General features: G+C 40.2%; 2 protein-coding genes and 1 long non-coding RNA gene across 5 annotated transcripts in view; 1 reads left to right on the forward strand and 2 right to left on the reverse strand.

Moving 5' to 3' along the window:
• Positions 1 to 4,508, reverse strand: part of LOC117500295 — a 9,218-nt gene extending 4,710 nt beyond the window's left edge. Inside the window, exon 1 of the long non-coding RNA XR_004557775.1 lies at positions 3,863 to 4,508. This is a non-coding gene — a long non-coding RNA (uncharacterized LOC117500295). The remainder of the gene's footprint in view (positions 1 to 3,862) is intronic.
• Positions 4,509 to 16,586: 12,078 nt separating this feature from the next.
• On the forward strand, positions 16,587 to 21,474 carry napgb (N-ethylmaleimide-sensitive factor attachment protein, gamma b). The gene is made up of 12 exons (XM_034153168.1): positions 16,587 to 16,741; positions 17,379 to 17,446; positions 17,537 to 17,621; positions 17,702 to 17,719; positions 17,813 to 17,843; positions 17,937 to 18,046; positions 18,231 to 18,297; positions 18,388 to 18,458; positions 18,749 to 18,827; positions 19,083 to 19,162; positions 19,329 to 19,458; positions 20,310 to 21,474. Exons 1-12 carry the CDS (start codon positions 16,686 to 16,688, stop codon positions 20,442 to 20,444), a joined length of 930 nt encoding a protein of 309 aa, XP_034009059.1. The 5' UTR covers positions 16,587 to 16,685; the 3' UTR covers positions 20,445 to 21,474.
• Positions 21,475 to 22,489: 1,015 nt separating this feature from the next.
• On the reverse strand, positions 22,490 to 103,062 carry LOC117500303 (piezo-type mechanosensitive ion channel component 2). Of its 3 annotated transcripts, XM_034153121.1 has the most exons (49): positions 102,924 to 103,062; positions 101,205 to 101,466; positions 99,600 to 99,810; positions 92,926 to 93,100; positions 86,536 to 86,658; positions 85,586 to 85,621; positions 84,038 to 84,155; positions 82,507 to 82,676; positions 80,722 to 80,958; positions 80,056 to 80,176; positions 78,930 to 79,123; positions 77,706 to 77,854; positions 76,570 to 76,743; positions 71,462 to 71,724; positions 67,912 to 68,072; positions 66,659 to 66,835; positions 65,944 to 66,066; positions 65,550 to 65,750; positions 64,914 to 65,118; positions 64,545 to 64,646; positions 63,606 to 63,771; positions 60,181 to 60,424; positions 59,485 to 59,599; positions 58,117 to 58,267; positions 56,021 to 56,110; positions 55,246 to 55,367; positions 53,733 to 53,801; positions 50,723 to 50,826; positions 48,750 to 48,870; positions 48,558 to 48,635; positions 48,206 to 48,372; positions 47,120 to 47,313; positions 46,080 to 46,253; positions 44,715 to 45,356; positions 43,750 to 44,008; positions 42,187 to 42,369; positions 41,190 to 41,496; positions 39,742 to 39,874; positions 38,530 to 38,677; positions 36,809 to 37,020; positions 35,786 to 35,944; positions 34,791 to 34,938; positions 26,892 to 27,080; positions 26,448 to 26,540; positions 26,034 to 26,203; positions 25,647 to 25,766; positions 25,424 to 25,503; positions 24,708 to 24,921; positions 22,490 to 24,111 (listed from the first exon to the last, which is right to left on the reverse strand). In XM_034153121.1, the coding sequence occupies exons 1-49, from the start codon at positions 103,029 to 103,031 to the stop codon at positions 23,859 to 23,861; spliced, it is 8,415 nt and encodes a 2,804-aa protein (XP_034009012.1). In that variant the 5' UTR covers positions 103,032 to 103,062; the 3' UTR covers positions 22,490 to 23,858. The 3 variants fall into 3 exon arrangements, with proteins under 3 accessions (XP_034009012.1, XP_034009013.1, XP_034009014.1); XM_034153122.1 differs by lacking the exon at positions 85,586 to 85,621; XM_034153123.1 differs by lacking the exon at positions 46,080 to 46,253.
• Between the last annotated feature and the right edge of the window lie 13,693 nt (positions 103,063 to 116,755).

Here is a 116,755-nt window from a genome sequence, read left to right on the forward strand (position 1 = left end):
CAACGCACCGACGGAGCGTTGGGTTTGTTTTTGAAAGCAGTTATGGCAAGCATCAAGAAATGATGAGGAGGTGTCGGCGCTTCTGGAGATCTACGCCGAGGACGCGACCCAGGGAATGCTACTGAAGCCAGTTCAGTAGCTTTCACTCGACCTGGGAATCGTGCACAGCGCCACGGCACACACCGGCTAAAAATAAAGAAACTCGGGCAGGACTACAAACGGCGGATTCAGTGGCCAACGATGACGACCACGACGAAGGTAAAATCAACTACATGTGTTGTGGCGATCCAAGTACTCAAACACAAAATGTCAGATATATAAAAAATAAACCTAAATACTCCTTTACTATCAAAGTCTAAAGCTAGACCTAAGGTGAACAGTTTTTTTTTTTGTAATAGACAATTTAATTCTAAAAAACAAAACTGGACTCGTGTTTTTTTTAATTTATTCTTCAAAATACATTAGTAAATACTTTGTGAAGTATTCACACTATAACTAACCCTTTCTAGGTTATCAAATCAGTTCATCTTTAACCAGACACTATTTCCCTATTTACTTTCAGTTCATTATAACAATGGTATAACAACCACACGTTTTACCCATAGCTAGTTTATATTTCAAGATTATTCTGTGTGATATAATAATCAGATTTCTTGTATGCAAAATAAAGGATATTAATAGTATTCATCTTTTCAGTATTCTAGACCATCGTTAAACAAGCAGCCTCTCTTCTTAAACACTAAACATAATGTCCTACACCACCCTCTGGAAAACTCTTGCACAGTTATGCTGTAAAATCATTGCATGATTTATTCAGAGTCTGAACAGTCTGAGACAAGCCTGTCTCAAGATCTTGTCATGATGAGAACAGTCAGTGATTCGTTGTCCTCTGCAGCTGTAGTCAGTGGCAGGGTCCCCAAAAAGCTAGAAACGGCCCTGGTCAGTGCTCAAGGAAACTCTCTCTGGCATCTGGAGGGAAGGAAACTCTTGGATCAATGTGGTACAATCAGCAGACACACGTTGTCCTCTGGACAGTAGAAATCCCCAAAAATTGCAGTTCCTCTTCACACCACTGTTGCCTTGACAACAAGGGTTCATGTCCATCACAAGCAAAATGTCAAAACCTCCTCAGAGATGCGTTCTTTGCACACTTCTTCTGTTTCTGTAGTGAGCAACATTTCACCAACACACTGATTCAGAGTACAACCCAAAGGTGGCGCACAACTATCCAGTGCTGCTGTAATCACAGCCAATCAGCTACTAGAGAAAAACTAAATTTAAATCTCTCCCCCAACGGGTTATAAAATGGCTGAGTGTCTATATGGTCAGGAATGCTGAAACATGTGAATGTTAAAACAAACTAATGGTGGTAGTTTACCCAGATTCTTTACTTCATCAAAAGTAGTACAACTACATTGTAAAATCTCTTTTGTCTAGTTGACGTCCTGCTTTTAAATTTCTAGTTAGGAAAAGAACATACACATAAGCTTTAAAATCTTCTTAAATTCGAAACCAAAAAGGTCTTCATTCTCCACCATGATCCATTTCAACATCAAAGTCCATAAAACTGATGATTTATCTTTAAAAACCATGAGGAATGACAGTTTTCATAAAACACCATTCTCCTTTACTTCTTTACTTTTACTTTACCTTCATTTAAACACTATAGATTCATCTTTTATCTACTTGCTTATTCTATTCATTTTCTAATTGTTTATCTAAGTTGTGTTACAAGCATGGTTAGGTTGTAATAATACAAAACATCAAGTAACTGTATTCAATCCGCGCTATATTTGAAAAACCCAAGTAATCTGATTACAGTTAATGAATATATTTTTGGAACACTTAACAGTAAAGGAATTATTGGTGGTTTCCTCACAAAATGCAATCTTCATTACTAAAGCTAAAGCCTAAAGAAATCATCACGGAACAGTTTTCTTTCCTTATCACTTAATTGTTTCAATAAAAACAAAAAAGCATCTCAACATCTCAACACTTTATTCCATCTAAGCATGAATGTTTATGACAGACACGCCATATATTCCAAGAATAAATATCTCTGGGCCCTAAAGAACAATCCATTAATCCAAAACGGTCTTTAGTGATATCAATTGTGAACTTTCTTAACATTAATTGTACATGCAACGTATGTTCTTTTTAGAACAAAGATAGGATAGTTGCAGCTGAAACTGGTTAATAGCAATTCTCTGTTAACCTAGATAAGCATGTTGTTCTTATGCTTATATCTAGTAATATATATATATTTATATTTTATTTTATGTTACTCATAAAACAGTAAACCATAGGAACATTTTCCAGAATAGTAGTTAACTTTATATAACATTTACTCTAGACTCTTCAAAACATCTTAATTCTCCTGTCTCTCTCTTTCCTCACTGCGCCCTGCAGCTGCTCCTGTCCACAAGCTTCTCTCATCAATCACACTTGACCTCTTGTGTTATCCAACATTGAGATGGCTTGAGCAAGCATCGTACAGAGCCTCTGTCATACTTAAACATTAACAGCTTCCTTCTGACTGACAAACTTATAAAAATCTCCTGTTTACTACTTACTACTCTTTCTTCATAAACTTAAAAATACAATTGTGGTGAATCGTTTGCGTTTTCAGTTTCCTATCTACTTTAAACAACCATCAAATGAGAGTCACTGTTGTATGATAAATACAACTTCTAAATAATATTACAATATATATTTCTTACAGTGAGTTTGTTATTTAATGTTTAACAAATTCTCCTCTTTCTATGTCTTGTACTAGGTGGACAAATCCACTCTTATATTTAATTTGAATAAAACCTTTACCTTAATGTACTTCATATACTCAGTAAACCTCTTCTTACTTTGCCTTAACGTTACTGTATGTAATTAAGTTCCTTTGAAATATAATTAAGTACAATTCTTAGTCAAATGACAAATACCATGAAATTCACAATGCAATGCAATGGTAACAATCAGTTCCCAAAGACTATGTTTAAATAGCAACAAATCATTGTTTCTTATTTATTTCAATATATCTACTACTTCAAATCACACATTGATCTATTAATTTTCAATGTATTCACTCCAACTTCAGATCACTCGTTGATCTTTCACTCCTTGTTTTAAACAGAGAAACACAATGCAGCCTTCTTTCAGGCATTAGAAAAAAAAAACAAGCAGACACACTCCGAGCTGCTGCTCGACAATTAGAGCAGAATCAGGAGAAGGGGGGACATATTTCAAACTGCAGCTTCTTTGACCAATAAGAAATTAAAACTATGGTATACCAAAACATTTAGCGCTTTATACTGAGTCTCTAACTCATTACGGCCTGACAAAACATGGTTTCCTCCACTTTTGTATTCAGTGAATTCACAGAGTCGCGAGCAGACCCCCTCGACTCAGATCGGGCTTATTAATCTCTTAATTACCGAACGGACCGGAACAGGCATGACCCTCCACCCTGTTTTTGTGCACTTGGCTCGCAAAGCAAATTTGTATTCCTCAGCCAATAAATCTCTGAACCTTAAGACAAATCATCAGGATCTTCTCAGGCAGAATTCAAGACTACGAGCAAATACAGTGATTCCTCCAGCATAACATGTCCTTACGGCTAGCAAAGATCATATCCCCTCAATCAAACCCTTAGCTTCTCAGGCAGATTACGAGCAGAATACAGTGATCTCTCCAGTATCAACATTTATCAACATAAAACAAGTCCAACAAACAAAACAAACAATCAACAAACAAACAATGAACAGATCTCAACCATAACTGTGCAAATATCTCAAATCCACTCCTCTGCATTTTCATTTTAACCAATACAACTTCAAAAGTCATTTAATTCCAAATACGTTTTGCTTACTGTGAGTTGGTATTTCTTCTGTGGAAGTCCCAAGTCTGGTTTCTCAATTCTTTGAGTTTACCACAGCCATCTCAGGGCTGCCTGGCTAAGGGGAGTTGAGACCCCCAGAGAAGGAACACAGCAACTTCCAGCATTGGCAATCTCGGTGGGACCTCCAAAATGTTGTGGCGATCCAAGTACTCACACAACATGAAAGAATGAAACAGAGAGGAATCAATGAAACACAAACACAGGAATAGTTGAGATTAATCATTATTATTTAGTTGCGCACCACCAAACAACAATGGGGAAACATTACCTTGCTTCAAGAGCAACCAATCGCAGAAATGGTCCCCCGAACACAAGAAAACACAGGGTTTATATAGGTTTTCTAAATGACACACGAACATGTTCCCTAATCATGTTTAACGCACACACATTGTCAGTTCTCCTAAACTTGAACGCACCAACATCAGAGCAACATGTAAGTTCCAGATGTCAAAAGGTCATTATCTCATGAAGTCTTTAGGAGCCTTGCAGGATATGAATTATCCAATTAACAAACTATATATATCGTCTGCACATGAGCACACATACATTTCTTTACATTAACTAACACACCAACATCCTTATCGTTTCTTAGCTAATGCATGCTGGATATGAACCACTAACTAACAAGACTTTAACTGTATTATATCTGAGGAAGACCTCTCTTGGAGTTCCTCTGACCTTTGCCAATTTACTTAACATAGGTACATCTGCTGTTAATTGCAAAGACCATTGATAATTAGCAAAGAGACTCATGGGCCTCTTCCAATATCTGGAAACTGTAATTAAATTATAGTTATATTGAGAAGGTCCAAGACTTGACATAACACATGCACTGGGGTTTTAATCTGCACAATAATGGTCTCAGATGTACTTTTATTTGCTCAGTAGATCAAGCTAGCCATGCTAGGCTAGATAGGCTAACACCGGCCCCGAGCTAGCTACATCTAGCTAGCTAGATATTCTCGGCCGTATGAAAACGTTTTGACTTGTGAATAACTGTGTAGTGTTTCTGTAATTTGCTTCACTAACTCATGGCACTAATCGTCTGTTTCACGCGAGGATGGACAACTCTCGGGATTGGAAACAAGCGAGCTTTGCATTCTAGATCACAGCGCCAGCTCGCCCCCCTTACCAGCAACCAAACGCAAAGGTACACACACTGTAACTTTGTCTTGAAAGAACGTTACGCATCGAACTGATGTTCACAATCATGTTTATTTCCTTCTTGGTACAATTATGAAACAGCGTGAAAACGTATTCGCCTAGACCGGCATTTACAAATGTCTCACACAAACATTGTAAACATCAGGGCTAGAGGTCACATGACTTCCGGTACGAAAACTTGCCTCAACAACATTAAACAAAATTCAAGCATACATGAAGCACAATCCTCCGTGTTTGAACCTCTTAAATCGCTGCATAGCCGATTTATTTGGACTGGATTATCCCAGAGAGGCTAAACATTCTTTATAACACACAGGGTTCTTACACTTTTTCCAAAGTCAAATTCAAGCACTTTTCAAGCATTTTCAAGGTGCATTTTCAAGCATCTTACAGCTGTTGTAAATTACATATTTATATACACATACTTATACTCAAATGATTATTTCCCTACCTCACATTAAATCAGATGTTCTTTATGCTATAAACAACCAAATGTGTGTTTCATAATAGCATTCTACATGAGGATGACAAATAAAAAATGTTAGAAAAGAAAACTAAGTTTAATATTTCAAAATGTGTGACCCATCTGTACGTAGACTGGGCATCCCATATAACCTGGCTGAGCCAATATAAAACAATCAGCCAAATAACTTTTCAATATATTATTGATTACTATTTTTGAGGTACTTTTAGGTTGGCAGTAAACACAAGTCAGAGGTAAATGGTGTACTTTGACTCCACTACATGTATTTAATACCTTTAGTTACTTCACAGATGTGGATGAATGATGTGAAATATAATCAAGTGTTAAATCAGACTTCCACCTGGAGTAAATTCACAAGCTACTCTGTAGTATACAAAGTCATTCAAACTAGCTGCACCTTTACCAGCTTTGATAACACTTTCATGATCAATCATTATAAAACATATCATATACAATTATTAGGGATGCTCCGATCGCCAATTTTGGAGCCGATCGCCGGAATCAGTATCGGCCGATACCGATATCGCTCTCTTTTCCTCTCTCCCCCTCTCTCTCTCTCTTGACAGCCCGTCAGTATCTCCTGCAGCTCACTGATCCAGTAATGAGCGACCCGACAGTGAAGAATAAATATATTTATAACTAGTTTAGCTTGTTCCAGAGGTAGATAAAATAGCTAAGTGTGTTAGGTCTAACTCTTAATGTGTGTTCTGCTCCGCTCACCGGTCCGTCACAGCGGGTGGAGCTGCAGGATTTCTGCTTCACACACACGTTGCATACCGCTATTTTATTGTCATTTTCGGACACTTAAAATACTGCCAGACTAGTGAAGCCATTTTGGCGAGCTTGTTTTGCCGCGCACAGAGAAAAGTGTCATGTATTTTACATGCAACGATAGCCTAATCTAAAATGCTCTACGATGGCGTACCTTTCGTGTGGTGTGTGGCTCGTCAGCGCAGACTCTCGCATCGTTATTGTTGCACACTTTGCAGGAGGCTACTCTTGGGCTTCGCTTGACCCTCGTTTTAGCCATGGCTTGTATTTGTCTTCTGCTAGCCAACGCTCGTTGAAACGGCAACCTCCTGACATACTGTCATCTATCACTCTCATCAGAATGCCCAGGTCACACACGTAACAAAAACACTTGCCGGTCACGCGCATTGCGCAGGAAGGCCAAAGCGGAGCTGTTTTATGTAAAAGCGAAGCAATTAAGCGTGCTCCGACTTCTTTATTTTCTTTTAATCTAAAAAGCGAAGTAAAGCATTTACAATTTCAAGCACTTTATCCCAAATTCAAGCACCATTCCCAAAATTCAAGCACTTTTCAAACCTTGAAAACACCTCGTACAATTTGAAGCATTTTCAAGGATTTCCAGCACCCGTACGCACCCTGAACACAGTTTGAGATTTGTGAAACCTTAATTCTATTTGTAAAAATACAAAAAAGGGAGATTTCAGTGCTTTTTTTTACATGTAGACCACATTAGACCAGGTCCTGATCTAAAACCACTATACCTAGACTCATCAAATCTGGACTGGATTATCCCAGAGTCAAAAGATTATTTATAACACAGTTTCAGATTTGTGAAACCTTAATTCTATTTGTGAAAATACAAAAAACACATTCCTAGTATGTTGTAAAACTACATGGCGACTAAACAGATCTTGTATCTTGCTTATTTTCCCCTCTTAGGAAAGCGGACACGGGATGCGAATTTCTTTGACACCGTCCAGGCGTTGAAGGACCGGCGTGCCGTGGTGAAAGAGTCGATGCACGGGGATCAGATGGTGCTGTTCACCAAGGCCCAGGAAACGGAGGACAAGATGCTCACCAGTTCATTTTATATTATTGTTATTACTGTTATTATATAGTCTTGATACAACAGACACTTTATTTTATATTGATAATGTTAATTTACATGTACAACTTCTATTTTATTTACATTAAAAATGTGAACTTCTATTTACTGTTAAACAGATCCTGTAGCTTGCTTATTTCTCCTGACACTTTATCTTTAGTGACCGTAGCATCCTATACATCACATGTAAGTGATTATTCTGATACCATCATGTTTCATCGGTTATAAACTGGCAAAGCTTTATTTGTCATTTATTTATCATCAATGTTGCAACCTTGTGGAGGAATGGCAGGGGCACATACAGAAATATGATCATTTATATAATTTTAAATATTATTTGACCTAAAACTAAATGTTTTTATGATTGTCCTCTGAGGAGGACATGGGGATTTGCAAACCTTTAATTCCCCCCCCCCCCATTTTACACAACACAAAATGGAGTCCACTATGGGCCGAAACTAACATTTATGTTTCCATAGTGTCTATGGCAGACGGATGCAGTGGGTCTCAGGAAGATATATATATATACTAATAACGGTGGGTTTGCTGCTGAGCCTATTTACTGTGCATACAACACACCTGGCACAGTTTATTGTTATTATATTGCCACACTGTACACTATTGTAATGTTGCCTGTCTTGACTGGAAAATAAAAGAGAAACATTGTCAAAATGTTTACAATTGACACGCTGTTCAGATGCCTCATAAAGCTGGGTCGCCGGTAAGGCAGTCCATTCGTCCCTGTACTCATTACTTTCACAAAGGTTATGTAATATGCAACATGCTGCCACCTGGATTGTGATCTTGTAGTCGTTTCTTTTCATCAAGCACCGCCACCTGCCCTTCAGTCTGCCAAAAGCGTTCTCCACCACCACTCGTGCTCGGCTTGTTTTGTTATTGTACACAAGTTGCTCAGGCTGCATTAACTCAGTTACAAAGCTGTATAACATGAGCACAAACAGCACAACTTCAGTCGACTCCATCTCCATCATGTCTGAGGTCGGAAGGTAAACAACAGACGCCTAATGTACAGCGAGTGGGTGGGCGTCGCAGTATACGCGGGAAGTTTTTCTTCTTCTTCTTCTCTTGTTTTGTAGCGGATTGCAAACAACTTTAAGGTGCATACCGCTACCTACTGTACTCGCCGTGAAGTGGTTTGTGGCCTGCCAGTAAAGCCAAAGCAGAAGAAGAAGAAGTGACGTCAGCGGCTCATTTGCGTAATCTTCCCTCAGGGAAAAGTACTCCGGTGTGAACGCGATCTGTACTAAGTGCCCTGGGGTTAAAAGCGCCGGGGCTCTTAGTGCCGGAACTAAGTACAGGAAAGTACTTGGTGTGAACGCGGCTAAGTACTGTACTTCAGTACTATTTAGAGGTACTTTTACTTTACTTGAGTATTTCCATGTAATGCTACTTTGTCTGCGACAATAGGAGACAGTAATAAAGCTGCTTCACTGAAGAGGAGAAACTCACAGTTACCTAACAGAAACCAATTATTATTAATATAATACAAATATTTAGATATAATTCATCATAATCTGTGTAGCAACTTACATTCTAACTTACAGCTCACAGTTTGTTCACTTTTATTTCATTAAAATGACTTTATTCACATAGAAAGTGACATTAATGATTGTTTGAACCACGGTTATAACGCTATCTGTGTCATTAACTATCACTAAGAAAGCAAACATTAGCTAGGGAGACTGTTTAATGTACTCCATGTATACAGTATTTTCTGTATATTGTGTATTATTTAGATACTCTAGTGATATGTGTCCTGTGTGTAAACTTGCTGCTAATGCTTCATTTTTATTATATCTTATTGCATCTTTTAAATATGTTTAACTCGTGTAATGCCTGAAAACACTTCTGCTGTGACACAATCATTTCCCAGTTTAAGATAAATAATGATTTAAATAAAGTATATCTATTTATCTAATGAGCTAAACCGTCGCTTAGCTTAGCGTTAGCTGCTAACTGAAGAACCCCATTAATTTCAATGGGAAAAATGCTACGTCACGGTGAATGGCGATGCTAATAAGCTAGTTAGCATATATTTAAAACCATATCTATGGTAAAGAGCACCAACACAACAACTCAAACTGTCTTAAAGACAACTGGTATAATAAATAACTAACATAAAGTCACCTGAGCATCAAATCAACTGTTACTCACCCAGAGCCGAATTGGAATAATAACTGTAGCTGTTAGCCGTTAGACTTTAGCTGTTAGCCGATAGCTTTTAGACTTTAGCTGTTAGCCATAGCTTTTAGACTTTAGCTGTTAGCCGATAGCTTTTAGACTTTAGCTGTTAGCCATAGCTTTTAGACTTTAGCTGTTAGCCGATAGCTTTTAGACTTTAGCTGTTAGCCGATAGCTTTTAGACTGTAGCTGTTAGCCGATAGCTTTTAGCCTTTATTTAAAGACAATGAGACTATTTTTGGCGCACATTTTAAAGTTTTTTTGTGAGTTTCTTTCTTCCAAGATTACAGCTGTTGTGTTAAATAAGATAACTTCTGATTCGTGATTAACTGTAAGCTAAGCTAACAGGTGTAAATACACTTAATGAAACCTCTGCAGGTGTTTAATCCACTCACCTCTTCTTCTTCTTCTTCTTCTTCTTCTCTCGGTTTTTGGCGGTGGGTCGCGGAGGTACTGCAGGGGGGCGCGGGAAGAAATTGTAAACAAACACTGCTTGGAAATACGCCGTGTCTCAATTCAGGGGTTTCATCCTTCGAAGGGTGCATTCGTAGACCGCATACGTCACTTCCGCCGAAAGAAGGCTGTCCCAATTAAAAAAAAAAGACGAGACTCCTCCGAATGCGGCCCACGAATGCAGCCTACTTTTCCCCAATTTGAAGGATACATCTGATGTACACTCCGCGGCCTACCATATCCCAGGGTGCAATACGCGCAGGGAAGAGTGAGGCCGTGTCTCAATTCAGGGGTTTCATCCTTCGAAGGGTGCATTCGTAGACCGCATACGTCACTTCCGCCGAAAGAAGGCTGTCCCAATTTAAAAAAAAGACGAGACTCCTTCGAATGCGGCCCACAAATGCAGCCTACTTTTCCCCAATTTGAAGGATACATCTGATGTACACTCCGCGGCCTACCATATCCCAGGGTGCAATGCACGCAGGGAAGAGTGAGTTTTTTTCAAATGAAATGGCTTCTGGTCTCCCCAGCAGAGTGGATTTAAAAGCAACAGCAAGCGGAGGAATCACTAATAAATGTGAGTAGTATTGGGTTTTAACTTACTTTAAATTAACTAACGTCACACACGTCAAACCCAAGGGGCATTAAAACGTACATTTTCGTTAAATAATACGGATAAATATGTGACGCTAACTATCTAGCTGGACGTACTGCACTGTTGTTTACACTTATTTTTAATTCAATTCAGAAGTTTACTAAAGTCATACAGAGATCTTGGCTCTGTTATAGATAAGTTATACTTTATATTACATAAATAGACCAAAGTGACATTTAGACCGGTATAGCCTACAGTACGGTGGGATTTATAAAAGGCTACCCTGACGTGTAGCTGCTGTTAGCTTTATTTATTTCTCTGACATGTAGCAATGTTTTACTGTTTATTAAACTTTGGGACAACATTACAACCTTTGTGTTCAGCTCATGCTGCTTTGAGGTAGGGCTAAAAGAAAAGCCTATTTTAAATATTTCCACCAGATTTGATCATCTTTTATAAGGTTAAAGTTTATTTAATTTATCCTAATCCCATAATAATAAGACAATCAAAAATAGACAGCAGCCTTTTGCTTGATGTTAGTTTGTGCCGTGCTGTCAAAGGGATGCACGTGTGACTGTCATTTCATCTCTTTAGTTTTTTAAAAACCAGAATAGTACATAATTTTAAATGATCCTTTAGGGATTGTTTGTCTGAAATGCTTAGAGTTACATTTTGCAATAATACTTCTACAACCCTGTGTTTAATATGATTAATTCACTTTTTTATTTTTCTCTTGTTTTTCTCTGTAATTAGTAAAATTCTGGAGAAATGGATCTGCTGGAGAAGGACCCCTGATCTGAAAAGTGCACAGCGGATCATCAGGACAGAGCTGCCATCCACCTGGACCCCGTGGTGCTGGAGAAGGACCCCTAACCCCAGCGGATCATCAGGACAGAGCTGCCATCCACCTGGACCCCCCGTGGTGCTGAAGAAAGCAAAACGGCGATCAGGAACATCCTCCACCCAGACCTCTGCTTACTGCCGTCCTACAGACTTGTGTCTTAGTTTCAGAATATGATTTTGCATGTGTCCTTTCTTTTAATAGATATGTAACGATTATAGCTTGAGTCTGTCTGATTCCCCAAACAACTGCTTCTATATACTTGCTGCACATATAATACAAATAAACAACTGCATAAACACACTTTTGCTGATATTTGTTTTACTGCTGGTGATGTTAAATAACATGATTGATTTCCTCTGTCTCAATGATGAAAGTTATAATAATAGAAGACATGAAGCTGCAGAGAGAGGATGGATATATTCTTACCTCTACTTTGTGATAAGATGAAAATACAATATTAAATTGTAATTGTTAAACACATTGTTTATTTCATTTACTGAGGTTTTAACCATTATTTCCAACATGTACACATAAGCAGTGGAATAATAGGATATCTCTAGGTCATTAAACTGTCTTCAGTTTAATTTTATTAATACAAAAAAAAGGTTATAGAAAATGTTTAATTGTGTATTTCAGCAGAGCGGGGGGGGTCACGGTGCTGCTGGACCTGGAGGTGCTGACCTGGGGTCAGTGGGACATCATCTGGGCAGGTTTAGGGGAAGAAGGAGAATATAAACTGTTATGATCACAGCTATTAAGATTAGAAGACTAATATTGTTAAGAATCAATCTATACAACATGCTTTTGTTCATTTAAAAAACATATTGTTTTATTAGTACAGAAAAATTAAGACTTATTTTAAATATGAAATAATATGATTAAATTACATCAGCTATATATAATTTACTTGTTAACTTACTAATGTAACATTACTGGGGGCTAAAGGAACAGCTTCATCTTATTTACCTGGCCATGGTCCTCTTTAATTCATCGCCGACGGTGATCTCCAAAAAATGTAAAAGTAGTAAAGTTTCTGGATCCTTTTCAGCTGAGTTAGCTTGTAAGCTAATTTGCTAGCAGGCTGCTGGAGCAACGCAACCGAACAGCGCGTATCACGTGACATAAATACGAAGCGCTCCGTAGGCTAGACCGTCTCATTTCGTAGGCCGCTCGGTCCAGCCTACCCGGTCTACGTGGGCTGGGTCCTCCGTGGACCGCGTAGGCTGCGTACTCCGAAGGGTGCAGCCCCTGAATTGAGACACGGCCTGAGTTTTTTTCAAATGAAATGGCTTCCGGTCTCCCCAGCAGAGTGGATTTAAAAGCAGCAGCAAGCGGAGGAATCACTAATAAATGTGAGTATTGGGTTTTAACTTACTTTAAATTAACTAACGTCACACACGTCAAACCCAAGGGGCATTAAAACGTACATTTTCGTTAAATAATACGGATAAATATGTGACGCTAACTAGCTAGCTGGACGTACTGCACTGTTGTTTACACTTATTTTTAATTCAATTCAGAAGTTTACTAAAGTCATACAGAGATCGTGGCTCTGTTATAGATAAGTTATACTTTATATTACATAAATAGACCAAAGTGAAAACATTTAGACCGGTATAGCCTACAATACGGTGGGATTTATAAAAGGCTACCCTGACGTGTAGCTGCTGTTAGCTTTATGTATTTCTCTGACATGTTGCAATGTTTTACTGTTTATTAAACTTTGGGACAACATTACAACCTTTGTGTTCAGCTCATGCTGCTTTGAGGTAGGGCTAAAAGAAAAGCCTATTTTAAATATTTCCACCAGATTTGATCATCTTTTATAAGGTTAAAGTTTATTTAATGTATCCTAATCCCATAATAATAAGACAATCAAAAATAGACAGCAGCCTTTTGCTTGATGTTAGTTTGTGCAGTGCTGTCAAAGGGATGCACGTGTGACTGTCATTTCATCTCTTTAGTTTTTTAAAAACCAGAACAGTACATCATTTTAAATGATCCTTTAGGGATTGTTTGTCTGACTCTGAAATGCTTAGTTACATTTTGCAATAATACTTCTGCAACCCTGTGTTTAATATGATTAATTCACTTTTTAATTTTTCTCTTGTTTTTCTCTGTAATTAGTAAAATTCTGGAGAAATGGATCTGCTGGAGAAGGACCCCTAATCTGAAAAGTGCCCAGCGGATCATCAGGACAGAGCTGCCATCCACCTGGACACCCCGTGGTGCTGAAGAAAGCAAAACGGCGATCAGGAACATCCTCCACCCAGACCTCTGCTTACTGCCGTCCTACATACTTGTGTGTCTTATAGTTTCAGAATATGATTTTGTATGTGTCCTTTCTTTGAATAGATATGTAACGATTATAGCTTGAGTCTGTCTGATTCCCCAAACAACTGCTTCTATATACTTGCTGCACATATAATACAAATAAACAACTGCATAAACACACTTTTGCTGATATTTGTTTTACTGCTGGTGATGTTAAATAACATGATTGATTTCCTCTGTCTCAATGATGAAAGTTATAATAATAGAAGACATGAAGCTGCAGAGAGAGGATGGATATATTCTTACCTCTACTTTGTGATAAGATGAAAATACAATATTAAATTGTAATTGTTAAACACATTGTTTATTTCATTTACTGAGGTTTTAACCATTATTTACAACATGTGTACATAAGCAGTGGAATAATAGGATATCTCTAGGTCATTAAACTGTCTTCAGTTTAATTTTATTAATACAAAAAATAGGTCATAGAAAATGTTTAATTGTGTATTTCAGCAGAGCGGGGGATCACGGTGCTGCTGGACCTGGAGGTGCTGACCTGGGGTCAGTGGGACATCATCTGGGCAGGTTTAGGGGAAGAAGGAGAATATAAACTGTTATGATCACAGCTATTAAGATTAGAACACTAATATTGTTAAGAATCAATCTATACAACATGCTTTGGTTCATTTAAAAAACATATTGTTTTATTAGTACAGAACAATTAAGACTTATTTTAAATAAATAATATGATTAAATTACATCAGCTATATATAATTTACTTGTTAACTTACTAATGTAACATTACTGGGGGCTAAAGGAACAGCTTCATCTTATTTACCTGGCCATAGTCCTCTTTAATTCATCGCCGACGGTGATCTCCAAAAAATGTAAAAGTAAAAGTAAAGTTTCTGGATCCTTTTCAGCTGAGTTAGCTTGTAAGCTAATTTGCTAGCAGGCTGCTGGAGCAGCGCAACCGAACAGCGCGTATCACGTGACATAAATACGAAGCGCTCCGTAGGCTAGACCGTCTCATTTCGTAGGCCGCTCGGTCCAGCCTACCCGGTCTACGTGGGCTGGGTCCTCCGTGGACCGCGTAGGCTGCGTACTCCGAAGGGTGCAGCCCCTGAATTGAGACACGGCTGGCTGGCTGTTTACAAGCGCCCACTCAATGAACCGGAAATGGAAATACGTCATCCCGTGCAACTAGCCTATTGGCCAGAGAGCTGTGGGCATACTGCTGCCTTTTGCAACCTCCTACTTGTGTGAGTGAGATAGGCTTTTCTGCTGTTGCTGCCACCAAAACGAAATACAGATCAAAGCTGAACATTGAGAATGAACTGAGAGTGGCAGTCTCAAAACAACAGCCCCGGTTTGAGAAGATCTGTAAGGGAAAGCAATTACACTCAAGTCATTGATAGGCTATGTGTGGAATAGGAATGGTATAGTGATGTGATCGTTTGCAACCTGCAGTAGAAATAGTAGTTAAGTGTTCATTAATATATTTTCCTTAAAGAAATTTGAATTTAAAAATCTACTACTCAGGGAAGAAGGCCTACTAGTTTTAATTAGGCCAAATTAATTCACTGTATCTATTACAAGCACTTTTGTTCATGTGTAATCCATAATAAAATATAAAATTATAGTTGGATCTTTGTATCTTCTTATTATTAGCAGAGAAAATGTAATGTTTTTACAACAATATACAATTAATCCTACCAATATAGATGGGAACCGGGTTGGGGGGGCCCAAAAATATTTCCAATTACCCAAGGGGGGCCCGACTGAAAAAGTTTTGGGAACCACTGCATTAAACTAAAGAAGACCTGAAACTATAAACAGTTGTGTGCCAAAAAATCTAAGGATTGTTGTGACCATTGCTTCTCAGGTGTTATGAACTTCTTTGATTCTGCTCTGACAATTGTATAGGTATGCCCATTGTTTCATCCAGTGTTTAAAACCTGTTTAACCTGTGTCTAAAATGATGCAAATTGTGGGCTGTTCAATCTTTATTCAGATGTTGCCATTAAGTCAGATTTTTAAAAGCTGTCAGACAGCAGGCCCATATTCTATAGAGCAGTGCTCAAGAGAGTGAATCGGTCAAAACAAAACAAGTGTTAGTAGATATGTATTTAAATAATTAAAATACATATAAATTAAGCTCCACTGGCAAAACAATGGAATACGAAATAATACAATAGTATTCAAGTGTTCTGTAAGATGTAAACTATAAAAATATTGCAAAAATAATAATAAAAATGAATGAATATAAAGTGCAGTATGTAAGTGTATGTCTCTGTGTGTACACTTTTAGGGGATTATATTGGCAGTGAGGACAGATCATATGTTGCCCATATAATAATAATACATATATATATAATATATATATACATTTTATTTTTAGGCGCCTTTCATGACACCCAAGGACACCGTACAATTTGTTAAAAAATAAAGGATCAATATATTTTAAATGGGGCATACAAATCTGTAGAAACATAATCTATAATGGAAGAAGCTGATGTTTTGGTGTCACAAGGCTATTTAAACAGTATGATTAATACAATGGCTGTGCATTTGGTTTCAATGTACCTATTGTTTTATGTTTTTTGTTTATTCTTCCACCTGCAGTTGTTCACCTAACATGTTTTAGCTGCCTGCTATGTCGTGCTTTATTCTGTCGCACAGCAAATACCTAAAGTGGGTGAAGTTACTGTATTTCTGTCTCGTAAAACACAAATCACAGTAGCCAGTGTGTTCGCTTTCCTGCTGCATCGTGTCCTCTGCGGCACCCGTAGTCTGCGACATCGGATGACGTTTGTGACGTTGCGGCCGAAGAGGAGTTCCTGTTAATCCAAACAGCGACGATACAACATCGCTCTTTATCCATAACAAATCGCTAAACCTCTTCGAGTTAACGACAGCATGGCTGCTCAGAAGATAAACGAAGCCCATGAGCATATAGCTAAAGCTGAAAAATGGTGAGTTACGATACATAATGTCGTTTATATCATTTACAGGAAACAGCCGTTTGTTTTTTACTATTGATGTTAGCTTTCAGTAAAGGCCACTGAGGCATTTTCACCGGGGGTTATGCGGCATAAATGACTAAATCTTGCATCGTCACGTCATTATAGGTCGATATAATATACAATAAATAAGCTGCAATTGTGTATTTTTCTGTTGAATGTCAATACAATGAAAATTGCTATGATTCAGGCGTTTGTATTTTGCTGGGGTCATCACTATGTTCCCATGGTCCATGTTATTAGTATACACATTGTAATACATGTGTAATAGCTATCTTCGCAGTTCAAATAGCTAAATAATGAATTGAGATATATGTTTTAAAATGCAGCTTAAATGGTGACAATCTGATAAGTCAGTTTATACATATAAAGGTAAAAAGACAAATATCTTGCATCGAATTTGTGTGCATAGGTTTCAAGCAGTATAATACCTTTAGGCTGTAAACTGGGGGTGGATGATTTCAACATGTTACACTTTACAACATTCAAATCTCTTATTAATATGTCATATTGAGAGGATATTCATCTGGGGAATAGTGGACCCTGTGATCCTTTAGTTCCTAATATTTCTTATCGTCATGTTTTTTAGCCTAAAGACAAGTCTGACTAAGTGGAAGCCTGATTTTGACAGTGCTGCGTCAGAATATGCCAAAGCAGGTAAAATCAATGTTATTTCTTTATTTATAGCTATCCTTTACCACATTTGTACTACTAACTGTGTAAACATGTCCCTCCTTTTGTGTGTAGCTGTGTGCTTCAAGAATGCAAAGCAGTATGAACAAGCAACGGATGCTTACTTGAAGGAAGCAGAATATCAAACAGAAAACAAGACGTATCCTCTCTGTACTCTGATCACAGTTTCATGACACTGCACTTTTGTCTGTATTGTTATTTCCTTAACTTTTCCTACAGTCTGTTTCATGCTGCAAAGTAAGTGTCAAGTTGTATGACCTAGTTATTACTCTAAGCCAGCAACTAACATTAGAACTCTTATTTAATACAAATTCTCCTTCTTTTCCTCAGGGCTATTGAACAGGCAGGAATGATGATGAAGGTATGTGCAGATTTAACATGAAACTCTAGCAGGTAGACGTAGGTAACGCGTCTGCAGCAGAATTGTAACTCTGCTGTGTCTGCATTGCATCAGGAGCAAAAGAAGATGCCGGAGGCCATCGACTTAATAGAGAAAGCCTGCATGATGTATATGGAGAACGGGACTCCTGACACCGCTGCCATGGCTCTGGACCGCGCTGGAAAGTAAAAAACATCCCTTTATTTTTGAATACACTTAAGAAAATTGATATTTAACATTAGATTGAACATCTTCTGTTGTATGCATTACATTAACACACATCTTTGGGACTATATCTCTGTCCATTGCATAATCTTTTTTAATACTTGCACATTTGCTTTCCTCTTAACCGTTTCCTTTATTCTTCAGACTGATAGAGCCCATCAATCTAGAGAAAGCTGTGGACCTGTATCAGAAGGCAGCTGGCGTGTTTGAGGTAACCTTCCAACAAAACCTGAATTAATAATTTAATTTGTTGTTTTTATTTTGTTCCGCTGATAAACATCCACGTTGCCTCTCTCTGTAGAATGAGGATCGCCTGCGCCAGGCAGTGGAAATGCTGGGGAAAGCCTCCAGACTCCTGGTCAGGTTAAGAAGGTAAAGAGATACAGATATATATGGAAGGACGGTGATGATAATGCTGCCACATGCTAGGTGGTGTAATGCAACACAGGATTATAGCTGTCCTGTTTTAGCAAATGCTTATGTACGGAACAAGGTGATGGACTTATCCACAAACCTTTATTCCAATAACTCACTGAGATCTATCTCATAAATAAAGGCTTACAAGCTGATGGCTCAAATGTTTTTAAATATTCACTTGCAACTATGAAAAATCTTAAACAGTATCTGTTCATCATTCCTCACTTTCTCGTTTTACCCACCAGGTTGGATGAGGCGTCCGTCGCTGTGCTGAAAGAGAAGAACATGTACAAAGATATTGAGAACTTCCCCATGTGCTTCAAGGTGGGTTACAATGCTAATGTTATCTAGATCTCTCATTAGCAACTTAATTAAGCTTTATATACTACCTCTAGAATACATTTGCCAGATAGGCAACTCAGTTCTTATTCTATTCCTCTCAGCTGATCAATATATAACAGCAGTCTAAACACAGCACTGTGTATTATTGAATATATGTCACATGGTAACAAAAAGATCAGGTGCTCCTAAAAGAAATAGAGTAAACATATGTGTTGGTCTGTGTTTTTCACTCTTCAGAAAACAACTGTTCAAGTGCTGATTCATCTCCATAGAGCGGACTACGTAGCAGCTGATAAATGTGTCAGAGAAAGTTACAGGTACGTTTTATTTTACCATATTCTTTCGTTTCTGTAATCTGTGGCCTGAGTCGATGGTCGATCAGATGCAGAGGCTCTCTTTGGAGATCGTTTACCCTCCACATGACATCGTGAAAACACTTAAAAACGAGGGTCTTTACATGATGTGTTTCTTGGTCTCGTCCAGTCTGCCCGGGTACAGTGGGAGTGAGGACTCCGTCGCCATGGAGACGCTACTGCAGGGCTACGACGAGCAGGACGAGGATCAGGTCTACCGCGTGTGCAACTCGCCTCTACTGAAGTACATGGACAATGACGTGAGTACTAGTGATCCATAAGTACTTCTGAATATGTTTTTTTAATACGGGGGGGAGAACCAGAGAGGAGTATGGGACAATTCTGGTAAAAATTACTTTATATTAAATGACAGCTTTATTTCTATGGATTTTCTCTTTGTATACCGTCAAAAATGGACAAACCGATCAACAGTTATTATGTCATTATGATTTTCATTTGTCCTTGTCTTGCTTTGTTCATTGTCTTCTGGATGGTTAAATGTTTAATGCCACTTACTCCCCTGTGGTCTCACCCTCGCCGCTAAAACACTTTCTTCATTTTCACACAAAAGTCAGATTTCACAATGAAGCTATAAATAAAAATGGTATAATGAAGCACTGTTCTTCCTGTGGAAAGATCCACTTAAAGACACAAAGTCATCTCTCTTGGGAGGACCAGCAACTTTAACTTAAAAAAGACAGTAACTGCGGCTAACAATGTTTGTCCAATTGTATGTAAGAAGTCCATATGAGATATATAGTCACACATTTTAGTTTTTCGATTAAATAAAAGCATGTCAATAAACTAAACATGTCTGGCCATTGACGGGATTCTCATTTCCTTGTGTGAAATTGAGTTTGATAAACCTAGAGAAATAGATCCAAGGCTTTACATATGATTTATTATGGTTAAACACTCAAAAACGTATCCAATCTGCTTCATCAGGACTAATGACTGTCCAAGGAACAGAAATGAACAGAAATCTCATGTGAAATAATTCAGTAAAACTTCTGCAGAAAAAGCGTCATGTGCTTCAATCACTGCAAGAAGCTTATGGAGAAAATACATCTTGAGGATCTGATATCTGACGACTCTTTTTATCCCCTCACAGTACGCCAAGCTGGCCATCTCCCTGAGGGTCCCCGGGGGCGGAGCAAAGAAGAAGAAGGCTGCCGCCGCACCACAAGGGGGCGCTGGTGGAGCGCCAGCAGAGGATGAGGATGATTATGAGGGAGGGCTGTGTTAACCTCCAGAGAGCCAAGTCTACCGTGTTCCCTCTACAAGTTAAAAACCTTGACAAATTCTCCAGCTCTAAGGCCAAGTATGCGGCTGTTAAATCTTTATTGTGCAAAAATTAAGAAATAAATTATTTAAAAACATCAGTAACAGTCGGTGTTGCAAAGAGTCCACCCGAGTTTAAGCAGCCTTTTTAATTTCCTTTGAGGTGGATCCTCTGTGTAATGAAAACTCTTCAATGTTCAATAATGCCTGTCGTATGTAAATGTTATTATTTCTGGTCTCTGTGACGCTGTACATTTTGCGCTATTGTTTGTGAATAGTCTTAAGATTGATATAGGTATATTCAAATCAGAAATACTCTAAATATGTCTAATGAGTTGATCAGTGTATAGGTGTTTATTTGTACAGAGTTAAATTATTCAGTATTCATGGCTGCAGCCTGTTGAATATGTAACTGGAACAATATGCAATCAGTTTGTTAATGCATGTTTGGAATAATGCAATAGTTAATAATCAAAATCAAAAGGTATTCATTTGCAGATAAACTCAGATTTAAACTATAATCTTCAGCGATACAGTTTATTCAAGAAAAGTAAAGGAACAGTACAGTTCCTGACGGCGCAGCTCGTAGCCAATTGTTGACTGTTTTAAAGGTGTGTGTGTTTTTGTCCACCTTAATCCTAAAATAGTCTTGGCTCCGTCTTTATTTCCAATTTTTCACAGTACATGTAAGCACTTAAACATGTAAAAGGACCCTGCAGTGATGTTTTCAATGCATTTCCCCCCACATATGTCCCCGTTAAGGCTGCTTTTGTGTTTCTGTGAGTTATCTTATTGCTAATTCCTTAAATGTGAGAAGCCTTTAATTAGGGAGGATATAAATCACATGCCAGCCAAACTTATTCTGATACCAAAAGGTGATAAAGGGACTGTTTACATTTTTTATTTATGCTGTGGCCCACTTCTTGTATATTCCTCAAAAGCATATCTCCAAACTTCACACATGCATCAATAAACATTTCCATTGTGTGGTATTTCATGGTCTCTGTGCATTTTCTTAAACGAGTTAGCAGAAAGATTTTCCACATCAGTGAGACTCGCAGCGGCTGCAGTCTGCTCCAAAATGGCCTCCGACAGACATGCAATGACGGAGTAGCTTCCTAAAACCTATTTATCTTGAATGAGGCTAATGCTCTCCAAATATTTAATGCATATTTACACGGTTATTCTGATGTCCTGTGATTATCTGAGATGCATCTGTGCATTAGAAACAATCTCCACTGGACTTTGGTGAACATTAACGTTACAATCTGTGAAAATAAAATGAAACTACTCCTTGATTTTGTTTTTTACCCAAAGTGTAGCTTAAAAGTCAGTAAGTATACCACTGGTTTATACAGATAAAATAGAGCTGATGCTTCTTTTATAGAAATGGAACAATGTGCGGGGCTAGTAGCATCTCGCAGCGGCGAAACTGACGTGTGGCGGGGGGTTGTGCTAGTGGAGCTTCGCAGATGGGGGTGCTGCAGCCCCCTCAGCACCCCCCCCTTCCCGCGTCCATGAGCAAGAGTACAAAGCTTCACACACAAGTGAGATGAAGAGTGAGTCTTTAGCTTAGGCTCCGGTAAACCAACCTTTGATAGTTGATTAAAAATGTACTCACCATTATTTGTGATTTTTCCTGGGAATGTCGCCACAGACATTCAGGTCACAGCTCTCAGTCACCATAGTGCTATGTCATAGATTTACACCGATATGTAATGAGTGAACATTTATTCATGTAAATTGAAAAGCTTTGAGATAATAACATTAGAGGTCATGCCGGTGTTCTGAGAAGAAATGTGGCTTTAAACCTAATAAAACGTACTTTGATAACCACAGCTCAAAGTGGATTTAACGTCATTACAGGCTACCAAACGCAACGTTACCTAGTGTTAATATCATGGATTTTTCTCGGTTTTAAAATGAAAGAAACTCATTGTGTTGATAGGTTGATACACATACTCATAGTCCTTTCCCACAAGCAAACAGCATCTGAATTCAAAACTCGACACCTTTCCACATGATTTATTCGCAGATCTTTGGACCTCTATCATACCATAACATCGCCTTAAACACACAGGTACATTTTCACATTTCATTCCACCGTGACCTGTCCCCCTGTAACTTGTATGTACATGTAATGAAAATTAGTCATGGCAATAATGAAGTTTTTCTATCATGCTACAATGTCCTCTAATGCATAGTTTGGACCAAAGGGCTTCGTGTCTCAGCCCTTCTTGTGAGAAGTCTTTTTTTCTGTTCGTGTTTTTCCTTGATGACTGAACGCGCCAGTGTTCGTGAGTATGAATGTTTAAAAATAGCGAGAGGTTCACAAGTGTTGTGCAGGAGTCTTCCACCTAGTGCACGTTACCCTGATTCAGAAACAGCCCTCCGCTCGTCTCTTATTTCGCCAACCTGTAGATTCAGAATATGGATGATTGGCAATAAATCTCTGTGAGGAAAACAGTCCACAATTTACTTTCTAAATACAGCCTTTAAAATGTTTCCCTGTGCAGTAACTATACTCAGTCCATCTCAACAATATCCACATTACATGTCATGCCATTTAAATACTTTCTCTACAATCTTTAAGATCCATCAAAGCCTACATATTGTAACATATAACTCATACGATGAATATCTGTGAAAACAGCTCTTCCTGAGAAAGATACGTTGATAACAGTTCTTATCACACAAACAAAATAAGGCAATTAAAGATTGTCTGATAATGTTTTGTAATGCTTTGTGTCTTTCAGGAGGCTCCCTTGTGGCCTCTGACCTTTAATAATAAAAAAAAGGTTGTTTCTTGGTCAGACCCGGCCCTTTTTCTCTTGGTCCACATCCCTCAAAATCTTGGAGGAACTCAATATTGCACATTCCCACAGTCCAAGCGTTTCAGTTGGGAGAAAATATGAGATTGTGCTCATGTGGTCATTATTGTGACATTATTGTGCACTTGTTTGTAAATGGGAAGCCCTTAAAGATGAATGCAGCCAGTTTCTCTCCGCCGACCGTGCAACTGTGAAAGTCATGAGGCAGGCATGAGGAGCGATGAGGGTAATTTGTGTGTAAAAACTTTTATATTAGCATTAAGATTTTTTATAACTTAGTAAAATTGTCTTAAAAGAGTTCTCCTTCTCCAACCGGCTGCCGTTTTATCCTCTGGATGCCAAACAGAGCCAGGTTTAGCGACATAAATACAGCACCGGCAAATCTGTCCTCAATAGTTGCTGCAATTGTTTTAGTGTGGAGCCAACACTGTATTTCTGCCGTCAGAGCTCAGTGGAAGAGGACAGAGCTGGTCCTCGGCTGACTTTGTGCTCCCTCAGCAGGTGAAAATCGCTGCTCAATTCATCCGTTAGCGTCCCCTCGCTGAGATTCACTCCGTTTTCTCTCTGGTCCACTTGATCATAGTCTCTGGAGAGCGGTAGAGGAAGATGAGTTTGGCGTACATGTCCTCCTCCAGGTCCAGCTCCCCCGTCTCTCGCACCAGGAAGATGTCCGTGCACAGCTTGTGGATGCGGTCCACGTTGGGCAGCTCCTCGAACATGATGGTGTGGGAGATGCCGCTGAAGAACTCGCGTACGAACTTGCCGATGACCAGAACCACAGAGGCGTACAGGCCCAGGATCCTGGACAGGAAAGACAGAAAGAACATTGGATCATTTGTAGAATTTGGTTTTACCGGGAGCCAAATTATCCAGAGAGGTTTCCTCCTCACCACAACTAACGGAATCGGTTATGAAAACCAATAAAAACACAAAAAAATGCAAAAAATCAGTTTTTCTCCAAGATAGTTTTGTCATAATGTATGAACAGAAATCATCCCTGACCAAAGAAAACACACCTTTGATAAAAATCTGAGATTTCTCTGGGTTTGGAAATTATGGAAAATGTGGAATAGATTAAGTGCACAGCTCAACAAAATATATACCATTGGTCGAGTTGTTTTTAGACATTATAATGTGACATATTTTTCCTTTACATTTTGATGAAATCTTGCAGTATTTAAATCTAATGATGTTTCGCTGCTTTCCCATCTTGTGAATCATCTTGGATACAAATCACTTTTTTATTACACTTGAAGTAAAAACCAACAGAACTTGATATTCTCACTACTTGCACAGCTTTAGATAATGACCTATTTTTTCTCATAATAAACACAGATATTTCACTTTAACACCGAAGCACCACAAATCTTTTTTTTCTTTTTTAAATCCCCACGTACCCGTATCCAGCCAGGAAGCCCAGGCTGGGGGGGCTGACTTGGTCGCTGAACACGTAGAGATCCAGGCTGGGTTCATCCTTGGGGGGGACTTTGGGGGTTTCTCTCTTGGTGATGGGGCCGAGCTCCGTCTGGTTGACGATCCACCACTCCTGGATCTGCTTCGAGTCGTTCTGCGCTCGGACCAACTCCAGGCTTATGTTCAACATCTTTTTATCTGCATGGAGGAATAGATATTGTAACGTAACACTTTACCTCAGCCACATCATAGACTATGCATTACATTAATGCACACAATTTACAACAATATCTGTTTTCTTTTTTATTACTGCCGATTTCTATTCCATATTTTATTCCATTCCATTTCTATGTAAATACTGTTATATTTTTTTATATTTTTTATATTTTTCTAGTTCTCTATCTGTGTTTTTAATGTTTGTTTTACTTTTATGTATGCACCACGAAATCAAGTCAAATTCCTCGTACGTGTCAACCTACCTGGTAATAAACCTGTTTCTGATTCTGGTAATAAGAATAAAACTGATTATTCCCATTATTCTGACGGCAAAGGCTTTACCTTCTGGAAACATTACTCCCTTTCTAGTACTTCTATCCCTACAAGACCTAGAGGCTCTTACTGTAAGTGTCTTTTTGCTGTCACCAAATCAAGTACAAACTATGCAAAATGTCCAGTGCCATCTCCTTGCCATCATGTTCACCTTCATACAGATGATCCACAGACTTGGCCTCAGAGTCCGAGGGGGCTCGAATGAAACGAGGGAAGATCTCTTTTATGATCCTGCAGAGGAAGAGAGGCCGTTAACTGCAAACTGTTTATGCTCCTCAGTTTTTCAATATGTTCGAGTAACCTGAGCTGTCAATTTGAATGACGACCAACAGAGGCAGTGAGTAGCTCATCTGTTGAGGAGTTGATAAACGTACACACGTGGGTTGGTTTTGTTTCCGTGCAGCAGCTCGATGAGCTCCTTCTTTGTCTCCTTGTCGAGATCGGTCACTCGCTTTCCTGACGCTATTTCAGCCTTGGCACCAAAACTGAGGTTTCTAAGGTCACGAAAGGAAAACATGATTTAACATCTTATTAACCTCTACACCGGGTGTGCAAGCAGCCTCTTTATAAAAACAACACAAGTTCACTAGAAAAGTATGCTTAGGGATTTTTCATATTCCTGCAGGACCTTTTTTCTTAGTGCTTGTATGTGTTACTGTATATTTAAAATGTCTTGTAATTAAATTGCAGCCCCCTAGTGTAATATAATTCTACGAGCATGGGTAGATACAAGCATACATTCACGGACAACATGTGCTTACCTTTGCACGGACCAGGCCACGGTGATGGGGAACTCCTCTTCGCTGCTCAGCATGGCGATCAGGTTTTTCCTGCTGGGCGGGCTGATGGTCCACAGACTGTTGGAGCTGCCTTTCAGCTCTGCGATGATCAGGTCCTCCTTGAAGTAGCTCTCGAGCCACTGCATGGCGTCCTGATAACCACAGCATAAACAATATTAAAACATTTGAGCCACTTAGTGTAGAACTATCAGCCAAACACACAGAGGTGGGACTCAGAGCAGGAACCTCTCAATGAAGGAGAATTTCACCAGCTTTTAGGTTGATTGTTAATAATAATAAATTAATCATTTCAGTTATTTAAGCATAAATGCTGTCAACATTACAAACACAACACAACTGACATCTTTGTTTTTGAATTATATTTCTCATACTCACAGCGTTACCCTTGTATTTGTCATGAAACTTGGTAAACTCGCTTGTGCTCACATGCTGCAGTTGTTTTTGCTGAGCGCTCATGGTGAAGATGGGCTGTGAGAAAAGGAAATGTTTGTTTATTTAAGTAATTACACTCTAAGTCTTCCAAAAATTATACATTGAACGCTGCAGCTAGATTATTCTCACTGCTTAGAAAATATCATCTTAATCCTCTGGATTCTCTCTCCCAGAAATCAAGCAAACTGATCAAAAAGTGACGAGCCATTAAAATAAGGACTTCAATGAATCACAGATGTATTTACTCCCTGTACATCTACTTGAACTCTTTTCAAATGACGCAGGATTAATTACAAAGGATTTTGCTTTGGTGGGAGATGTATCAGTAAAGCACTTTGCAAGAATGTTTAAGCTTGATTTACTTGATGAAAGAAACTCTGTGCTCACCGTAAAGCCAGCCAGCGTGATTGTAAAGGACACGTCCAGCGGCGTGTTGACGACTCCAGCCACGGACTTAACGAGGGACATGAAGAGCAGCGGGAACCACACGATGCAGATCAGCAGCGCCACGATCATCCCCCCCATCCCGTACTTCACCACCGCCTTCTTCTTCTGGCCTCGCGGCTGGGGGTATTTCTGCAGACGGACGCAGAAACAGGACATTAAGATGTGTTATTCGGCCAAACAGAGGGTTTTCCTGTAGTATTTCAAAAAATCTCAATCATTTTTTTTCCGGAATGGAAACATGTTTTCTATCCCTGGACCTATTTGTTGATTTGAATCACGCAATTAAGTCCTAGTTCGCAGAAGCATTTTTCAAACTTTGTATTTAAGGTATTGAATACGAACTTTTGTTTAGCTGTAGACCCTCTAACAGCTGTTTCTCGTCTTATAGATCATATTGAGGGGGAAACTAGTTCAGATTGAATTGTTAGAATATTTTTCAGTCTGCTGGCTTTTAGATTTAGAGAAAAATAAGATTCTCATTAAAAAGACAGAAGGTTAAAGGGCCTGTTATATCTCTCACAGGCTCCGCCCTCTACTGGACTCTATGGGTACTACCTTATCATGCAAGCATTCACCTACTGAGATTTCTATAGACGTAGCCGGCCCCGGGGCGGGCCTACCTGAATGCGTGCGCATCTCACTTCCGTATAAAAGGAGGCCTCGCCTCCTGACCACCATCCTTTACTCTTCAGCGAGCGGAGGTGGTAACCTAGCACTGAGTCCGAGACGTACAAGTGGGAGAAAGGAAGTAGAGAAAGAGAGAGATATTGTGAAAATGGAGCCACTCCTGGAGCATCGACCCGCATCGTCAGTGTTTCCAGTGCCTGGGACAGGATCATGCTGAGCAGGGAGCGGGCCAGACACCGGCCTGTGTTTCCTGCTGTTCGATCCCGATGCTAAACCGCCGGCATCGTGCGGAGCACTTCTCGAGGAAGTTCGGCCCGCAGGTGCGCGGAGAGGAAGAGGATGTGGACCTCGAGGTGGTGGACATGGACGACCTGGAGGACGTGCCGTTTGAATTCGTCCTTCCGAGGGACCGAGTGGTCGACTTCGCGGAGGAGGATGACGACATCTCCTTGTCCGACACCCCCGGGTCCGACAGCCAGGAGGGCCCAGCACTCAGGTCTGCGCGACTGGACTTCCCAGCGGTGATGACCCAGGCAGCGGAGCGTGTAGGCTTACCGCTCCCCCCACCGCTGCCACCGAGGCCTGTAAACCGCCTTAGGCAGGGGTTTTACGGCCCGGTGCTTCCGGCGCAGCCGGCTTTCGTCTCGCTCCCGTTGCCAGACATCTGGCAGTGTGTGGAGGCGACATGGCGGCGTCCATTGAGGACGAAGGCCGCCATAGCATCCATGTCGGGCATTATCAGGGTGCAGGGCCGATCAGACACGGTGTGTTCTGGCGTGCCCCCCCTCGACGAGAGCCTGGCGGCCCATCTGTTGCCACGATCAGCTGGTTGGGCGGAGGGGAAGAAACCGCTGCCGCGGGACCGGGAAGCCTTGGAATATTTGGATAAAATGTTCAGGCTCTGTTCACAGATGGCGGCTGCGGCTAATAATCTGGGTGTGTTGGGCGTCTCCTTGATTACTCCTCGAGCAGACGCCCCCGCTCTCCCGTCTCAGGACGGGGATGATTATCCAGACCGCTGCATAGGTCAGATGAATAATCTGATCCATGGAGTGGCCACCGCAGCCGGGCGGGTGATGTCCTTAGCCACAGTGACGTCTCGTCATGTGTGGCTGGGACTCACCGCGCTGCCCAAAAAGGACCGAGCAGATCTCCTTGGAGCCCCCGTTTCCACGGAAGGGCTCTTTGGGTCTATAGCCTCGGTCACCCAGCGTTTCAGCCGTCTGGAGGAAGAGAGGCTGCAGCTAAGCCGCATGTTGCCGCTAGCTTCTCCCCAGGCACAGCGTCCTCCGCGGGCGGCGGAGCGCAGTGCAACGGTGAGACGGAGGGAGAGACGCCGGTACGAAGGTCCCGTGCCGGTAGCACCCTCCACTTCTTCAACCGACCCCGTGGGGCCAGCGTACCGGCACTCACGGGGGCGGGCTGCCCGGCCACGGCAGTCTCAGCAGCAGCAGAGAACTGCCGGGTGGGGAGCTCCGCCAAAACGCAGCTGACTGGCGGAGGGAGGAAGCGTCTCAACGGGTCTCTCCACCCAGGACGCTAGGGTGAATCCCACCTCCTCCCTGTTCAATGCCCAGGTCCCTTTTATTAGGAAAACTAATAAAGAAAAAGGTGATCTGTATCCAAGTCTGAGTGTCATTTGTTTTCACAATCCTGCACTCACACACATTGTTGACTGTACATATTCCCCACTCGCTACCCCGGTTATTTCTCCTGTAAAGGAGACAGCTAGTGGGCATGCGCAGATGAGAGAGATAAACCGCAGGAAGTGCTATAGTAGCGCTATGCGGGTACAGGGGCTTGCTAGTCGGCGCATTATGGTTAGGGAACACACTACGCCTAGAATAAAGGCTCCAATTAATACAGTTTACCGTAGTGGTAAGAGCTGCATTATGGCGGAGCTCGCGCTCTCTCAGGAGCCCATGGTGTGTTCAGGGACCTCAGGTGAACACATTACGTCAACAAAAACTCCGGTTAATGCTGGTTACCATGGTAATGAGAACAGCGTTAGAGTGGAGCGCGCGATGGTGTGTTCAGGGACCTCAATAAAAAATCGGCCCTTTCTGTGTCGACCCTCCATGGGCAAATCTTCCTTTCACGGGGGATTTTGCGGCGGAACGGGTCACCAGAGAGTATCACAGCTTTATAGCTGCGGCCCCACAGCTAAGGGCTTGTCCATTAACTCAATATTATGGGGAATGGAAACTCAGCTGTGTACTGTCAGAGTGGATGGACAGGACGCTGAAACGGGGTTATTCACTCCAGTTTTGCAGCGTCCCACCTCCATTCAGAGGCATGCGAGAGGTAATTCTGTCATCCCAGGAGGAGATGGGTTTCCTCTCAACAGAGATTCAGGCTTTGGTGCAGAAACAGGCAGTGTCTGTGGTGCATCCTCAGCAAAAGGAAAAGGGTTTTTATTCCATGTACTTCCTGGTTTTCAAGAAGACAGGGGAATTCAGACCTATTCTAGATTTGCGCAGCCTGAATCTTCACATTTGCCGCAGGAAATTTCGCATGTTAACTATCAAACAGTTAATGGGGCTAGTGCAGCCGGGCGATTGGTTCACCACCATCGACCTGAAAGACGCATACTTTCATACCTAGGATCTATTCTTGAGGCAAACCTCTCCTGTGACAAAATGGCATCCAATGTAATAAAAAAAGTCAATCAAAGAACTAGATTCCTATACCGGATCTCCTCTCTGGTAAACAAAAACACCCTGAAAACTCTGGCAGGAGCACTCATTCAAGGGTACTATGACTATGCTTGCACGTCATGGTACCATAGCACCTCCAAGGCGCTAAAAATAAAACTTCAAACATCGCAAAATAAACTGGTCAGACTACTGCTTGACCTTTCATCTAGAACCCACCTCACCTCTGCCCACTTTGACAACCTAGGATGGCTTAGAGTAGACGACAGAGTACAGCTACTTGCAATGGGCCTGGTCTACAAGATCCACTACACCTCTATGGTACCCATGTACATGTCAAAATTCTTCCCAAAGGTCAAGGAATACCATGATCATAACACCAGAGGGAGCTCCACAAATCATGTAAAACCCAGATTTGGCACAAAAAAAGGGGAATACACGTTTCGCAATTATGCCACATCAAGGTGGAACGCTCTTCCCACAACTGTAAAGGAAAGTAAAACTATACTTACCTTCAAAACCTCTCTTAAAGAGCACCTTCGGGGGAAAGCATTGCAAAACTGGCCCCGGTAATGGTACAAATCTCAACCTGTCGTACAATGGACAGCTTCCCCCCCCCATCTATGTATATACTCGCATTTTAGACTCTGTTACTAACTGTATATCTGTAGACTTGGTATGTCTTAAATGTCCGGTTAGGATGTATTAGAACGAAATCTAAAATGAAAATTGTAAATAAGCCATCTGTATGTAAAAAACCACCTGTATGTAAATTGTAAATAAGCCATCTGTATGTCAAATATGTCTTATATGTCTTAAATGATATGATGAATTGGAAATGGGGGACCCTGATGTAAACAAGACGAAAGTCTTTCTCTGGTCTGCATCCCCTTAACAATTGTATGTTTTGAGCTGTACTGTACTGTACCCAATATACAAGCTGTTAATAAACTTTTCAATCAATCAATCAATTCATGTGGAGATTGTGCCAGAGCACAGGAAGTATCTGCGTTTTGCCTTTCAAGGGATAGCCTACGAGTACAACAGACTCCCGTTCGGCTATTCCCTATCCCCACGCACATTCAGCAAATGTGTGGCCACAGCGCTTCAACCGCTGCGCGCCCAGGGCATGAGAGTTTTCTTTTACATAGACGACCTCATAGTCATGGCTGGGTCCCGGGAACAGGCAATGTTTTGCACAGCACAATTGATCACACACTTAACCAAATTAGGCTTTGCGATCAATTGGGGAAAGAGCACCCCCATACCTCACCAACAGGCGTTGTATTTGGGAGTGGTGCTCGATGCAGACGCGCTACGTGCCACCCTGTCAGAAAGCAGGCGTACGTCCCTTCTCAGGGCGGTGTACAGGCTGCGACAGGGGGCAACAGTGACAGCTTTAACTGTCATGCAGACTCTGGGTCTCATGGCGGCTGCTCACGTTGTGGTCCCATTGGGGTTACTGCATATGCGCCGCCTGCAGAGGTGGTTTTCCAGTCTGCGTTTGGATCCCAAGAGGCACAAACGGCGGCTGGTGACCATCCCCCCCTCAGTGGAGGGCAACCTCCGGTTCTGGGGGTCTCCCGGGCACCTCCGGAGGGGGTCTCCACTGGGGCGGGTAACCTCCTACATCACAGTTTTCACGGACGCATCCAGAACAGGATGGGGAGGGACCTGCCTGAAGAGGGCTATAGGTGGGCGCTGGTCTCTAACAGAAACACGACACAGCAACCTCCTAGAGCTACGGGCGGTAGTGTTAGTCCTCCAGCATTTCATGCCCCTAATTCAAGGGAGACATGTATTGGTCAGGAGCGACAACAGCACCACAGTGGCTTATATCAACAGGCAGGGCGGAGTCCGCTCCGCCGCCTTGTTGGCCACAGCGGAGAGGCTGTGGTTATGGGCATCAGAGGTGGCATTATCTCTGAGAGCCCTCCATATCCCGGGACTGGAGAACAGGGGGGCCGACCTCATGTCGAGGGGCGGCCCCCTGCCAGGCGAATGGACGCTTCACCCGGAGGTGGTGAAGCAGATCTGGGCCCAGTTCGGGAGAGCGGAAGTGGACCTGTTCGCCAGCCGGCGCAACAGCCACTGTGCCCTGTGGTTTTCCATGGCCCTGAGCGACGACCCGCCTTTGGGGGTGGACGCGTTTGCACACGAGCCATGGCCAAAAAAGCTGCTATACGCCTTTCCATTGCTGCGTCTCATTCTCCCTCTCCTGGGGAGAGTGAGGCGAGAACGTCTGGTAGTCATTCTGTTGGCACCGGATCGCGTCGGGGCTCCGTGGTACTCAGAAATGACACAGATGAAGGTGGGCCAGCCCTGGGCGATCCCCCAGTTCTGGGGGGCGATGTCTCAAGAGGCAGGTGCAATCGGGGCGTTACCCACTCTGGGCCGTCCTCTTCAGGCTTGGCTCCTGAGAGGGACAGGCTGAGACAGGGTGGATTGTCTGACAGCGTTATTCAGTCTATCCAGGCAGCTAGAGCAGAATCCACCACAGCCTGTTACAGGCCGAAGTGGTTGAGATTCCAGCATTGGTGTGAGGAGCGGGGAATAGAGCCCGTATCTTGTGAGTTGGGCTCTATTTTATCCTTCTTACAGTTACTGGTGGACAGAGGGCTTGCTCATTCCACAGTGAAGGTGTATGCAGCAGCCATCTCGTCCTGTCATGAGGGATTCAACGGCAGGTCAGCCTTCTCTCATCCACTGATGTTGCGGTTTTTACAGGGGGTCAGGAGGCTGCGCCCGGTGGTGCACGCCTCCGCCCCACAGTGGGACCTGCCGTTGGTGCTCGAGGCCTTGGTCACGGGGCCATTTGAGCCTCTTGAGCTCTCCTCCCTGAAAGCACTGTCGTGGAAGACAGCATTGCTACTTGCCTTAACGTCAGCCAAAAGAGTGTCTGAGTTAACCGCTCTGTCGGTGCACCCGAGCTGTTTATTGATTCGGGGTGACCAGAGTGGGGCGACACTCAGACCGAACCCCTCCTTTGTGCCCAAGAGCCTAAGGAGTGAGTTCAGGTCGAGGGCTATTCAATTGGGGGGTTTTAGTCTTCCACCCCATGGGGGGGCTAGAGAAGCTAAATTACACCTCCTCTGCCTGGTGCGTGCATTAGCATATTATGTAGAGCGCACAGCTACCCTGAGACGCACTGAACAGCTGTTTGTGTGCTTCGGGGGCGGGGTGACTGGAAAAGCTCTGTCCAAGAAACGCCTGGCAGGCTGGCTTTGTGAAACCATTGCACACGCCTACAAGCAGGCAGGGAGAGCCTGTCCCATGGGGGTCCGTGCGCACTCCACACGAGCTGTGGCTGCATCAACAGCCTTATTCAGCGGTGTGAGTGTGGAGGATATATGCACGGCGGCGTCTTGGTCAACGCCAGGCCCCTTCATAAAGTTTTATCTCTTGGATATGTCTGGCTCTTTCTCATCGTCTGTACTTGCTGTGGCAACACAGGACTGGTGAGGAGGGGGGGGGCTGTGGGTCAGTGGGCATCTGACCCCCTCCCCGGGCGTAAATGCGCTTACATTTCTCCGGACCCCTGGAGGGTCGCGGGGTGATGTAATGCGCTCTGGGCCCTTACAGGGCTGAAGGGCTCCCCTCGCCTGCCTGGGGGCAGGAGGGGGAGAGCCCTCCATATTGTTGTCCCTACACACTCTGCACAGGGTCAGTGGCTGAGTGGGGGGACGTAGGGGGCACTTGCGTTCTCCCCGTGCTCTTTAGGGACTCAGGAGGGAGAGTGCATAGTGAACCCATACAGGGCTGCGGACTTTCCCTGTCTGCCTAGGGGCAGACGCACGGGAGTCCTCAGCACTATTTTTGAGCACACTTTTTTGCGAGGCAAGCGCGTCAGGGTGTGCTCTATCGGCCGCAGCCCGGACTTCTCCACGGTTACAACCGAGGGAGAGGTGAGTGAGGCGCAGTGGCTGCTAAAGCCGGTCAGGGACAGTGAGGTGGATCGGTGTGCTGGACGACAGTGCGTGCATACATCGGGGCTCCGCCCACTGTACCCATAGAGTCCAGTAGAGGGCGGAGCCTGTGAGAGATATAACATCGGGTTACGTATTGTAACCCTTGTTATATAAACACAGGCGGAGCCCTCTACCTTGGGGGCACTGTCTGTCCTATACCGCTCGCTGAAGAGTGGTGTAGGATGGTGGTCAGGAGGCGAGGCCTCCTTTTATACGGAAGTGAGATGCGCACGCATTCAGGTAGGCCCGCCCCGGGGCCGGCTACGTCTATAGAAATCTCAGTAGGTGAATGCTTGCATGATAAGGTAGTACCCATAGAGTCCAGTAGAGGGCTCCGCCTGTGTTTATATAACAAGGGTTACAATACGTAACCCGACGTTATGCTTTTTGTGGTTTCCCCTCTCCCATAGGTTGTTGTGCATGTAAATGCTCTGCAAAGGCTACAATCCCTGTGTTCCCTCCAGAGGGAGTTTTTCTCTCAAAAAAACAATAGATCCGGCTCAACAAAAGCACATTTCAGCATGAATTCCACCATGACAGACTCTGGCTCTGAAAGTGGTTCTCCACACTGACGGCACAATGATAAACACCTTCTCAGACTCTCTCCAGCACTTCAGGATGAAGATGTGAGCGTAGATGTCCTCCACACAGATCCAGCTGGACAGAGACAGCGAGGTGTCCGTCCAGACCCAGTCCATCACGGCCCGCAGCTCCGTCAGGAACGGCACCATACGGAAACTACACACAACACACAACTGTCAGTTGATCTGCTAACAAATAAACGAGGTGATCAAAAGTATGATTGAATTTCTTAATACAGTAAATCACTCTAATTTGTTAATTGTGTACAAGAGAAGAACAGGCCTAATAATATAAGCTAGGGTGTTTGATGTACATGTTAATATATTATAAAAATAAAATACTTTTGTTGGTTTATGAACACCTATATTCTATTAAAAACAGTAAAAAAAAGAAAAAAGAGCAAGTTATTTGACTTAACAACACTGGCAGCCATGTGGCGACGACTTCCTTTTTTATACTTAATTACTTACAGCCCTTTCAGAAAAATAAATTAAATTAAATAAATTAAATTGCATACCCAGACGTTTGTATTATTCATTAAAGCCCAAAAACGATATAATATATAAGACACCTAATTTTAACCTACACAGATAGATAATAATCTAGTTATTTAAAGTGTAGTTTCTAAATGTGAAATGTATTTAATCAATAATAAGCTTTATATTAAATAATAATGGCAGGACAAGGGTTGAAGCTAATGACTACTTTCATAATTATTTAAAGATTTAGTCAATAAACGTTAACTTGACTTATCATTTCAGCACTAAATATAATATTAAAAACCTGAACACTAACACGTAAAAAATGGGGTGCACAATAGGCTTAAGTTAACAATAACAAATGTGCATTTCCCCTTTAAGTAAATGGTTTCCACATTTCTGAAACAGAAAGCCTCAGGTGTAATCTTGTGTGTCTCTTTGTATTCCTGCAGCAGCAGCTAGACGACCGGAGCCGTGGCCCTGTTTGCCCAGCTGGAAGAAATGAGACTCCCAGATGAACTCACCCTTGAAACAGGAAGAGGTTGGCATAATTGTGGCCCTTGGTGAGGAAGTTTCCCAAAATGCGGGTGGGATAACCACAGCGGATCTGATAGGCTGACAGCCCGAAGTAGATGCACTTGACAAAATACCACATCTGAGCGACCTTGTTCTCGCTGAAACGCCTACGAGGGGAAGACAAGAGAGACAGCTAGTGAAATAGAAGGATGTAGTAGTTTGGTCATTTTATTTTATTTTTAGGCAGCCCGAATAATCTCAAATATGTTGTTTGTTAAATCTTTGCAACAAAATAACATGAGTGCAAAAAGTAAAAGTCATTTCAGATTAGGGTTGCAAAAATCCGGGAATTTTCAAAGATGGAAACTTTCGATGGGAATTAACGGGAATAAACGGGAATTTATGGGAATAAACTGGGAATTTTCAAAATTGAAGGTTGGCTCTTCATAGGGAACTTAAATATAGTTGGGGAAAATATATTTTAGCATAATCTTGACTAAAACAAACAGATGCCATTCAAGTACACTTGAATATCCATGCCATAGCACACTGCTTACTGCATGGCTATTGAGACCACACCCCCTACAGGCACTGTGCATTCCTCCATCACAAGCACAGATGAGTAATATTTAACTCAACATTCCTGTTTTCGTTCTTCAATGAAACAAATAATTGTTCAATAAAATAATTAAAACTTGTTCTGTTCTACTAAAAAATAAAAAATCTGTTGAAATGTCATGTTTTTTGTTTAATTTTGCATCGAATATTTCCAAAATTCTCCAGCTTAACTTCCCATGGAAACTTTCCGGAAATTTACCGGAAATGTTCCGCCCCTTTGCAACCCTATTTCAGATATAAACAAGCATGTACCAAAGACACTCAGCCTATTTTAAAGAGATAGTTTACTAGCAAATAAAAAAGTGGTTATAGTCGTTCCTACACCAAACTGCTCACAACAAGGTCCAAAGCTATGGAGCAGAGAGTTCTCTTCCAGCCAGAGGTGATTTGTTGTACAGTGACTGAGTCCTTACTTTTCTGTGACTCCTGGCAGGATGAAGAACATCCAGAAGTGGATCCCAAACACCAGGATGACCTGGAAGATGACTTTCCCCAGGACAGACTTCCTGAGGTAGAGGGCCCGGTCCACCACCATGGTGCCAAACTGGATCAGCACCATGACCAGGAAGGGCCCCGGCACCTGATCCTCCGACAGCGACGACGTGATGTCTGCAGCCGAGTGTTTCTACAAGGGAAGAAAATAAATGTTAGCTTTGTCAGAAGTGATTTGGTTTCTGGGTCTAAATGTTGTTCTAAAACAAACTATGGAACTCTCTCCCCCTTCACATCCAACAATCTGACACGATCACCACATTCAAGTCCATCCTAAAGAACAGTTTTTTCCACCAGGCTGAACTCTCTCCCCCCTCTCCCCCCACTGGACTATAACTCCCCCACACACTCGGACACTCAAATCCAGCACCAGACACTTTTTACACTGCTATGGACAATCTGGCACTAATATTTTGCACATTCTATGTACAATTTTGCACTAATGTACATTCTCAAATATTGAAGTGACTGTTATTTTGTATATATTGATTGTTGTGTTTTTATGTAGGTCTTAATCAGGGTTTCCGCTAGTATTTTTTCTCGCCGGTCAAATGTCCGGACAGATTTTATTTTACCGGACAAATTTGAAACTTACCGGTTATGTTTCAACAATAATAATAAGAATTGTGTAGCAGAGTTTCCGTTAGCAGGTAATTACCGGACTATGACCGGATATGCTGATGTTTAAAACTCAGTTAATGGGGCTCATTTTTATATTGCTTCAGTTTATAATCGTAACAGATCGAAAAATTCAGATTCCTTTTTCAATAAATGATGCGCTTCCACAAACAACATTATTACATTCAAACAAACTACTTGTAGTAGATAAAGTACATTATTCAAAAGTTTACATTAACATTGAATAATAACACGGGAGAAACGGATCCTCTCTTTTCCTCTCTCCCTCTCTCCTGTCAGTTTCTCATGCAGCTCGCTAAACAGTGGGCGGGGCTTCAGGTGATTATGCAGCAGCTGATCTGATCTCTCTCTCGCGTCCGGTTATACTTCACTCAAAATGATGACGAATTATGTCCATATCGATCAGATCCAGCTCTCCTGATCGGCCTTTATAGAGAGCACCGATCAAACTATTAAGAGTGAATATCGGCCGATAATGACCGGCGGCCGATCGATCGGAGCATCCCTAATTATTACCGGACATTTTGACCCGCAGGTTTTGAATTTACCGGTTTTTAATAAATTTTACCAGCTAAAAACTGGTAATTACCGGCTAACGGAAACCCTGGTCTTAATGTGTGCACATGTAAAAATGTGTCTTTGATTTTGTGTATATTTATACATATTTGCACACATATTTTTATATACATTTGTTTTTTATATTCGGGATTGTGAGAAGCGGTATTTCGATCTCTCCGTCTGTACACACAACCTGGAAGATTGACAATAAAGTTGACTTTTGACTTTGTCTCCTCAAAGCCCACCTGTTAAGTTCAGCCTACTCACTGTAGTGCTCCCTATCATCTGTGTCCACTTTAATCGTCTTCTCCATGATGGTATGTTTGTGTTTTTATCATGTTCTGTTGCTTTTACCTCTTAGAATATTTAACTAATTGTAGGGTGTCCTTGGGTGTCATGAAAGGCGCCTTAAATAAAATGTATTATTATTATTATTAAAACTTACACCAAACGCCCAGAAGCCGAACACGATGATGATGAAGTCAACGGTATCAGAGAGGAACATCAGCACGTAGACGTCTGTGACCGCGCTGTACTCCGGGTGGATCAGGTTGAAGAAGAACTGCCTCATGGGAAGGTAGATCTCCAGGAACCTGAGAAGAAAAACAAACAACAAGCTTCATTCATCACCTGTTCTTGAGAAATGTCTCTTTAAAAAGCCATTACACAAAGATTCTGACCTTCATCAATGTTTTGGGATTTGTTCAATTTTAAGGAACAGAATCTGGTCTTTTAAAAATAATTAAACACTACGCTAGCTTTGAATAATTTACCATGCATCTTTTTTGTGTTGTTATTACTAATGACACTAATTAATATGATGGCTAACGTTGTTTACTTCCTCCACTTTAGGAGGTTTTGATTACATATGCAAACCAAAGTCTCTTGAATTTCAGTCTGGGAATTACTTCTCTGAATTTTATATATTTGATTTATATACCACACAGTTCTGCAGTCTAATGTTCTTTAAGTGGTCTGGTGTTAACCTGCCTATTAGGATTACCTCACACACACTTATTATATAAGGTGAATGAGGCGATATTCTGAGCAAAAGGTTCAGGAGGGTCTTTCATCCCTTTCTTAAACAATAAAACAATGTATCTGTCAGTCTGTCAGCATGGGATTGTATTGTAGGAATGTATTTTGTCAAATGCACGGTTGTTTTACAATGGAATCTTTGAATTAGAAAGGCTATTTAATTGCATTTGTTTGGATTTTATGACCAATACTGTCTGACGTTGTTTGTCTGTAACACATTGTTTGAGAAAATGTTAACGATTTACTAAATGACAATTTTTTTTGTGTTTCAATTACAGCTGCAGACGTAATATCTCAGAAACCACTTGTTCCTCTGTGATTAAATCAAAACAGTAACATGTTTTGACTGTCTGTTGCAGCACTTACACAAATTACACTGCTGGCCAAACGGGAAAGCGTAATTAAAGGTCTAAATGTAGACCTTTGAAAGGTTTTTAGCTGCTATACATCACTGATATCATTTTCCATTATTTGTTGGGCGTACTTGCTGAGCACAGTTCTCATCAAAGCCCTCATAAAGTTACACACTTTCTGCTAAAATCACGTGTGTTGGCCAGTAAGCAGCTGTGGATTCAGACAAAAAACCCAACTCCTGTGAGCCAGCTGTGCGTCATCGTACCGCTTAATGATGAAGGCTTTCCCCTTGAGGAGCTGCTCCCTCAGCTTCTCCGTGATCATCTGTTTTCGGGTCTTCTGATGGACGCTGGCCTCGCTGCCGTCCTTGTGGCTGCTGTGGTGGGAGGCGGTACTTCCTGTGGAAACAATTTACATTTCCAGCTGTAAATGAAGCGTGACGAGTCGCTGATAAAGAGAGGAGATTCACAAACACAAAGACTTAATTCAGGGGTGAAGGCTAAACAACACAAGACATGTTTTTGTAGTAAGAGCTCAAAGGATTCCTTCTCTATATTATTGATGTTATGGATATTATTGTAAGAAGAGGAAAGGCTATGCGTGCTACAAAATAACACAATTCTCTCAGGGCTTTTTAAGGGGAAGAGTGTTACATTTTCTAATATTCAGCCTCATGTTTTAAACCACTTGTCTCGTTCAATGCTTCTCAACCTTTTGGAGTCGCATTGATTGCTCCTAAACTGTCTTAAGATGCATCTTTAAATGGTAAATTGAATGTATTTTGTTAACATATACAAGTCATTATTCATTCAGTGCCAGAGGCTGCCATAGAAGATGCCACCAGCTCACACTCACAGCCACCGTTGTTCATCCGGGGCAATTTAGGGTTCAGTATCTTGCCTAATCACACTTTAACTTTAGGGATTGAACCATAACCATGTGGAGGCGTGTGGCGCAGTGGATAGAGCGTTGGTGTTCGGATCAAGCGAGCACAGGTTCAAACCCCACTGCAGTCAGCATGTCGTTGTGTACCTGGGCAAGACACTTCACCCCAAATTGCTCCTGTGGGGATTGCCCACATTATTGAGTATGTAAGTCGCTTTGGATAAAAGCGTCTAACAAGTAACATGTCATGTAATGTAATAACCCTCTAATTGATAGGCGACCATCTGTTAAGTAATTTTGAGCTATTGTCTATCTTTTAGTACATACATATATAGGCTAATCTATATTAAAAGCTAAAACGTTAAACATATCTCTCCAAAATACAGTCAAATAACTGACCCAGGGTCCTCTGCCATGCAAGGCCACAGAGTGATGATACAATGGCTTGCTAAGATTGTTTTGACTGAGTTATCATGAAAATGACTCATCATTAGTCCATCCTCCTTAATCACTCTTCAAATAAACCTTTAGATTGTACTGGAGAACACCGAAGCTGGAATTAATATTCCATCACACCATCTTCTTCCTGAGCCACAACATTGGCACTACACGCTGAGAAGTGGTTTATTGCTCTTTGGTTTCTAAACATTTTGGCATATGATTACTATAGCCTAACAGCTAAGCATACATTACATTGATACTATGGCCGATGTAATCTAAAACCCATTTACCATTTCCTTTTTTCTCCAAAACCCCCAGAAACAACCCAGCTCAAGCACCACTAGTGTATCCAGTAGTAGAAACCAGAGACCAGAAAAGGATCCTCACCTCTCTTGGACCTCACAGTGGAGTGGAGAGATCGGTGAGAAATGTGCGAGCCTCCGCTGGAGCTCTTCCGCCGCTGGAAGGTCTGCTGCTGCGGGTACTGAACCTGGACGTGATCTGAATCGATGGAGGTGCCAAAGTTTAAGGACCTCAAGGTGTGAGTGGAGCCTCTCTCACTCATCATGGAGGAGGCGCGTTCAGACCCCTTCTCACTCTCCTCTGATTTGCTCTTTCCCTCGTCCTCTGACTCGCTCTGACGCGACGGCGCTCGCCTTTCTTTGGAGTCGTCCTCGTCCCACAGACCGTGACACTGCAAAGAAGACGAAGAATTCAGGGATTAATAAAAGCTGTATCATATTTGCACACAGAATACTTGAGTCTGATAAAGGGAGTATAGTTGCATCATTTTCATTTAAAGGTCCCCTATTATACTGTTTTTCATTAATATATTATAGGTCTCAGATATATATACAAAACATGTCTCTGAAGTGTTTGGCTCCAAACACCAAACAGATCATTGCAGCATCCCATAATCCACTCTGTTTCAGCCCTGTTTAAAAAGTGCTGATTCTCTGTCTGAGACTTTAGATGAAAATAAGGAGCCCCTCCCCACGCCCCTCTGAGAGATATTTGGTTAAAAAGAACACAATGGTGCTCTAGGAGGAGATTCAGGTGATAAGGTGGGGGGGGGGGGGGGGGGGGGGGGGGGGGGGGGTACCTTGGTTGTTGATTGGCTAATGGTTACACAAGCCAAACAATCGTTATGACATCATAAAGTGGCCAAAATCTGATCAGCTCGTTTTCAGACAGGTTTTTATATAAATGGATCAGGACAAAAAGTGAGAGAATCTTTGTTCCTGAAACTTTCAGAATCTCTTTACACAGAGGGGACACATGTTGATGTAGAAAAGACATGAAAATGTGGATGGATTTTGCACAATAGGTGACTTTTAATATGATTCACATATTAGTATTGTCCAAATATTCATTTTGCAGGAACCTTCAGGATGGATCTGTGGAAGAAGAGAGCCAGTAACTGGACCAGGTCGTAGTGGACGTAGCCGTCCTTCTTCTCCACTCCGATGATGTTGGGAGGGTGAAAAGGTTTGCCCTTATCACCCAAAGGGTTCTGGTTGAAGGGGAAGAAGCCAAACTGGAAGAAGTACTTGATGAAGATGGTGACCTGGTGGGAAAAAAACAATATGTTACAGTGAAGCTACAGTCAGGATAATGGCACAGTTTCATTAATCATTGACATGTTAATGATTACTCTTAGACTAGAATGCAATTGTAATAATAATTAAAACAAATATATATTATTTCTTTAAGAATTTTTATTTGTAACCATCCACTCCATTGGGTGCATTTTACTCAAGGATGGCATATTTTTTCCTTTTAATCAATACATAGCACATATACATTTTTACATTATCTTGTCTGTGCATAAATGTCCAATCTTTTAACTACTTCCTGTTTGGAGTAATTGTCATGCTCGTTTGAACTTTTTTAAATTAATTGTGGAGAGCAGATACGATTATTTTTATTCTATATTGGAGCTTTATTTCAAAAATAAAATGCCCGATACATGAGAAATATTGTCACCAACACTAAGAAAAGAACTGCAGATTTGACTTGGTATTTGATATATTAAAATGTCCACAAATATTAAAACAAGATACTTGTTTGGGATGTTGAGTGTAGCTGCGAGGAAAGCAATCCCAAAGAAATGGCTCAAACCAAACAGCCCATCTATATATCATTGGTACGATATCATTTATGAAATCTTTGTAATGGAAAGAATAACCTTCTCTATGAGGCTCCAGGAACTTACATTTGAGGACATTTGGGAGAAATGGAAAGCGTATATTACCCCGATACGCCCTTCTTTTGTTTAACTGTTTGAATATTTTATTTAATGATCTATCCCAGGGGTGTCAAACTCAATTTAATCGCGGGCCACATTAGAATTGTGGTTGCACTCAAAGGGCCGGTGGTAACTTTAAGACTATATAAATATACATAGATAAATATATGTAATATATATATAATATTGTATTATTTAACAATATTTCCTCTGCATTGGATTATTATCGGATAGGGTAATAACTTCATAATTAACTACGTCTGAAAGCAGAAGTCTAGGGCAAATAATTGCAATTAATGGCAAGTCTCTTCAGTGCCATCTCACAAAATGAGATGCATTGTGTAGTTTATGGGCAACGTGCTCCTGTAAAGCGGCACGTAACCTTATAATAAACATATTATATTCTTTGCAAGCTCTTGTGGGCCACATACAATGATGTGGCGGGCCGGATTTGGCCCCCGGGCCTTGAGTTTGACACCCCTGATCTATACTGTCAATGTTTTATATTGAAAAGAAAACACCCCATGTTTGTGTTCTTATTGTTGTTGTTTTGTCAAGAAAAATAAAAAAGACGGACCACTCTGTAAAACTATTTAACTACATATGTATATGTACACTGAAGTTGAAATGTGATCCAAAACTGAAATGTAAAAAAAATAAAAAAGTTGATTTATTGGACGTGTTTCTCTCCGTTTGTACCTCAGTATAGACGATGGCCGTCATCCAGTAGCGCTTGCTGGGCCGCGGCACGGACAGCATGGCCCAGAGGAAGATGGTGGTGGGGAGGACCAGGGTGGCGCAGTTGGCCGACACCATGTGGTTGATGACCATGACGAGGTAGCAAACCATCTCTGAGTGCGCCACCAGCATGTTGTAGAGGGCGTAGCACAGCTGCAGGATCAGAGGCTGCTTCACGTAGAACCGGTCCGACTGCTCCAGCTCCTCGTCATAAAACATCCTGGACAAAAGGAGACATTTTTGGGATTCCTATACATTACAGAAACCTAAATGATTTTTAACATTGTGATTTGTTCAGTTACTTTAAACTTGCAGATATTTCTAGACTCCCAAAAATAACTCCAAGTATGAATGGATTACTGAACAGGGCTGACTGGCACAGGCCAAGGGGTTTATGGGATTATGGATAGGGTTTATGGGATTGTGGCACAAAACCTGACACAAAACACTACAAATGGACCACAAAGTAAAGCAAACTACAATATGTGTTCAAAAAGATGCACAAAAAGTCTGCAAAGAAGTGCGTAATGACCAAAAAGAGGTACAAAATAACCTCAGAGAGAGTCAAAATGGCTAAAGAAACAAAAAATGAACCCAAAAAGACCAGAAAGGGATGCAAAATTACTGAAGAACCAAGAAGAAACACAAAACAACTACAAAGAAATGTAGAAAAGTTGACACGAAGCACCCATCCAGATGCACAAGATGACCACAAAACCCCACAAAGTTCTACTAAGAGATGGAAAATCCTCACAAAGACATCAAAAACAACAACCTGACACAAGACAACTACAAGAAGATGAACAATTACTAGGTGCAATTTATTTAAAATGATTAAGAAACCAATATAAATCTGCATCAAAGCATCGTAAGACAACTGCTTCGTGTGACTCTACATGCTAAAAGGCTTCAGTTTGTCGACTCACTTGTTGAGCAGCAGTTCGCTGGCGGTCAGCTCGGTGGTCATGGAGGGCAGCATGAGGTCGGACCTGCTGTCGGAGCGGCTGTCGGAGGTCATCAACATCCGCCCCCCCCTCTTCCTGTCCATGTCGCTTTCGTCGTCGCTCAGCTCCAGGCGGTCGAAGCTGACGGCCTTGCTGTAGCTCGGAGGAACGTCAGCGTCGGAGGTTTTGGAAGCGTCTGTGTCAGGAGTGTAAATCAGCCCGACTCTCCCCTCTGTGGGGGTGAAGCCCGGCTGTCCTGCCCCCTCCTCACTGTCAGTGGTGAAGTCCTTCTCCTGAGCGGACTCTGTCTCCTCCACCCTGAGCGAGGGGCCCTCATCTGGGTCGAAGGAGTCCCAGGGAGCCCTCTTTTCTCTCTCCTGCTCCTTTGGTACCTCCATCCCTTCCTCACCCTCCTCCTTCTCCTCCTCCTCCTTCTCTTCTTGGTCCCTGGGGTCTGCATCACTCCAGCCGCCCCCCTCGGCCCCCTCACTCTCGTCCAGCTGTTGGGACTCCCAGGGAGCCGCCTGCTGTTTGTCTTCCCCTTGATCGTGCTCATCCTCCACTTCTTCTATGGTGTCTGTGGTGCCCTGCCTCGAGTACAGCGTCACAACCTGGGTCGCTTCACTGCAGGCGGGAAACAGAGCGGAGTTATACAGAATATTCAAATATCTGCTTGCTTGCACTTTTCTCAGCAGTAGCCAGGTGTGCCCACCACGTGCGATAATATAATCTATTACCGCATATATCTTTTGATGCCATTTTATCTCTAACCATCCGTGAGTTTTGCTGTAACTGAATTATTTGTAACGCTACACCCTACCCATGGATAAGGCATAGGTTTTTCATTTAAATAATAATTAGTACAGATAATAATTTATATTTAATAAATGGCTTATGAGACACTTGTATGTGATTAAAAGCTGATATCATAAATTAGTGTACAGTATTTGTCAACACGTAAAACATCAGTTAAATGGGTTAAACTACATTTGGATTAATTTAACTGAAAAAAAGAAGATGTATTGTATGTTTATATGAACACTAAAACAAGAAAAGTTATATGTATTACAACCCTGAATTACTGAAAGGCAATTGCTGAGGAGGAACAGACCATTATGTTGTCAAACAGCTTTTCATATCACTGTTTTTAGGTGAAAACCTTGTATCTCAAAATAATACAAAAAACCATTTTGTTGTTATCTTTGAGTTTTTGACCGGATGCAATAAACAAAATGGAGATGCAATGATACAGCTGAAGTGAGAAATCAACAGGAAATGGATCATGATTGATGTGGGTGAAGATGAGAACACAGGTGTGTGTGTGGGGGGGATGCAGAGGCCAGGCACCTGGACATGAAGCTGCTGCAGCTGTCCACGGAGGAGGTGGAGGCGTCGAGGCCGTACATCTTGCGCAGTTTGGGCCGGGCGCGCTCGCTGGTTTTGGGAATGCACTCCGGCATCCCATCCAGGTCTTCCAGGGTGGATTGGCGAGAAAACAGATTGGTGGCCTCGGTGTACCCACTGAGAGGTGGTGAGAGTGACAGGTGATGATTAGTGATGAGGGGAATGAGATGGGGATGTGAGGTCACACTGACAGGGGATACAAAAACGTTGAATCCAACCTTACCATAAAATGAAAAGGAATTCAAACCTCATCATGACAAGACAAAAACATGAGATGCAACAGAGAGTGAGGATGAAATGGTTCAACTTGATGTTATAGAACTTACTTATGCTAGTAATGGCTGCTTTAAAGGGTTGTTTTTACTTTTTCTCATTAACCCCAGGGCTATCTAGCAATGCAAAGAGTTTAAGTTTTATTGGCCTAAGGTTTGAAATCTGTCTTATACATTTGAGGGAGTGACGCAAATGGAATATTGTTTGATAATGAAATTTTTTTAAATCTAATATTTTTCTCTCTTCTTAAAACCTGGTCAACCAGAAGCAAAACAATTTGCATGTGTTCATAAAATAAGAGGATAGTAAGAAAACAATTATTGGAGGTACCCAAACCAAAAATAAATCCACATCTGGAGCTACAAGTGATCATAAAAAAGCATGTTTTAGTATTTAGACAATGTTATGTTTCATTACTTCCTCCTTGACGATGAACAATTTCTTAGCGACAAATCATGTCGAAAAAACTGTGACAAATCTTTACCAATGTGTGACTTGACAGGGTAAGAGCATGGTACATATTACATTAATGTCCAGTCATGCTTTGGTCAATAATTATTAACATATTTGTGCAATAGTGTTTGTGTATAATGTCTCTTTCTCCTGTGCAGAGAAAAGTTATAATTCTTTACTACCTGAAAAGGAAGCAGAAAGTCCCTGAAACATTGACTCTTTTGGTCTCCCATGTTGCATCGCTTTGCTCAGTGTACCTGGAGATGCTGTCTCTGGAGGCCGTGGAGTCCTGGCTCTCCATGGGGTAAGGTCTCCTCCGTCTGCGCAGCCTGGTGGAGCCCGAGGCCGAGTCGTCCTCACTCAGCAGATCCAGGCTGGCCTGGCGGGACATGTTGAGCTTCATGGCCTTCTGGTACAGGACGTGGATGCTGTCTTTGGATGGCACGTTACCCTGGGGGAAGATAATCATTCAGTGGTCCTCTTAAAAAAGGTACAATATGTAATCGTCAGCAACTAGGGCTCTCTTAAACAAACAATCAACAAATTAAGTTTGGTGGAAAGTTGGTTGTTTTCACCACAATTGCAATAATTTCATTTAGCGTCTCTGGTCATGATTTCTTTATTGTTCATTATTTAGCAGGTTTTTACCGGGAGCACAATTATCTGCAGAGATGTCCTTCTCTCCAAAAACAACAACATGGTGTGTAAACAGTTAAAAGCATAGATTATGTCATTTCAAATGAATGTTTCTTTGACAAAACATAGGATCCAAAGGCTGCAAGCTTTCCGCCAACATTTCCTAATCTTGGCTGCTACTAACTAAAAGATCTAGATGTCTGATGACTACAATTCTTTATGTGCTTATGGTATATATTTTAAAAGTGTTTATTATACTTTTATTTTGTTGATTTAAACATTTTCGGGCAAACTTGGGGATAAGACCGATCATAGGTCTCGTATTTAAACATTTTGAAAGTTGAAATGTTATATATTTGACCTTTTATCACATTAAAAGCCTTAAAATAGCTAATAACCGAGTCACCGAGGTTTCTCCCATTTTTTCCCTTTAAACTGTGGGTTTTTCTCCGGAAGTTTTTCCTTATACGATGTAAGGGTCTAAGGACAGAGGGTGTCGTTTTTTCTCATACTGATATTCTGAACAAACTGTGCTGTTGTATTAGCTGTAAAATGTCTTTACTGTAGGGTATTTTTATTATTTGTACAGCACTTTGGCTCGACCAAAAATCGTTTATAAATGTGCTATATAAATAAAACTTGATTTGATTTGATTTGATTTGAATAAACTGTTACATAAAACAAGAATATATTGCATTAAAACATACCTTTTTGACCTCTCTGGACAGCATGCAGCGCTCTATTCGCAGCACCGTGGAGATGTCGATGTACTCTCGGCACATGTCGTTCATCCACTGCGTGAAGCTGTCCACCGTCGTCTGGAAGAGCACGAAGGTGAACTTCAGGATGTTGAACACTCGCTTGATGATGTTATCTGAGGGAGGGAATGAGACACAAGACACTCGCATTGATAAAACTTCAATAAAGAACTTGCTATATTGTGGCTGTTAGTGGCAATGAGAAAATCACAAGGGTTATTCATGATTTCAATTCAAGATTTAGTATTTTGACGATGGAATTTAATACCACAAATCAAGTTAATTTTGAACAGAAACCAACCTGGACCACTTGACTTTTCCTCCTCTCGTTTGTCTTGCCCATCTGAGAGCTCACCAAGATCTATGGTCACATGACCTGCTGAAGGAAAGTAAAGACACACAGTTCCGGTTAAAAGACATGAATTTCCTTCACACTCAAAAATGACTTGGAAGTCTGTTTAATGTGAGGTTTTGTTCTCCATAACTTGCTTACCATCTTTCTTGCTTTTTTTACGTCTGACTACTTTTGTGTATTTTTTCCAAAATTTACGTTTCTCTTTGGCTCGTGCTTTTAGAGCAGCTTTGGGGTCAGTGATCCAGGCGTGATAAAGAAACTGGAGAGCAGAGAGGATCAATGAGAGGAGGTGAAGAAGAGGAGATCACTGAGATCAATGATGTCAAAGCAACAACACATTTAAGGAAGACTTAACACAGACCAAAACTTCACTTTTTTAAGTCACTTTATATAACTTTTTTGTAATATATTACTAATGAATGCGATGCTTCTCAGCAGCAGAGACTTGCATTGCTTACTTAAACAAAAACCTTTTTCAAAAACAGTCTACTCAAAAGTGCAGTACAAACTTAATACATCAACAAAGGCCTAATATTGGTTGTGGTCTACTGCATTTATCAAGCAGGTTTTCTATATTCGCCAGTCTTCAAATGTTTAATTAATACACTGAATCCTGCACAAACAGTAGCAAAACACAACAATTGTCTTTCATTAGGGATCAGGCCCAAATACTATCACTAATATTGTCTTGTTAACATACAAATGGTTTGTTTTTAAAGCAGAAGACAACACGAAAAAGCCAAAAATAGACAGGCGACATTTAACACAACCAATACCAGGTCAGAATAAAACTCCAGTTCATGCTACACACTTCAATCACAACCGCATGCAGAAGAGCTCAAAGCATTCCTGTTCCGGCTTGTGTTTGATGATTTACGCCAAATGAGTGCTTGCTTGTGAAAATCATTGTTCACTGAATCTGTTTAGGTTATTTCTGTTCAAAAAGATCACCAAACATGAGCTGGAAAGGCAGTTTTGTGGCGTTCATACAGAGAGCAAGTGTTGTTACTTAGTTGTGGTGTTAGTACCTTTCCTGCCTTCACTACACACTGCAGGATAGTTTTAGGCAGCTTAAAAATAGACTTGGGCAAAGCTATAAGAGCAGAGACAAACTTCCCAATAGCTCGCTGCAGAGAGAAAACAGAGTGGGAGGGGGTTAGTAGAAACATGACTTCATAATATTAGAAACATCAGAGGTGACATGTGTTAGGAGACACATCACGTTGTAGTCCAGGATGCTGTGCAGATGGAGATGAAGGGATTTGTTATCACATTCTCCTGAGAGTTAGTATTCGAAACCTTCAATCATTTGTGTAAAAGTATTATTAAACTGTGCAAGCAATGCATGCTATTCTAGAAATGTATGAATTGTCTAGCATATCAATCTAGTAAAATCAGGGGTGGAAAGTAATGTACTTTATTCTTTTACACTACATTTCAGAGGGAAATATTGTACAAGATACTTTTCAGATTGAAGAACTATATTAAAAAAAGTACCTCCACTTGCAACAGCGAGAGTAGTTGGTAATGTTGGTCACACTTTAACATGTCAATATAACAATAACTGCAAGTAACTCAAATGATGATATTTGTATGTTATACTTACTGTTACTTAAGTAAAGGTTCTGATTACTTTTGTTATATTCTAAAGTGAATGTAATAAAGGACATTTATTTATTAAAATGCAACAGTACTTGACTTTGTTAAGCTTTACCTCATAGCATCTTCATCAATATTAAAAACATGTAATCAATCGATGAATTAACAGAAACAGAATTCAAATCTTGTTTCACACCAGTGACGTGAGGTAAGGGGAGGACTTTCATACTATGCTATAATAAAAAAGAAAGAAAATACAATGAAATAAATATTTGATGTAAGATCTTTCCACCAATCTGTGCTACACAAGCCATCTTTGTAAGATTATAATCATTTTTTATATTAAAAATAGCCACATTTTGAGGCAGCGACCAGCTCAGCTTCCCTTCAGATTGAAACTGTATTTAAGCTATCGCTCTTTGGGCTTCATATGTAAATCTGGCTCTGATGCTAGCCAGTTCCTCCCCATCAACTGACACTAACGTAAGAAATGAACCACTTCTAGAAGTCACCTGAAACGCAGACTTCTTTGGCTCATCGTCCTCCGTTTTGTCCTCCTCCTCCTCTTCCTCTTCACTGTCAGTTTCAAACAAGTAATAGTCTCCACTTCTAACCACTGAAGAGGCAGAGTGCAAATGCAGTTACACACAATCATTCATCGCTTTTTCACAACAAAAAGTTCCCTTACTGAAAGGAAGAACTTAAACCACTTACCGTTAATTCAATGTCATTTACTACATATTAAACATTAAAGGGGACCTATCATGCAAAATGCACTTTTGTACGTCTTGTATACATGAATATGTGTCCCCGGTGTTCCAGGGAACTCACCAAGTGTCAGAAAACACAACCCTCTCTATTTTCCTCCATACCCAAATCTCTAAAAAAGGGGCTGCAACGGATCTGATAAAAACTGATCCAGATTTGAACACTGTCCTGACGTCAGGAAAGTGGCGCTACGGCTATTGGGCCAACTCCACCAATCAGGAGGAGACAGCCACGGCCATTGCCGTTCGAAAGCGCTGGAGACGCTGTAGTACATATGCCAGGCCTGTAGGTGGTGCTGTTCTCACAGAATCAGCCCTTGCAAAAACAGAGCTAAAAAATGTCAAATTGAGCAAAATGAGGCATGGCTAAAATGCATGATCTGTTTGGTATTTTGAAAAAAAAAAAGTATAAATATGCCTTATATAGGTATGGTCCTACACTATTATTCAAATATAGCATGATAGGTCCACTTTAACTACAGTAAGCACTGATATAGACACACATTTAAAAACATCAAAGACATGACAGGATGAAACAGAAAATGCAGACAATGTTAATATGACTGATATAACTATGAGCAGAAAGCACAATGAAGGGTGTCTGTTCGAGACTCTTTTATTCCACATGTAAGCCTTTAAGCTACTCGACAGAGCAAGTGACTCCGGTCAGTGTTAGAAGCAATAGGATAGACAAGGCTGACTTGTGTCCTTGAGCAGAACCGCGTTGGTGCGGGAGGTAAAAGGAGGATGCTGGGATATGAAACATCAAATGACAAAGAGATAAAAATAGAGAAATAATTGAAAATGTCTTGTGGGGGTGGAGCACAAACTGAGACATGAGTTCAAACCAAACAGGCGACCTCTGTTCTGATTCAGGAACATTTTTGATTGACCACAAAAAGATTTAATTTAATATTCAATCACTAGTTTTGCTGTTTAATTTCCGCCTGTTTGGTGATCATGTCTACAGGCAAAGAATGAACAAACCCTTCATTCTTTATTCCAGTACTGACGAATAAAGGCGAGTCGACTTCATATCTTTGCGTGAAAATGTTTTACAACAGAGAGATTCCCTACTGTGGGCTTTGTAGGTGAGAGCGATGATGATGTTTCAAACAATCTCAAGCACAGACCTCCAGACATTAGTCTTTTTCTCTTTCTTCATCGTGTCTATTTAAGGCAACCCTGCTACTGACACTCGGTTTTATATATGGTCTCAAATCCAAAGTGCCTCTTCACATGTAGTGTACAGGAAGTAACCGGTAGTAATTCAATTTCCCTCCCAAAATAAAACAACGTGAGGAAAGGGTTCCTACAGTATAGCTACGGGATGAAATCTAAGACCAAAACATTTTATGTTATGGTTTCATGTTTAACAATGCAACCTTTGATTTTTAAGACTTTCAAAAAGTGGATTCAGGACATTTTAATAACAAAAAGCCTTATTTTAATCAAATTAATTCAATTATTTAAAGACTTTTTTAAGGATCTGAGTTAATCAGTCTCACTAACATTAGACCTATAGCCCTGACGTTTTGTAAGCCCTTTTATATAATGCATTATAATTATAATTTCCCTCCCAAAATAAAACAACGTGAGGAAAGGGTTCCTATAGCTTAAGGCTAGTTAGATTTAAGACTTAATGCTACGGGATGAAATCTAAGACCAAAAATGTTATGTTATGGTTTCATGTTTAACGATGCAACCTTTGATTTTTTTTAAAGACTTTCAAAAAGTGGATTCAGGACATTTTAATAACCAATAAAGCCTTATTTTAATCAAATTAATTCAATTATTTTTTTAAGGATCTGAGTTAATCAGTCTTACTAACATTATAGCCCTGACGTTTTGTAAGCCCTTTTATATAATGCATTGTAAACATACTTATAATGAGTTATATGATTTAACTGCATGCTAAAGATTCAAATGTATTACAACTATTGGAATTATAATACACTATGAGCCTTGCCAAATAAAAAAAAAAGAAATTATAAACAAGTATGGTACCCTTATAAGTAATTAAAAAAGCTTTACAACGTGGTATGATTATTGTTGCATAAAGCATAGTAAAGATTTACGAGTGCTTATACAATGCTATTAGCAGATTATAAGGTTTTATAAGTAGGTAAATAATGCATTATAGGAAGCGCTAAGACAACTTAAACCGGAGTCCCACAGGGCACAGTTTAATACCCCTTTTCTTTAAGATGTTTTAATATAAGCTTTTAAGTTCATCTTTAAATGTAGCATCAGCTGTTAATTATGTCTATTTTTAATAGTTTTTTTATTTTAAATATTTGTTTTGTACAGTAAAAATAATGTCTATGAGCTATTGTGTGTTGAAGTTGCACTATCCTCCTTTTAATGCACGTTGTACCTTTAATCTAAATGTATTTTTGATGTGTCTACTCTATGCATTAGTTTGTTTTGATGTCTTTTACTGGTAACTTTATTCTGTGAAATGTCTATGTGAAGCGCTTTGGACTGCACTTGTTGTATGAAAGGTGCTATACAAATAAAGATTATTATTATTATTATTGGATGTATGCGTATCCCCAGTGATGCTCTCTATTCAAATATAATATGATCTAGTTGAAAAAGGGCCCTTAAATAGAGACAGAAAAGGACTAAATTCTGCGTCTGATGGTGCCTTCAGGGCCCCGGGGCAGTATGGGAATCCTCAGCGTTCTGGTCAAGGACACAAGGGCCAATCAGAGTGGAGGAAGAGAAAAAAGAGGGTTGGGGGTCAACCTACTGGAAGCATGGTCAACCCACGGCCTCCACCACTGCTTTTTTTTGGTCTTGGCTTTCGCTCGCTGTGCTCCTAAAATTTCACAAATACATCAATACAACATTTTATAAGAAAATTCATTCTTGTGCAAACTTCAAGGCATTTCTTTGTTCTGCATTAAGCTGCTCTGTTCTTTTTTAATATCAAATACTAATGCAAACACAACATATATGAATGAATTCAGGCATTAATGAGATCTGTCTTGATGACTTGTAAAAAAAGAAATAACACAGTGGTGGAATATAATTAAGTATGTACTTAAATTATGTACATAGGGACAATCTTTGACATACTTGTACTTGAGTATTTCAATTTTGTTTATACTTCTATTTCACTACATTTCAGAAATAATATTGTACTCTTTACTTCACAAAATGTATTTAACACATATAATTACTATTAAAGGTAGGGTAGGTAAGAATGGAGAAACCAGCTCGAGTGCGCTAGAATTTGAAAGTACACAGCCGAAAAAAATCTGCCACTTCCTTCAGACTTCCTTACAGAGCCCCTCCTCCAACACACACGAACGCGCACATGACCAATCAGGGCACGAGAAAAGTTTGTGCACGAGATGGAAGGCTGACAGGCAGGTAGGCCATCCAGTTATTTTAGCCGGGCCGGCTAAAATGATTGGTCGTGCTTTTTACAGTACTACGGCTTCCACAGATGATATATTTGTATGGATTTTTTGTCAAAGCACTTAAGATATTCATTGCTATCGGGATGTTAAGAGCATTCCATGGAATATAACAAAAAGTGTTTCTGAAGTGAATTACCTACCCCACCTTTAACTGTAATTGAGTGTAAAAATCTTATGAGTCTTTACTCTTCTATTTAACTATAGTTTTAATGAACATTCGCATGCTTTTAATTTCACTACATTCATTTGACACTGAATATTTATTATAAAAGCACGTTAATTGGATGTATATATTTGACATATTCTTGATAACGTTTTTTGCTACTTATACTGAAGTATCTAAAATTGGCTTTTAACATTTAATTTATACTTATATTGCACTTAATGTAATTAAAAAATAATCATGCTTTGTATTCCACTTAATTGACTTGACTTATAGTTACTAGTTGTTGTTTACACTCAAATCAAATGATAAAATTGTCTATAAACTGTATACAATATATATTATGATGTTGTTTTGAATGACTAAACTACCCAGTAGTAGTAAGTATCTAAAGGTATCCAAACAAAGTATATGATTACAATGTATGTGATAAAAACACAATAATATAGTATTATTATTATATTAAATACAAACCAGTGAAAGAAGCCACTTTGTATGATGTCCAATTTTACTTTTGATATTATATCATTTCATTCATGAATTAAAAAATGTACTTCTAGACCATGGTATTTCTACTTTTCCTGTAGTAAAGTATCTGGAACTTCTTCCACCACTGCCTCAACACATTCTGCTAACACTGCCTGCACAGAGACGCTCGGCAACCTTCGTCATACCGTCATCTTCCTCCTCCTCGGGCTGGAAGAGGGTCTGTCCTTCTCCGGACTCCTGCGCCATGCTCAGCATCCTCTCCTTGCCCCTCTTAAACTTTTGCTGCCTCACCTTAATGCGCTCCATCCTGATTAGATCAGAGAGGCAGTGAAGAGACACGAAGTATCGACACAGAGGAACATCACCCACAGCTAACAGACTGACCGTAAACATCTCTGGGCTTCGTGTATGGAAATGAGTGTACGTTATGAAACAGTGGAGTGCTCATTAGAGCGGGTGAGTGGATGTTATCAGGGCTTATGAGTAAATCCTGAGGTAAGTGTAAGTGGTGGAAATACATTGACTTTAAGTTGTATGATATACTGAGCGATGGCTTCCTGGAAACAGTAATGAGCGAGCCAGGAGTTGCTTTTAATACAGAGCCGATTTTAAATGGCTTTCTGAATCATGTCTACTTACTTATGGGATAAATTGAGACTCATCAAAGATATTCAAAGTCGGGAACTAGATGTTACCGTGCCTAAGAAGCGCCTGTGCACCAAAGCTTGATTTTTGTTAAAACTGCTAAAAGTAGTTCCTTACAAATACGCTATAAGCAACACTTTTGTTAAAAAAGTTTAAAAGCACCAAAAGAGAGAGGCTAACACAATGTGGATTTTGGTATTCAAGAAGTTATGTAAATGTAAATGTGTAAAGGTGAATCAATGTCTTATCAAGTGAAAGATACAAACATATTACAATAAGTGAAATTGTGAATAAGTGAATTATTTGGAGTCTCACTGTCTCTTCAACTGCTCCACAGATTTGCGCTCCTCCTCCAGTCGGGCTCTCACCGCCTTCACGATCGTAGCTTGGAAGAGCTCCGCCCCTCTGAAACACAATCGAACGTTCAAAACATCCGCTGTCACAGAGAGTCTCCGTTTGATCCTTCTTTACTATTTACTAACCAATAAAAAGAAGAAGAAGAAGAAGCTGTACTGTGGAAGACAGTCATACAAGGAGCCAAGTTACATTTTAATACAAGAACGGCACCTTTCTTTCTCCTGCATGTCCCTCATTAGTTTCTATTGTGCAAATAAGAAAAGGCTAGTATATCTTCTGACTATACTGACATTAAACTGAATTTGTCCTATTTCTTGATACAACCACACACACTCTTTTCTTCTCAGTCAAAACTCTGTCCATCTTTACTTGTTGTCTGGATAAACATGTCAAGCCCTAAGCCTTAAAGGTCCCCTATTATACTGTTTTTTATCAATATATTATAGGTCTCAGATATATACAAGCATGTCTCTGAAGTGTTTGGCTCGAAAAACCAAACAGATCATGCATTGCAGCATCCCATAATCCCCTCTGTTTCAGCCCTGTTTCAAAAGTGCTGATTCTCTGTCTGTTACTTTAGATGAAAATAAGGAGCCACTCCCCACGCCCCTCTGAGAGATATTTGGTTAAAAAGAACACAATGGTGCTCTAGGACAGGGTTCCTGCAGGTTTCACCAACTCAAATTTAAGACTTTTTAAGACCTTTTTAAGACCACTTTGAATAGAATTTAAGACCTATTTCACGGCAAGAAAGTATGAAGGAAAATTGCTAGGAAAGAAGAAATTCGTCCCATAATTACTTACAAAGTAAATGTATTCATGTTCAACATAAGAACGAAGACTGAACATAACAGCACACTGAACTGTGTTAGTGTGTTAGACAAAAAGTGTGTGTGTGTGTGTGTGTGTGTGTGTGTTGACGTATACTCAAACGTCACCCAGAGGTCCCCCGGTGTTGTTGCGGGAGTAGCTGCACTAGCTAACGCTACACTAGCTAACGCTACATTAGCAAAACAAACGCTAATTTTGTTTGCAAAAGGTGCAGCGGGCTTCAAACACATTCCCCTCCACTGGTTTCAACCAAGCACTACATTCGATGTTTTCCAACCAAATACAGTTGAACTTACACTTCACCATATTTAATTGTAAGTAGATTCGAAGATACCTAATTTCTGACTGCCGCTAGCTGAAGCTTGGTTGCTAGGTTACTAGCTGGGTGTTCTCCGATAAGGGGCCGGGGGAAACAAAGTTAGTGATTACTGGTTCCATGTTGATTTATTTCAATACAAATTGTTGGGGGGAACTGAAAGGCTCTTACCGTACTGGTTACTTTGCAGCCCGGACATTTCCCCCAAAACACATTTAGACGCGATCGCAACACAGAAGTACCTTTCAAATCCGATCATTTTTAAGACCTTCTAAATCATATTTAAGACCTTTCTTATTTTTTTTTATCATATTTAAGACCTTTTTAAGGCCTTAAATTCAGATTATCAAATGTAAGACTTTTTAAGACCCCGCGGGAATCCTGTAGGAGGAGCACTTGGTTGGTGATTGGCTAATAGTTACACAAGCCAAACAATCGTTATGACATCATAAAGTGGCCAAAATCTGTTCAGCTCATTTTCAGACAGGTTTTTATATTACATTACATGACATTACATTACATGTTACTTGTTAGACGCTTTTATCCAAAGCGACTTACATACTCAATACTGGACATATAAATGGATCAGGACAAAAAGAGAGAGAATCTTTTTTCCTGAAACGTTCAGAATCACTTTACACAGAGGGGACTCATGTTGATGTAGAAGAGACATGAAAAAGTGGATTTTGCATAATAGGTGACCTTTAAACATGCGTGTCTTTTCCCATGCATTATTTAAAGTCAGACATTCACTAGAAGGAAATCAAATAAGGATGCAGATTGAGTTTGTTTTTAGGACTGCCTTTCACAAAACCTTTCAGGCGCTTGTGTCTTCATGATTTCAAAACAATGCCTTTGCAGTCAGAGTGTCTTTTTGCATGGGGATGGTTCAGCCTGATCTCTGTACCTGCACGCGAGGATCTGCGACGCCCTGATGTCGGCCACCACGTGCAGGAAGTAGTAGCTCATGAAGACTCGTCTCTGCAGCAGCAGGAAGGCGAAGCAGATGCTGTCCCAGATGATCCCCGCCTCGTTGCTGGGCAGCTCACAATAAATCTCTGATGATTACATGGTGAAAATATGTCTTTATTAGTTTATTCCACACATGGCAGTTATTTTAAAACAAAACATGTACACTTATACTGTGTATTTTTTATAGCGCATGGTGGAAAGGAGAAGGGAGAAGAAAATGTTCTTTTACCTGTCCCTTCTTAAAAAAAAGAACAGAAAAAAAAAGAAATAACCATAAAAAAGTCAAATAAAAGCAATATTCTTTCAGTCACAGTCGCTTACAAATACTGAAACACAATCAAAAGTAAACTTCATACTGTCTAATTATGCTTTCTTTATACATTTTCTTAAACATAAAAATGTTCTTACAGCCCTTTCAATCATAATATGAGTTTAAATTCTCAAGGGTGTTGATGTACTGTAGTGCACATATGTCAAACTCAAGGCCCGGGGGTCAAATCAGGCCCGTGGTGGATTTAATTTCGGCCCGCAGGATAATGTCTAATTATTATTAGATCTGGCCCGCCGGTATATTGCACGCACACCTTCCTCAGCTCAGAGCCTGAGCCCAAACATTGATGAACTTGCACCCGAGATGAGATGCCAAGTATCTGGCTTCAACTAGCATCACAGAGCAAACTGAGTTTCAATGGATGTTTCCTTCTGCACTTTGTTTCTTGAGACAACAGGACAGGTTTGGTTTGTTCTTTGAGGGGAATAGTTTTTTTGAAGCTGTTGTTGGCCTGTGGAAAAATGTAATCATAAGAAATGACTGAGGAAAAGCTGCAGACAGAGCCATAAGAAATGAATGCAACTGATTATTTAATGTTTAATGTTGTTTTTATAGGCAATCATTTAAGCTTTGTTAGTTCCAGGTTTAATATGTGCAATAAGTTCATTTCAATAAGTTCTGCAATAAACATTGAACTAGTCCGGCCCTCGTCTAGTACCCATTTTTTTATTTTGGCCCACTGTGTATTTGAGTTTGACACCCCTGATGTAGACCCTTATTTTCTGATCGTTGATGAATCTGTTTTACTGAGTATTGTGGCTTTGTTGTGTATTTACTGTAAAATGAGTTAACACAAAGATGCATTGAACTAAAATGGCCCTGAAAGAAAGGACTGATAAATAAACAAGGGTGTGGTTTAATTTGAGCTTTTTGGGAAACAATCTGTGTTACCACCTATTGAAGGGAATATTATCACCTTCTTGTACAGTGTTTTGGCGATGTAAAATTAAGTAAGCTGTTGTGTCCACTCACTCTTTGCATCGACGATGTTGATGTCGTATTCCTTGATGGTGCAGGCCAGACTGAACAACTGGATCAACCAGCAGCGGTCCTTAATCAGAGAGTTGATGTAGCCACAAGCCAGGATCTACGAACAAAAACCCTTCATTATAAACCTGAATGCAATACATTATCTATTACATCTTCATATCTTATAAGTATCATTTCTGATATCACAAACAGGCAGTGTTGATGTGAACTCTCTATCTTAAAATACTGAGAAGAAGTTTAAACTAAGGTGATTTTCTTCTAAATTCATGAAATAGGACGTTTTAAAATCATAATATTATATCACCTCATATGAACGGTATGTAGGATTTGAATATATGATGTGAAGAGGTGGAAGATTCTCTCTTGAAAGAATATGTCTTGATGTAAATTGCCAAGAATCGTTCATTTTAAACCAAATGTTCAACTTTATGTATGTCCATAACAATTTTGTGTGACTGGTCTGCAAATTAGTTACAGCTCTACCAATGAGACATAAGGGATGAAAAACCTCAATTGTGTTTAAACTGGAACTTAACTGCACCGATGTTTCTATAGTTATACTTGTGTTTCTGTTTTTGTTGGTTTGTTTCAATGCCTGGTTAGAAAATGATATAGTTATTTTGATTACGTTCCTGCAATAATTTAAATGTTCCTGATATCTCTTGATGGTCTACTCACAGACAAAATGTTCTTCATGGTGATGACAAAGATGTTGTAGGCAATCAGGAAGTCCCAGTAGTGGAGGATCTTTTTGATTGGTTTGAGCAGCAGCTCTCCACCAAAGAGCAGGAAGTAGAAGCAGGCGACCAGGTAGCCCATGCAGAAGACACTGATGCGCGTCGTCCCCGTGATGAAGATGATGGTGAGCACGAACCAGAACAGGTAGCTGAACATGATGACCTTCAGCATGTCCAGGTACGACCTAGAGGACAGTGGAAAAACGAATATGTCAGCACTGTTTCAACAAAATGATGACCGATTCAATATATAGATTATTTTTCAGATACGTTGCCAGGTCTAAATGTCAGAGAAATGTCATTGTTTGTTTTATTACTCTTATTCCTAGAAGTGATCTGGCTTAAGTGAACGAGACGTAACTAGCTGGCTGCATTCATGCCATATCAACATTAGGAAACACATTATTCCAAAACAGCTACCCAAAATTCAATGCTGCAGTCACACCTGATACATGGAATCATAGCCTAAATTAGATTTTTATTATTGCAGCATTTTAAGAGGCAATAAATGGACTGTGTTTACTATTCAGCTACTTTAATTTCGCTGCATTTGTGCCGTTTATATTGGATGTTACATCACTTTTTTAATCTTATGCAACTTTATTTGCGTTTTCGGTCAAATTCTAAGTAATTGTTCCGCCCTATTATTGTGACTTTATTGTTTAATGTTGAATTCAATTAACTTGAGATTGACCAAAGTTTATGAGCTGAATTTTACACGGGGTTAAAAATAAACAACATGGACCTTGGCCAGCTGAGCTAAATTGCTAATACCACATCATACAATTTAAAACAGTATTCCAGTTCATTGTGTTGCTGTGAGCATAATCCTCCCATCAATCACACTTAGTGTACTGCTTAGGGTCAGGACTCCGGTAAGAGTCTGATCAATGATCGTGAAACCAGACTCCTGTCACTCAGCGCAGGTTCATAATGGTCACTTCTGCGCGTGTGGGTAACATGCTAAAAGCATATGAGTACCCTATGTTTTCAGGTGAGAGACCATCAATATGATGTGTGGAGAGGATACATAGGAAGCAACTTGCATTAATTGGATTGACCTGGGGAAAACATGGGACCACAACAGCAGCTGCACTGTTGAGGAAGCAGCTGTGATGAAGTGGGTTTGGATCGGACGATGCGTTGATGGGCCGGAATCGCTGAGTGAGTGTCCTTCTTCATCAGGGGGAGAAAATACCTTTTCCATACTTAAAAGCTATTTATTGAGTTAGAGTACAGGACAAAAGCGCCTGAGTCGCGGAGTGACGGACAGAGTGTTTTTGTGGATTATGGATTTCTCCCCCCACCCCGTATCCGTAATTGGATCCTGGAGGGAAACGATGGAATAAGTGCAGAGCTGCTGCGGCGCGGACAGACGGGCTGTACTGCTCTCTTCTCTCTACTAGGGGCTTGTTGATGGACACAGAGTGCGTTAATAAAAGACTTGTCCACTTTGCGCATCAAAACAGTGGAATGTGAAGAGCACATAATCAATGACTGTGGACAGGTCAGGATGCTCTCGCTGTCTTTCTGACTCGCTCCCTATTTCCCTGCCTCTCAAAGAAATCTCTCTTCGCTCTTTTCAGGTGAAAAGTCAGTATCCGGCTCTGAACTCAAATATCGGACAACAGCCAGACTTCTGTATATACAATGGGTCTCTCACTAAGCTACGGTCATCTGTCTCCCCTATATTTGTCTAGGATAAAGGCTTTGCTGAGAGAGTATGTTCTTATTCAGCACCACTCCACTTAGGATTGGTACAGTAATGCAGAAAGCAGCCAAGTATAACAGCAGTGTTCTCCTGAGTTAGCATCGGAGCAGCTCCACTGGAGAGCAGTCTTAATAAACTCGGTTTGGAGGAGTATGATGCCTTTCTTTATACTTTTCTAAATGTACCCGACCAGAGAGGGAAATCAAACCTGCAGCCTGCTTCACTGCCTTTCACCCCATCACTCAACTCAAAGCACTAATTGATCATTTACGTCAGTCACATCCTGGTTTGCAATAAGTATTTCTCTTTTTTTTCTTTCTTGGGGCAGAAGAAACAAGTCATGAACCATAGACATTAACATTTTTAAGCTATGATAGGGTTAGAAAACAGATGTTTACTTACACATTCAGTCGTTTTGGAGAAATTGTATTATTGATTTGCATTCATGCTTGTATTCACATGATGAAATCCAGTATTTACTCTGTTTTAGCGATTTTGTCTGGTCCCTACCAACTCCTGGAGGAAATATCTGGCACATTAGCTGCCAAATGTTCCACTATTTTCACCCGCTATTCGCTAACTGTGTCTGTCTGCTGTTTGGTGAAGAGCAGGTTCGGTACAGTGGGTTTTACATTTTTTGAATAAAAACAGCCACCTCTTTAATCTACCAAATAATACATTTTGTACCAGTGTATAATCTAGTAAACCATAGACCTAAATAGACATCTCTGCATTGGTAGGAACAAATAACAAGCATTCACATCCATACAGTGGGATGTAACCCATATATTATACAAATACAAAACCTTCTTAATAGTGCTGCTTGTTTTGAACAAATGTCCCTTTTGACAAAATTGTAAGCATCTAACATCATTAAGCATCAATTTAACTGGCTACTTCACTTCCTCTCCATTTATGCATCTTGTCCCTCTTGGTGATGCCGGGCTCAAATGGCATTCAAACTATAAAATGTTTACTGGTACTGTAAAATCTAATATAAGTGAAATAAAAGTCTCGGATCAAGTGCCATAAACTTTACCAAAGTAGCTCTGATAGCAATAAAACGGAAACATACTTGCTCCACTTCCTGCTGCAGTAAATGTAGCTAAACATTGATGTACGTTTCTGTACCTAGGGTGATCAAGCCAAATGTGGGACAAAATTACATTTGTGCGGACAATGCGGGACATGTTACTGCTTTGCTAAGAGCTAGTTTACAATTAAATATAATGTCTATCCAACCCTTAAAAATAAAAATGTCTTTAGAAACTATTAGCTTCTAAATATTATTTACAACGCTTTATATATGGTTTAATTGTTTGCACAAACTATGCAAGTGAAGTAATTAAAAATATCAATTTTGAATGGAATTATTTTTCAACATTATTATCATCAATAAATATTCTCGTGTTTTTGTGTCTGGGAATCTCCCTCCACCGGCTACACCCATAAGTAAATAAATGTTTTCTGTCGATTGATTGACATCTGACACAGCTAATAGTGATAGCCCTCTCTTGTTTTCTCAACACCTTTGGATAAAAGCCAAGTTTTATACGGGCAATCAAATGCGGGACATTGGCAAAATGTGTGAGACAAATTACAAAAATGCTGTGCAGTCCCACACAAAGCGGGACAACTGGTCACCCTATCTGTACCTGCAGTGGATGAAGTCGGGGACGGGGTTGTAGACGCTGAAGGAGGCGGCGTCCAGATCTCTGCAGATCTCCACGTTGTCTCCAGCCATGATGCGGACCGCCGCCTTGTTCTCATCCTCAAAGACCTGCCTCTGGAGGGAGGCACACAGCAGCAGCATGAAGTCATCTGGAGAAGAAGAGAAGAGACATTTCACTTGTGGGGAAAATCTTGGTCGTAATAATACAAGAAACTTTAAAGGTCCCCTATTATACTGTTTTTCATCAATATATTATAGGTCTCAGATATATACAAACATGTCTCTGAAGTGTTTGACTTGAAACACCAAACAGATCATTGCAGCATCCCATAATCCCCTCTGTTTCAGCCCTGTTTCAAAAGTGCTGATTCTCTGTCTGTTACTTTAGATGAAAATAAGGAGCCACTCCCCACGCCATGAAAAAGTGGATTTTGCATAATAGGTGACCTTTAATGACAATTGGTATTATTACCTGCGATGAGGATAGAAGGTTTACAAAATTAATTACTACAGAGTTTCTTCAGAATTTCTGTGATTGAAGAGACCCACCCACAAATCTCTGAGATTAACAAATGTAGGCAAAAGAAACTTGTGTTTTTTAGCAACCACATGGCATCACTTTGCTGACTTGGATCAACATCACACCACAGAAGCCCCTGATACATTTACATTTTAGTGAGGAGGTGCAACAGTATGGAACCTGGTTATATAACGGCGTCCGTGGTGTTATGAGGGTTATCACACCTTGTAATGTTAAGCGATGTGGTACCTTGACAAAAAGGTGTTTTTCCTCCTAAATTCAAAGCATTCATTCGAGTTATTTTCTCTGAATATTACCCAATTTGTAATAATTTATTTAACCTACAATGGCCCTTATACACATTCGCAATAACCACTACACATCTATAAGTGAAAAACCTACAGATGAGGAACGATGGATTAGGCGGGGTGCGGAAATCTGGAACATAGAGCCACTTGACCACATTGGAGTCAGTCGTAGAGTTGGGAAACCTCCAGGGATAGTCTGAAATAAAAACATACCTTATCATCGGACATATATGAATTATGATTGTGGATCACTTTAAAAGAATGGCATTTGTGACAATTAAAGCTTTGACATTGAAACAACAGATGACACTTCACAAATGCAGAGGAGCATTTAGCATTTTATACACTAAATAATGACCCCATTGACTGTAAAATGCTCAGTTGATTGATAGGGACAATAGTCTTTGATTGTGTCCTGATATCCAAGCAATAAGTACACTCTGGCCTTGTTGTTCAGACAAACCTTTGCAGGCTGCTGGCGGGATCCCGATGCAGATGAAGTACTGGAAGGTCAGCATGACGGCGAGGAAGAAGCAGTATTTGGGCCAGATCTCAGCGATGGCTTTCCTCCTGCGTCTGTACATGACAGCAATCAGGGCGAAGGCGTGAATCATGGCGTAGAAGTCCATCCGCTGCCCGATGACATTGACCACGAGCAGCAGGCACGTCTGAGGCAAACACACAAGGAATACAAACATTAAGTGTTGTTTTCAAAAAGAGGATATATTATGCAAATATTCAGGTCCAAATTTGTATTTTGTGCTTCTCTCTTTCCACCCTCTGTCTGAAACCAGAGCCCAGTCTGCTCTGATTGGTTAGCTAGCCGGCTCTGTTGTGATTGGTCAACCGCTTACAACTGTCCCGACCCTTAGCCTATCACGTACAATGTGTTGGAGCGCTAGCCAATGAAAGCGGGAGTGTTACTTAGTGATGTAACAAAGGAATCCAATTGAGGCAGATTGGGAGAGAAACACTTTGGGAACATTTTTGCCTTTGCAGACCATTTACATGCACACAAACCTATATAACACACTACAGAAGAGGGAAAACCCCAAAAAGGAAAATAGGGCCTCGTCAAGCTCTTTTCATTTGTATTTACCTCAAGTCCAAACTTGTAGAAGAAGTAGTTGATGAAGTATTTGATGAAGCAGATGATGCCGATGTCCAGGTGTTGCCGTGTGATATCATGGAAGATGATCCGGGCGGCGGGAGGCGACAGTTTGTTCCTCAGTCTGAAATATCCCTGATGGCGGTAGATGGTCACCTCGAACGCTAACAGAGCTAGCATCATGAGGTTGTTCTGCACAGATGGAGAGAATATCTTTAAATGTGTTGTTCTAATGTGAAAAATACATTCTTATTGATAGTTATTTTATTTTGTCTCTGTTTGCATTGCATTTGATATTGAGGTAATCCAAAAGTAACGGAAATATGGTTACATTTCTTAAATGTTTTTATTTTTTTTTGTAGTGTTTGCTGTTTGTGCTCCTCACCCTGAGGTAGCCCAGCAGGTCGTCAGATTTCTCCAGGCCGACCCAGTTGGCTGCATAAAACTGACCCTTATACAGCAGAGACTTCTCCATGTCTTTCGTCTGGACATCTGAGTAGTCTTCTGGCTGTGGACAGAACATATCATTGTATATATGAAGTAAAAGTGTAAGGATAGTCAGGATAAGGGCTGTACTGAATAATTTGAAGCAGCAATAATTACTTTCAGATTCTACACCAACATTTACATTAAAATTCTCTGGCATGTCAATTACTTTTGTTTAAACCTGGCATTTCTGCACAGTTTCAATTAAAGCTTGGATATAATAATATAACTAGTGTTAAAATATTTGTATGGATTTGTTACAGTCGTGAATTCAATCATTGAGTGTTGTCTATATTTTTTTTAAGTCAACATTTGTTAAACACAGATCACAAAATGTTTTTTATATAACAAATGATACCTTTTTAATACACTTATTTTCAAAACGAGGCACGTACGATTATACAAAAGTTAAATTGAATAAAAAAGATGATTAAAAAATAATAATAACTTGATTAATTACTTTATTGAAATTGTACATTTTGTTTCACGTTTTTTACATTTTTTAGGGTGTCCTGAAATCTAGGAAAAGATTCAAAGCCTCAAATGTGAATAAAATTAGACATTCAGTACAGCCCTTGTAAGGATAACATCTATGTTGTGTAAATATGAATCACCATCGAACAGTTCATGGTGTTGTTTTTGGGTGCTACGAATTGGAGCTGGTACAACATTTTACACACGATGATGACACACGTCCAGACCGTGCAAACGCTGGAGGCGAGCGGCCGGTACTGGCAGTACGGCAGCGCGAAGGCCCAGGACGCCACGAACACGTAGTTGAACAAAGAAACCTGAAAAAGAGACAATGCATGCAATGAGGACAGGAAAAAACGAATAAATCCTTTTCTAATTACATTACATTACATGTCACTTGTTAGACGCTTTTATCCAAAGCGACTTACATACTGAATACAATCCCCACAGGAGCAATTTGGGGTGAAGTGTCTCAGGGACACAACGACATGCTGACTGCAGTGGGGTTTGAACCTGTGACCCCCTGATCCGAACACCAAACGCACAACCCACTGCACCACACGCCTCCAATTACATTTTCTCCTTTTCTTTCCATTCCTACACCAACTAGTGTTAGTATTTATTGAGTTGTTTCATGTATTATATGTATGTGATTCATAATTACTGTGAGTAAGAAGTGCTTGAATACACTTACACAACCCTTTACGCAAAAAAGAAGTGAAGAAAATTGAGAGGAAAATCCAAATGCACTCGTAAAAATTGAGGTCAGGAACTATGAATAAAATATCATTACAATACATAAATATAAGTCTATAAAAGTCAGTTTTTAATGAGAATGTAAAAGCCCAAGCAGCTTATCCAAGCTTAAGGCTTCATTCAGAGAGAGTTGATGGCAAGAAATCTGCGGTGTAACTCTTTAACCAATCCTGGTGTATTCCCTATTGGTTCCAGTTGGCTCTGTGTTGCTATTTTTTTACAGCATATGAGCAATAACATCTACCAAGGAAAAGTGAGCAATGCTAACAGTGGGTATTTGTGATTGGAAATGTAATAGCTTTTAGACTCAGAACTGTATTAAATTAACTTAGTTAGAGAAGATTGTGACAGCAGTGATTTACTTACAAACAAATAGAAATAGCCTCAGGAAACCGCTGTTGTGTAACGTGAAAAATGGCAGTGTAGCATGTGGCACAATTTTAACGAGAGAAACATTTCAAAGGGCCCAAATGTCAAAGGCACTGTCACCTTGTTAACCTCAGCTTTTTAACAGCTAGAAAGCCCCCAAATCCGAGAATCTGAGGCTGCAAATTGGCTCGTATTGGGCGTATAACACCTCTGCTTTATAGCTTAGATATAGAGCCTTGTTTTAAAGTGTAATGTCAAGCTTTCTTACATCTTTGACGGCGATCAGCACGATGTAGCAGGACACGATCTTGATGATGTGGATCTCCAGTAACCACCAGATGAACAGCTGCAGTTTGTGGAAATACTCCAGGAACTTCAGGAAGAGCACCGTCAGCCGGTCGACCACCTGGTGCCATTTATTCTTCAGATCTGAAAGAGAGGAGAGTGACTGAGTAGGTGCAAATGTGAAGAGTTTCCAGGTTTCATCTCTTAATTACTGCGGGGGAAACCTCTGAAGCAATTGGAAACAGGACTCAAGAGAGACACGAGGAGAGCTGGAGCTTTGATGGCAAACACTGACGGTTTATTTGGAGCCTCGGCCGGAGAATTCACAAGACATGTCACGGGCCACGGTTTGACCACACGGTTGAGATGCCACAATCAATTCTGAAGACCCCTCCTGTAGCTCGAGGTTTTAAGTAGTTCAGAGTGTAATAATCAACATTCTTCAATAGATAGACTAAACAGCTGAGGACACTGAATCACATGTGTTGTCGCTTATGGCTCGGGGTCATCTACACCCTGAGAAGGATGTGTTCCAGGTGTCCCACAACAATAACTATCTCTGACCGAAAGTTGCCAGGTCATAAACTGGTAACAACAACAAAATGCTAGGGCAGCCACTCCTTAAGGGAGATAGCGGCTGCCCAACGTTGGAGCATCTGCGTCAGAGGGCAAAAGGTAAACATGTATACAGAATTATTCCCTGACAATTACAGCTGTGCAGTCTGTCTCTGTTTGAACAGTACTGACATTTTGCTTACGTAGCTTTTAAAACAGCAACCCCAGCTGGAGCAGAATCTCTGTTTGCACTTCAGGAACAGGTCTTGTGATGTACTATGTTTTTATTTTTGTTAGTATATCTTATTTGCTGCCATAGAAATGTATTAAACCACTGGGTAAAGATGGACCCTAATGAATGCACTTTTCCAGTCCTATTTTTAATTAGTATATTGATGTATTTGCAGAAAGGCTGAGTAGCAATTCCATTGAAACACAAACTGCACCTCATAAACATTAAAATAAGTTAAAATTCAGCAAACATTTAGAGGTTGTCGAAATGTATAATCTATTAGCCCAGCAACAGACACAAAATGGCAAAAAAAATCTGTCATTCTAGTTCCCTAACTTTTGTCTAATTTTTCATTGTCGGTTATACTGAACAAAATACCATTGGGATTTAGGGAAATACTTAGTTTCAGTCTTACAAATAATTTCCAGTTCAAATAATGAAATCCATCCAACAAACATTCAACCAATGTGTAAGACAATCTGCATTTTAGTGAGGGAAAGCTACATTTTGATATGTATAACATTTTATTGAGCAAACATAACAGCTAAACATATGTTTCAAATATATTGTGAAACTGTCAAATGTTTGTTTATGTAAGTTCTCCCCATATGTCACGATGTATGGAAACACCTCAAATGTGTGTTTTACAAGCTATTTCTAAACTGTTGCTTTAATTACCTGAGAATTAAGCCTTAATATTCTCACAAAGGATATTAAAACTCCAGCTATAGTTTGGTTATGTGTTTCTACAAAGGATATATTATCTCAGGTTTTAATAGAGCCATCATTGTTTGGATAAGAAAACACTGAGAGGGCATATACTGTAGCTCGCATAGCTTGCACCTCATTATAAACAGAGAGGCCCTGCAGGGTTGTGTTTTATCACCTATTTTATTTTCTGTGTATATAAACAACATTTTAATTTAAGAGCAGTGTGACGGTCTGCGTAAATATGCTAATGGTGTAGCGCTAGTTGGCTCGAGCAGGGCGATGTAATGGATGAAAGTGACCACTTGAGCTACGCTCTGTGTCAGCAGGGGAAACTGGAGGTAAATCTTACTGAACCCAAAAATCTGCAGAACAACAGATTTGTACAGCTTTCCTCGGGATGACTAACGGCCGGCTGGTGGAGAGTGCAGGCGGCGGATACTTGGACAGCACACTGAGTCTAAGAGAGACTTTAAAGAGTGTATGCAACATATGTCTTCTGAGCAGACTGAAGAGCAGAGACAGATCCAAAAGAAAAACGTCTCTACGCTCCTGACAGTGTAGCCGGCGCCGCTACATATCAGCACATGTGAGTCCCAGCTGTAAACACAACGAGAGGAGGAGGCATGGAGGAAAGCTTTCATACACTTTGAAGTAAAACACATGAGAAGGGTTTAAATACAAGACTGCAACATGATCAGAGATACAGCCTCTGGATGAGAAGTTTTATGACCGCCGCCAAGGAAGTTGTGTTTTCCGTCTGTCCGTGTGTGTGTCAGCAGGATTATGGGAAAAACTACTACTGCAATTTTTTATGATAATAAAAGGAAGGATGTATCACGGGGCAAGGAAGAAACCCTTAACTTTTGGAGCAGAGCCAAATGACACAGAGGATACAAAAACATTTCTTCTTGTTTGTTAACAATATGAGATACGGCATTTTCCCTGCATTCATATGGTGTTGGAATAAACCGTTGCTGAAAAACAAGTTCCTGACTAAGAAATTCACATTAACTACCCCCTCAAAGAGAACAGCAATTTAGTGTTGTGTTGTTTGAATGCTCTGAGCAATAAAATACGACACATCCTCTGTAATGTCCTTGTTCTTTCCATATTAGTTTGTGAACACACGGGAAACGACAGCCTAACTCAGGAAATGGGACCATCCGAGGAGCATGTGAATGCACCGTTGGCCTTGGCGGAGGTCTGTGCCCTACAAGTGCTATTGTAGTTTTCATATGATTTGCTTTGATATTTCAGAGGAACTTGAAAACACATTTTAGAAACACTGGATACATTCCTCAAGATGTAACCGCCAAACGAGTATTTATTGTTTATCTCTTGTTCTTCTTATAATGATAATTAGTGTTAAAATGACACTGAAGATAAAAGAGAAGACAGTATCAGTCCTAACGTGGTTCTTTGGTGTGTTGCTGGAGTACTTCCATCTGGCAAACGGTTCAGGACCACACACACACACACACACACACACACACACACACACACACACACACACACACACACACACACACACACACACCACACACACACACACACACACACACACACACACACACCACACACACACACACCACACACACACACACACACACACACACACACACACACACACACCACACACCATCACACACACACACACACACACACACACCACACAACACACACACACACACACACACACACAACACAACACACACACACACACACACACACATCACACACACACACACACACACACACACACACACACACCACCACACAACACACACACACACACACACACACACACACACACACACACACACACACACACAACACAACACACCTTCACTAATATATATTTAGAAGTGTGAATTTGCACTTTGACATTGAATTGTATCTCGTTGCACTGTCATCGCTCTGCTTTTACCACTCTTATATATTTATTGTGTCTATTTTTTACTGCAGTGAGAGTTGCCAAATAAAGGTTGTTGTACTTTGTATGATAACAATAAATATATATCCTATTCTATTCTACCTGAGCTCTGCTCGGTGCTCGGCTCGGTTCCCGCGCTGCAGTGCCGGCTCTCCTCTGTGCTCGACTGCCGGTTGTCGGAGAAAGTCCTCGGTTTCACTCCAGTCATGTCCGTGTCGTCCATCACCACCAGGACCTTCTCCTTCTCCCCCCTCCACTCCGCCTGGTCCTCCTGCTGCTGCGGCTCCTCTGTGGATATCGTGGCCTCCACAGAGCTGGCGCTGAGCATGGTGATGTCCGCCAGGCTGCCGTCCTGGTGCACCAGTCTGAAGACAGGTGGAGAAGTTATTACAAACACACACACACGCATGCAGACTCACACATACATATTTGCATCTCTACACTTATGAGGACCTTGAATGACTGACTGAATGTCTTTAACCTGCTTACCTGACGTTAAACTGTATTTATAAGCAAGCCATTTTCCACCATTAAATGGCTACTCTGGAACCACAACATCTTCTATTAATGAATGAAATAAATTAGAAACTGATAAAATGACTGCTGTTGAGATTTGGCCTATTATTTGAACGTGAGACTCCTTCCTATACTTTCTTAGCGGTTGTAAAAACCTTTAACCAGGACTTACTTTTTAAAAGGTTTACGGTAAATGGCAGGGGTGTCAAACTAAATGTCATCGCGGGCCACATTAGAATTATGGTTGCACTCAAAGGGCCGGTGGTAACTTTAAGACTATATAAATATACATAGATAAATATATAATATATATAAAATAATGTATTATATTACATTATTTCCTCTGCATTGGATTATTATCTAGGGTAATAACTTCATAATTAACTACGTCTGAAAGCAGAAGTCTAGGGCAAATAATTGCAAGTAATTGCAAGTCTCTTCAGTGCCATCTCACAAAATGAGATGCATTGTGGGACATGTAGTTTATGGGCAACGTGCTCCTGTAAAGCGGCGGTAACCTTATGATAAACTGATTATATTCTTTGCAAGGTCTTGTGGGCCACATAAAATGAAGTGGCGGGCCGGATTTGGCCCCTGGGCCTTGAGGTTTTTAGAGACAGTGGAGAGACAATGTTCGCCTGACTTGCCATAACACAAAGCTTTTTTTTCATGCGACCTTTGACTTCATGTAAAATACACGACTTAAATATATATCCTTTCACTAAGTAAAAGACTTTTAATTTAAGTTATCTCAAATAAATATTCCAGAGGATTTGTATTTTAGAAAAAAGTCTCTTAAGTCAATTAGGTAATAAAATATCCTTTGGACCCTTTGCATTTGCACTATTTGCAATAGTGTCACAAGTGGCCACACAATTAATGCTTATGGCCATAGGGGCCGCCAAAAAAAAGTCAACAGACATTGGTAACCTGAAATAAATGAACCTTACTAGAAAGCAACCTGGAATTGATCTTCACAGTATACAGCAATGTAACTATATCATGTTTATTGTTTAGGACATTTATCTATGACCTACATAATTCAATGTATAGGTATTATTTATCATGTTCTTTTCCCCTTACATCGCTATCTTTTAGAAGGCATTCTGTCCTCATAAGCATACAAATACAACACACATTAATACACAAGGTCCAGTTGATTGTCAAAATACTCCGATGCAAATGTTTGGATGGGAATATGCAGCTGTGTGTCCGCTGACTGGAAACACAGCAGCGTTTCATCAGGCATTGTAATCAATAAGCAGTGCACATTCCTTTGGCATTCTTTAAACATTGTTTGATTTTAATGTCTGAGGGAGTTTTCTTCTTGCACAAGAATAATGGTAGGAGCTAAAAGGAGGCAACCCTTTAAAAATCTTCTCAGGCAATGTAGCAAGCTCCTGGGTCGGGTTTGACTTGCATGAACCGGCCGCATATCAAGGCAGGCATTTCATTATCCTGTGGTCACACTTACTTGCTCTTTGGAGTGGACATTTTTTGCTTGATGCTGCTCAGGACAATAAAGTTACACAGATGAACAGTGAGGAGATAAAACCAACAAAGGAAGGCTGAAACTAACACTTGAAATCACCTCAAACATCCACATGGTTTTATTAAAAATGCATAAAAAGGGGCCAAAAAGGCTCATGTGGTTCGGGGTAGGCGAGCTTTTTCAGGAAAGGGGGTAATTTTCTGGGATTCAGTGCAGAAAAGTGGGTGTGTTGCAAGATACTGGAAGGGAAGAATAGCTATTTTAGAATCAAACATGCTTGTTTGACAGTTTCTTTTGGAGAGAAGTAGAAGGGAAAAGGCTGGGCTTGGGTTTGGAGGGGGGTTAAAGATCCAGGAAGAAGAAGAGAACCCATGAAGAGAAGGTTACAGGCAAAATAATAATATACAAAACCTGAAAACAAACACCATTCATGTCAGTAAATACCAAAAGTCTAGGAGTATAAATGTATCATTGCCACAAAAAGGGTCACAGGGATAAGTCAGAGTGAGGGGAAAAAGGACGTTTTGCAACAGGAAGAGGAAGTTGAGACTCAGAGGTGAACTGGGATGGTGATGGATGCCACAGAAAGCGAGCAGGTACCCACCTATCCATGATCAGATAGACACGGCCATTGACTTTAGCGTGGCTGTGTAAAAACAAGGTGTCAGAAGAGAGGAGAGATGGCAGCAGGTTTACAGAGAGAAGCAGAGATGAGCTGAGCGAGCGGCGACGATAACAATGAGATCCACAACAACACGGATGAAGTTAAATTGAAAATGTGAATGTTATAACACGGAGCGGCAACAACAGATGAGTGACAAAGATCAGTGGTTACGATGGGTGTTTAGCAGTTAGTGTGATTATCCAGAATAGTGTGACATGAAAAGGGATGAGTGTTTTCACCTCACGCTCAACTGTTACCATGAATATAATGGAGAAAGATGAGGAATGGGCTTTGTTTATCAACTTTCAGTGGTAATTCAGTCCGTTCCTATCATGTATTTTTACAATTGCGTCATAGAGGGAAGCAGATGTTTTCCTAAGAGATTTCATGGCCTTTGACTGCATGTGTTGCACACTTTATTGTGTTGTAGATCAGGGGTTCCCAACCCCCGGTCCGCGGACCGGTACCGGGCCGCGGAGGTGTTACTGCCGGGCCGCGAAATAGCTGTGAGTTTATCGTAATATTTGCAGAATTATAAATATATAAAAATATTTTATCATAATATTTTTTTCAAAAAGTGTTTAATTTTCGCACCTATGCCACCAGTCATATTATTTCATCCAGTAGCTAGTTAATCTTTCACCAGAAAACCGTTGAAAATGGCTTTTATGATGTTCCGAGGGATTCGGCGGCTCTTGTGCGCACGAGAATGTTACCGGTGCGCCAAGTAGGAAGAGGAGCGCACAGGAGACAACCGTTTGATTGCAGACTGTTATGTTTATGTGGGGAAATGGTGGTGCATACATTATTTGAGATATATTTCAAACTCGGACTTCATTTTAAGGACATGTCGGCCAGGGGTGTAGAGCTATTTGTTTAAGCACCGGATTGGCAAAACAGGAGAGTAAACCAGTCTGCCTTGATCTATGAATTAATGTCCGGGACTCTCACGGTATCTGCTGCCCGCAGCTGTTTTATAGAAGGAAACCCTCCTTCACTTCATGAAATGGCTGAAGCATCAGGAGGCAGCGGGACGTATACTCGTTAAAGAGCTGTGCCTTTTTACGCACCGCCTTCGCTGTGTTTAACTTAATCAGAACAGTTTAAGAGTGACTGCAGGCTGCTACGTGTTACCACACACACATCTCTACACACATCGAACTGCCCGATTACTCCCCCTTTTATTAGTTTTATGAAGGAGATGTCCAGTCAGTCACCAAGGCGCATGATGTGTGTGTGTGTGTATGTGCTCTGCTCAGCTCAGCTCTGTGTGTTCGGTGTGTTTGTGTCCGACACCGGCATATATGCGGCTGTTCCCAAAATAAATTAGTTTAATCTTAATCTCGATGTAGTGCTAAATGCTGTGGGGGAGTGCACCGGAACGAACGACACTAGCATAATATCTGCTGAAAACAAATGCCAGGACACACACACACACACACACTACACACACACACACACACACACACACACACACTACACACACACACACACACACACACACACACACACACCACACACCCACACACACACACACACACCACACACACACTACACACACACACACAAACACACACACACACACACACACACACACACACACACACACACACACACACACACACACACACACACACCACACACACACACAACACACACACCCATCACACACACACACACAACACACACACACACACACACACACACACACACACACACACACACACACACACACAACACCCACACACACACACACACACACACACACACACACACACACACACACACACACACACACACAACACACACACCCACCCTGGCGACCGGACATCTCGTTCATAATGCGCCTTCTCCTCGTTTTCCCAGCATTCACTGGAGTATCCGTAAATCATACAAACAAAACCACAACGTTGATTTATCTGTTTTCCCGTTTTGGTTTAAAAACTGAATAACGTCGGTTTTTTGGTTTTCCGAAAAACCAAAAAACAACACCGGTTCTTTTTTAAACTTTGTTAATATGTTTTGGATGCATATTGTTCTAGTATTTGTTCAGGCTGTTACATACAATTAGACTCTGTTGCTACCTGCTGGTGGTGAGTAAATATTAAAATCAGTTAAAATTGACAACCGGTCCGCGATTTTTTTTTAATGTATCTACCGGTCCTTGGCACAATAAAGGTTGGGAACCCCTGTTGTAGATGATGAGAGATTTTTATACAAATGGAAGATTTCATTTTTTTTATCTTTGAAAAGTCCTGAACATCCATTACTACTGGTTGCTTTAAAAGGTATTTTCATGATCAGTAAAAGCTCTTATAACCATCTGATTGAGAAACAGTCATAAAGAGATCAAACCAATGGCCTACTTCTTAACACCAATGTATAATAAAATATAAAGCGACGATAAGAACTGATTGATTATTAGCAATCTCTCTGTGGGGCTATCTTACTTCGCTGTATGAACCTATACCAACCAGTTACGAAAGAAAAGTCAGAAGAGTTTTTGGACCGTAACGTAACAAACGTAACGCGTCTCACCTGTAGATCGTACTCTCCTCTTTAGCCATGACAGCCTGGAGGTCTGTGAGCTTCAGGAAGCTGTCGTGGAAGTAGTGCATGTGGAGAATACACACCAGCAGGAAGGACGTGGGAATAAAAATCCTGGTGAACAGAACGGTGAGTTTGAACCCCTCAAGGCCGAGGTCCTGCAAGCTGCATGATGGGAAAAAAATAGAGGAAACAGGAGAAAACATGAGAGCTTATATCATTTTTTGCAGTATATGTGAGTAAAACTTCTCAGGAAGGAATGCTTTCAAATGATTGGATGGGAGGCGTGTGGTGCAGTGGGTTGTGCGTTGGTGTTCAAATCAGGGGAGCACGGGTTCAAACCCCACTGCAGTCAGCATGTCGTTGTGTCCCTGAGACACTTCACCCCAAATTGCTCCTGTGGGGATTGCCCACAGTATTGAGTATGTAAGTCGCTTTGGATAAAAGCGTCTAACAAGTGACATGTAATGTAATGATTCAGTGAAAGTAGATTGATGACAAAAGGTAAACAAAAGAAGGTTAATAAAACAAATAAAAATACTCTCAATAATGAAAGTTTATAAAGAGAATGAATATGTTGTCATTGCCGGGTGGTATACAATAGGGGTTTATGTAGTACTACTCTTATAATATACAATTACCCATAACCTTGTAAAATACCTTGTGCAGAAAAATGAAACAGGACCGGGCCAAGAAATCTGCTTATCACCTTCACTTACATAAACGTGTTTAAACTGAAGACACCTACAGTTCATACAATGTATTCTTGGTTATTGCGTTTTACATGAATTAGGGCAAAAAAAATACATGCCGTTGCAAAAATGTCAAGAAAAAACAAATTGTTCTCATTAATTTGTGACTTTGGAATTTGCATAACTGTAAGATGTGAGTTTATTCTATTTAGCAGGAAGTGCTTTCTGTTCTCACCTGTTAAAACACAATATGTTGTGTATGTTAAATGAAAAATGTTTCAAACCACTAACATTTGAGAGCGGAGGACAGTGTTTAAAATGTGTGTTACTAACAGTATATGAAACTCCCTGAAATGTTATTCTATGTCACTGTGTTTATTTTATAACATTCAAATATCAGTGTGCCTATAATTAAGGTTATTCTGAGGAGCTCACTGTTGTTCTGACACTCCCACCCGATCTCTCCAGAAAGGCAGGGAGATGTTGAACTGGAAGGTGTAGACCAGTGTGAGGACGAGCATGGTGTACATCACCACCGACATCCAGAAGTACTTCAGGATCCTCCGCCACCACTCATAGTGCACCTAAACAGGAGTAATTGTGATTATCGGGGTAATGAATTCTCAGAAGTGAACAGCTTTAATGCACAAAATGTATCATAGAACACAGAACACATCTGGATGTAGGGTTACTGCTTTGTTTTGACTCCAGTAGTTATAAAAGCATTGTGAATACAGGTTGGATTATGTACACAAACTTTTTATGGCATACTAAAAATGTCAGCAGCTTCTGTAATTGGGAAATGTAATGTTTGGAAACATTACAGTGTTCCTATCCATATTCAAACTTCTAATACCAAGATGCTTGTTATTTACACATTCAGTAGTAAAACACCTTTAACATGTGACATTTTTTAATGCATCCACTTTGTTTTCAAAGGACTTATAAGATAAAGATTTTAGGAAATGCAAGAGACTTTTTTGAAGTGTGTAGGATATATTTGAAAATGTGTTAAAGGTCCCATGTCATGCTTTTCCGGTTATTACCCGTCCCCTTGTGTGTTATGAAGGTTTTTATGCATGTAAACGGTCTGCAGAGTCAAAAACCCTCAGAGTACACCCTGTAGGGAGTAAAACTCTAATACACCGCCCCAAAACGCCTCGTTGGAGATTTCTAATTTTCCATTGTTTACTTCCTGGGTATCGCTATGTAGGGATACCCAGTAGCCACGCCCAGAGCTATGGCCGCACCCTCTGCCAGCCTTTCACGAAACAAAGCTTCCCAAAACCTTTCAGCGATTCATGCCGGATATGTACAGCATTAGCAACTTTCTGATAGTGCTGTGGGTGTAAAGCCAGCCCACATTTCCGATATTACATCATAGCGGACGCAAATCTGGATCAGCTCCGTTGTACCCCCGTTTTTAGAGATTTGGGTACGGAGGAAAAGAGAGAGGGTTTTATTGTCTGACACTTTGTGAGTTCCCCGACACACCGGGGACACATATTTATGTATAAAAGTGCATTTTGCATGATAGGTCCCCTTTAAATAATGTGGACAAAATGTTGCACAGTGAAGATAACTACGTTTTTTATAGTGTTTTGAGTATCACAAGGAACATTTCCATCTAGTTACATGTGTACAGGTGTGTTTTGTTACCTGGTAGAGCGCCACGCAGGAGAGGAACATCATCATGTAGATGATCTTGTACATGACGATGGTTCCCTCGAAGCTGACGATGAAGAACATTCCCCCGCAGATGTAGATCCAGTATTTGATCAGCAGAGCCATGACCATGCTGCCCAGAACCTGCATGATGTCCTGCTCCCCTCCCTCCTCAGACTCTTCTTCCTCTATAAAACACAGCAGCCAATGAGAAAAATATGCACTGCCCAACTGACTAACTTCAGACCTTCCTAAATAACCTGCATTCACACAAACTGGAACATACACATTGTAAAAACAACATTTTAATCCACCCTTTTTGGCTTTTGCAAGCACAAGATAAACATTAAATCGATGGTTTGTAACACACTATATCAGGGGTGTCAAACTAAATTTCATCGCGGGCCACATTAGAATTATGGTTGCACTCAAAGGGCCGGTGGTAACTTTAAAACTATTTAAATATACATAGATAAATATATATAATATATATAAAATAATGTATTATTTTACAATATTGCCTCTGCATTGGATTATTATCTAGGGTAATAACTTCATAATTAACTACGTCTGAAAGCAGAAGTCTAGGGCAAATAATTGCAAGTACTGTAATTGCAAGTCTCTTCAGTGCCATCTCACAAAATGAGATGCATTGTGGGACATGTAGTTTATGGGCAACGTGCTCCTGTAAAGCGGCACGTAACCTTATAATAAACTGATTATATTCTTTGCGAGCTCTTGTGGGCCACATAAAATGAAGTGGCGGGCCGGATTTGGCCCCCGGGCCTTGAGTTTGACACCCCTGCACTATAATGTAGTCATAAGATAATTCAAGGACATTATCAAGTGTTTATTAATGCACAATACTTACTCATATATTGCTTATAACTGCTAAAAAGATAGGTGGAAGTGAAACGTCTCCAAGTGTTTATAAGGTAAACAAGGGAACTTCAAATGACTACAAAGAGATTCTAAATAAAAAGGGGCTTCAAAACTACAAAGTCAGTGCGCCTTGGGGCCTTTCCCATGCCAGTGCACAGGGGCCCGTTGTTCCATAATCTGCCCATTTTTCTAAATTACTTCTGTTATAATCTCAGTAAAATAAGAGCCCTGGATTTACCCTTCTGCTTCTCATCCTCCACATGAACGTCTGACAGACTGACACTTTCTTCTTTTAGTTTTTCCTCTCTCTCTGTAAGTGTTTGTCTCAGCAGAAGCCAAAAGGTCAGCAGACACATGATCTGCACACAACAAATCAAATGTTCAGACAAACAGAAAGGAAAGCAATGACTTTGCTCAAAGCACAATATGGGTGGTCAAAACAACATACAGGAAACATATATATATATATATATATATATATATATATACACAATCAGACTTGAGTTTTTAAAGTGTCAGGCACATGTTGCACACACCTGACACTTTAAATAAAGCAAAACAAAATACAGTTTGATAAGTGTGATCCTTACATATGCACTCTATAATAAAACTGTAGTATGATGATAATAAACATCCCACTAAAAGTCTGACGGACACAGTTCATCAAACAGGACAAACGCTTCCTTTTTCCAGGAGGAATTGTAAAACTGCCCACTTTGATCTGATGAATTGATTGCTAGAGAACCAGTTGTTACAGCGTATCCCATTAGCTACACACAGAGTACATTTCTCACATTATAACTCCAAGAACATATTACATCAGAGGTTGTCACTCAATCTATGTTCTTTTAGCAGACAGAAATACATGGCACTGACAAAATAAAGTATATTTTAAACTCCAAACCTTGGATGAAATTGAGTGGAAAGGGTTTTTCTTGCTGACAAAGAACCCCGAGTATTGGTCAGGATCCAGGTTCTCGAAACTAAAGATGTACTGCAGACTTATGACCAGGTCTCCGTAAGCGACCATGAAGGGCGAGGACAGCATGGCGTAGCGCCGCCGGTCCCTCACCATCCACAGCGTGCACGACCACATGAGGAAGACAAACGTCAGCCAGCTGACGTAAGTGATGCTCCACGCCTGAACAACACAACATTTAACTTACTGTTAGGACGATGCTGAAGGACTAATGGAGGTCAAATACAGAGATCTAACACTCGGCGTTCATGCAGTTTTCACTCCGTTAGTTTACAGAGGCACAAAATCACATAGACCTACATGTCATATATGTCAGCACAAGTTTTGTTACTCAGACATATTCGGATTGTAAAACAATGGGAGATATAAAAGGCGCTCATCACTTCTACATAAGAACAAGAGCCACAGATTCAAAAACACATCTTTTAGGTCATTTTATTTTGGTCTGTGACTTCCTAACAAGAAATGTTAGCAGTAAATTCAAACGAAAGGTCTGCTTAGGAGACCCCTAACCTGTCCAGTAATCCGTCTGTGAACCAAGACATGGACGTGTTTTACTCTTAAAGGTGGGGTAAGTAATTTTGGAGAAACCAGCTCGAGTGCGCTAGAATTTGAAAATACACAGCCGGAGAAAATCTGCCACTTCCTTACAGAGCCCCTCCTCCAACACACACGAACGTGCACATGACCAATGAGGGCACGAGATAAGTTTGTGCACAGATGGAAGGCTGACAGGCAGGTAGGCCATCCAGTTATTTTAGCCAGGCCGGCTCAGATGATTGGTCGTACTTTTTACAGTATTACGGCTTCCACAGATGACATTTTTTTATGCATTTTTTGTCAAAGCACTTCAGATATTCATTGCTATCGGGATGTTAAGAGCATTCCATGGAATATAACAAAAAGTGTATCTCGAGCCGGTTTCTCAAACTTACCTACCCCACCTTTAATGATGCAGGAAACTTATGATGAATACAATTGAGTTTTAAACTGTAATGTAGTTATTCTTGCCAACAGCTCCACAGGTTTGCATTGCACAGTAGTTTCATATACATGTATGGACAGAGGAGGATGACTTCGGACTTTTCCAGTATTCAAATTAAATTCTCAGAGTCATTTGTGCAACAGTTATACATTTTAAATGCACAAACAAAAGTAATATTGAATGTTTTCTGTTGTGTCAAATTATCATATGATAATTGAAATGATATATATAGATTATGTCTTACTGTATATTCTGATTGCCTTTTACTCCATTAAATAGTATTTTTTAGTATATCTAGTCTATATGTGTTTAACAGAGACATATGTTTAGGATTGACATTTCAGGACGGGCAAAAGGTGGATTTGCAAATGGTTAAGGACTGGGGGGTTTTATGGTTTAATGGTGGGGATGTTTAGATAATGCCTAAGATACTTTATGCGTGGGATCAGTTGGCTATTTTCTTTCTACTATATAGTGTGACTGTAAACTGTGTTCAAAGCTATGTTATCCTCTGAGGATGAAGTTGCTCTGTTCCTGCATTTGAGATCGATTTCATTTGTACATTGACTTTCTTTATTACTTTATCAAATATAACAAAAGACAAACTGTGTCCATTCATCATTTATCAGTTTCTCTTAAGGGAATTAGAATTTCCCGACAAAAATGCAGCATAAGCCTGCTTCTGTAGCTCCTACGTTTCAACATCTGCGGGATGCGTTACTCACCATCATGGCTATGAGAGCAAAGATGTAGCTCTGTTTCAGGACAAAGTGGAAGATTTTGACCATCGCACCGACTCCTCTTTTCTTCATCTTAGATTCCTCCTCTCCTCCTTCAAGCTCCGACTCCTCCAGGGGAACAGACACCTCATACACACACTCCTCCTTCTTCTTCTCTGGTTGGACACAGAAACACGACTCACTGTTAGAATACTTACGGGGCTCGGTTACATTATTGAGTTACGTGAGAAACTGTTGATTCAGGGTTGAGCTTATACGTATAAAGTTGGGAACAATTCGAAGACACAGAGTGGGAATCTGTCCAGCAGAGGACAAGATAATCTGACTTTACGAGCAGAGTATGGGACAACAATTCATCATCATAGATCATGAATGTGTGTACAAGAGTGAAAAGCAAACATCCGGTATGTGGGAATGGACAGACATCGCCATCTTCACCCTTCAGTAAAGGAAACTGAGAACTTCCACACTAACACTATGTGCAATATAAATATCATTACCATCATTACAAAACACTCGCTGCTACATAACATGTGCAATATTATTATTATTAATAATGTGCTATGATAACGTGCAATTACGTATCTGCCACTACGTTTTTTTTTGCACTACTGAATACTGATAATAATTACATTAATTATGTGACCGTCTATGTTTCCTGTAGATATTTAATTACTCTTTTTACAGCACTTTTAGTGTACAGTTTTACTATTGTGTTTATTGTATTTTTGTAACTCTGGCACAACAATTTCCGTCGGGATAAATAAAGTGTTATCTCATCATGAAGAAGCCACTAGCAAGACCAAAACAACTTTACCAAGCTACTTCAATAACAGAAGACATTAAGCAGCTGTGTTCACAGGCTCATGACGGACAGCCAATTGACTGTGACCTGTAGAAACAGTGAACTACCCCTTCACTTGATTTTGTGAATTCAGTTGTGACAATGTGCAGTTAAGCAAGTACAAGTGCAAAGTACAAGTGAAGACAATTAAATGTGGTGGAATTAAAACAAAGGAATGTGTCTATGGCAGGAAAATCCAATGATTTTTGACGCAGTTATTTTAAAAATACAACAATAATATCAACGATAAACATAGTGCATATATGTTGTTCTGTAATTCTTAATTACATCCAGAAACTGGGAACAACTGCCGTATAATAATAACATCAATATTATCCACCACACACTTTTGATAGAAGGAGTTTCTGAATGTGAGAGAGAGTATGTCTTAACAAAAGTAAGCTTACTATTTAAAGAAAATATACCTTACGAAATACATTTGTTTACAGTGTAACTAAACACAAAGACTTCGTGCTGATATCCAACTATATATAACGACACAAATGCAGCATAAACCTGTTTCGCTAACATATACATTATACCATCTGTAACCAGGTTTCCGAATACGCTTCTGATTTTTAATGATAACGTTTCTTTCCACAGTAGTTTAACTCTATTTAGTTGTCATTTACTTTTAAATTAAATGAAGAGAGAAGACATTAAACTGCTCACCTGTACCGTCACTGGGCTGGTCCATTTTATACTGCGGGGTGGAATATAAGTCCAGGCAGACCGGTCCATTCTCAGTGGTGACGAACTCAAAGGACGTCCCGTTTGAGATGGGAACAGCCTGCAGATCATCATCAGAAATTACAAATACACTTCTGTATCTGAGAGAACAGGTCTACTATGGGATCACATTACTGTACTGCGTTCTGCCCCACAAAGGCAGACAGGAGAAACTGCTTTATCTGATCAAATGATCCACAAACTGGAAAAAACATGTTAGATTTGGTGTTTTTATTTTAAGTTTCAGATAAGTTAAGTGTTAGCAGACACACTTTGTCTTTGTAGGGCGGTACAGGGATTTCTTCTACTTTTCACACTGCACATTCTTAAATTTAACACAGACAAAACCTGACCTTCAACACAGTGATAACAACCTCTGAATTGAGTAACTTGGATATTTGGATACTACCTTTCTGTGCTTTTGGAAACATGAGAAATACGAGCCACAGACTTCCAAAGTTGTTTGCGGAGCCTCAGACAAAATCATGACTTTTAAACCTGGCAATATGACCATTTCATCCAAAACGCTGTTTGCCACAGAGCTTATTTTTGGAAATTATTAAAAGTCCAATGGAAAAAACCCAATGGCTTTTTGTCAAGGGATCCAGGGTGATGCTAACTTCCAGGTTGGCCTAAACAAATCTGTCATCCCTGCAACAGTCTATTCTGATTCAAACATTTTCCAAAATAAAACACCGATAACTTGTTTATTTTAAACGTCCTGACATTTTCCATGTTTCAATCCCAGAGGCACTTGAGCACAGTGGCTTAATGATTCCATGTTGAGAATGGAGCAGGTGTAGTACGACAGACAAACAGTACAAACACAAAGGGGAAAAGAGGTAAACATGAACTTCTAAACACAGCAAATGATAACCATGTTCTTTAAAGGTCACCTATTATGCAAAATCCACTTCTTCATGTCTTTCATACTCCCCTCTGTGTAAAGAGATTCTGAAAGTTTCAGGAGAAAATATTTGCTCTCTTTTTGTCCTGATCCATTTATATAACAACCTGTCTGAAAATGAGCTGATTAGATTTTGGCCACTTCATGATGTCATAACGATGTTTAAGCTTGTGTAACCATTAGCCAATCACCAACCAAGGTAACCCCCCCCCCCACCTTATCACCTGAATCTCCTCCTAGAGCACCATTGTGTTCTTTGTAACCAAATATCTCTCAGAGGGGCGTGGGGAGGGGCTCCTTATTTTCATCTAAAGTAACAGACAGAGAATCAGCACTTTTGAAACAGGGCTGAAACAGAGGGGATTATGGGATGCTGCAATGATCTGTTTGGTGTTTGGAGCCAAACACTTCAGAGACATGTTTTGTATATATCTGAGACCTGTAATAAAGTAACAGTATAATAGGGGACCTTTAAGGGTGCGGTGTGAAAAGCACTTTGCAATTATTCCTTTTCTTGCAGCAAGACTGAGGGTAAAAGGGGGTAAAGATGCACAGATTTGAGACACATCCAGAGCAGCCCCCACCTCGGTTGTACTGAAGCCATCTTGGGTGGAGAGGAGCTAGGAGGAGAAGAGAAAAAGAGCATACAAGGCAAGGTGTGTTATCGATGAGCTGCTGATGTCAAAGGCCTCCTTGTTCTCTATAGTCGCTGATATACAGGAACTAAGTCTGTGAATCAAACCCATCACTCATCTGCGTCTGCACACCCTAAAAGCTTTCAAACCTCAGGAGGTGGCCGGTGGAGACAGACTGCAGACCTTGATATAGGAACAAGGTCAGAAAGTGTGTGAGCACTTCCAGCTGAAGTCTTTCCAGGGATGAGGCTCTGATGGAGGTGAGGCTCGGTGAGACAAGATGTACGCTTGAGTGTACAGTATAACCATTTTCAATGCAATAAATATTGTTTTTATTATTACTATTATCATTTTTATGATGTATTTTATATAATTGAATTATTGTTATTATTATTATGTATTTTCTTTTATTATTTATTTGTATTTCCTCATTATTATCAATATTACTATTATTTTATTTTATTATTAGTATTTTTATTATTTTTATTAAATGTTACAGTATTTATTTTAATTTTATTTGTATAACCTATATATTTGCTAGAGTGTGAATTTATTTTCTGCATTAATTTATTAATTATTCTTTTATTTCCCATTGTTTTTTTTAACTGTGTTTCTAATGTGTTATTATAAAAGTATTATCTTTATACATTACATTTGAAACGTTACAAATTAAACCAAAATGTTCCAGGTCAACATTAGTTATCAGTCGTAAGAAGGAAATGTGTTAATCGGGAAAGCTTGATGAAAGATGAGAAGTTGAAGCAAATTATTCTTCACAGATATTTATGATATTTTCAGGGCTGTTGAAAATAATGAGATCCTAACTAAAAGATGGTGACTTCATGACCCGTCCAGTAATCAATACTCTGTTAGCCGTGTGTGTAATAACCGTGACGTACGTTTTTCTCATCTGTTCCTTGGCGTGACTCCCACCACAGCTGCCTCTTCCTGTTGGCCCCGTGATTCGTTGTGTTTCCATCCAGATCTTCCTCCTCACACATATTATCGTCGTCCTTGTCGTCCTGAAAAAACAAAGATAGACAGTTTGGAAGATAAATATATTTCCTCCACTGGAGAAGCAGTCTCTTGCTTTCAAGAATCCCAGTTTTAATCAGCGCCTTTTGAAGAAGTGTGTAGGAGGGCCGCATCTGAGGAGGAGTTGGGTGACCTTTAACAACTAACTGCATCATCTCAGCAGTGTCTCGGTGTGTTAACTATCACAAAGTGTGAGAGAAACATGTTGAAAAAGCTATTAACTTGCCAGTTGTTCAGCTTTTAGGACCTGTTTTCTTGTTAATTTCACAATGGAAAGAAAATGTAACTTGTTCTATTTGCAGTTTGCACGTTTTAGGAATTTTAAGCATCAGTTTAATAAAATAAAAAGACAAACCTAAAAACAAGACCTGACCCAAAAAATGACAGAAAGAGGGTGTATTGTAACATTTGTGTAAGGGCTCAATATCAGATAATCATGTCTTGTTGTCAGCACCTTTTTTTGTCTCTGATTTTCTTAATTATATATCAAAATGTTCACGAAAATCTGAATTTAATATATTAAATCCATTTGCCTGAAGGAGAAATCCAAATGTCATTATTGTAGTTCTTTGAGTGTTTGCTAAATGTTTTTCTTAGAGATAAACAAAATGGCAATCAGAAACAATCCTTTATAAATAAGATCAAACTGCATTGTCCACATTTTGAATTGGCCCTATTGTGCTCATTTTCCAGGTCATAGTTGTATTTTGTTTCTCTACTGACTAAAAATCAGCCCGGGACTCTCGACCGGCCCACCTCGGTACCGCAAGTAAATACCGCTAGTAGGGCTGTGCGATTATGGCAAAAATCATAATCACAATTATTTTGGTCAATAATTGATATCACGATTATTAAATACGATTATTCATTGACTTTGAAAACATCCATTTATTGAACTTTTAAATACAAATAATAATTTGAACAGTATCTTTTTAACTGCTGATTTCCCCGAGCGTATAATTCAACTGAAAAACCAATACTAAAATAAATGATACATTTATATCTACATTTAAATAAATAATATCAAAATAATAAATACCAATAAACAAGATCAACAAATATTTTGGAGCGCACTTCAACAAGCTACTAAACATATATAAATATGATAAATACAAATACATTTGATCAAATATGTTGCAGTGCACTGTCACAACCTAGCAAAGCAAAATAATCATTTTTTTCGATTATGTTGTTTTCGTAATTGTGGCAGGCCAAAATCGTAATTGCGATTAAAATACGATTAATTGCACAGCCCTAACCGCTAGTACATTGTCGACCGTCCGCCACTAACTGTATCGTGTTTACATCACGTATAATGGGTCGGAGCGCTAGCCAATAGAAGCGCAAGTGTTACATCATGTTGCTGAAGTACACAAAGTCGAATGGAGGCGTTTCAGAGAGGGGGGGGGGGGGGGGGGGGGGGGGGAGTGTGTGGGAGAGAAACTTAGGGATTGTAGCCTTTGCAGACCATTTACATGCACACAAACCTATATAACATTACAGGAAAGGGAAAATCCCCCCCAAAAATAATAGTAGGGCCTCTTTAACTGTAAAACTTTTTATTGTCTTTTTGTGAAGATAAGATCCATCATTATGTGGCGTTTTCACTGCCAAACAAAGCTGTCAGCTGCTGAGCGATGTTGTAATTATGTTTTATTATTAGAGTCATCTAAAGTGTAAGGTTAAAACTCACACACTCTCACACACCCCTTTGTGGAAAGATCGATAATGCATACGGCCCCACAGGTTTACAGGGAAGTATTGACCCCTCTATAAAAACACAGATCTATAACTCCATTACAGACGGAGGAGATGAATCCTCGAGCCGCGAAGATGAAGTCAGGAGCGACATTCATGACATTTCCCACATTACATGACATTGGAGAGTTCCAAGCTGAATATATTTGGATTTGTGGCCGTTAAACACAAGGCATTTAAAGATCTCTGACTGAGTAACTTGGGTGGACATTTTTCACAATTATCTGACATTTTAATAGGCTAATTAATCAAGAAATCGAAAAAATAAATGGCAGGATAAATTCATGAAAATAATCATTAGTTGCATCCCTATGGAGATCATTTGGTTTTATGTACTGTGGGGGAAACGTCTGAAGCAATTGGAAACAGGACTCAGAGAGGCACGAGGAGAGCTGGAGCTTTGATGGCAAACACTGACGGTTTATTTGGAGTTACGGCCAGAGAATTGACAAGACAGGCGGTGCTTCACGAGTTGACACAGCGGTTGCCAAACCAATTCTGAAGTTCTGCAGCTCGAGGTTTTAACTAGTTCGCAGTGTAATAATCAACATTCTTTATCAGTGAGACTAAACAATTATGGACCCTGAATCTAACTAGAGCTCTCGTCCATAGAAAAGAATGTGCGTCAGGGAACCTTCGTCCCTGAACAGTTAACTACCTCATGGCGGCTTGTGCTCGGTCATAGACTGGCAACAACAATGCGCCCAAGCTGCTCCTCCTTAAGAGAGATAGCAGCAATATCCAAGGCCGTAGACCTATGCCGTGGGAAAGGAGACAGTGAGAGGAGAACATGATGAACTGGGTCGAAGGTTGAATACCTAAGCAAATTATTCCCTAACATGTACCAACGTTTTGATTTACCTCAGAGATTTCTGCTGATACCCAAAGAGGTGAATGGTGTGCCATACGAAATAAAATAAAAACATTTAAAATATTATAAACAGCAACTCTCTTGTCAGAAATAATGCATATACTCTGGATAATCAGCAACCGTTTTTTGAGAGCGTGTTTCGTCATTTGCATTAACTAACCCTTTAAGTTCAATCTACATTCAGTCATTCAGAGGTTAACATTATGTTATAGTTTTAAAACAGCTCCCTCAGCAAATCTTTAATTGTTAAATTGACAGTTTTATTTATGTATTTTATACTTTTGTAGATAATCACTTGTACCTAATAAATTAAAGGACATGTTTCCATTTTCCAAGTGTGTCAGGTGTCCATATACAAACACTTAGCTTGTTTTATTAGGCCATTCAAGAAGCAACCCCTAAAGCGCTCTCAACGTGAGTGAGGTGGACTAAATCCCCGGTCCATAGTCTATAGTTATGTTTGGAAGATACTGAGTAGTTTGATTTCACTTCATACTAACCTCAAATCAACTTTGGGGTTTCTTTTTTTGTTCAAAACTAGAATGATGGATTCTCTATTTGTGTTATTGGGAGAAAGTTAAGTAAGGGATAATGTGCAGCATGTATACAGTTAAATCGACCGAACTTCTTTCTGCAGATGTAAGCGTCCTTAACAACGGTCAATAAGTCCTTGACAGCGGTCTGTCTGTTTTGGATTAACAACGTGTCACGTGTTCTGAATTGACCAATCAGAATAGAGTATTCAACTAAGCCATGTAATAAAACTAAATATTTCAATGGTTAGTAAGAACAGGTTAAATAAATACAGCAAGTAAAAACTCTTTACATGTACATATGGGATCCTGAATATTGTTTTAAAACAATACCTAGACCTTCAGCGGGATATATCTTATCAGAAAAATGATATTAAACAGACTGGGTTATTTGTATTGTTTGGTTATAGTAAGATTTAAAAACTGAAGCACCTCTCAATAAGACATTTTTGGGTAAAGATATACTTACTACACTAACTGGCTTCCTCCATTTATAGACCATATATTACAAACTCTTCTTTAAATGTGGACCAGTGGCCTTCGAGTTGTTTCTTAACGGGAACATGTGCTCCTATAGATCACATCATGCTGGGATGCACGCTGCCTTCGTCAGAATTAGACCAGCAGTGTGTCAGATAACACCTGAGCTACGGCGCACAGCCATCGACCGTCCTGAAATCTTCCATCAATAAAGTTTCTCTGATCGCGAGGCCACCTGGCTGCACATTTAATCCAATCTGCTGCTATTTCAGTCCTCTGTCGGGATCTAGTGAGGAGCCGAGTGGATGTGTGGCGTGTTGAATTCAACCAAAACATCTCTGTGGATCTAGCTTTCTCTAAACAGTAGCTCATGGTCATTTAAATTCAAAAATAATAATCACTTGCTGTTTGTAGGGAAAAAGAAAAGTGATTTTATCCCGAGGAGATTGTCTTATCTAAAATGTGATTAAACGCTCTATTTGAATCTTTGATATACGTACATAGTTATGTTGTCTGTTATCGTCCGGTCGCCTAATTGCTTTGTTCTCACAGAATAATGCATAATTCACAGATAGCTCTCCGTCAAATCCCGTATAGTTTTTATACATTCATAACCTCATTCCTCTGTACCTCTCCGACCTCCTGCACATCAACACACCCATCCGCACTCTCAGGTCTTCTGCTTCCCTCCACCTCACTGACTGCACCCCCCTTCCGTTTAACCACCATGGGGTCTAGAGCCTTCAGCCGCTCTGCACCCCGCCTCAGGAACTCTCTCCCACCTCACATCCGCAACACTGACTCGCTCCTCATTTTCAAATCACGTCTCAAAACACATCTCTTCACACTCGCATATCCACCCTGATCATTATCCATCACACATCCTCTGTTTTTATTGATTTGATGGATTTATATACGGCATTGTCTTGTTGATGTTTCTTATGCTGGTGTTATGTATTGTGTATCTTTTTTATGTGTTTGTACGGCGACCTTGAGAGCCTTGAAAGGCGCCGATATAAAAATAAATGCATTATTATTATTATTATTAAAGCAGGTGGGACATTTGTGCATTTAGCAAAGACTTGAATAAAATGTGTTTAAAAATGTTTTACGAAATATTTGTTAGAAGTCTTGAGGCTGCGTTGCATACTTGTCTACTAAAACTGTGCCTTTCACACTTTAATACTCTTTATTATTAATGAACAATTTGGTAAAATCGAATAAGAAAAAAAGTCATGATCAATTTGATGGCTTGAACCAGAAAAATACAACTACAGTTTATCACAAATCAAAGTTGTTATGTTATATTTTCCCTTTAAGAATTCCTAATGGTTTCTGAAAATTGCTAAGGTTTAACAGATTAATCAAAAATTGTTTTATTTAGTTTCGACAATCCATAAGCAGTGTTTGTCATAGTAATGGTAAACATAATATATGCCAATACAAATGAGCCATTTGTATTGTATAACAATGTGCTGATTGTATGTACACAAACAAACAATAACAACGACTAAAGTAATCCCGACTAAAGTAATCCCGACTAAAGTAATCCCCTACGTTCACTGCCAGTGATCCTTATACACACGAATATATGCCAAATTTAACAAATCAATCACTTGCTTTTCATTCACAATCTAGTGCACATGTGTCAAACTCAAGGCCCGGGGGCCAAATCAGGCCCTTGGTGGATTTAATTTCGGCCCCCAGGATAATTTCTAATTACTATTAGATCTGGCCCGCCGGTATATTGCACGCACACCTTCACTCCATCCTGAGGGTTTCCTCAGCTCAGAGCCTGAGCCCAAACATTGATGAACTTGCACCCCAGATGAGATGCCAAGTATCTGGCTTCAACTAGCATCACAGAGCAGCAAACTGAGTTTAATGGATGTTTCCTTCTGCACTTTTTTTCTTGCGACAACAGGGTGTGTTTGGTTTGTTCTTTGAGGGGAATAGTTTTTTTGAAGCTGTTGTTGGCCTGTGGAAAAATGTAATCATAAGAAATGACTCCGGAAAAGCTGCAGACAGAGCCATAAGAAATGAATGCAACTGATTATTTAATGTTTAATGTTGTTTTTATAGGCAATAATTTAAGCTTTGTTAGTTCCAGGTTTAATATGTGCAATAAGTTCATTTCAATACGTTTTGCAATAAACATTGAACCAGTCCGGCCCTCGACTAGTACCCATTTTTTAATTTTGGCCCACTGTGTATTTGAGTTGGACACCCCTGATCTAGTGTGACCAGTTTATGGACACATCTTCCAGTAAATGTCACAAAGCTGTGAACTGAGAAGTCTCTGCTCCATAGTTTCTCTCTTCACTGTACATGTTACATTTATATATTCAGTTTAATATTTAATATTCCATCTTACTTATGTATATATAATACCTTCCTTTATATCTTGTTATTGTTAATTTGTCAATTCAACCTGTATATTTTCTACTTTCTTGTTTATTTCGTGTCTTTTAATTTGTATTGTACAATGCCATGTCTTTTTACTGTGTGCTGCTGCAACACAAACGATTCCCAAATTGGGATCAATAAAATCTTATCTTATCTTATCTTAACTGAACCCTCTCATCATGTGCTCTCATTGCATGGTGTCTCACCGTCAGCTGGTCGATGGGCTCCTGCAGCCAGAGGCGGATGAGCGTGGCCAGCGTGTAGTAGAGCAGCAGCAGCATGATGGGATTCACAAAGTGGAACCACTTACGCTCCGGGTGCACGATGAGCTTCCACGTGTAGGAGCAGTCGCTCTGGATAATGGGGGAGATGCCAAATACTCTGCAGAGACAGAAAGAGAAACACAGACAGACATATGAGGACTGGAACCATTGCCAGGATTTGAGTTATAACATCAGGAACTTTGAGTAAAAAGTGGCAAGAGACAACATTGTAATGACATGGAGATACAGTATAGAGAGACAAAGGCGCTTCTTATTATCATCAAATGTCAATATAAACAGTACGTTTGACGTAAGGTAAGGATGTGATTTCTCATCGGGAAAATACAACTTTATTGCCAGAAAATATGTCTGTGTGATTGAGCTGTAATAACTTAGTTTAATAAGTAAATCAACAGAAGATCAATCGCTTTACTATGGATTCATTTTACTTAATGTATCAAAGGTAGGGTAGGTAAGAATGGAGAAACCAGCTCGAGTGCGCTAGAATTTGAAAATACACAACCGGAAAAAATGTGCCCCTTCCTTATAGAGCCCCTCCTCCAACACACACGAACGCACACATGACCAATGAGGGCACGAGATAAGTTTGTGCACAGATGGAAGGCTGACAGGCAGGTAGGCCATCCAGTTATTTTAGCCGGGCCAGCTAAAATGATTGGTCGTACTTTTTACAGTATTACGGCTTCCACAGATGAACATTTTTTTATGTATTTATTGTCAAAGCACTTAAGATATTCATTGCTATCGGGATGTTAAGAGCATTCCATGGAATATAACAAAAAGTGTTTCTGAAATAAATAACATACCCCACCTTTAATCATAATTGTTCATGCAAAAAGGCTAAATATTGGATAATGTTTGGTACTGAAGATAACATGACCTGTTTATCTTGATCTAACATTATAATAAATGTAAGATTTGTGGGGTTTGGACTTTTGGTTTGACAAAAACGATATTTGAATACGCAACAATTCACTGTAGGAGATTGTAAGGGTCATTTTGTTGGCCTTTTATTCTGATGTCTTACAATTAGTTGCAGTCAGGATTGTTTGTCTATCAAAGTTTGACTCTCTTTTCTAACTCATTAATTTTTTTAAAACCCTTTCATCCTTTAACTTAACATTTATTTATTAGACAACAATTAAGAAAATCCGATTGTCTTTCTTGAATTCTGTCGCCCAACAACAGCAAAGAGAGGAATACTCGTTCTTAAATCTTTTTGAAGCAGAGTTATTAATCAGTGGATTAAGACGGTTCTCAGCAACATAAGTGTATTGTTCGATTGATTACATTCAATTCAGCGTGTGAGGCCTTCTTGGGTTCTCAGTCTTAAAACCAAATGATCGATCACAGAAACAAAGCCAGCGTGGACCAGCTGATGCAAACGACACAAAGGATTTTAGGAACTGTTGAGTCATGCTGTCCGTGCACAGAGGCCTATATATTAAACATTGTATTAACTTTAATCTGAGGAGGGGGATTAAAGGAATCATTATTTTTCATTTTTCTGATAAATAATGGATACTTTCTCTTCTTCACGCCTTTAAATCTGAGATGGCAAACTGTGTCTTGGTTAACCTTAAACAGATGTTGTAGTTATGCCAGTTTTTTTGTTACTTTAATACGGTTTCTTTTGCGGCACCTATCCAAAGCAGTACATCTTACAACATTCTCTGCAACATTTAGATTATTGTTTTTACTTACTATTTTAACATGTATATGGTTTACTTCCTCTGCATTACTGCATCAACTTGCACTATTTTAATCTATTTTAAATGTGTTTTATGTCTTATATATATTTATGTTGCATTGTTGGATGAGACTAAAGATTTTCCTTGCCATATCTACACTGTAGCTATGACTTTGCTTAACTTGCAAGCCATAACTCCTGTCTCTTTCTCCATTATCTACACACTGACTACGGATAAGTACCTTATACAACCCCACTTCTGCTATTCTATTGATGACATTCCTGTCAGTAAGATTTCCTTCCACTCTCTAACCTTGGAATCTAATCGAAATGCACTGACGCTAGACTTCTGTTTGAACCACAAAGGATGCTATATGATTCACTCCTCTTCCTCTGAGCAAAACAAAGATCAGGTACTCCACAGGAAGTCTGCTGACGTGTCCCAGTGACAGCCACATAGATCTAGGCCAAGGGTGTCCAAACCTTTTTCACCGAGGGCCACATACAGAAAAATATACGAAGGGCTGGGCCACTCACTAGAGGTATATATAGCCTCATACAGTAAGTTCAGTTATAAGTTAGCAACATCAATCACATGTAGGTAAATGATGCTTGTGAGTGTTGGCAGCTCATCCCTTGAGAAGAAGAAGCCTCAGATTGATTATAATAAGAGGGAATATGAAGGGCGTATTTCAAGCTTGTTATGTAAATAAGTCATTATATTTAAGAAGTACAATATAAGACAAGCACAAGTTTCATTTGTGGGCCGTATTCCATTATACTTTTTGAATTTGCTGAGGGCCGATTCAAAACGGTCCGCGGGCCGCATTTCAGGGGCGGTTCTAGGGGGGCCCCCGTAAAACACTGACTTTGGACCCCCCTGTGGCCCCCATGAAAAAGAAAAGTTTATGATTAAACGATTTCTTGGCTGACGGAATAGGCGGAACTAACGCTATTTGTCATTCTAGTCGGACCCATTAGAGCGTAAAAACTGTAACTATAACTATCTGAAATAAATATGTGTACCAATAACTGTATAGCATTGTTTTCTTATGCACAATTACTTCATACTGTCTTTGTCTTTTTCGTCCTGCATTTATTGTGCCCCTCTCAGAAAATAACTGGCCCCAGCCTGGCCCCCCCCCCCAGTCAAATTGGTTGAGAGCCGCCACTGCCGCATTTGACCCCCGGGCCGTAGTTTGGGCACCCCTGATCTAGACGCCTCCTGAGTCTCTCTCTCTCTCTTTGTGTGCCATGTGGAGGAGTGGACGCGCCCCTCTGACCCCCTCACACTTCCTGACCGGTTTCTTGTTGCAGCTGGGAGGGAAAGCCCACTAGTCACATGACTGGGGACTTCCATTGTAAGGAGGAGAGGCAGGAAGTGGAGTGGAAGCCAGGCCTCTCAACAGCTTCACTCAACACCGGCCGACAGCAAGGCCGAGTTACTGTCAACAAGCACAATTAGGGCGGCACTGAGGGGGCCCATTGTCCAATCGTAGCTCCACGTATTTACAACCAGAAGAGTTTCCCTCAGACTATCTGGGAGCATTTTATGGATTTTTATGGTAAACAAGGATATGTCTTAAGCTTTGGACAGCGAGGAACAGTAACCTTTATTTATTTAGACATTTATATTTGTGTTCTTTGTATATATATATATATATATATATATATATATATATATATATATATATATATATTACTATTATTATTTTCTTGTTTTATTATTATTATTATTTAAATTTGTATTTAATTATTATTATTATCGGTTTTTTATATGTTTTTATTGCATTTCTTATTATTTTAATTTTTTAATTGTAGTAATTATTATCATCACCATTATGTGCATGTCCTATATTACCTGTATTTACTTGGACTTGAGTTTAAGTTTTGTATGTATTTGCCTCATTATTTGTACCATTGTTGTCATGAACATGGTTTAGTGTTGTTGTTCTTTCTGTGTTGTTGTTGGTCTTTTTTAGTGTCTTTCAATGTGGATGCTCCATAAAGACAATGGTTAAAAAAAGACTGTCTGAGGGTGGCAACAGGAAACAGGCAGGGTCAGAGGACAGTGGTGGGTAACTTTTTTCGTCAAAGTGGGCCTCAGTTTTCACACAGCGAGAGACAGAAATACCTCAACGCTGCAGAAAGTCAACATGAACACATGAGGGGAGACCTCAGAGGATGGAAAAGGTGGCGTGTAATGAGCAATCAAAGAAGATTAGAGTCATGGTGTACTTCCCCAAATGTAGGACACACTAAACTGTTTACTTAATGAAGCGATGTAGACGTTTAGGGTCTTAACTTTACTGATAATTCTTTTGTTTTTTGTCATATTTACTCCATTAATGGTTCCCAACCTTCTGACCTCATGACCCTTTAACATGAAGTAATGTTCATCAGCGACTGAGTGTGATTATGGATTATGAGCTGCGTGTTTACCTTCTTTTGGTCTCATTTCAGGATTTTTAAAGGCCCTTAGAGGAAGTGACTTTCTAGCATTTTACTTTCCAGAATTTGAAAGTCCCAAAATGATTAAAATGTACAGAATCTCCTCACTTTGGGCACTTATCGGGCCAAACGGGTAATAATAAATAGCATTTTACAAGCTTTAAGGATATTTCAGTCCTTGTCAAGGTAAAATAGAGTATCTTACAAGCTTTAAGTATTGTCAGAAGCCTGAAGAGGAAAGATATCCAGTATTTAATAACTTTTGAGAATCCTAAAAGCTCAAAAAGGTAAAAATGTCAGATTTTTTTAAAGCCTTAAAGTGTAGTTTTTTGTATCTTTTATATGGTGACCCCTTGATTTGAAACTAGTTTTAAATACTGCTGTCACTGTATAGAGAGCACAGCCTGCACAGTTTAAACAAACTATTAATGACTGTGCCGATGGTGTGAGAGGGGTCCTTTCATTCTAATGAGTTTCCTAACAAGACGTCCATCAATGCAGCAGTGTCTGTAATCACACCTTATCTGCCATCTGACCCAGGAGGAGGATGGCAGGCAGCGAGGTTTGTTCAAGGCAGCCTCAGCTAAACATAGCTGTAAATAGCCTCGCTCCGGACACACAGCAGCACAGCTTTCAAATGAGAAACTGTGAGATCAATAAAACCCTGCAACACCAAGGGCAGGGAGACAATAGCTACTCTGAGACAATAGCTACTCTGAGACAATAGCGGGGCGAGTTCACAAAAGAATTGTGCAGCTATTGTGGCCGCTAAACGTGTGCAAATAAAACAAAAGTAACTAGTTAGAGGCATCGTCACTCTCCGCTCAAACTCCTTTATTTGGGATGCAGTGACAGGCCGAACGAGACAGTTGTCATAAAGGAACAAAGCTCCACTACTTGTCATTTCTGAAAATAGATCAGCTAGAAAAACTTAAAATACGGTTATTATAGAATTGCATTGAAATGACAGAGCAGCAACATAGTACATCTCATGTATGTACTGTTTCTTTATATTACATGCATGTGTTTAAGCTGCTTGCATCTGGTTGTATCTTTGTTTGGAAGTGATTTACTGGTTTACATTTACCTATTTGACGGTTCACCGTGAATAAGTACATATTATTGTTATTGTCTCTTTGACAGCAGTTATGTCTTTGTCCTTTTTTTACATTTTTGTATATTACATTTGACATCACAGAGTCATTTGATGCAGATTCAGAAGAAATGTAAATAAATAAATAAAGTGTTATGACTAATGTTGGCAATGTTTTGTTTAGTAAGATGTAAATGGGAAAAACAGTATTAGTATTAATACGGACATATGATTTGAAATTATAAGAACGTGGTAGCATCTGTAAAAGCTGAATGATCTGCCTTTCAGATAATCTCTGTTTTGTTTAATACTAGTTGAACATTACATTTTTACATTTGTATGTGTTTTTTTTTTTTAAATATTTTTCTAGTTATTGTGCTTTTTATCATGTTTTTAATTATTGTTTTATTATTGTACTCCCATTGTGTTATTTAATATTTATTGCCTGTACAGCACTTTGGTCAACTGAAGGTTGTTTTAAATGTGCTATATAAATAAATAAAGATTGAGATTGAGATTGATTGTTAATCATCCAGGGTGGTGGTCTTAATGTGTCTTTTTGAGTAATTAGTAAATAAACAGCATTCTTAGCATTCCAGGTTGTCAGTCAGACAGAGTGAGCTTAGTGATGGAGGAACGTTCTGCTACAGAGTTTGTAGTCATTACAGCTGTGACTAACGCACGCTGGCAAGATGTGCAGCGCTGTGGCTGAACTCCAACCACAGCCTCACCACAGACAGCTGATTGTCTCCATCTCATGCATAATAAAACATCCCTGGTTGAAGAGCCTAAAAGCTCTGCTGCTGATATTGATGTGCTGTGAGTAGGAGTTTGATATATCTGCCCTCCAGCTGGGTTTGCCTTTTTCTGTGCCTTCTTGTTTGTAACAATACTAAATATTTATTATCGTTTAAACAAACTTGCCTCGGGCGTTATAAATACATTCAAGTCAAAGGAGCTCTGGCCGCTGTGTGCTGTCATCACATCGTTTTACTCTCACATCAGCACGGAGCATTAGTTTGAGCGTGTGCTGTTTCACTAAAGAAATACAACTTCAACAATAAATCAAATAGACAGGCGATGTAGCGCGCGTTAAGTCCATATATTGCAATTTGTGTCTAAATCGAGCCATCGCTCACTGTTGTTTGGGGGAAAGATAGAATTTAGCTTTTAAAATGTATGACTCATCCCTTTCTGTGGGCAGAACAGACGTCAAATAATACACATCAAGATCTAATTAACAAAGTTATAACAAATTACAGTCTTTTTTGATTTAAACTGATAAAAAAAAGTATGTTTTTTTAGTGCTAGGTTCAAAACGAATCTCAAAAATGGCACAAAGTTCAAGATTGAATAACTTACACGGTCACATTGTCTGCGGGGATGGACTCCTGGAAGAACTGGAACTGGTAGAGGTAGAGGACGATGATGTGTCCGGCGCTGAAGATGGCCATGAGGACGCACATGCAGCTGAAGATGAGCGTGTCGAAGGTCCGGCAGAGAGACCACCAGGTGCAGAGGAAGAGGAAGATGAAGAAGTAAACAGCCGAAGTCAACGAGGGCAGCATGATACCTGCGAGAATAAACACATATCAGAAGACCGATCAGGACGATTGTTATCACTCAGCATTTGTTATAAATAAATCACAACACTTCAAAGGTCTCGGGAAGTAAATTGTTGAATTTGAAAGATTGTGACTTAAATGTTGACGTCATTTCCTCGACCCTACAGCGCTTACACCTCACATGTAGTTCAGAAGACAGTTTAAACAATGTAATGGGAAGATACTGTTTGACTTAGCCAATACAAGATGGGGTTCTCGACTTGGAAATCAAATAAAAAACCTTTTCTCTCCAGACAGCAGTTTGAGACAGTAATCCACGCCTTTGTCACCACTCGGCTGGATTACTGTAACTCTCTCTACATGGGGTTCAGTGGGTCCTCCCTCGCTCGTCTGCAGCGGGTGCAAAATGCCGCAGCAAGGCTTTTAACTGGCACACGGAGATATGACCAAATTTCCCCCATTTTGGCTTCGCTCCACTGGCTGCCAATACATTTTAGGATTCATTTCAAAATCCTTTTATTTACTTTTAAATCCCTAAATGGCATGGCCCCACCATATCTTTCTGAGCTGCTACACCCTTACACGCCCAACCGCCCTCTCAGGTCAGCGGACCAACTGCTCCTGAACGTGCCCAGAACCAGGTCTAAGCTCAGAGGGGGCCGTTGCTTCTCTGTAGCGGCTCCCACACTGTGGAACGATCTGCCCATGCATATGAGACAGGCTGCCACACTGCCTGCTTTTAAATCGCTTCTTAAAACCCACCTCTTCTCCTTAGCGTATTGACATCTTTTAGAGTGTTGCTTTTAAATTGTCTATTGTTTTTACTTGTACTTGTTTTATGGTGTGTGAGCTGAGCTGTGTTACTGTTTGTATATTTTGTTTTGTTTATTTGACTGTACAGCATTTTGGTCTGGAGGTTTAAAGTGTTCAATAAATAAAGCTGTATTGTATTGTATACTGTATTCTTCTCAAAATTGCATTTGTATTTTTTATAATTCCTTCAATCCAGTTTTTTTTTTTTATCCTCACGACTCTTAAAATTATTTAAACAAAAAAGCATTCTTCTTATTCTAAATAAAACAACTTTGACATATGATAACATTCAGACATATGGAACGTGTAAGGTCACACATTGGGTTATTTGACAAAGGTTTGGGAACCACCCCTAAAGAAGTGATTTGTGTTTCATAGCACTGCTGATGAGAGCAAACAGCTGGGCAAACAGCTTGTGGATAAGCATTTGTAATTCTTAACTACAGTCTGTAAAAATCAAACCTGCACACACTAAAATGGAAGCACACTTTGTGAATGTGATAATGTCATATTCATTTCTTAAATATTCCAATTGTAATGCTGTAAAATAAACACACAGATTCACTCTTCCTCATCCACAGCCGCTCACCTGTCATGCCCAGCAGGATGGTGACCACCACCTTCCCTGCAGTCGTGATCAGGTTCCCGATAATATCCTTCACTTTGGACGCCACCTCCGCTACGTGCCGCAGGATCTTCCTCTTGGTGCTCTCCTTTGCTTCCTCCTCCTCTTCCTCCTCTTCCTCCTCCTCCAGATCCTCATCCTCTTCATCCTCCTCGGCCTCGTACCCCGCCTCGTAGTCTTCTTCCAGCAGGATGTTGTCGTCCAGGCTCAGCTTCTCCTCTTCTTCCTTTTAGGGGATGGGATTATAAAGTGACATTTCAGTATATGAATGATGAATGGTGCTGCTGGAGGTCAGAGCTCTCCATGGTGCTGAAAACTGTTTCCTACAGGTAGCACTTCTAGAACAATCCCTGTGCATACTCCAGTTTAGCTTATTTAAATACATATTTGGCTGCTTGACATATCTTTATTGACCCATAGCAGATGTTTTCCTGTGGAAACAGATGTGGGCTTGAGATACTGAGTCACTTCTTCCTTGGCGACTCTATCTAACCAACTATGTGTCGCTCTTTTCCTAAAGTCTCAATACAAAAGGGACATAATAACAAGTGAGCCATTGATTGGGCTTTATATAGAGGACTGACGCACTACACTAAGAAAGTAGCAGGTGGTACAAAGCCTGATTTGAGTCAAACAACAACTTCAGCTCAGATGGATTTAAAAACCTGAACACAATGCAGGCGCTATAGATGAATTCCTGGTGTTTCTCAGTAATGGGGAGCGCGGGCATCTGTGCCAGTGTGAGCAGCTCAGACGAAGAGAAAGTGAATGTGGATTTAATTAACACTGAGTCATAAAGAGAACGGAAGACTTGCCACGGGATGGGAGCTTTATTCCAAGTCATCAACACTTGCTATTCAAACTCCTGTTCTGTTGAAGAAGCTCAACGTGGAAGTTACGTATCAAGCAGGAGTAAGTTGGCCACTTCAGTAAGTAAACAACTCTGATCAGTTATGTACAACACACTCATTGTGTTATTTATAAGATCTTGTTTGTTATTCCTTGATATTAAAGTGGTACATTTAGGAGAAATATTGTCATCAAACGACATTTATCACTTCACTGCCACGCACACACTTTAGTAAGGATCTGCAACACTATGGAAAATGTCATTATCCCACATCCATAGATTGTGTTGTTGTTCCTGATGCACAGAGACATCATCACAATTTACCTCATCCAAATCAGTACGTTTTTTTCTTCTCAATAGTCTAAATTCCCCAAAAGTCTCCTCAGTATTTTCTAATTACTAGTATTGTAAAGTAGGCTATGATCTGATTTGGTCATCGACTATATAAAAGAGAGAGCAGCATCTGAGTTGTGGTTAGCTTGCTTGTACATGTGTGACTTAATTTGCTTCAAGTTATCATAATTTGACTAGTTTGACACCCAAAAGGTATTTTTTTTGTGCCAAATGACACCAATAATAAGACGCCATGCAATCTCCTGAAAACTTTTCCATCTATATCATTTCATTGATTGATTTTATTATCAATTAATCCATGATTAGTCCTTGAAAAAGAGATCAATGATCTCAATGGGATACACCTGGATAAATAAAGGTTTGAAATGAAATGAAATTAGATTGTACTGGTTAAAAAACGTGCACCAGGAAAAGTTTTTTTTTTTTTAAGCTTGTCAACTTTTCCATTCTGCAGCTCCGGCCCCCCAGATGAAACCCACTTGTTCCTCTGCTTCAAAGTCAGTGTTGTACTGGGCCATGTCCTCCGGTGGTCTCTTCTGGACCAGACTGCGGCACAGCAGCCAGATGGCCAGGCCGGCCACAAACATACCGATGTCGGGGATGAACACCCGGATACCGTTCCCCGCATCTGCACCAATCACACTGTGGACAAACAGAAACCAGAAGGCATCACACTGACAGAAAGCTTGTGTCCTCAAAGTCACATTTGAAACCCAATATCTTCCAAAAGTTGTCATCTGGAGCAATCATGCAGTCTACGATGGCAACCAAACGCTGGAAAATGGGACCGGGTACAACACATTTAACTGTCCATGGACGATCACTTTTAATGTAAAACTGTTTTTGTAGGAAAACCTAATACCTGTGGTTGCTTGTTGAGTTCACTTGGATGAGTACCATAAATATGTGTGCGGTCATGTGTTTGTATCTTGGATAATCGTCTCATGTCATCTCCCTTCGTCTTTACTAAATCTTCATGTCACTTTGATTATTTAAAATGCAGTTCAACAAGCTTGGAGAAGATATCTTCATCTGCAGACTGTACTGCACTCAAACTCATGAGAATAAATATTATTACTGCAATTATCCTTCAGAAGACTCTACCTGTTCCCATGAGTGCCTGGGAATCTGGGTTTTCTTTCGTTAATCGACAGTTATTTAAACATGTGTTAAATTCTTCAGCTTTTATGTGGCGTACCACCCACTTTAATGAAATAAGCCTTGCCTGTTTTAAACTTATTGTGAAATTCCATTCAAACAAAAAGGCTGTGAGAAAACTTGTTTACTCCCTTTGTTCATAATAAGGTGGTATGACCAATAAGCTATTTTCCCCATTAAACTGCGTCACATAAATGAATTGAAACCAGATTTTGTGGGTTTCTAACAGTATGCCAGAACCTATTGACTTATTCTTACATAAAAAGGACTGTGTACAGATAATAAAAATGTTTAAATAAATAATATTTACCCCAGGTCTGGTCGAGACAGTGTGTGTTTTTCATTATTTGACTAAAATGTGACATTGTTTGATTTCCTGTGGAGATATCGCTGTGAGCAAACAAAGCTTTTGTAACATTTGTTAAACGTCTGCTCACCTCTAACTAAATACCAGAGCGGTGATTCAAACAGGAAGCTACACAGTGGCAGCCAGCTGTTGCCATGACAGCCTCAGAAACGTCAGGCGGGATGTTTTGTTTTTTTGCCGCCTCAGGACAAGTTTTACGAGGTGTCATGATTGCATGTAGAATTAAAGCAAATAAAAAATGTCCTTGAAATGGCTAGCAGGTTTCAAAACCTTTAAAAACTCACTTTAATCATCCAGACTTCTATTTCAGTTTTACAACAATCTCCTGTGTTTGGCCACCAAAGGGTTTTCTTTACATGTCATGCTGAGCTCCAAGTGTAATTAAAGTGTTTTCGATTAAAAAAAAAACACTCTGTGGTGCAGGCTGCAGTGAAAAGCTGACCAAATGTTTGGATACAGCTTTTAAGCAACTGGTCATTTCACACAGAAACAATCTCCTTCTGGTCTTCAATGGATATCAAGCTTATAAAAGTGACCAAGTTGAAAACTAATCAACGCAATGGAAACACTCGGATAAATAATTGGGACTGGCTGCTGCTGGCGAGTTCAATCTAATCAAGGACGACTGTTTCCATGCGCTTTATTGTTATGAAGCTTTGTGCATCCTCACGTGGATAAAAGGGATGGAAAGCGTCAGAACCAGGCGAGGTTGAGCCAGGAACTTTAATGACTTTTCCCCCGTTTGTGAGAACATTACAACAACATTAGCAGAGCAAAGACCTGTCCTCACTGCCTCAGGCTGCAAGGGGAAAACACTCTTCAGGCATTGGCGGAAAAACTACAAATACCCTAACACCAGGAAATATGTCCGAAATGATATAAATATTTGGTGTTTCTAAAGGATTTGAAAAGGTCAAGCTGGAGGAAACTGAAGGATCTGTCTGGGTGAAAAGACACACAAACAGCTGCGAATGTTAAACTTTAGACTCCAGCAACTCTGCATTTTCCTCCATACAGGACGTGAAAGGGAAAGAGCATCCGCCAATGCAGCAGTAAATATATACTGTATATGATCCCTAACAAAAACAGGTAAATGCAGCCGGGATCAAATGTTTACGACTGTACTTCCGCCACTTACAGTATACTATCCACGAGGGCCGTTGAGTACTGGAAAGAGGATGTGGCCGAGTTTGGACATTCCCGTACTTAGGAAACCGCATCTAACACGATCACGGGGGTGTGAGGAGACAGAGACAGCGGCGAAAGCTTTGAACTATAGGTCTCTCTACTGATTGTCCGACGTAACTGGGTTTAGTGTTCATCAAGAATCCACAGAGGGACAGGTGAGGAGCGTTTTGAAACCTTGATGACGGGCCAGTGCGGCTAAATGTTAAAAGTGGTGTTTAATGTTATTGTGGGTAAGGACACTTTGCAGAGATGATGCAACCTCTTACAGGGGAAGAGAACCAGGTCTGATCTTTGAAAGGTGGGATGAATATTTTGGCTAAGGCTTTGCTGATTCGGAAAAAATACATGTTATTGATTGTTATTACTGACCCTCCTGTCTCTATCAAACAATCCTACCAACAAAATCCAAACTTCATCATCATTGTATGCTGGGATTTACAGATAATTTAAAGGGATTTATTTTCTGTATCTCATCAAGCTTGCTATATGAATCATAAAATAAAATAAATATATTGACAAAATGTGAAACAGAATAATTCTTTAAGCTGTACATGATATTTGAGTGAATGCAATTGTTGTGAAAGAGTTGAATTCATAATTGTCTTACCTTTCAAAGCCAATTTGTCGTATGGATTTCTCCCACATGGAACCTGGACAAAACATGAAGTCAGTCAGTAAATAAAAAAATTAAAATACACTTTAAATAACACTGGGTCATTTGTTTTAATATAAAGTATCAGGATTTAGTGTGTAAAAGTCGTTTATTAGCCCCTGACCAAACCATTAATACATCTGCTTCTGCTTCAAAGCAGCCAGAAAATGTAATTCGCTTCAGCTGATAACTCATCTTCAGGAGAATGATTAATAATCCTTCTGTTCTGACGGAGAAATAAAAACATTTCATGTGAGCTTTGTTTCCACAGGACTGGTTGAAGTGTTCCTGAACGTCACTCAGCGCTCAGAGAGAGATTTCCAGGTATTCATGTGGCACTCTGAGAACAACAGCCGAAGGTTGACTGGCCTTTGTTTTACCGCCAGAGGAAACACATCAGTTTGAGACTCGAGGATTTCAACTCAATGACATTTGGATGTATCCGGCTGTTTTGTTGGTGTATTAGGAGGCTAATTAGGTGGTTCTGTTTCTGGTTTATGGAGCGCAGTGAAGGCGTTACAACACACGTCAGTAACTCAAAACAGACAGTGGGAAAAGTGCTACTTCATCTGCCGTGTCACCTGTATGCAAACCATTTTCAGGAGGGTTTTTTTTGGAGTAACAACAGCATGAAATGTTTAAATACACAGACAGAAAAGAGAGGGAAAAAAGGTCTTTCTCCTAAATGACCCACAGTATCCAGTAAAGGAATGAGTCACAGCGTAGGCACGTTGTCAGGACCAGGAAACTGAATTCCACTCAAGGTGAATAAACGGTAATGGGCTGTCAGTGCAAACCCCGGTGTTTCTTTATTACTCATCAGTGTATAACATAGCTGCAGGAAATCACAGCATCGCTATCACAGATGTTATGAGCTGTGTGGTTGGGCTGATGTAGAGGAAAATAGTGCAGAGGATACCTACCTAATAAATTAAGAAAACATCTGTGATGGGAGGAGCCCACATGACTAACCCCTGACATAACCTCTGACATCAAACACTTCCCCCGCAGACGTCCTCCTACTCAACTGTGAGAAACTGTCCTCCACCTCCACTACTCCCAGTTTAAACTTACTGATGGAGGACAGATTGACCCAACTGCCACACAACACACACTGTGGGAAAATAAAACCTCAAAACAGAACGATTTCTTCACGCCTAGGTGGCATTTTTTTTAAGTCACAGTCCTTTCTCGCATATTCATAACAGAAAGATTGTATTGCATTATTTGCTCAAAACAAATGCCAAGTTGATTTTCATTTTGGTGTTTTTTTCCCAAGAGAAGAAGGCTGTTTCTCATCACATCTCTATGTATGAAAACATATTTAGGGAAATATTTAATAGAAACTAAATTCATTTCCTTAATATAAACAAGCATGCTCTTTTTTTTGGCTTTTACTAAGTCCTAGTGGTTGAAACCAGGGCTAGACTGTGTCTAGTGGTTTTTTAAAGTAACTATTCACTCAGCATTTTAACTAACCACACTTTTGTTTTTGGAAAATGACGTTGTATTTGATTAAAGTGGACTTTGGTGTGCTCAAATTTACTTTAAGAACCAGTTGTATAACCCTTTCAAATGTGAATGACCACTGTTTAATCAAAACTACATCAAACAGTTACATTCAGCCACAACAAGAGTGTTTGTGAAGCTCCTACTGCATAAAAACATGCAACCAATAAAGGCAAAGACGTCAAAAGAGTAGCTTCTTATTGCATAAGTGGTGAAGTGGTGCAGGGGCGTCGAGGATGCATTTAAGAGATGGGAACTAAAGTCTCCAGAATTGGAAAATAAGGGACGGTTGTGCTGGGTTCATATTTATTTTACGGCTCTGGATTTATTAACTGTGTCATTTATAAATAACCCTAACAGGAAGTGGTTAGAGTCGTGCCAGATACTTTTACAGGAGCAGATAAGGTCCACTGATGTTGTTGTAACTAATAAACACCCACAAAGGTCATTGATGACTTAATGCCTCATTAACATCTTCAAATATAAACTCTTCTGCTAGAAAGTCCAAACACACTCTCATACAGAAAGTCCAAACATCTGCAACACCTAACTTCCCGCAGCCCAAACTGAGCTCACAGGTGTAAGAGGAAACCGATAACATACACGAGGAACGCTGAGGTTAACCCAGGCCAGATCCACAGAGGAGGAATATTGTGTAACACAGCCTGGACTCAGCGTGGAGACTTCTGGAAAAGAGTGTGAGACTTTCTGCCCATTGAGGCGAGGCCGCTTTCCACCCCAGCTGAGCACCAAAAATACCTGTCCTCCGGCTTTATGTGAGCATCATAAAACAGCCTTTGTACTTGCTGGGCCGTTAACCTCTCAACACGGCACTGCTTCGCACTCTCTCCTCTATCTCTGGAGCGTAATACCGGTTGCTGCCCTTTTCCACAGAGACTGCTGATATGCTGCGCCGACATTTCAGCACGTCATGACTGTAATCGGACAATTTGTATGCTTAGAGAATTTGGAAAATGTCTCACATTTGGGGAATGGTGGGCAGGATATGTGTGGATACGGAGGGCGGTTAAGGTCAACAATGGGACTTAATGAAGACTATTCCCAAGAAACTGGTGACAAAATAAAGATTCCACAGGCTGTTACTCTTTATGAGCTGCTGAAATATATATCGCAAGCAGTCTTTTTGGATTGTTTCAACCTTCTTTATCTGCAGATGGGTGGGGGTTGCCACTGAGAACAATGACTGTAAAGAGAGAAGACAATCACAGGAAGGATTTTGGTATCTGGCGCTCTTTGACGGTTAAAACAATGGCCTTAATGTCGAGTCAGGGCGGAGGAATCACTCCAAAGAAAGCCGGCTTTGACTCATCTGGCGACCAGTCACTGACCCGCTCCAACAGCTGGAGGTGTTAGCTTTGTTGGAAAGGTTTACTCATTCATACTCAACTCAGTTTACTGCTCTAATGGTGTATTTGGCTGCGAAGAATAGAGGAAATTATATGAAGCTATCAGGAGGGAGGATAACCGCCTCAGCGCACAACGAGGACTCCTTGTTTATACTTGGCTGCCAAAAGGAAAAGGGTGTCGAGGGGCTAAATGCCAGACATAGAAATCAGAGATAAGGCATTTACCCAGAATAAAGGCGATCCAGGGGACAAGGATTAATGCTTCCTGTTGCCCAAAAATAAAAATAGGATGACATTAACTTCAGGAAGTAAAATCCAACACTATGTATACAAACCATTACAGTGGTGAAGTCAGCAAAGTGCCTTACACATGCTGTTAAATCATTAAAACAGACATTTCATGATTTTTCAATTAAATTCTTTAGTGTCTCTTCAGCTCAATGAGCGTGAAGTTATATTTGTACACCTGGTCCCTCATTAATTGTGAAATGTCAGCCAGGATCCACCAGCTGTTCACTTTGAAGAATCATACAGGGGCTTTCCTGTTTAATGTGGCAGATAATGACTCAAGATGTTATCTATTGAAGAGCCAATGGAGCTTCATGATTCACAGTCTGAAACAAAACTCGGACAACTTTCACTTGAAACAAAAGTCCACACTCAGCAAGTTTCAATAACAAAGGGTAAAGGTGCATTCCTTCAAAGAACATTTCAACACCAGAGGACCAGCCTTAAATTGTCCAAAACCAGCATATATTCTTTAGTCATGAATGCAAAGTTTGTCACAGCAAATATGTTATTTATTCGCAGCAACAGTCCAGATGGATTCAATCTTAAACTAGAATTATGGCCTCGCTGTTTTGTGCTTAAAGGGGACCTATCATGCAAAATGCATTTTTGTACGTCTTTTATACATGAATATGTGTCCCCGGTGTGTCAGGGAACTCACCAAGTGTCAGAAAACACAACCCTCTCTATTTTCCTCCATACATAAATCTCTAAAAACGGGGCTGCAACGGATCTGATACAGACTGATACAGATTGGAAAATTCTCTGACGTCAGGAACGAGGAGCTCCGCCTATATGGCCAACTCTCCACCTATCAGGGGAATGAGAGGTTGCCGTGGCATGGTAACAGCATGGTAACAGCATGGTAACAGCATGGTAACAGCATGGTAACATGACACTCGTGCCACGCCCCCCTCCTTTGCAGGGGGGCGTGGTCAGCTGCAGCGCATGCAAAGACAGGGCTGGAGGAGAGCAAAATAGAGCAAAATGAGGCATGGCTAAAATGCATGATCTGTTTGGTATTTTGAAAAAAAAACATCACAGACATGTTTTATATAGGTATGGCCCTACAATATATTATTCAAATATAGCATGATAGGTCCACTTTAAGCTAACTTGTCAAATAGCAGTTTACATCCGTGATATTTGTTTCAAATGTCATAAAGAGCATATGAATTATTAAGTTTTGGGCCAAAAGAAAATGTTGTGTGGTCACGGATAGATAGATACTGTAGATAGATAGATAGATAGATACTGTAGATAGATAGATAGATACTGTAGATAGATAGATAGATAGATAGATAGATAGATAGATAGATAGATAGATAGATAGATAGATAGATAGATAGATAGATAGATAGATAGATAGATAGATAGATAGATAGATAGATAGATAGAGTCATTAAGAGTCTGCCTTCTCTTAATGGATTGTTTGTTTCTCCCTGAGGCGATAAAGTCGTTCTGCCTTCTGAGCAAAGCTGGCTGGACTTCCACGGTGCAAAACTACCTCCATTCGAAAGAAACAAGTAATCACAAAACACGGTCAGGGTCAGGGTTTGTCCCGTCTAGACACATTCAAATGTTTACAGTTTGAAACAGAGTTTCATGAGAAGCTCACGGCCAACTGTTAACACCTTCCAACACTGCGTCAGACCCTTACATTGTTTTCTTTAGTGGCCAAAGAATGTCTTTTTTACGTCGCCATAAGGCACAAGGGAGCTCATTACTTTAAAGGAATGTGTTGGATTCATAAATCTTTACGGTGTGACAAAATTCAATAAGGGTGAGAATATTTCTAGAAATTGTGAAGCGTTAGTAGAGACCAACATGTAGCTTTTCCTGCAAATGGAGCATGTCTTGACACAGTTTCTACATCCTCTGGTGATTTACAGATTATTGAGACTGCATTGATAGCATGGGGGTAGTGTTGGTCTAATGGATAGTGAGGTGGGCTGAAGATCAGAAGGTCGTGAGTTCAAATCCCACCTGGAACACCACCATTACTGCCCTTGAGTAAGGCACTTAGCCCTCAGTTACTCCAGGGAGAATGTCCCTGAAATTGGTCATTGTAAGTAAAAATGTAATGCAATGTAACATGTGGCCAAATTGGTAAAGATCTCACTGTTTTAATCTTACATGAGTTCCTGGAGTGATCAACTTGTCAGGTATAGACGAGGGGTTTGGACCGCCTGAAACTGTTTGTACTCATGGGACTTTGTGGCAACTGTCCAACCCTGTCTGCTACAGATTAAGAACATGTAAATTAAATGTAATGCTGCATTGACAATGGAGAGTTTTTCATGACATAAAAAGGAAATATCTTTCTTTAATTTATGTCGTTAGCTGAAAAAATGATTTGCCAAGTGACCCAAGTCCATGGGTGTTTCTCAATGTCAAGGAAGGATGCTCCAGAGCCACTATTTCAAGGATGCTACGTCATCGAGTCCCGCCGGAGGACTGTTCCAATGTCCAGGCTCCTTGGAATTCTACCCGGCGTCCTTCGTAGCGAGACATTTCGAGGCTGCACATGTGTAACCTCCGCGGTCTTAAAATCCCCACAATGCTTTGCGCACGGACCAATTTCCAAATCTGAAGGAAGTGACTCGGAAGACATGTCCTACCAAGGAAGCGTCCTCGACATTGAGAAACACCCAACGTATCCAAATGATTAGCTTGCTAGCTATCTTGCTAACACTAGCTAAAACATTAAAAAAAACACAATTTTGTTCAAGTTTGATGCTTTGGACCGCACTCTGCTATCTTACTTTTAAAATGCTGTGTAAGAGGTCAGAGGAGCTCAAATGACGACACTCACTGCTCAGAAAGAGACGATACTCTACGATATCTTTACATAGCATATAGTTGTTTGCTGCTATATTAAGGTTACACATCTCACATAAAGCTTATAGCCCTGAAGCTTGATTCTGAGTTCAGGAGTTATGAGGAAGGCTACATTGCAGCTTATTAGCAGTTATTTTAAGAAAAGTAACCACGCTCTGGGACTATGGTACCTCTGTGTCAGTTTGGGCTGCTTTTGTTTCCTCCAATAAGAGTAATCCCAGTAGAGCCGGTTAAGAGTGACGGCAATAATGAAGCTGAAGTTGAAAAAAAGGTCAGTTATTCTGTGTTTTTCAGTAATAAATATCTAGCAAAGACTTTGCCAAGGAAAACATTTACCTCCCCGCAATTATAATTTTCTATTACAGTGAATGAAACTATGTTGATAAGGCAGTCGCAGCAGACCATCCTAATCACTGGAAGGATGTCCACACAGATACCATTAAAGGACAATATGGTCCAATTAACGTCAAATACATTCATTTTGTGTTGCGAGGAGAAAGAGGACATTAAACTATAAATAAAAACACACTCTGTATCTAGGAAGCAACTTCCTCTCGTCCTTCGCAGTTATAAATCCAATTTTAGAAGGGGCTGAACATCCGTCAAGTTGCAATGCAATTTTTTTTATCGCAAAAGCAGCAATTTCCTTAATGCTTCACAATCTAACCAACTAGGGTTAGAAGCACCTGGCCCCACACACACACACACACACACACACACACACACACACACACACACACACATCACACACACACACACACACACACACACACACACACCACACACACACACACACACACACCACACACACACACACACACATCATCACACACACACAGCCACACACACACACACACACACACACACACACACACACACACACACACACACACACACACACACACACACACACACCACACACACACCACACACACACACAACACACACACACACACACACACACACACACACACACCACACACACACACACACCACACACACACACACCACACACACACACACACACACACACACACACACACACACACACAACACACACCACACACACACACACACACACACACACACACACACACACACACACACACACACACACACACACACACACACACACACACACACACCTTGTAAAATGCCACCCGCAGGTTTTAATGGCTGCAGTACTACCGGGTGCTCCTACTGCACGGGGAAAGAGGGGTATGCTCTCATTCAGTGTGTATCATGTCACACTACTAGACCTGACAGTAGGTGTCAAATCCTACATATAAATGTATTTAATAAAACCATTCTGTTCTATATAATAATAAGGTAAACTAATATAAGCACCACTTTTAGGAAAGACTTCAACTTAAACAGTTTAACCAAATAAAGAAAAGGGGTTGGGTCTGGATGTATTAGTCTATTGACTTTTCTAAAACATACAAGTGTCTTCCTGTATGTGTTTCAAAAGGTCTGCAAACAGAAATAAGTCAAATCCATTCTGCACCTTTATCCTTATTGACCTGTGAGGTGTTTGACTTTCAGCATTCACAACAAGCATCAGCACCTTCAGAGCCGTGCACATAGAGGCTGCAGTGTGCTGTACTCACAGTTGAAGTCGGGGGTGATGGACTTCCCGGCCAGGAGGCTGTTGACGGTAATCTGATAGATGATGTGGAGCAGCACGAAAGACATGCTGGTGAAGCAGAGGGACTGCAGCAGACGCCCTGTGTGGCCTGGAGAGGAGGAGGAGAGGAGATACAGTGAGTTCACCAACAACAACACTCACTTTAAGGATTTCCACATGTCAGTTCTGCCGCTCATGCACGGCAACCCAGAAAAACCTCTCTTTGCTGGGTATTTGTTTTTCTCTAGACACAAAGAGCGGACTGCAGTTGTAATATTTTTGGAGTTGAGCAACATTAAGAAGCGCCTTTTTTTATGTATTGTAGAGTGATGAAGCCTGCAGTTGATTTGAAGGTGGAGGTGACTAGGAGAGGATTTTCAGTTGGCTGACGATGTTATCCAAGGCGACTTACAATAAGTGCAAACACCATAAAGATTCAAACTTCGCACAACAAAGAAAGTGCAGATATATTGGCTTCAAGCAAGTCATACCGTTGTAAGTGCTGGTGAATCAGTTTCATGGCCTAAGTTCACTTTTAAATTAAATTGTCCTGGTTAAAAGCTGTGAAAACGACTATATAGCAAAGGTTATTTCAAATAAACCTCCTTGTGGACGACAAAACCTCTTATTCTCTCTTATTCATCAAAGGAGTAATAGGAGTATTCGCACATTTTTTTCTTTAGCTACGGTGGGGTTTTGTGTTTGCGGGAAATGACCAGAAGAGCGACAGATACTGTACGAAGGAGTAACTGACCCTGGGTCTGTGTTTAATGTAGGTAAAGAATACAGCTGTCAGAGGACATCAGGATCCTGGGAGCGAGGGTACGCAGGGTGAGGAGCTGCCACACATGTGCAACAGATGCTTATTTTATAGTGCACCTACAGGTATTTGGGATAATTTCGGTAGTTGTTATGGTGATAATTCTCTATTGTAGAGACCCCCCCTTTTGTTTGGGTAGATGTGTTTTCATCCTCAGGGTAGAAACAAACTTTATGGGACTTCTCTACTTTGATGAAGAAATGAAATTATGTTCCTTATAAGCCTTAAGAATATATTGTACTGCATATCTGCACAGTTTGGTCTATTCCTTCTCCAGGGCAACATCTCCATCTCATTACATTTACTGCATCTTTGCGGGGAGCACGGTTTTACTGTAGTGTATTGCACAATATCCTGGCTAAGGTGAAGCACTTCTGCTTAGCCTTGAGCCATCGAGGGCTAACCTTATCAAATGTGTGCAACAACAGACCATTGCAGGCAAATTAAATGTTGAAGTGAAACAATTTGTGCTAATTTCCCATTGTTAACTCCCTGGGCTTTCACAAAGAGGGAAGGGAAGGCTTGTAAATACGGAGGTATGAGGAGTTAGCGAGCTTCTCCGTCCAAATTGGTCCGAAGTCTCTGGACAAAACAAAAGCTTTGGCTCTGCTTCCCGTTTTTCCTATTTGTAAAACAGCATTTTTGTTGTGTGACAGCCACCGTCTTGGTTGCCCAACGGTCCTCGAGCTTCATGATTCAGTCTCAAAACGCCGTCCCACGAGTCCTTTTTACAGGCGTCCAAAACAGAGGGCATTGTTCAGCTTGGACCAACATTTGGACCTGATTGAACCACATGCTGTTGCCAAATCATACGTCAGGGAGGGCCAATTAAATGTTTTGAATCTCAACGCGATCATATGTGTTTTTTTGAGAATACTTTGCCAGCAGGGATGGATGTAACAAATTAAATAAACTCAAACACTGTACACAACTATAAGGGACCATTGTTATGCTACTTTATCCTCTACTCCACTACAATAAGTACTTTTTCTGCTACTCCAGCTTTAGTGATAAGTTACTTTTACAGGAACAAATTATTACAAAACACAATTATGTATAACTACTACATTACTGTATATGGTGTAAAGTATACTTTTCTGTAATAGGGCATTTTGCCATAATTACTTATTTTACTCTTGGTTACCTTTAGGTATGTTTTTTTAAGTATCTTTATTGAGAGAAACAGTGGTAAAGGTCGGACATTGCATATGCTAAAAACTGAGCTATCGGGCAGCCCACCTTACATTTTGATGAGAATACTTTTTACTTTAAAAAGATTTGTAATGCATGCCATTTTTTTAAAGTATTTCCACACTGTGGTACTGCTAACTTTACTTGCTTGAGTACTTTTGGCACGGATGTCATTCAGACAAAAAAAGGTAGAAAGTTGTGTCTTAAAAAAGGTGTCATAAAAATAGATTTAAGGAAAATCAAAACTAAGTGATGCGTTTAATCCAGACACCCTCTGTTAGAAGTCTTCTAGCTTAAACATAAACCTGATCAATCATCCGTAACATCAAATATTTATATAAATTCATGCAACAAGACTAAAAGACTCCCCAAAGGGAAATTGTCATCTTGGTGCCTTTTCAACGAGGCATATAGCACCTCTTAAAACGCCCGCTGCCCATATGAGAGCAGCCGTTTGTTCACCTCCACTGAGAGTTGGATGCCTTCAAGGGGATGTGGAGCCAAAAACTCATATCATGACATTGGAGAGTACATCCCAAACAACAGCAGCCAGTGGCATAAGAGACTTTCTGTCTTGTGAGGATTGGAGTCTTGTTTACTGACATATCCTTGGGCACAGCGCACTGTTGTGGCTTTTGAAAGCAAACTTCATCTAATGAATTATTCATGTCATACATTTGGTTTAACTTAACTTTAAATCACAACAGACAAAATGAAACAGACCATCAAAATGAAGAACAAAACAAACATATCTCTCTCTAAAACAATTCAAGTGTGTCTCTTTTCTGCACAATGAGATCTGGATCAAATCTGTGTTTTTGTGAGTTTATTGTCAGTGTGTATTGTTGGTGGTTTTTGTACATTAATTAAGTGAACAATTACTGTACAGTAACTCTCAGATTCTCATTATCTACTCAAGATTATAACCACTAAATAGCCCAATTAAAACCACAGTGTAGTAGCTACTTTAAACCTACTTTTTATCCTAGATGTATACAGTCCTGACGTTAAACAGACAGTTGATAATGAAACAGAATGAATAAATGTTGGCAAAGCAATGACAATCATCCTCAACCACATCCAGTTGTTACTTCTAATTCTATAAACTGGTGTGGCAGCTAAATTAAATCCCTTTTTCATTCAAGAATATAACAAATAATTATCCAATACAATTATAGTTTCCAATCATTTCATATTCAGTCAAAAGTAATCCTGTGAATAAGACCTTGCTCATTGAAACGTCCTCACACAAAAACAGCATTGATGAGATTGGTTCTTTTACAATACTTATTATTATTTCATT

Source organism: Trematomus bernacchii, unplaced genomic scaffold (assembly GCF_902827165.1).
Source record: "Trematomus bernacchii unplaced genomic scaffold, fTreBer1.1, whole genome shotgun sequence".
NCBI classification, from domain to species: domain Eukaryota; kingdom Metazoa; phylum Chordata; class Actinopteri; order Perciformes; family Nototheniidae; genus Trematomus; species Trematomus bernacchii.

What these genes read in the sequence shown, in the direction of transcription:
- napgb (XM_034153168.1), top strand. Translation starts at nt 16,686, where the DNA reads ATGGCTGCTCAGAAGATAAACGAAGCCCATGAGCATATAGCTAAAGCT. An exon ending in GTCAGAATATGCCAAAGCAG is followed by an intron (nt 17,447 to 17,536) that starts GTAAAATCAATG and finishes TTTTGTGTGTAG; the next exon opens with CTGTGTGCTTCAAGAATGCA. An exon ending in GCTCTGGACCGCGCTGGAAA is followed by an intron (nt 18,047 to 18,230) that starts GTAAAAAACATC and finishes TTTATTCTTCAG; the next exon opens with ACTGATAGAGCCCATCAATC.
- LOC117500303 (XM_034153121.1), bottom strand. Translation starts at nt 103,031, where the DNA reads ATGTTTGTGGCCGGCCTGGCCATCTGGCTGCTGTGCCGCAGTCTGGTC. An exon ending in CCCGCAGACAATGTGACCGT is followed by an intron (nt 93,101 to 99,599) that starts GTAAGTTATTCA and finishes CTGTCTCTGCAG; the next exon opens with AGTATTTGGCATCTCCCCCA. An exon ending in TCCACAGATCCATCCTGAAG is followed by an intron (nt 41,497 to 42,186) that starts GTTCCTGCAAAA and finishes TCTTCTTTGCAG; the next exon opens with TGTCACGGTCTGTGGGACGA.